The following is a 138,296-nucleotide window of genomic DNA, read 5'->3' as shown; positions in this document are numbered from 1 at the left end:
TAAATAAGAAACAAATGCTACATTATGCATACTTCTCGTGAATGTGATTATTATTAGTCAGTATCACCTGCAAAGAAGACTACTGAAAGTCTCCATATGATATACATATACAGCAAGACACATAACATATATATGATATCCATGAAAATGGTGGCTGGGCAATTTTTGTACAGCTAGACTCAGAGGAGGTTGGTCACGCATCATAGCCTGTATGCGTTTACCTGAGCCCTGCCAAATATAGTAATATCAAAGAGGTGAACATGTGTTCACTTCCAATGGTTTTGTACTGGACCAAGCATATTTTCATGTTGTAGACATGTTTGCGTGTCTGTATCGTCCATACTAAATGTATGGGATATTTTTAAAACCTCATAACTCACTTGTTCTTGCCCGTATCAAAGCACTTTTTTGATTAACGTTTCTGGCGTTTAAAGGGCTTCACAGTGCTACTAAATATTTGGGCAGCTGACCCATGTAACAAGAGTTATTAACAAGAAATGAGGGCTCAGGTGAATGCGAACAGACTATATAAGTCCCTCAGTGGCTGGGAGCTGTGCCTATAGAGACCACTTTCACACCTCAGACCAAAGGAAAGCCAGTACATATATATCACATATTGCACTGGTCCAGGAAAGTTAACGAGATATATGTACTGTAAACAGTGCATATATCTCGTTAACTCAAGATATTGCACAGTTAGGTGTGCTTATATCATGTTAACTCATTCCAAGAAATCCTCACATTTCTTTGACATCCTTTGCTATCTCTTTGTGCCATTATATAGTCACACATCTTGAGATTGATTGTGGGACTAAGTTTCTTAGTCCTATTCTTAAAGCATGCTGAGGTGTTCCTTTAACTATAATGGAGTTTTTTTAATACAGGTGAGTTCTATAGTACTGTTTTGATAAGTTCTGGACCAGGAGTAGATCCAGGGAGATCTTAGAGGTCTTGAGACCCCCCTCCTCAGGTTGAACCTCGAACAGCAAATCTAAGGCAGAAAGTGTGTGGAGGAAAGCAGAAAGATTGATGTACTCTAGCATCATGTGATGATAGCTCACGTGATATGGATTGTTTGAAGTTCAGCAAATGGTGGAATTTGTAGTCACTGATATTGTTGTATAGGTACGTCTGATTTGTTTAATCTTCTATATAAAGTAGTGTTTTACTGCCGGTACTTTTCTTTTGTGGTAATGCACCTGACCCACCCGACATTTGGTTTGGCACATAATATCACTTGCCTGTTCCTGAGACCTCACCCAGAAGACATAGAATGGATTAAACTCTGGTTCCAGCACTCGTCAGTACGAATTATGTAGTGACACAGGAGTTAGCTACTTCAGTAGTTCTTCAACTTGGTCAGGAAGAAGTGTGATGAACAACTGCTCCATCATTCACCATAACTAGCTACTGTGTGCCAGGAAGTTGTGTATGTATTAAGCTGTAAGTCTACAATAGCATAGTATAGCAATTAAAAAATATCACAAACAAACAAAAAGGCTGGAGATGCCCCTCATCCACAGCCAGGTCAATCATCAAGGGGTCGGGGAGATGTCTAGGTGAAGAGCGGCGCATCCCTTTTTACTGCACCACCTCTAATTTCGTTATTGCTGTTATCAATCACATGCACATGCATTTTGATGCCAAGAAGGCTGACTCATTTTGACAGCACAGCAAATGTCACTTGCACCTCAGAAATAGTGGTAAAATGTAAGTACTAGTTCTTAAAAGGCTTTAGCTAACCTTTAAAGTAACAGACAGCTTGTTTTGGAGTATTTTCTTTCATAATAAATAATGAAAATGACCTCTTGCCTGCATGGAAATCTGCATTTTCGTGGATGAGAAACAAGTAATTAAGATTGCCTGGCCCACTGAATAGATCGAGCCATTCATGGCGAAATGGTATTCATGTGTTACTGTAATTTTATTCATGGCTATAACTTACTTATATAATGAATACCTGGCAGTATAAGAGCATCATTATCAAGTTGTGTTTTGATGTCTTGTGTCTCCTTACTCACTGTATAAAATCCACAATCAAACTTTTCATATGCTCATGTCGTAGTGCGTACGTTTGAACTCTTAGCACAGCAACGCCTTGTTGTTATTCTTGCATTGTTTCCAGTGCCCACTATCGAAATTCACGTATCTCAATATAAATGCACCCAAGAAGCAAGCCAGCAGTTTCCCACACGTGTAGGTGTGGCACATATTAGATATACCTTGCCTAATATATACACACTCTCACTCAGGCCAGTGGCTCTCATACTCATGTGTATATATCAGGCAGGGGTGGATACAAGGGGGGCTCTTGACCCCTTCCAAAATATTTTAGTATGCTAATATTGAGATACTCTAATAGAGTAGTCACTCTAATAAAGCAGTCACAGTATTAGAGTAGTGTGTAGCTAACTATGTAAAGATTTTATGTACTTTATCAGTGATAAATGCATAGTTGGTGGAGTGGGTAGCTATATTGTAAGAAGGCCATCACCTTTTTTTGTCTCACCTTACCAAACCAGATGATGTAGTGCCATGCCATTTCATTTTGACCTCCCTTTCCAAAAGTCTGGATCCGCCCCTAATATCAGGCAAGGCACTCGCGCCCATGGTATAACTATTACATATATTAGGGTTGGAAATGAAAAAATTGACCCCTTTTGGATTAACTTGTTACTTAGGGGATAGATCCTACCAATGGTCTAGTTTTAATGATGGGTGTGGTTGAGACCAAATGCCTTCTGTTTGGGATATAGCCGCGTCGTAAATTTTGATTTCGACTCATATTCATAAAAATGGGCAGGAACATCTAGAATGCTGTCCATTACTTCTTTGGGTTATTGAGTGACATGCTCTACAAAATACACTTACTTAATAGGTGATTCGTTGTACTTCAATTTTTGTTAAAATGGTGCTTAACGGGTCTGCAGTAAAAAATCAACCCACTGAAACTCACGTAACGAAGTCCGAGGTTGTTTTACTAACTCCCAGATACCTTTTTGGACCTTATTAAGTGGAGCTTTACAGCGTTTACGTGCCAACGCAAGCTGATGCTTTTGCTCACGCTAGAAACTCGCAGCCTCCGTATCCCCAAGACTATGCATCCGTTATCGATAGTATGATGACCACCACGTAATGTACCATTCATGGAAACATTGAAGCATGCTCCATTTTTATTAAAAAACCTGAAAAATCGCGAAAATTTTAAATGCGCGCTACAGAAACAGCAAGGGGAATTACCGTATTAATACCTTATGGTATTGATGTAGACTTGGGTAGGATTGATCACCCAAAGTTGGAGGAGAAACTATAGAGGTTGATTTTTCATTGCCAACCCTACATATATATGTATATTTTGTTTCACAACTCCAAATAGTTATACATGTTTATTTGGTGTTTACTGAGGACTGAAGGCAGGAAAATTAGATGCTAGTAATGCTGTCACTGCTGTCAGTTGTTCATCTCACTTAAGTCCTACCTTATAAATAGAAGTTATAGTTTTCTGCACCAAAATATATTTTCAAAGATCTATCCATGGAAATCTATATGCGTTGTATTAGAAGTGCTCAAAAATGTGCGCTGTATTAGAGAAGTGTTCAGAAAAAATGTGTGCTCTATTAGAGCACTAGCAATATTTAAAATATATAAATAGCCAGGCTACACAACTAATCATATACAGAAGAGCTATGCAATCAAGATACTCTAATAGAGCAGTGGCTTTGCTGCAATTTGTTATCGTGCCTACTGGTTCAACTGCTTATGCAAACTAGTTGAATTTTTGCATATGTCAGATAAGGCCAGACAAAGTTGATTCATTACTTCTCATCACCCACCCACCCGCATCACCACTCACTCTTCCACTTCTAAATTTATAACTGGTATAGTTGATCATGTGTGCAAGCATTTTGATGTTTAGACAAACTAGCCATCATTTTGCCCAATTTCTGTTTTGCCCCATTGGTTGGTTTAAAGTCGTCTTAAAGTCTCCAATATCTGTTTATTAGGTTACATAGGTAATCATAAGGCTGCAGCACACGTTGTGTAGACCTTCAGTGCTGGTCACTGTAAAACTGCAATAGCAATAACAAATTAACAATAACTAAGGAAAATGTTTTTTCTGTTTCTTTCTGCTTAAGAAAGGTAAGCATAAGACTCTTATCCTTGTAAATAGTGACAAAATTGTTACTGTGATTTTGGGTGCTTCCTTCAATAATGAATAAAAACAAGTCAATGTCATGCTGCTTCTAAAACCAGGCACTAGTTATATAGCTAAACCAATTTCAACAACATATTATGCACAGAAGTAACTTCTCAACTGTTTTATAACTTGTTTGCAGTGTTATTTCTGTAAATTCTCTGTACTAATCCTCAAGACTGTCCTTCATTTTCATTCACGTGTGTTGGGGACACTTCCCCCTTTTGAGTCAAAGAGATATGCATTTCCTAGTAGCCTAAGAGGTGTGCTACAATGTTTTTTGGCAGTTAAATACTTGAAGAGCCAATGAAAAAAGTAGTTCACAAAGTATGTAGAGAGTCACTACACTTGTATTTCAAAATGGAAAAAAGAAACCACCTCGGTGCAAAGCTTTCCTGTGCTGAAGTTTAATATGAGCTTCATTTAGTGTTTATTTTTCATAGGCTGACTGTTTTTACCACTAAACGGATTTGCTCATGTGGATGCATATGAACAAAGATAGGTAGATTGATAGATAGATGGATAGATTGATAGAAAAATAGATAGATAGATAGATAGATAGATAGATAGATAGATAGATAGATAGATAGATAGATAGATAGGTACAAACACACGTTTTATGAAAACAATTTTAGCAAACCAGGTGCGTACCTAGTTCAAAAATAACTGCCAGCCCACACCAAAATTGACAAAGTGGCAGATGAAAAACTAGCAATTTACTTTGCCTGGCTTAACTATCAAGGTACAAACCTTCTGTAATATAATTAAAATCAGCCTATTCTTAAAAGATTTTACCTATTTTCACTGCTGCTGGACTGTTTTGGATTAGACATATATGTTAATGAGATACTTACATGCACTACCTTAACAAGATATTGCAGAGTCAGGTATATGTGTACATATATCATTCCAAAAATTCTTTGATGTCCTATGGCATCTCTCTCTGACATAAATTTTAAATTACACTGTTGAGATTGTTCAATTTTTTTTAATAGAAATTGATTTAAGTGTATTTCAAAATTACGTTACTTGAAATTTTGGTGGAATTACAAATAGTACTGGTAGATTATTTTGTGCCATTGGCAAGATTTAGTTTTGAATTTCATGGGAATGACAAGCAAAATACCTCAAACCAAACAATAACTGATGTACACAACTTAACGAGTAGGGTGATAAACAATGTCAACCATCAATAATTGATATTGTACACCACTGATAGGCCTGCATTAAATATGCCAGCATAATAAAAAGCATAATAGGCTGGAGTGCTATTAGGTGGATATTTCAGACTATTGAGGTTAATTCCTTTAAAATGGATTGATACACTTCCTAATAGAGCAGTCAATGGAAACTGCAATCTGCAATAGAGCACTCATATGCATTGTAAATAGCACCTTAGACCAATAATCTCTAATAGAACAGTCACTTTGTAGTAAATACTCTAATAGAGCATTCACTGATTAAAATATTCCAAGATAATGTAAGAAATGTTGTTAACCCAGGAGCATAAGAAGAGCATAATAGATGAAATTTTCTGATAGCATTTTGGGCAAAAGTTTGAGCATATTTGAAATGTCTTTGGCCAGATGCTATTGAAGAATACCACTGCCTGGGGAGCTGGTATGTGGACACCTAGCTGATTAAATTGCCTATTGCTGGCTATAAAAAGTATATCTTGTTCTTAATATTTGGCATACATCACGGTCGATAATTAAATACTTATGCTACACAGTGTAAATTACAGATTACCTCTATTACACATAGCCTCAGTCCCATTAAACATTCCGTCACTTTGACAAGTCCTCATGGCATCACCAGTTAACATATACCCAGTGTCACATGTAGCAGTACAAGTGTCTTCATAAGAAAGAACTCCATCATCTCCCATTGAACAATTGATCATTCCATTCATAGGATTAGTGGGCATTGGACAAATAACTACAGTACATGAAAATGACTCAACTAACAGAATGTAATTTTTGTACTACAATAAACAACATATTGAAGTTAACATGCTTGGTACTGGAATAGAATATGAACCAACTATGTCACTTGAAGCTAGCATGTTTCACAGTGAATTGAAGTTGGCATATTGTGTGTAGGAGCGTAAAGTAAATTAATTATCCCTTTTCACAGGATTGTCCACCACCAGGAACCAGCTTTACAAATACCAAATTATTTCTTGCCACAATCTGTCAATACCAGATAATACCACCTAATACTGTCAGCAGCTAATACCTCCAATTACCAAAAGAGCTATTTTTGCAAACTGTTAAAGAATGGAATGAACTACCCCCCTCATGTTTGTTATGACAAAAACTTCAAAATTAATTAATGCACACACTTTAACCAGTTACATGTAACTACCTCCCCTAATCCTTTTTACCTTTACTTTTTTTCATTGAATGCAATCAGCATTGTTCTACCTTTCCAATTATCATAATCATAATTATAGTATACAATTGAACCAACCTGCTTGTAGAACTAAACACAGTGATGATTGCTCAATCATCACATAATCCATAAACCCAAGAATGATCACAAGATCCAGGCCACTTACACAATGAAAATGGAATATCTCTCTACCACCCCACTACACTCAATCTATATTACGGATCATGGTTTTCAAAGTAAAATCAACCATATGAATGTGTAGCAGCGTTGACTACTCATATATGGTCTATAGTATTATTGGTATATAGGTGTATGCAGAACACAAGAGGTAATTGTAATAATATTATTGTAGTAGAATCAGTGCATTGTTTACTCTTCTGGTGAAAAGAGTCATTTGTTACAATGGTACAGTTGGCAGCATAGACTGGGTAACAGGGAATTTGGCCGACATAGTGATTGTGAACCGTCTAACCCAAAACATTGAAGTTGTGGTACTGTGGTGAGAGATAAATTACAGTACCCAAAAAGGTCACATAACCCAAGTGTCTTGTACAGTTATTCTCTTGTTTCTTCTTCACATAGATCATGGACACATATGTTGGTCATCAAGTGGTACATGTGGTTAAAAATAAGCAACACTACTGGAAGAAGACAGAGATTTTGATGACTGTTTGAGAGTGTGTCTAGTATCAATAGATGGAGTGATAGGGACATGGTACTGTTGCTATATGTAAGGCTATCACGGAAAGCTCATGTGGCATACTTGTGACTGGATCACAAAATGTGTGAATGTTATAAGAATACTACAACTGCTTTGAGCTAAGAAAGAATAATACAAAAGATAGAGCTTAACAGTAGTGTAAAATAAAGACGGGGAAAACTGGGTAGATTTTGGCGACAGTTCAGGTGTATTACGTATAGCAGACAAGACCTTTCTTGACTTTCAGAATGAAGCGAGGGAACAATATATACTTAGATCAGCTTGTTTCTCAATAGTTGTGCTTCATGTAGAATAGAATATTCCATTCAGCAATTAAGAGCCCCACCAATACATGAAGATAAATAAGAATAACCAGACAACATCAACAAAATGTCAATATCATGCGGCCAATTCAAACCCAACAGGCTCTTCTTTATTAAATTGATAATACAGTGTGATGCAATGCCATCCTAAAACCGTCAATGAAGCTGTTGCCTTTACAACTGAATTACAGACATAACTTACAATTATCAGGCACCTTTGCCAAAAGTAATAAGAAAGAGGATGACCAAATGAGCTCAGTACTGACAGTCATTAGCATCCAAGCAGAGTTCTTGAAGGCACTACAAACTTTAGTTCAACAAGAGGAAGAGTTGGAACATTTTGTTGTATCGAATCTAACCAACAAATGTATACAGCAGAGTAGAAATCAGAAGTCAAGAGATGTTATCTGTACAATATGTGGTGAGCCTGGTCATTATGCAAGGGGTGTGCCTCCAATCTTCTTTCTGAGGCAGTGCAGGGAGAAACTACTGTAGTAAATCACAATGACACAGACAACCAGGTACACTACACGAAGCCAGTGCCGATCACAATATCCATTAATAGCGTCAGTAGCTACTGTCCGCATGCTACTCATCAATTTTCATTCTCAGGTTCCAGTGTATCCTTGATCTGTTGGAGTGTATGGGACAGGTTGATATCTAATAGCACAATAAAGTCCTCAGTGGCACATCATATAGTTGGGGTTGATGACTAGGCACCAGCCTATTATGCTTTTAATTTTGCCTATTATGCTATGCTGCAGTGCTCAAAGCTTTTGCCTATCATGCTCATAATTATGCTCAAACTTTTTGCCACAGTTCCAATGTTTTGTTACTTTCTATGGATAGTAACAAACTTTGGCTTATGAAAAACTGGTTAAATGTAAAAAGTACTTGTTGTGCATTAAGAATTTGGCTGCATTGTAAACTATAATAACAGTCATATCAAATAACTACTTAATGCCATATCAGTGGCATAGACTGTTCTATTATTGTAAGTCAACCTTATTCTGTGGCATGCATTTTTGCTTACAGTATCACAATTATTCTGCCTATTATGCTAGTATTATGCTTGATGCTTTCAGGCACCTATTATGCTCAAAATTATGCTGGCATAATAAGCTGGTGCCTATTGATGACAATCCAATTAAGGTCAAGGGTTATGTTGTTGTTCTACTGAGCATTGCCAACTTGACTTTTAAACAGGAGTTTGTAGTTGCTGAAAGAATCATGGCTGAGGGCTAGACTTCCTAGGTGTACATTAGGCCTAACTAACAGAGACGTCACAGTAGGTAGCTGTGGGGTATTAGTGCTGTTGACTCACACCAGAAAAGGTGAGCACTGTGTCATTAGTGAAAACAGTGAGAATTCTTGAGGTGGAAGTTTGGGTAGAATAAAGACAGTATGTGGCTGGTAGAGGGAGAAAAACAAACTTCTGTGCTAGTAGCTCAAGCAGCAGTGAGACCTAACAATGGTCTGATACCTTTTGGAATTATCAATAACAGCAGCTATATCTTACCTGTATGCTATAACAAAATCCTAAACAAACTATATAGCGTTTTTAAGTTTAAAGTGAAGTAGGAATCCAAGTAATAAAAACTAATGAGACAAAAGATACGAATGATGGTATTACAACATAGCCAGCCCCGAGGGAAAATTCCTATTGAACAAAACAATTGTTATGACATGCCAATGTAGGGATTTCCTCCACATGGCTATGTTGTAATACTATCATTCATATCTCTTGTTTCAATGCATTCTATTGTTTGAATTCCTACTTCATTTATTAGATTAGGTTATTCATGCACTTTCATAGTAATATATTATTAAGTGCAGTGTCATTTAATGGTAGGAGTTTGCATTTAATACCTGCGAGTAGTACTAAGTTGCCAATTTTCAAATAAACGCTTGCCTATAATTTCTTTAACTGAGTTCTCTTGTGAACTGTTTTCTTGTTTTGCAGAGACCAACAAGATCTGTTTGTGGACTAAGACGGCAACGACATGTCAGAAGATGTAGTGCTAGCATGGACTGACCAACAGTGTGTGTAGCCAGAACAGTGTGTGTGAATTACAGTTACCTGATATTTACTAGTCAGCTACAGCAATTATTGGGAGAATTTATTAAAGTGCTTCAAGGCATACCGAACAGGACATCTATTGTGGAACATTACAAACATTAATGCACAGAATGCCAATTAAGTAATGCCCTACCTCCTTATCATGTACCACACGCTTACGTAATTCATTGAATGTTAAATTGGTCCAAATGCTAAAGTAGAATAACCCATGCTGGTGTGTCTTACCTGGCATGTGTGTATGTGCTGATGTGTCATTGTATGATATCCAGCATGTATGCATCTCAATTTGTTATGTTCAGTAAGTATCGGTTATATCATGCCCATATTGCCCTCCTCAGATTACCTATTTGCAACCCAAATATTTTGAGTGATGGTGTGGTAGTTGGTCTCATGTAGTGAGGAGATAACGTGCAGGTCTACATGGAGAATATTAAAGGAATGCATGCACTATGTAACAATGTAGTATGTGTTCATTATAACTTGTGCTGATTGTCAGCATGGTGCAAGTGAATGCACACAATGTTCAATGTTAACCTTATACACACTTACTAAATAAAGTTGCTTCAGTGGAGGTCTCATTAATGGCCATGCCATCAGTCACCTCACAACTATAATTACCCCCATCATTAACTGTGACATTAGTTATCATCAGAGTGGTGGTGTTGACATCAGATGTGACTGATATGTGTCCAGGATCAGTCATCACTTCATTTTTATTGAATAGCCATCTAAAATTAACTGAAACACTGGATGAAACTTCACAGGTAAATGTAGCGTTATCACCAATATAAACAAACTGATCCGTTGGAGGTGTAGCAATTACTGTAAGAGTACACATAATACATTACAATAAAAGTTTCATTTTAAATGCTATATATATATATATGTGTGTATATCAATAAAGAGAAATCATATACTGGCATGTACTTAATAGCTTGCCTAAGTATACGATATAACTTGTCAGTTTTTTATACCACTATACTTTGACAACTGCATTACATGGTGAAATGGAAAAAGTCAGTCAGTGAAACATAATATTGCTGGGTAGCCCCAGTACTGTTCAAATGTAACATCACACTTGCAATATTTTCTCTGGTCACGAGTAGACTCGTTTAATTGGCGAGTGACATCATATTCATGACTCAAAACAGACAATCATTGATACCATGAATGTCAATGGCAAAAAGACACATGATGTCTACACATACTACTGCCTCTAGCTGATGTGTACTGTACCCCTTTTTTCTGCCTAGCTCTATGACAAAATCTTACCAGTGATCATTGTAGTGACAACAGCCTTGCTGCATAAAAGAATTTAGGTACCCTCAACTAGATCAGTATCTGTTTGATCAAGCAATGACTAGTTGTAGTTAGCTCGCAATTGTCAAGACTCACAGTAGTGGGTCGTATCACCAAGAAAATAAAAAGTGCATCTCTTAAATAAATATACACATGTACTTACCATGACTTACTTACATGCAGAAATGGTTTTGCAGTCTCCTTGCAATTCACATATATAATGTTTATCATTTCAACATCACAACAATTTAAAGTTATCATACAGTATGGCAGTACTGCATATTAGTTATCATGAAGGTTTGGGTTTTTCTCATAGAAAAAGGTAGGGAAACAAGGAAGGTCACCTACGCCTGCAAATATACTGGTTGACATTGATTCCCTAATTCAGTCATGGGTATAGACTAAAGTAGGGATTAAATGTCCACTAGTATAACTGCAGGAGTAGGTAACTCCCTTGTTTCCCTACTTATTTCTATGATCTTTAAAATTCCTTTTTTTTCTACTTGTGTAATAATGAAGTCACAGATGGACATAAAATGATTTTGAAATATTGGGATATTTAATTTATTTAGTACAACAAAAAACCCTTTGCAGTGTAATATCATATTATATAGCTACGTAGCTACTTTATTATTTTGGTGAACATTGAAGGGAGAGCCTATATAGACAAGTTGCTTTTCTTTTTTTACCACTGACAGATAAATTCCTGGCAACTCCTGGCCAAATCACTGAATCACATCATATTACCCTTACTATACACAGAACTACGTACTTAGTAACCATACATCAAAATACTCGCTATGAAATAAGGAACTCGATTTGTTTACATAATACTAACCACAACAAAGTTATTACTTGGCAAAGTCTAAACTTCAGTAAACACCAGCCCAAACAAACAATGGAATCCCAAATAACTGTCTACAAAGGAGCCTACTCTCCATAGAACTAGTATACTTACAAAGTGATTATTTCACAGCTGGTTTCTTGGTGATTTGTTCGATTTCCGGCATTGCGCATACATTTATATACCTACTTGTGTGCACATGCCACATCTGGGATAACACTCAAGGGTCATCTCCTCCAATGTCCATCAATGTTTGATATAGTACAATAGATTTCAACTTGAGCAATAATTTAATTCGCCTAGTTTAGTAACAAACACTTACTCATGATTACATAACAATTGCGCACAAGTCTCTGGTTATCCCAGAAATGGAAACCCTACGGGAATGTCCATTTTAGGATTTGAGTAATCTTTACTTTTCTGATCAGTCATTATGTTGCAGCTGTAGGTGTCATAGCAACTCCTACAATGCAATTAAACTGAATATTTTCTATGACATACCATAAACTATTGTAGGATACTAAGATCTACAACCTTGACCAGTTGGTGCACCCATGTGGGACATTGGTAATGTCAATATCTCCCAATCTCTATCCCTACTTCAACAAGTGTACACGTACATAATATATCCTCACACTATATTTTTGTCACATAGCTACTGGCACACTTTATACTGGTAACAGTGTATGTATGTTGTTATTCAGATGAATCCTTTATGAATAGGAAAGATGACCATATGGAAACCATAGTGCACCCATATAAAGACGAATCATTTATGAATAGGGAAGATGACCATATATACAGGAAACTATAGTGCACCCTTAACGCAATCATATCGAATTTAAATTTACATCCATACAAGCATTAAATGTTCACTTCAGTCACTGTAAGACATTCTAAAGCTGTACAAGGTTCTACAGGTTGTATACAGCCAGTAGATACCTACAGCCACAACTCTCAAACACAGTGAATGGTCTAGATGTTAGCTACCAATGAGTTATAGTTGGGTGATCTGGTCAGTCTCATATAGCATTTCTGATTAGCATTACTCGACAAATCAATTACTTGTTTTATGAGCAAGATAGAACAATAAAAGCTTTGTCAGGATATAATTATTGCTATTGCACAGCATGTTAATGTGGCAAAGTTACAAGTAGCTATAGATTCATTAAAGGCATAGAACACTAAACTGCAGGTGATCATTTGGATATCTGCCGCAAACGCTTTAAGACTATAGTTTTATCAGACTGAATCACTTGAAAGGGCTATTAAAACGAAATCAACTTATAGTGTTGCTAACAAAAGTAATAGGGAGTTAGCTATTACTCACTACAGTCACGCTTTATTATGTTTCTTAACTGCTTGATTCGCTTACCAGTTCATCCACTAAAAGCAAGTGTGCTATGTAAATACCAGACTGACTGAATTGTCCACATTTTCTATAGTATCTACACCAGTTCAACTATACTGCTTTAGCTACATAATTTATGTTAGTTCCAACTTTTTAGTGCACAATCACGTGGTTGGCTATCTAGCAGTACTAGCTATACTTAGCTACTTGAGATATGTAAGGCTACTCCAACTTGATTTCCTATGCACCGCCAGCATGGTTGTTTTGCCAAGCCAGAAAATTCTATTATTCCGTAAACTAAGTAACATGTGGTTGTTTTAGTCCAGATTCTTAATAACACACGAGGGGATGCATAGCACAGGTGAGTAGCAAGTGTACTGGTTAACTTGACCATTCATGATAAATGCTGCAGGAAGACCGTTCTTAGTTGGATTATATTAATGCTGCAGGTACAGCTGAAGTCAGTAGCTAGTTAGTTAACATGGCTTCTCCACCTTGTAGTTGTGTAATAGATATATACAAAATATGTGTAGTTGTGTTCATGTGTACTATTTAGCACAATGGAAGAACGAAATTGCTGCCCGCCCACCCGCATAGCGAAGTTTGTTTAGCCAGGACGGGAAACAGGAAATCAACAGTATATAGCTGTTTTATTATTATTATTAACACCTCCTGAGTTTCAAAACTTTTCGTGGGGGGGGCGGCATGTCCCCCCCTTCCCCAAGGGGAGCATACAGTACATGTAGCCATAGCCACAATAGCCATACTCAGCCCCCCCCCCCCCCCCCCCCCCCAAGCATTTCTTACCTTCCTCCACCAGCACTGTACTCCCCTGGCGTATTAACACGAGAACAACAACAACAAAAGTTTCTTTTCCGAATATCATTTTAGCTATTGTAGCTAGCAGCTATGCCACTCCGCTGGGTTGTAGCTATATCAGATAGAACGTTGTGTAAACACTTGAGTGACACTATGTATCCAGGGTACGAAGGAATTTATATGTTTGCATATTTGTGTACCTGGATGTACTGTATGTAGCTATCGGTAGATGTCGTACCTGGTACCGATGGATATAATTAAGTTGGCGATGGATATAATTAAGTTGGCGTTGTATCCTGTGTCCGGGGAACGCGATCCATACACGACACATATAGTAGCTATCACTGTGACACCGGATATATGACATATATTGTGTTTCAACCGTGATTAAAATTCGATGATGAGTTTAATTAGTGTGGTAGTAATTAGCTAGCTAGTCTTTGTATTCTGCTGTGTTAGTTAACTATATTTGGTACTATTTATATATGGTTATTTAATGGACATAGCTATACACACAAGTCATGCAAAAATAAAAGTTAGGCACAGGGCGTTTGTTCGTATCCATATCCTGCTGTGACCAGTCAACTTCTTTCCGAGCTTCTTTTTATAAACTGATATGGTGGGTCACTCTAGCTGGTAAACAGTTCCATTGATTTATTATTATTATTATTATTATTATTATTATTATTAATACTTTACAATACAGTAAACGTATTGAGGGTCAACCAACAACCCGTGTTGGCAGCCCGAAAAAGTTAAAACTTAATTTACTTAATTACAAAACTAAAGTACCGAGAAATTGCTAGATAAACCTACGTTATAACAATTACTACATCTGCCTGATGTTTTTACTGTATATAAACGACATAGCAAATGATATTGATTCTCCTCTTCGGATGTTCACAGATGATTGTCTACTTTACAGAATAATCAATAGCAGAGAAGACACCATCCAGCTCCAACAAGATCTGAACAAGTTATCTGAATGGGCTAACACCTGGCAACTGAACTTTAATGTCATCAAATGTGCTGTAGTGCAATGCACAAGGAATACTTCACCCATCACACATAATTACATACTGAACGGCCATATATTAGAAACATCTGAGCAACACTCTTATCTGGGCATCTTAATTAACAAGTCATTATCCTGGTCTTCACACATATCTACCATAGCAGTAAAGGCGATAAAAACCCTTAACTTTTTGAAACGTAACCTTAGTAGTTGCTCACAAAGAGTTAAGAAATCTGCATACATCACAATGGTGAGGCCACAAATGAAATATGCATCAGCTGTGTGGGATCCATACTATAATTCACAAATTCAGCAATTAGAGAAGGTACAACGTCGTGCAGCCAGATGGATTTATAATGACTATAGTAGATTTAGCTCAGTTTCAGCAATGTTAAATGAATTATCCCTGCCATCTCTTGAGGCTCGTCGCAAGATATCTAGATTACAAGTCCTGCACAATGCACTCCATCACCAGCTTGCCATCTGCATACCATCATATTACCTACCACCAACGAGAGAAACTAGATCATACCATCCATTGCATCTCATAATTCCATCATCATCCACCAGATCATATCAGAGCAGCTACTTCTCAAGAACTGTTAAAGAATGGAACACCTTGCCTGTTAACATCATTGAAACGTCTGATCCAGATTCGTTCACATCACTTTTACAATCATATTACCACACTAGTACTAGCTTGTAATTAGTCGAACAATTGGTTTACTGTAAGTTAAGTTAGAACTGTTTTTTTTTGTTGTTTTTGTTCCTGAGCATACCAGCAGGGCTGACTGCTCAGTACAAATAAATAAATAAATAAATGCAACAAAAATGATACGTACAAGGATTGTCAGCTGAAAAATGAAGTGTGAAGTGTTGATGTAGATACTTGTAGATGTTGACTTTAATGACTGATAGTGGCTGGCTTAGATCGATGGATGGTAATTTATTCCACAGTCTTGATATTCTAGCTGTTGAAATAGAAGTTCCTGGTGTAATTGTTAGAAGTGTAGACATGGTTGAGTAGAGGATGATCATTATAACCCTCTGGGTGAAAAAGTTGGTTCTCAGTTGCAGTCTACTTTTTTGTGTGGGAGATGGGGCTATTAAAGTGTAAACAATTTCGACTTATTTATGCACTTGTCAATTTCATGCCCCCGACCCCCGGGCGTCCCCACACCCCAGGTGCCATAGGATTTGACATTGCTTCTTGTCCCCACCCCTGGGACAATTGACAGTTGTCTAATTCACTGACCGATTTTCGGTAGTTGCATTTCTAAAAAAATAAAGGGTGTTGCTATTAATTGTTCCGGCAGTCACATCAATAAGAATAAAACTTAGACAAAAAAGTCCTCAAACGAAAACAAGTTGATGTTGTGCTACTTCTAAAAACCAGGCGCCATGCAGCTAGCTAACTCATCTGGAATTAACTATAGACAGTGTCTATGCTACTATGAATTAACCAACTATGTATTACTACTTTAAAATAGGGTAGTTTTGGATTGTGCAATAATATTATTAGCTAATTCTCGTATTTCGTAATTTATGAAATATTCGTAATTCGTTCAATTACGTTGCTATGCACTGCTAAGGAAGCGTTTGTTAAACAAACCGCTTTTACCAACATATTACGTACAGAACTATCTTCTAAACTGTTTTATAGTGTGACTAACGTGTTTTTTCCCACAAATTCTCTCGACAAAGCCTCAAAGCTGTTCTTCATTTTCGTTCGCGTACGTAAGGGATACGCCCCCTTTCGACTCGAAGCGATAGGCTATTCCTGGTAGTGTACGAGGCCTGCACCGTTGTTTTTCAGTTGCTAAACGCCTGAAAACCTCAAGGGGAAGGCAGTCTGAGGAAAGTCACCACACCCGTAGTTCAGTCCGCCGAAACGAAGAAACCACCTCAGAGCAAAGTTCACCTGTGCAGAAGTTTATCATTTCACTTTTACTTCTTACTGCTTTTACCGTTATTAAACGATTTTGCTCACGTGGGTGTGTACGGACAAACATAGATAGGTGATAGGTAGATATGTAGATAGGTAGATATGTAGATAGATAAGTCACACACACTTTTACGAAAACAATTTCAGTAAACCAGGCGCGCGCCCACAGCCGGCTGTGATGGATGATAATGTTGGGAAGTTATAAAAGGCTGGACCTTGGATAGTTTGACACCAACGTCCCCTTTGCTAAAAGGCCCCGGGGTCTGGAAATCTATGGTTGCGACAACCTGACGCCAGACAAGACTCTAGAAATGGTCAAACCTTCATCAGAGTAAACCCTTGCTTAGTGGTCGCCTCTTGAAAGAACACCTCGTTACATAGTCTGGCGCCGCTTGCCCCTTCGCAAAAAGTAAGTCTGGTGAAATACAGAGACCACTGTTAGAATATGGATCGGCAGTATGGGAACCCTATAGCTACGTACAGAAGAACATACGAAATATGGAAATGGTGCAACGACGTGCTGCTCGTTGGGTCAAGTCAGACTACCGATGTACAGCAGTGTTACATCTATGCTAGCAGACTACAATGGCCATCACTTCAACACCGACGATACGTGACTAGATTAAAACTCTTCTACGACATTGTTTACTCCTCACCAGTCTTAACACAGTGTAACAGTCCCAAATTACTTCACATATCCCACCCGACATCACCACCCTTTCCAGTTTGAGCTTCCGTTTGCTAGAACAGATCAAATACTATCGGAACTAGATCGGCTAGATATTACCAACTATTATGAGACCCTTGAGATCAGTGTGCTAGGGCATTACCATCAATATTCTGTTACCAACACTTACAATGCACTCCGTTTTGTTGACCAGGATTTGTCTATTACCAAATTCTCAGTGAGACAACTACTAGATGATGCCTCAAAGGTGTGTGTTGCAGCTTTCCAGAGAATTTTTATGGCGAGAGATTGCAGGGAGTGGCTGTGTCCAACCTAGTACTTGCGTAATTATTGTAGTCCTAATTTTAACTTGTATGTTATACATGTAGTTACTGTATAGCCTTATATATCTGTAGGTCATATTCTTTTCTTTTTTTTTCCACCCTTTCCATGCCCACACTGGGTTCATTTGCAAACCAGTATTTTGTAGTCGCACAAGACTGCGGTTTTTTTTGTGGATTTGTATGTCTTCTCATTATTTATTAATAATGGTCTCAATCAAAATCATTTATAAATTCGGTGGGGTCTATTCTACGGAATGGAAACATGGACTAAACTACGGAACAGAACGCTTTCTCAAAATGAAGCCTGCAGCTTACCATTGTTGAAACTTCCCTTACAAGTTATCGACAGGCCTCCAGCCGGTGATTAAACAAAGCCCTAAGAAAGATAAAGGACTGATTGTTGGTTTTAGTCGGTTGTCATTAGTAACGAAGTACTTATTGTGGGATTAGCTGTCTCAGTGATGTTTATCTAAGAAGGGCAGTTAATGGATCGCTTATTTTCTCTAAAGCTTACAGTATGTACCTTGTTTATGCTTAGTGTGACTATAGACTACAGTCTGGGGCCAGCATTTCAATCATAAATCAGCTAGTACACCGAATGTTGTACGCTACAAAGGAAACAAGCAGGAAGGCAATGGTGACAAGAAAGAGCCAGCTGAAGGAACTCAGTCAAAACGTAAGGAATTTTGTACAGTGTGTGAAGAGCAAACATTCTGGCGGACTGGGCTGTGTGCCACAAGGAGGGTATACTCTGTGAACATCACTATAAGTGCATGGATCCATTAACTAAACAGGTGGGATATATGGTACAGAACAAAATGGAATGATGGACTAAACTATGAAATGGAGTGGTTTCTCAAATTGCGGCAACTCATTGCTGAAACTATCCTCATTACAAGTTATCAGCAGCCCTCCAGCGGCAGCGTGTGAGCAAACATACTCCTATTAAAGGATTGATTGTTAGTTTTCATTAGTAACAAGATTAGCCTTCTCAATGATTGTTTCCCTAGTAGTACTCTTCAATTCATTTATTACATGATCGTGAGGCTGTAACTGGATATATACAGTATAGCTGATAGGATGATGTCATGCAGTTAATTGTTTCTGCTGATATTGATGAGATAGTACAATATTTAGAAGGTTAATCAATTTCATTGGTTTCAGAGCATAATCATAGTAGAATTTCCTAAAATTGTCTTCAGAAACCAGAAAGACACTGGTGTGACAGGAAAAGGCTAGGTGATCATAACTCGATTTTATTTAAACGCATAGTACATGGTATCACTTTCAGAAAGTTTAGACCACCAATGTGAGGTTAAGGTTGATGGGATGCATGGATTCATCAAATGTTTGGACATTGATAAGAATTTTCTCTCAGTAAAAAGAAAATCATACCGTGTTTTTAACTGTAAAAATTCTTGCCTTATATACATAAATAATTATGTTCTAAGTCTATAATTATTGTGTGTTACTTAATAAAGTATATGTATTATTTACAAGTACATGTGAGTTAGATGATACTCTTGTTGGTGTTTCTTACTGACTGAAAACTTCTTTACTATAATCTGTAATCTTTTAGATGGCAGTCAAAGACGAGTGAGCCTAGGTTTGGGTTGCAAGACATTAAATATCCAAATTAAAGTAAATTGACTGTGTCATAATTATTGTCTTCTAAATTTTAAGTTGTTTAAATTTTCTCAGTCAATAGAATCCTGCCTTACAATTTACATACCTAGCTATTTTGTACTTTACAAATGAAGATATACACATAGCGGCAATTATACAATATGGTGATTATAAAGAAATAATGTGAAGTAGAGGGGCAAAGTCTTTGACTAGGTTAGATATATAATTTCACAAAATAAAGGTGGACTAGTATGAGCTGGGTTTTGGATGAAGGTGAAGGTTGGAGATTAAAAGGCGGTAATTTCTTGTCTTGAATATGTTGCTAAGTGGATGTATGCACATCAAATAACTTCACATGTTGGGATAATCTTAACATTTTTTCACCACTATTTTTGAGTGAGGATTCTTAGTCCATGCAGCTGGTCCAGTGGGATCACAGGTTCTTGTTACGAAGCGCGCTCTGCAATAAATCTGCTGTAATTGATATTTCAAGGTAGACTCCCAGGGAGCCCACACAAGCCACACTGTTGCAGCAAATTACAGTACATGCTAGTTTCATTGTATGGAAAGAAAAAAAAGCATGTGAAATGTTACACTCTAGAAATCCCTAGGATCTTGGTCCAAATCAAGGTCTGGTGGCTATGAGCATGGATGCATGAAAAGTTTAGGAGATCTGATTGATTTTGTCGGTGGTCTCAAGTATTGATTCAAGGCTTTGAACCATTTACTTGTACAATCACAACAGTGCAATCACAACCTATATTAGAATACATTTTCATATTCTAATATAGGTTGACTTGTACAATCACAACAGTACAAACTCGTTTAAATCAATACCTCTTTTCATACAAGCCAATACCCTGTTCGCTTTCATAGCATACTATATTTGAATAACAGTTAATTAGCTAAGACCATTGCAGTACTGGTCAGTTTATTACTAATTATTACTATTATGTTTGACAGTACAAACAAAGGTACTGAGAATCACTGGCAAGTGCTGCCAGGAACTCAAACTACAAAAATAAAATAATTAATTAGGTAAGTTTTCTGTGAAAGGGTGTCATTGATGCTGTGACACAGTGGCAACAGGGGAAATTGTAATGAAAAGAATGCACATTAGTATTATCAAAACTTTAGACAAAGTGTTTCCAAATGTAGTTATAGAGTTTGTTATAATGACTACTTCTATAATAGGTTGGCTCAAAAAAGCTAGGGTCATCATGTTACTAGTGTAAAAGTAATTTTAATAATTAAAACATGGGAATAGAGATCACTGAAAAAGTAAAGAAACAGGAATCAAAAAAGCCAGTATGTTAAAAACACACAGAGATCTCTATTTGGACTCAATGGATATAGTAGAAACTAAGGAAAAACAGTAGTTTCTTCATAAATTAGGGGAAGATAAGTACTGAGAGTGCTTCTGTATAAAAGTTTATTGGAGTCCAAATAGAGATCTCTGTGTGTTTAACATGCTGGCTTGTTTGACTCTTGTTTCTTTACCTTTTCAGCGATCTCTATTCCCATGTTTTAATTTTTAAAATTACTTTTACACTAGTTTGCTTACATTTTATAAATCCATTTATGGATATAACATGATAATGAGAGGTGCTGGTGGTGCTTGATATTACACAGTACTAAACATGTTTATAGTAGCTGTTATAAGTAGTCAGTTAACATTATCAGAGATAGCAAACACCAGTTCATTGTTTCCTCACTACTGAATGTACTTTGTACTGTATAGCTCTGACATATCCAACTATAGGCAGTGTCACCAATAGTATGGCTTCAGATTTATAGGTATGCATACTTGTGCAGTTACATATGTGATCACAATTAAGTACCCAGTGGTACACAACAACATTGTTGCTCTGGTACAAACAAACTTACTATACTGTGGTTAAATATAGGTAATGATATAGGGTTTCCAAATGAGCACGATAACATGAATAGATTGGATACTTATTAACACAATTTACAGCAATGGCAAAGTGAACCTACAAGAAGCAAAATTGCTTGAGAATGTGTGTTATCATTGTAATGTGCATTTTTAAAATAGGTCATGGACGTAAAGAAAGACATAGGAAGGAAAGTTATGTAGTTTTTATCCCCAAAAAGTACTCACAAATAACCCGCTCTAGCTAGCCCTGTAGAAAAAAATAGTAATAAAAAGATAAACAAAATGGCTTAAAATGGTATTTTTATCAAGTCCTTTCAACTTCATCTTTACTAGTGGGACTAAACTTTTCCAAATTAACTTCTAAGGCTTCTTTTGAGATTGGAAATGGTTTCTAAGGTGGTGATTAGTTGAGTGTTCTATTAGGAGTTTGTGATAAACATAGGCTATCTCTATTATGAACCACTACCATGGTTCATGATAATAAGAAGATGAGTGAAATGGCTGAAAATGGCAGATTTCAGTTCTTTTAAAAAGTACTTTTATCAAGTGCTTGTGGCTTCATCTTTGTTGGTGGACCAAAACGTCTTCCAAATTAACTTCTAAGGCTTCTTTTGAGGTTGGAAGTGGTTTCTAAGGTGATGTTTAGTTGAGTGTTCTATTAGAATTTGGAAATATATAGGCTATCTCTATTATGAACCACTACCATGGTTCATGATAAGACAGCATTTTCTTTTGATACAGTCTTGGATACAGTACAGTAGGTAATGTAGTACACAGCTACAATGTTTGGATTGTGGAGTTACCTTTGTTCTCCTTTGTGTCCCATTTCTTTTGCTGACAGCCCAAGGTGTCAGTTAATGGTGTCATGTGATGGTTTCCCTACATTTGTAAATGGTATCTTCTGTGGTGACCGATTGATTGCAAAGATGCTTCTCCTACTGTTGTTTGTAACGCTGTGTAATGGGCTGAACAAGGTGATTGCATGATTAACATAAATGTTTTGTTCTGAAAATGCAAGGTCAGTTGGGTGACTTGGGCCTGAGAAACAAAAAAATTTAGTTGAAGTGGCCTAATAGCAATAAATTTAATTATAGTGATTCAGGTGAATTTGTGTTGCCGATTCAAAAGCATTGAGCTTCCCTTTTTATCATGTGTGTGATAAAACTGGCACCTCTACACTGGAATTTTGGTGGTGGCATGACTATACAAGTTATCATTATAGTTAGTATGCATTCACCTGAGCCCTGCCAAATATAGTAATATTAAATAGGTGAACATATGCTCACTCTCAATGGTTTTGTACTGGAATTGTCTAAATGTACAAGATACTTTAAAACCTCATAACTTACTTGTTCTTGCTGGTATCAAAGCACTTTTTCAACTATTAGTTCTGGGGTGTAAAATGCTTCACAGTGCTACTAAATGTTTGGGCAGCTGGCCCATGTAACAAGAGTTATTAGCAAGAAATGAGCTCAGCTGAATGCAAACTGACTATAGTTGCTTCACCAGTCCAACCAACCCTATGCTCTCATATTCTCTCCATTTGACTACTGCTGTTTACAGTACCTCTTTGGCTGCAAATATAAACTGTATGGTTTCATCATGGTAATGCCTTAAAGTTTCCATGTTATACTTGTACTCCTTAATTTGTACTATTTTCTGTATGCACTTTGATTTATATACTGACCTACCAACCATAATAATATTATATATGGTCTTGACAGTTTTGCCAGTGATATAATTCAAGTAGCCACTGTACAGAATACACTAATACATTATTCTGTTTGAATACTGTAACCTTATGATACCACCTCAAGTTTGTGTATCACAAGACCATAACTATATAGGATATCACAGTTATACTTTATGTGAACATGTGAACATAGCACAGTGGTGGATACAAGGAGAGGAGCACAAACAAGTTGAAATTCACACCATTAAAAAGGAGAATCCACTCTGATCAGCTAGTGTCATAGCTAACTATACACTATGTTAACACATATCAGCAAATAATCACCTCTTAGTAGCATTAAATTTTACTATTTAGGCCATTGTAGAAGGTTGTGAAGTCCTAACAGCTGTTATAATTTATCTGCCACACAATAGAGGTACTTAGTATACCCTTGCTTTGGATAAATTGACAATAATATGCACAAAAACTGAGTAATAGTTTGAGTTTAGAGATGAATTTCTAGTTTAAAAGGTGATGTGGCTTCCTTTTAACTAAAAATATTTAATGTGGCAGTATTTCAAAAATTAAGCTATAAAAATGAAACTTTTATATTTGAGTATATAGGGATCATGGATAAAAATGTAAGCAAGGAAACAAGGGTAGTCTGGGAAAACCAAGGGTAGTCTGGGAAAACCGGTCTTATCGCCTATGTCAGCAGATTGGATTTTTCACCCAGCTACAGGAATAAACCACCTAATTTCACAATCAAAATCAACTAGACTTGAGTGGTCTGGTTTTGCTGGCTGCTTTTCCCAAGCCCAGTGGTGATCTGTACGTGTGGTGTGGGCCTTAATGGAGTTCTGGTCAGCCTGGGGATGGCTGTACAGCTCCGTGGTGTTGAATAAATACCTCTGCTGTGAAAATTTCCTTTCGTTCTAGTTTTGAGACCTGAATGACCCATAACTTGGCCTAATGCATCCCTACACCTTCCTTTTCAATTTTTAAGTAGCCTCTTGCCCTCCTTCCAAGCCCCCAACTCTGTCCCCTTTTGGAGCTCACCCGATACAGTCAACCACGGTTTAAAAACTACCTAAAATGGTGGAACATTAGTTGTTGGCTACTTGTGCAGTGGATGCTCTGGAAGGTAAGGAATTGGTGTAAAACATGTGAAAATTTGGTACACATAGCTTCAACCATTAGTGAGCTACAACACATTAATAGTAGAACAGCTAAGTGAAAAAATCATTCACATTTTGATAAAAGTACCAAACTTGGTACAACATTTGCTTAATCCATACTATTTCATATTAGATATGGTGCCATTAAAATTAGCTGCTCAAAGAACCTGAAAAGTAAAATCAGTAGAAAATGTATCGGGGAAGCCATAAAGTGCTCTGAGCTGGCTCAATGGTAAGTATAATGAAACCTGGCACCTGTGTAGACAAGCAAGGGATGGTCATATCCAAAAGTTGATCAAGGGAGGTGTCCATCCAGGTCATTAGCTTGCCATGTTCAGAAGCATGGAGGGTCGTGGTAAGATATAGATGTGATACATTTTTCTATTGGATTATACTTGTACTTTTAATACTGAAATATTGTCTGCATTAGAAATGTTTAAACAAGTTTTTTTACCATATTTTGAAAGATTTTCTGATTACACCTGTAAATTTGAGATACATTTATGCTATTTAAACAAAACCAAAGATTTGATGCACTTGTATGGTTTCCTGAGTAGCTAGAAATGGGTTTATAAATTATAATCTAGTTTTAAAGTTTCAAAACATGCCCTAAGGCAATGATTTTGATGTGACATTGTATCTCAGTATACCTTACTCAACTTACACAGAAAATGTGGTGCTTTTATCATAAAGTGAACATTTTCATCAAAATTTGCTGCTTAGCCACTCTACTATAAATATTTAAACTGATGATATATATATATGCCCAAGCCTGAGGGCTGCGGACATATATATCAGGCAAATCCCGAGTGGCTATGGTACAGTGGATCCTCGCTTATCCAAACCTCGGTTATCCGAACACCTCGATTATCCGAACGCCAAATGCGACTGTTCTATTAGAGTATTTTGTCACTAGTGTGCACTCTATTAGAGTAAATGACTGTTCTATTAGAGTAGTTGAACGAAGCTCTGTATATAAATCAATGGACTTCAGTTATCCGGACAATTTCACTTATCTGAACACTTTTGGATAACTATAAGAACAAAGCTGTTCGGATAACTGAGGATCCACTGTACAAGTAATATATGCCACTCTGGTATGCTCACCTAATAGGTGAAGGAAGACAAACCTAAATTCACCACATTGCTTTTACACAGAGGTTTGCAAACATGGGTTGTGGGTTTAAATTGTGGGCACAAAAAGAAATGATTGTGGGTTTCACTGGTTGTAGTGATACCATTTTAAATCAAATAACCACTTTGTGGATGCATGCCTAAAGTAACCTAAGGTACAAAAATAAATACTTAGAAATATAGGTTGGGAATGTCTGATGCATCTTTTCATGCAGTTGAAATGTACTGTATAGAAAACAATCACCACATTGCAATAACAATTATTTAGTAACGCCTAGTAACTGAACTATGCAATGCTGACCCATGCAATTCTTTTCCTTCTAAACTATGCCTAACTTAACTGAACCAACATGTTAAACTCAAACCCACAATGCAAACTTTAAGCAGCTCTATATAAATAATCAAAGGGAACCAATGCTTTTAAACTGCTTCAGAAAGGTAGTTGTGATCAGGGCTATATAATGATATTGCCCTAACCACAGGGCAATATCATGATATCACCCTGTGGTCAGGGCAATGCATGAAATATAGCCTTGTGGTTTCCTTTGATCTGAGGTGTCAAAGTGGTATATTAAAATAAGTATATGATGCTCTTGCTGTATATTGAGCCACCTAGGTGGTAATCACATGACTAAGAATGATAATCATCAGACAGTTTGGCACTTAGCTAACCCTTACTTTCGAAAACAATAACATACAATAAACTATATACAACTGTGTATGAAGATATATATGTAATCCTAAAATGCATGTTCAACACCTTAGTATTGTATTATTGTACATATTGTCAGTTCCTAAAAATCAGTGCTTCTTTCAGCCTCCTGTAATATAGAAATGCACATCAATACATGTATTCTATTCAAAGGTATATAAACACCTTAACCATAGATATTAGTATAATTACATCATGAGTAGAATAAAGTAAATAATAGAAACACACACACTTATCGCTTTGTTTATAGCCATGTGTATTTGTTTATACCTTTATGCACCTCTCAGCAGTGTTTATTCTAGGATTACTTGTTTGGGGGGGATCAAGAATTTGGGGGGTGACCAGGTGAAAGTTTACAATTATGTAAAAAGTTGAAATAGTAAACTGGTTAGCCATTTAAGACTGTGTCATGAGTGTTGATTTTGATTTTAGTGTGATTGGGTGCAGTCCTATGGTTGATGCATGAGTGTAGTAGTGATGACATAATGATGTAATATTTTTAGGACAACCATGTACACTTCATGTACGCCATTATTCTATTAGTATAGTGCACTACATTTGTTGAATCTGTTGAATAAAATAATTGTGTGAGATCACGTATTGACCATTGTTTATATATGATACCACCAAGCACTAACAAATTAAAAGATCTGCATGGGTGGATGTTAGGCTATATTTGAATATTAGAGTATTTTTGTGGTTATGGACATTTTTTAAAATCAGATTAAATCAGTGGGTATATTTGCTGGCTGTGCATGCCAGGGGACGCGCATTTTGACAGTTAAGCATGCTATTTAGGAAAAAAAAAATCAAGAAACTTGGGCTCTCAGGTATTGAATAGCCATCATGTGTGTAGGAACTTTTGTTGGTTATATATGTACCCTAGGAGATTTTCAAAATTAAATTCTCCAATACTAAATCTGAGAGCATTTATTTTAAGGTTGCGTTCGCAATTTTTAACCTGGGAAAATTTTACATATTAAAACTCTGAGATTGAATCTGTGGGTATTTTGATAAATTTTGGGTATCATTCAAAAAAGCAAGCTCAACCTTAAGTGTCACTCACAATTTTAGGGGGTGAGTCTGAGATTTTAGGAGGGGAAAGTTCCCCCCCTAACAGCCCTAGAATAAACACTGCCTCTCAGGATGAAAAAACACAGCTTCTTTTGGTTTGTGAATGAAGCTAGATCATTTTTGTACTACTAAGGAAAGTATGAAAGAATTATTATAGTCTGTAAAAGTGGAATGGAAGTTTTTGTGTATGCACACAACTTTAACATGCAGAACTCTAGAAATACCCAACAGTTTTGCCATACCAAAAACACCTTTAGCTCAAATGCTTGGAGAAAATGAAAGGTAAAAGTCACAGAAACTTTTGTGGGAATTTTCCTTATTTAATACAAAAGACTTTTGAGCTACAAGTTGAATGTTCGTATGTGCCTTTAAGACTAATTTTGCAATATCAGTAAAATAAGCAAGACATTCATGATCAGGCTTGTGCACAGTACATGATAGAGGAGAAAGAAATGGGACACAAAGGAGGAGAAAGGTAAGTCCATGATGCTGCATTGCAGCTGTTGTAGTGGATGAAAAAGCACATTTCTGGCCTAAGCAACGTAAACAATGAAGAATTAATCCTGTAGCATTAACTATGGTTGGCTGAAGGCATCTTTAGTCAGTCATGGTAGAATAATTCTATAAAAACTTGTTGAAAGTATTTGGGTTTGCTCTAAAGACATGTAAGGGTCTGCCAAGTTGGCATGAAGGAAAAGTGAATCTGGATGGGACAGTTGCAAACCTTCATGATCAGTACCACCTGAGGATAACAGTGTAACTGGATTTTGTAAAACTAATATTTTGATACGTATTATTAATTTCTACAGTAGATCAAGAGTTAGTAAGTATAAGGCTAACTGGAATACATCCAGGAATATCACTGTGTTTACTAACACATTAACCTGTTCACAGAATGAAACCTTTAGCCTGTTCACTAATTAACACCAATCAATAGTTCTCTATTACCAGAAGAAATATTATAGCCAAATTTTACTCTTCTGAAAGCATTAAAGATCCAGTACCTCCTTTATAAATGGCTTCACAGACTTAGATGTATGCCAACAATAACTTACTGAAAGAAATTTGCTTCTATCTAAGCCAGTATAACAGACAATCAGTCATTATGAAATATCCTGCAACCTATGCAATTCTAATGTGATAGCATATAATTCTAGCTGCAAGCAGTTCAAATTCAATTTCCAAGGTGACAAATTCTATCGTAAAAGTGATGAATTCAACTGCAAAGGTAATGACTCAATTACAAATGGATAAAGTCAGTTGCAAGGATGATGAATTCAATAGCAAAAACCTGTAATTTGAGTAAGTTAAACTTGGCTGAACTTACCTCAGTGATTTTGTACAGGCTATATTGGACTTATATTGTGGACTCTATTTGTGACTAGCCTGGGAAAAGTGGTGTTATTACCCATGATGACAGTAGGTTTGATTTTTAACCACAAACACAAGTACATGAATACACTATCAAATTTCACTGTCAACATCAGTGCTATCAAGTACTTAAGCATTAAAGTAGCTACAATATTAGGTTACCTTGTTCTCAGAAATGTCAACATCAAAGCTATATGTCTGATTATTGGGGGTAGCTTGTATTGTTGCCTCATTTGATGGTGGAGAATCTTCAACAGTAACATTGTAGGACTGTGCTACTACAGGATTCATCATCACATCATCAGATCCTGTAGTTGTATTGTAAGCAGACTTTTTCTCACCACGATTTCTGCAAAAAGTGTTTCACAAAATACAGTATAACTTATCTAAAGTTTTATCATGAAATACTTACCGGAGGTACCATATTAATACAACTACTCCAACTATTATTACTACAATCACTACAATGACAGCAATAGTGACTCCAACTGCTATCCCAACTGTGTCATTATCATCATCATCTGAGGCTGTCCTCACCACTGCAAGGTAATCATTATCCAGTATCAGTGGACCATCCTCCTGTAATATGTATACAACATATCATCTGTGAATATGTTGTGTTGGTGGACACTGTGATGTACTGAGGGAATCACAGCCTGGTTATTTCCCCTGAGCTCACAGGAGTCAAAAGAAGTACAATGGTTTTGCACTATAACAATCATGTGCTGTTTGTTTCATGCTTGCCTCATTTACAGACAGACTTGCCCAAGACTGCATGAATTTACTCGCATAGCCTATAGAAATAGCCAAATGCAAAATAGTGTGATCCCTCATAATAGCCAAGATATCAAATTTCACTTATGATAATAAAATCCACACAAAAACAGCCAAGCTGTGAAACAATGGTGCAGCCTTAAAATGCCTTGGTGAAAAAAGTTGTGAAATCAAATGTGGCAGCCAAGAAATGGTTGCAAGGATGTTAATGCTAATAAATTTTAACAATGTACACAGCCATTATTAAAGTTTTTTAGTATTAACATCATAGCAGCTGACTCTTGGCCACTACCCAACCCTGTCGCTAACTAAGGTTTGCCTGTTATACATTATGTTGCTTTTCATTTTTCTATAGATTAATGTGGATTAAACACAGATTCCAACCTCAGCTCTCCTCAAAATAGCACCTTCATTCAGATAGTATAGATATTATTATGCCTAACAGGAAAACCTCAGATAGCTATGGTGTGGGTCAAGTTCAGGTTCGGCTTCTTCTTAAGTGGGTGTAGTAATAGGTTCTTCTTTCTTCTTAATGTATAATGTCCCCTTGAATTATAGAAAAGCGACTTCAAACCTTCATATAACTAGTCTTCTTGAGTTGTTCTGGTCAGTGTCAATAGTTTGTAGTGGTCCTTATTGACACTGATGGTTGATTTCAACACCCACTAAATTAAGCATTTCTACTGTGTTACTAGTCTCGTGCTCTTACCACACGTCCAGTATCAGACTGCAGTCTAACATAGTAGAACACTCCATATCTCGTATTCTCAGATAATCTTCTATTGACATATGTTGTTTCATCAGATCCTACAGTAGTTTCTCCATCACCGACAACAAATGTTATTGGTACATCTTCTATATCATGCCACACTGCTGCAGTATAGACACCATCTATCCCAGGATAAGGAGGTGGTAGCTGGTCATCATTTCCAGTAATAATATCCCTTGGAGTGTTGTCAATCTCATCTCCAGAAACTACAACAACTCCATATACACTGGAAAATAAAAATAAAAACACTTACTACAATTTTGTAAATTGCAAATCATAACTAAAATGCACTGTACAATCATGATGAGTCCACAATATTTATTATTTGTAGTGTTTTTATGCAAGCTACACATACAGTGGAACCTTATCATCCTCACTTAATTGCTAGGTAATAATGCATTTTTATAGCCCCATGAATGTTTTGTAGTGACTTCCCCTTTGCCCACTAAACTGCACAGCACTAAGTGTTAGCACTGACAACATTGGTTGTATTTCAGTTAGTTACTTTAACACATTAATATGCATTTTTAGTTACAGAGATCTCTGAAATACAGATAGTATGTACCAGACTGCCAGGATAAGAGAGGTTCCACTGTACATTGTATCAAAGCTTAGAAAGATTATTAAACACACTTGACTCACTATATGCCTCCAGTTTCAATTTGATGAGGTGGTGGTAGTACTACAGTGATAGTGGTAGTAGTGGGTGCACGAGGTGGAGACCTTGTTACAGGAGGTGTTAGAGGTGCTGCAAAGGAATATTCTGAATATGACACAGTAGTATACCTTTACACAAATATTATGTAGGCACCAAACTAGTGATGCACTGAGTAATCAGCAAATAATCGGAAATTGGTTTATCGTCTAAATTTTGACAATATTGGTATCAGAAATTATTAGTAGATCAATTAGCCAATTAATTTTACTGACCCTGATGACAGTATTTTAAGTAGACAAAAAATCAAAAGTTCTAAAATGGCTGTTTAAAAAAAAATGTGTAGAATTATGGTAACTATAAACATCAGACTGGTTATTGGTATCGGCCATTATGTGAACTAAATATTGGCCAATCAGCAATATCTCTTATCAGTGCATCACTGCACCAAACACACATTCAGTTACTTATACATACACACTTAATGTGAGCACTTAGGTAGATACTATTATGTATTTTGGAACCTTGGCAATGATAATCCATCTATACATTTAATACTAGGGCTGGGAGATTATATCAATTATGGGATTAATTGTGATTGTTTCTGAATATCATGATGCTAATATGTATTATAACAATTTTGATGTTGTGATATCAGAATCTGGATATGGACACAATGAAAGGTCAAAGGCCTATCAATTTACAATTGTTGATTTGTACATTTTTGTCCATTGCACAATACTAATACTGCATCACATGCAAATGTATAATAATAATAATTCAAAATGGTGGCACATACTGTTGTGGAATAACACAATCTGGAAAACAGCCATACAATTTTGAGACAGTTCATTGCATGAATATATCTTACAATGTAGTTAAAAGCTTACCTGTTAGAAACCGTTAAACTTATAAGGATACTATTGTTTGTATTAAACTGTAACTGCTATAGCCTTAATTGTGTTGAGCAATTGTACGTACACAATTTCACTGTGTATTGTAAATAAACAATTCATACAAGGTTGTGCAAACCCATGTGACATTTTGCTACTTTCACAATTGTAGGATGCAACATATCACGATTGGATAACTATCATGATGTTATAACTTGCATGCACTAATAGCATCATCACCAGTGGCAGATTTAGGGGGGTTTCAAGGTTTCCATGGAAACCCCCTTTGAAAAATGATTGCGTAACAATTAAATGTTTTAATTATTGTGGCGTACGCCTCGATCGAAATACTCTAATAGAGCAGTCACAGTAGGTATTAAGGCAGTGTGTAGCAAGTTATTTAAGGTATTTTATGCACTATCAATAGGCTGTGACCTTTTTTTTTTTTGGTTTCACCTTGCCAAACCAGACAATGTAGTGCAGACTTTTGCGTATCTCATGTCAGTGTATATCTCCACCTTCTAAACTGGAAACCCCCTTTATAAACTCCTAGATCCGCCATTGATCACAATTGCTCAGCCCTATTTAATGCTTGTCCATTTTCCACCCCATTACCATTGTTTTGTGATACAAATCTACTATGAACAAAATCTGCCAAAATGATGGGTACATATCCTTCTAATATAAATTATATAGCTTGTTGCAATCAAGTTACAATTTTCATACTGTTCTGGCTTTATGGCATTGATGTTGGTAACATAAGTGGAACAACAGTTTATATTACTACTACACTATTGTACCTTCGTTCATTGTTCTAACACTAACTGGTGTACTGGGTACACTGGTACAAATATCATTAAAGGCAATCACAATAAAACTATAATCCTCTTCAGGATGAAGGTCAGTGATCATGGCCTGCTCCTCCATACTAGTCACTGTCACATCTCGTGGTCGACTATTAGGTGCATTTACCAGACGATCAGGATTCTGGTACATGACGTAGTAGCCAGTAACTGGAGCATTATTGTCATGAGGTTCAGTCCAGTTAATGAAGAGATCACGTGAAGTAACATCAAACAACTGAACATTGATGGGTTGATCAGGACAATCTGTGACACAACACATTATTACATTACACCTAGTAGTATATACAAGATAAGTCTAGTCACATTCACCTGAGTACTTTGTACAGGCAATTTGCCAAAGTATATACTTTGAAGCTGTTTATCAAACAAATGACACTGGCAAGATAATTATGCAACTTTGAATATTCCATACATTTATAGTTGGTTTGCATTCACCTGAGCCCTTGTCGTTGTTTATAGCTCTCATTACACAGACCAGCTGCCTAAACATTAAGTGCTGTGAAGCCTTTTAAATACTGGAGCTGTTTAGAAAAAAGCACTTTAATATGGGCAAGAATAAGTGAGTTATGAGCCTTTAAAAACATTCCATACATTATTTTAGTATAGACAATTCAGGTGCACAAACATGTTTACAACATGAAGACATACTTGTTTCAGTATGAAAACATTGAGACTTGACATATGTTCACTTCTTTGATATTAATGTATTTGGCAGGGGCTCAGGTGAACTTGAACTCAAAAATTGTTTGCAGATGCTATAACTGTTTGGAGCTATTGTGTTTTAAAATTACAGTTTATGTCCAAATAATCAGTTTTCCGAAATCAGATCATATATATATTGTACACGGGAACCACAATTCAATATCTTTTCACTAACCTTGTACAATAATTGTAGCATTCTCTATATCAGTATCTACTACATTAGTAGCTACACACTGGTATAGTCCTGTATCACTAGTAGTACCATTAGTGACAGTGATAACACTACTATTAGATCCTTGTCCATCTGCTGATGTAATTGTGGTCACTGATGGGTCTCTGATGGTATAGGATGTGCCATTCTGTCTCCACTCTATGGTAGGAACTGGATTACCTGTAGCTCTACAAGTGAGTGTAAACGACTGTCCAGCTGTGACATTCTGTGTCTGTGGACTTTCCACTATCACTGCTGCCACTATAGGAAAGAGAAGAGATCAATAAAAGAATTTGAGGGACCATCTGTAAAAGCTTGAGTACATTTAGTTAGTTTTGAAAATAACTTGTACAATGCTACCAATTGTTTTTGTAATAATGCATGTCATGTTAAATGTAATTTCTATAATTCCTAATTCACCAATTATTTTGTAATTCAGCAATACTGGTATTTAAGCAAAATTCTGTAGGTTGATTAATTTCCAGCTTAACATGGGCTAGTGATAACTTGGCACCTATTTTGTGATGCAAACTTGATATACACAGTAAACCTATCCAACCATCGTAACATGTACTGTGCAACTATGAAATTAGTTTCTGGTATTTTGTTTGATTAGAGTTGGTGAATCCACATCTAAGTACTGACAATTACAATGGTTCCAAAATTTGTATGCCTGTAAGTGTTGTGCTCTTTTACAGTGTGAAACTATTGTCTTTTACATGTACAGAAGCTTACCCAAACACTCATCATCCATCATTACAGTTCCAGAGGGACATAGACATTCAAAACTACCATCAATGTTATTACACAGCAAACCCGACATGCATGGAAGAGTTAAGCATTCATTGATATCTAAATAGAAGACAACACAAAGAATCTACAGCAGTGAAAACGTATAGATTAGCAGCAAATAAGTCGCAATATATAAAGTTGGTATAGGTAAGATCAGTTATTTTACCATTGCAAGTCCTGCCATCACTGTCCAATGTATAACCAGTATTACAGAAACACATAAAGCTGCCATTAGTGTTGGTACAATTTTGACTGCAGGCCCCATCAATATCACATTCATTAACATCTGTACGGAATTAATGGCATTGATACATGGAAAATTATAACACAATTATTACCAATGCATGATATGTTGTCATTATCAAGTAGATAGCCTCTTTCACAGCTACAAATTTCCATTCCATTGTCATCACCACACAACTGGCTACAATTATTGTTAGATGAACATGCTGCTGTGACTGTAATATATCATTTGGTGACTGACAGGTTTTGCTGATATTAATAATTACCATTACAAGTGGTATCATCAGGATTTAATTCAAATCCTGGCCTACAGCTACAGTTAAAGGATCCATCGGTATTGATGCAATCTTGTTGGCAGTTGTCACTTTGCACAGCACATTCATCTATATCTGTATAAACAGACACACATTTTTTTATACCTTCATACTGGTGGACAAATAATGGTTACCTTCACAGAGTGATGGAGATGTTGAAGAAAGCTGATAACCAGTTATGCAAGAACAGGTGAAACTACCAGCAGTGTTTTCACATTCTTGTAGTTGTGTACAATTGTCAGTATTTTCTGTACACTCATCAATATCTGTGAACATGTAAATAACATGTGGACTGAAAATCTTTGAAGTAGCTTTATGAAATTAATAAGAGAACTGAGTAATGAAATAAATAGCTTGCTTAATGAATATGTCTTGCTAATGGCACACAAGAAAATACTTTCCAAAACTTAAAATTGTCACAGTACTCCCTCCATACAAGAGACTTAGTGTGTGAAAACCATGCATGCTGCTTCCAGGCCTACTACCACAGAAGACTACAGCCAACTGTGGGAATGCTTCTTGAAAATGTTTTGGAAATATTTTGCATTGTGTTTCCATGTTATTCTTCTTGCACTCATGTAAGCACAAGATTTTTGCCCAATACATTAGAATTGAAAACTGAATAGCACTTTAACTTCTGCAATGGTAAGCTATATTAACTTGAGTGTAACGAGTTTCTAAAGGTTTTGAGAGCAAAAGACTCTATGAGTGTTAAGCAATCAGACAAACCAGATCTTGTAGGCTGCCAAATCTTTTTGAATTGAAAATGGGGTGTCCCTTCTATTTTACATGCTATTATAAAGAGCAGCCTTTGAATTTGTCTAAGAATTATAATAAGAAAATTATTATGATGCAGACTATGAAACAGTCAAGGCTGCAAAATGAGTAGTAATGACTGACGATTAATTACAATTGCAATAAGATTAATTTGCATAGCTATGTATTATTAAATACTAGCTGAAACAAATAATAATAATAGCATAGCATGAATCATGATGTTTTCAGAGCTAGTTGTAGTATAGTTATAAAGGCATGTGTATACAAATACTCTCCTATTGCCTACTGATATTTTAAACACATTATGGGTAGAAGTTAATCTAGATTAAAAATGGGAATAGTCTAAGAAATGGAAACAGTCTAAGAGCAAAATGGTAGGGAAAGATGACGGAAGACTACAAGTCACTATATGTGACTGAATTTCAGAAAACTGATCCAAATCACACATCAATAGTTTCAAGATTAATAGTTTTACAGCATTCAATCCTAAAATTCCAAGGGTAGTGAGCACACATGAAATTTACACCAGAGATGTACCAATTAATTACTTTTCAGAGTATCCTCAGTATTTGTAGCTAAATGTGCATTTTTCCACCAAACAAGATAGAAAACCTGACAAGTTGGACAAGTGAATTAGTACCATAAGTGCTAAAAGGGGAAGAGGTGGGATGGAGTTCAAAATGGAAGGGCACCATGGTTGAAGTCCAGAAACAAGGTTACAGGGCTGTACTGGCTTGTTATAGTAGCTGATATGCAGACACAGAAAACATCTAGCCAACTGTAACAGGCCATACACAGATTCTCATCAAAACAGGGTCAGAAGTCACCATTCAAGTTTCTATGCCACCCAGAAAAGTGCGGCTCTTAAAACCAGCGTAAAACAGTTTGAGCAATGCTGAGGCTTAAAACCAGTAGTATGGTAGTGTAGTAGCTATGCAGCTTCAGAAATTAAATTTGTGGATAGCCTCGCCCATATCATCCTTGGGTCTCTAAATAGCATAGTCGATCCATTCTAAGTGATTTAAAAAACTTCCTAGGTTAAGGAAGAGTGAGAGAAAGTGGCAAACTGTGCATGCTAGCATTGGGATTTATCCTTAAGTTGTGTCAGTGCCACTGCACCAGTGTGACATTCATAACCGTTGAGTGACTATAGTGCCAGTATCAAGTAGTTACTATGCTGGGCTAGAAAGATGCTTGTCTTGTCAAGAAAGTAGCTATTGAGAAGCAAATTGTGAGTGCTAGCATCAAGATTCATCCTATGAGTTTGTAGTGTCAGTGCCACACTGTGCTGGGCATTGAATACCTAGCTGAACGCTAATGATGCCAGCCTGTCTTGTCCAGAAAGTAAGCTAACAGAAAGGAAATTTTGTTTTTGGCTTTGCCAATTTTCATTTAATGAATGTAGGAAACAACCACCGGTGAGACACAGGTTACTAACTATTTAGTAACCCCACCACAGGTTTCTATTGGATTTAGTAATCTCAGGCATCAAAGGAAATAGTGCATAAATTTTTTTTAAGTTTGTCACACTAGTTTTGTAAAATCTGTTCCTGCATAACCTTACATATTCACACATGGCTTGTATGTATTTGACCAAAAGATAATACTGCATTTTCACAAAGAGTTGCATACTTATCCCATCTCATATAGAGGATTAATCCACACAGATTAGTTATATAACTTGCAGGACATCACTACAGGTAAACAGATCAAGAACATGCATGATGCAATCAAAGGACAGAAAGCAGGTAATAGGGTTAGCAGACTACATAAAAAGTATTGCATGTACTGAACTGTATGTAGACAACATTTTGTACTGTTAATCCAGTTTAAGTACGATTAGACTAGATTAGATTATCCATTTTTGTCAAAGACATGGGTACACAAAAGGTACATAGCCTGCTATCGTGTTCCCCACACAAAGTACATACACACATACACATGAGAACAAGTTTACAGATAAGACACAAATATGTGATATGTGATACAAAGCTTAACATGCAAGCTATACAGGTTTTTATAAATATCTTCAATTTATAATGATTACATACCTTCACATTTGGAGTCAATAGCCACATATCCATCAGGACAAGTACACTGTGCACCAGACATTGGTGCAGTGTTGTCAATACACATTTGTCCTTCAGGGCAAGAGGTCATGGCACAACCATCAGCATCATTTTCACAAAAGTCTCCATCATAAGCTACACATAATTAGTTTATAGTATATTTACACATGTGTCATATATGTACTGTACATACCTGAAGGACATTCACAGTTTAGTACAATAAAAGGCAGTTCAAGGTTTAAAACTCCAGCTTCAGTACAAATTCCATTATTCATACAACCACACAGCTGAACACGAGGGCTGAACACTGATGACTCATTTCCTGATCCTACAGCCACAATTGTTATGCTCAACTCTTCACCTACATCTAATGGCATCCATGTAAGAACATAATCATCATTTGAAGTATTAGTGACATATATGTTTGAAGGTAAGTCAAACTGCCCATTGACCATAACATTTACACTTGTACTATCAATAACCATAAATGAGTATGTAGAGTTGGTGCCAACTGTGGCCATAAACACTGCTGGAGCAGTTATATTAGGTGGAAAGGTCTCTGTGGAAAGTGACATATAAATTATACTGACCACATAGTATTATGTGTAATACCTAATGTCACAACTTGTTCTATTACTTGCTCTTCAAATTGCAGGGTATCCATGCCCACATTTGCATCACCAGTTTGGTCAACATCAAACAAACATTGTGGATTATCCCCACAGATATCAACAAGGGTGCTATTTCCTTCCAGTCTGGACATAATTTCATCCAAAAATGGTGGCATATGGCTGGGATTTGAAAAATCTCCTGCACTTTGACCAGAAGGATAAGTGAAAATACTTTCATCAACAGTGATTTGCCCTAAAGGAAAGGTTATTACAACCATTACACAATATTTGACATACATGATTGCCCAAATACATGTTTTTCTGCATCAGTTGACTCAATTGACAACAAAGTTCCATTTCGAAATCTCAGGTCATCAGAGATGTTACCATTAAGTGTTCCCAACAATCCTTCAGTTGCACTGTTAAGTGTCGGAGGTACGTTAAGTACAAAACTGAGTATCCCATTTGAATAGTTTGCAGTGAGACCAAATCCTGAAGGAAAGTCTACTAACATGGAATTGTTTGTACTTCTCTCAAGGAAATATGTAGAATCAGAAATGTTAGAACCAGTCATAGTTAGTTGAGTTGAAACATCACTTCCATTTATTAGTACATCAAATTCTCCATTTGTAACACCCAACTAAATGAAAAAACATGAATAGTTGTTGTGTTACCTTTAAATATGTTCAGGCCTAAATTGCTTTTGAGAAATACTTATTATGCTTACATGATGCCATCAAAAAGTTTTGTACACTAGAGATTTAATGCTCAGTGACAATAGCACACATGTAATTCATGCTCTCTATTAATATTGCATAGCATTATTATGTTACTTATGTATTGCATAGCGCTCGGCACTGCATGTAAATCATTACCAGCATGGGTTTCACCAAATAACACTTACACTACTTGGTAGCCACAGTGACTGCACCTCAAAATAATGTCCATATATAGACTAAAAAACTGAACTATTTTAAAGACAACCTTCTCCTTCACCTCTTCCGCACAAACTAATTACATGATCATCTGTATTTTTATATTCATTTGTAAGTCGTCTATACAAAGAAAAAAAATAGTCCCCTATATCAATTTCTTTTTGAGCAATGTTCTGTCTGACTTGCTATATAGCACAAATCCTTCTTGTGCAGCATTTTTCACATCACACTAAAATATCTTCTCTGGTTCAGAAATGTTCCATAGTATTTGAAAACAGTATCAGCTAAAATATATCTAACTCATTGTTATTACAGTAAAAAGTTTTAACAGGTTATGGGCAAAAGTGAATGAAAGGTTTGGTTATCCCACAAATGAGACTTCAGAAAACCAGAATAGGTGTATCGTGCTAAGCAATTCATGATACCAGTGGAAGAAAGACAAAATTGCATTTAACTTGTGAGTAAACTGCTACATAGCTGTTGCAGTCATGAATAGGTAATTACTGTTAAAGAATGTAAATTGGCTAAACAGCAGTTCTTAATACAATAAATCACAGTTCTCACAATAAAATGTTGCATATATACATATGCAGTTCATTGGGACACTATACCTGAATTGTAATGTCTTCATGTTGTATAGCAAAAGCAGAAAACACAGTGGCATCGGAGCTTGTTGCTAAGGCAGTTCTACCCTGAAACTCTACATTGATCTCTCCCATAGCTCTCAACAGTACATATTCACCAAGTCCATTGAAGGTGTATGTGAAATCATCAAGTGTGGTAAAGTGGGGATCACCCCAAAACCAAGCTATTAAGGTTAAGCATGAATACAAATTATGTTATAATTAATCAAATTCACTTACATCTTCTTGGTGGTCTGTATCTGGCACAATTATCTGATGGTCGTCGTTGAGTATACAAGCTACATAATCCAACACCACCAGAACAGCAGTATGACTTTGGTCTAAAATTGTTCTCTTCGTATGATTCAAATGTGCGCGACTGAAAGAGTAATAGGGAGCCTCCAGCAGCAGGATCAGTAATCAGTGCTCCAAACATAGCTGATTCCAAAGTGTAACAACATTCCCTGTCAGTACCACTTACAAAAGGAAATCTGATTGAAGGAAATCTTAAAGAATAGCATATCAAGTTATTTCTGAATGACAACAGAGAATAACGACGGTCAAAAATAACTTGGAATAGAGAACATGGGCAAGGTGGAGTAATAAAAGCTACATTTTCACCAAATCGTTCTATATCTGAAGAATACCACTCCACACACATTCGTTTTTGTGCTTCTATAAAACTTTGAGACACACTGATTTGATACAGCACATTGCAATCTCTACATGCTATCTCATTAGCATCACTTTGTCCAGTAAGGGGATGATTCATGAAGGTGGCAGTAGAAGGTGAGTTAAATCCAATTGTAGGAAATGTAAATCTACCAGTCCACTCGATTGAATTACATCCATATATAAAAAGCGCATAAGATTCTTCCAAGTTAGTAATCACTACTGCCTGGTAAGTGTTGGTCTAAATAAATTACCAAAGATATGTGACATAAGTCAAGAATGATAAATATTTTGTAATACTGTAGTGTACCTGTGCAAGGAATGGATCATTATCTGAAGCACTACTACCACCATGAGGATAAGGGTGCACATCTTTCCACTCTGCCAAAATCATAAAATTTCCTCTGAAATCTGAAGACATGTTGCACTCTCTTATATAGCTACTGACATAATTCAGTAAATAGTCTCCATAAGGTCCAGTAGCTTGTAGCTGAAACACTTCATAAGACACATTGCCTTCTCTACGAATGTCGTTATCAGACCAATAAGGGGCAACCACATGAAAATTTCTCACTCTACTGAATCTACCTCCAGGAAAAGGCTCAGGACGCCAGAATAAAAATGGCTGACCAAATGAGATTATTCCATTAGTCCCAACCTAAATATAAGATACAATAATAGTGAAATCAACATAGCAATAATACTTAGCAATGTGATTAGTGCAGTGACTATTTATTATTCTATTAGAATAGCTGACTGCTCTATCAGAGTACTACAATTTTTACAAACTCAAATAGTGGCCTGCAATACCAGACTTACTAGACCATGAGCTCTGGCTCTGATTGCTACAGTACATTCACTTTTGAGTAAAGCATAATAAGAACTTGAGCATATATTACAGAATACAATGACATTATTAAAGTTTTAAGTTAATGAGTCAGCCAGTCTAGTGAAGGCTGATTTCCTGTACAAAGTGCACTGATTGTCTGATTGTTCATAATAAACACAGAAAGCTTGGTAGTGCATAATTTATAGACAAGTACCACTCAACCTGATCAGTCAGCAATGAAACAACTGACCCACATCCACATCTTTTCTAGGCACAACTGACTATGATACCTTTTCAAATAATTTGCAACTATTCCTAACCAATAATTAACTGTACATTAATTCTACATGCATGTTGATTTTTTTCCTGGGTATTTACCAGCTGTGATGCCCAGTACAATAAATAAAAAAAAATAAAAAAAACAATCTTGAAACAATTACCACCTGGAAACAACACTAACAAATTATGAAATGTGAACAACGAGCAGCTATATACTTCTTTGGAATTTTAATATCAATGACTCAGGGTATTTCAATGTACAATAAAGTGCTTTACAGCATAACTGTAAGATTAATATTAAAAGGAATTGCATCTATAACTCCTGGAGGAAAACTGAATGTAGTACCTCACTACTGGAAAACTGAGTAACCTGTAGTTTAAATCTTTGTGTGAATAAAATTTTTCTTCCTTTGCTATTTTGTTTGTTTCACTTTTATAAAAGTTTCATAAAAGTGAAACAAACAAAATAGCAAAGGAAGAAAAATTTTATTCACACCAAGATTTAAACTACAGGTTACTCAGTTTTCCAGTAGTGAGGTACTACATTCAGTTTTCCTCCAGGAGTTATAGATGCAATTCCTTTTAATATTAATCTTACAGTTGTGCTGTATAGCATGAAATAAATGAGTATTAACATTATACACTTACATAAGCTAAGGTATGCATATCTGAGCCAAACGGAAATCCAAACGGCAATGGTATTGGTCCTGCGGCTGCATCATCAGAACTGTCGAGATTTGCGATAAATTTTCTGTTATCACCAAACTCCAGAAATTCCAAACAACCTGTTAGTATATAGTTATTCTCTACATATTCATATAAGATAAGATCTGTATGTTCTGCAGAACATACTGCAACAACATTGGAGTAGCTATCTTGGTAATGACATTATGCCAATAGAGGCTATTTATTTATTATTTGCTTTACAGCATACATACAACAAGATACGTACAGTATAAACATTAGTAGTCATTACTAGCTTCCCCACCAATGATATATTTTATATACTTATAGCTTTTAACAGGTGCTCTAAAGCTTTCGAATTAGATCCAAGGTTTCTAAAATCTGCAAGATACGTATATGGTAGTATGCTGTGTGGCCCAAGCAGCCACCCTCCCATCCTGTGAGTGTATTGACAGGACGAAAGAGTACACATGCAGCTTGTATTATCAGTCTGGGTCTATCATTGAATCAATGTCAGTGGCTGCATTACAATGACTTCAAAAGCATGTAGTGTGACTCGTGTTTTCTTAACAAGACTGGTCATATCTCTGGCTACTATTAAAAGCTGCAGTGGCTCAAAGTTACCCAACTTATTCACTTTGCTTGGATTGTGTTATGTTCCATCAATATCATGTATCCAAAGGAATCATGTTTATGCCACTTATGCAGTTTAGAAACCATACGCCCTATAACACTAGTTATTTTGCACATTCTAATCGAACCCAATTGTCTCAAACCCAGATGTAGGCAAGACACCAAGGCGCCATAATATGAAACCATCTTTCTCAGGAATGAAAGGAACCAATGTCTTACACTATCTTTTATGATGCCACCAATACTTGTATATTCATAGAAATGAAGCAGAAACAAAACCAGTAGTGAAATAAAAGATAATGACATTACAGTATAGCTCTGTGAGAAAATCCCTACCATGGTGGCATGTTATAACAATTATTGGATTTTCTCACCAAGCTATGCTGCAATACTCATTATTCATCTCTTGTTTCTCTACTTTTTATCACTTGGATGCCTATGCAGCCTTTTTTATTTAATTTTTAAACACTAGTATTTTCATACTCTAATAGAACTTACTTATGAGCAGTTGATCTGACATTTTGTCAGATCAAAGTTGATCTAACACGACCTGAAATTGTGTAACAATAGCAAGATGGGGGGATTCAGAGCATGCATTCCAGGAAAATTTTGGATTTTAAATGCTCTGAGATTGCAAATGACGAATATTTTGGCACATAAAACTCCTTCAGCAGCCATGCACTGCATTACCCAATGTGTCAATACAAGGATTTTGGTGTAGCTACATGTAGCATCCATTATGAAGCCTATATGTCTGTTCTCAATAGACAGATAGTTTTATATTTCCTGTGAACAGTGTAACTAACTGTTGGACAGTTGGATAATACCAGTGACTGCAAAACAAGGGTGTCAGCATTAAGCATTCCCTTAGAAGATGAAATCACACTATGAAATATTTTATTGCTCATGTAGCTATCAATCAGCATTTTTTACCCATGGGACAAGTAATATGAATTATATAATTATTCACCACTTGTCCAGCTTTACTGCATGAACACTATCTCATGAGAAACTTTATTCACACGAGGTCTGAATTTGGAGTGACAACTTCTACATTAGTAAAGGTACTCATATGATAATGCATTGGTGACACTAAATAGAATTATGTGAAAGAACTCTCCCTAGGAAAGTTGCATTCTTCACGCTTTCACAATATGTTTATATGAATGCTGTCCATGCTGTGTTTTAGAAGGATTAGATGTTTGGTTGACAAAATTCAGGGGTGGATTCAGGGGGTCTTTGGGGCCTCAAGATTCCCCGCAGGTTGAATCTTGAACAGGGAAATCTAAGTGGGAAACTGCAAGGAGGAAACAATAGAACATGAACAATCAACATACTCTAATAGAGTCATCACGAACTATTCTAATAAAGCAATCAGACTACAATTACATCACGTGATGATTACATACAGGGGCGGTGGAGAAGGGGGGGGGGGGGGGGGGGGGTAAGGGGGGCTGTAGTGGGGCTTAGCCCTTCTAAAATTATCTGTAGCTGTGATTGAGAGCCTAGCTTAATAGCATCATTCGAAATACTCTAATAGAGCAGTCAAGATCAAGATACTCTAATAGAGTAGTCACAGTATTCTTTGAGGAGTAGTGTAGCAGGAAAGCTATGTATGTATAAATAAGGAGATATAGTCTAGTTGGTAGAGGGCAACTATTGCCAGCAGGTAATGACCTTTTTTTTGGGTCTTTGACTTACAACTAGGCCATGGCATCACCAAGCTAGACCCCCAACCCCCCCTAAATATTGGTGTCTCCACCGCCTCTGATTGTACATGTGATATATGGATTGTCCTAAGTTCAGCAAATGGCAGATGGCACGCACTTACTGTGAGTGGAAGAGCTGGCAACTGCATGGCGTTTATAGATAGGTATGTCTGATTTGTATACTCTTCTATGCAAAGTAATGTTTTACTGCTGGTACTTTCCTTTGTGGTAATACACCTGACCTCATCTGATAGTTAGTCTATATGGTCACATGATATTGCTTGGCTGTTTTGGAGACCTCTTAATAGAATTCCCAGTTTACACAGAATGAATTGAACTCTCTGCAGTATGAATTATGGAATGATACAAGAGTTACTTCAGTGGTTCTTCAACTCAGCCATGAAGGAGTGAGTTTCATTGATCATAATGCCATATGCCAGGAAATTATGTATGTAGTAAGTTTCCAGCTAGCTAGCTAGATACATAATGTTCATTGAAGTTTGCCTAAGGGCACATTTTATCTATATGCATGGTACAACTGTAGGACATATTGAGTTGTGTATGTGAACTTATGGGACTATTCTTCACCCACCTAAGAGACCCCTCTTGAAAAATCCTGGATCTACCCCTGGAAATCTGCAATCCGGTACTTCAAAGTGGCCATGCTAATAATACTCCACTATATTCAGTAGTAATAAATATCAGTAGTACTGTATATTAAGGATCATGAAGGTTTGGGCTTTTCTGGCCAAAGATATCATCCTAAAACCAGCCTCACAATACATTCATGGCACCTTAGCAGTATTGGTCAAGCCAAAAAGTACCTTCAGTACTACCTGAAATGCTGCAATGATGTTGCTACTAAAATAAAAATATATATATGCGTATATTTAGTGGAATTTTCCACTACCTAACTAACTAACTGACTGACTGACTGACTAATTCCTTCAGACAAGCATAACTAAATAACAGCTAAAGATACAGGCTTGATTTTTTCACTGTTTGATGTCACTTTAGCCCGATGGTACCTTTTGGCATACCGCAGTATGTACAATGCTTGCATCATGGACTTACCTTTGCCCTCCTTTGTGTCCCATTTCTTTTTGTTGACAATCCCAAGGTGTCGATTCATGGTAACTTGACGGCTTTCCTACATTTGTAAATGGGAATTGTCTCTATTTCCATGGAGCCTAGGTTGATTGCAGAGGCACTTCTCTTACTGTTCTTCATTTGTAATGCTGTGTAATGGGCTGAACATACAGTAGTTGAAAGTAAAGCACAATGACCACGTTCACTTTCGAGTTAATTGAGGCATGAGAATCGTCCATATTTTTAGTGGTTGATTGTAGAGACATTTCTCCTACTGTCCTTCATTTGTAGCATTGTGTAGCGGGCTGAACATAGTTGAAAACAAAGCATAATAGCTACTTCCTATTTGAGTCAGTAATTGATAGTTGGGGCACGTGTTCAGATGAAACATTAATCAGGCACCATTCTTTCTTTGATGCGGTATGCACGGGTTCACCAGTCATAATAATGTTACAATAAGGTAAACAAACAAGTATAAGGAAAAATTTAGAAATTAAGTTCTATTAAGTATCATAGAGAAAAAGTAGGGATACAAGGGAGGTCACCTACACCTGCAGATATACTAGTGGACATTTAATCCATACTTCAGTCATAAATGTCCACTAGTATATCTGCAGGTGTAGGCGACCTCCCTTGTACCCCTACTTTTTTCTATGATCACTAATCGAACATAAAATTTATACTTGTATTCAATAGAAGTAACACAAGCCAAGATGTGAAATCTTCTACTCTTAATAAAAAGTTGTGACAAGAAAATTACAATGTTGACAATAAATAAACAATTAGATGCTTACACTGGACAATACATTTCTAATGAGAATTATTGTATAATTCATGACTAAAGTAGTGAAACTATCCCTACACATAAACAACTCATAATAGTCACCACACATGTTTTAATTGTGGCATACACTTTGTAGTTTCTTGGCTGTGCACCTCACTACTGTGAGTCTTTATTTACATATTACACACCTTTTTCACATGTAGCACTTGTACCATTAAACATTCCGTCACTCTGACAGGTCCTCACGGCATCACCAGCCTGTATCTCATAAAACGTGTTACAAAATGTATAACAAGTGTCTTCATAAGAAAGAACTCCATCATCTCCAAGTGAACAATTGATCATTCCATTCATAGGATTAGGAAGGATTGGACAGGTAACTACATAAAAATAACTTAGACCAATTAACTGTAGAAATATACATGTTACACACCTCTGGTACATGTAGCACTGGTACCATTAAACATTCCATCACTCTGACAGGTTATCATGACATCACCGGTCTGTATTCCATACCCAGTGTTACACATGGCAATACAAAAATCTTCATAATTAAGAACTCCATCACCTCCCATGTAACAATTGATCATTCCATTCATAGGATTAGAGGGCATTGAACAATTAACTGCAGAAAAATGATTTAAATTAATTGCACAGAGCAAATTAAACATGCACACAGTTTACCTCTATTACACATAGCCTCAATTCCATTAAACATTCCATCAATTTGACAAGTCCTCATAGCGTCACCAGTTAGCATATACCCAGTGTCACATGTAGCAGTACAAGTTTCTTCATAAGAAAGAACTCCATCATCTCCCAATGAACAATCAATCATTCCATTCATGGGATTAGTGGGCATTGGACAAGTAACTATAGTACATGAAAATGACTCAACTAATTAACAAAATTTAATTCCAAAATGTGATTCATGTTTTTTTCTACGATCTCTAATCAAACTTGAACTTTTTAATTTTTCCTTAAACTTGTTAACCACAGCAAGCTATGATATACAAATTTGTTTTATTAGAGTATCTCATTCTTTCTCCAGTATATTCAATAGAAGAATAGGGGCATTGTTCAATATCATGTCTTGCTTTCCACAGTAAAACTGCAGCTGATTACAGATATACAGCTCTAATTATTAAGGGCATAGTGGAATAGTACCTAGGGTTAGCACAATGTGTTCTGATCATTTGAGGTCGTGATCATGTACAATCATTATTTAAGTGCAGCTATAGCACATATGCGACCTGATCTGGGAAAACAGGTCTTATTTCTCATGTCAGCAGATTCGATTTTTCACCAAGAACACAAAGCTACATGAATAATCTATCTAATTTCACAATCAAAATCAGCTAGACTTGAGTGGTCTAGTTTTGCTGGCTGCTTTTCCCAAGCCCAGTGACAATCTGTACGTGCGGTGTGGGGCACTAATGGAGCTCTGGTCTGCCTGAGGGTGGTTGTATGCAGATGTACAGCTCCGTAGTGTTGAATAAAGGCCTGTGCTGTAAATTTTCTTTCATTTAAGCCAGTTTTAAGACCTGAACAGCCCATAACTTGGCCTAATTAATCCCTACGCCTTCTTTTTCAATTTTTAAAACAGCCTCTTGCCCTCCTTCCAGGCCCCCGCCTCCCACCCCTTTTGGAGCTCGCCTGATACAGCCAACCTCGGTTTAAAAACTATCTACAATGGTGGGAAACTTAGCTGCTGGTTACTTGAACAGTTGATGCTTTGGAAGGTAAGGAATTGGTGTAAAATGTGTGAAAATTTGGTACACGTAGCTTCAACCATTGGTGAGCTACAACACACTAAATACTTAAAACTGGGGATACTCTTTAAAAGGTGATAAGACCCCTTTTCCCAGACTGGATCACATATAGACTTTATCTCAGATAGTTTCGTGACATCTGCGTATCTATGCTGCTCTAAGGAAAGTTCCGAGATGGCAAATTAATGCCTCAGTATGGTTTCCTTGCATGAAAAGAATACGATCATGTTTTGAAAATGAAAGAAAAGGCAAAGTGCAGAAGACAGACCCTTTTCAAAACCAGAAAAGGCACATGCCAGAGATTTGGCCATCTGTGTTTTGTTTTTAACTCTGGGTTTTATGTTAAATAGACTAAAAGTGATTTTCTTTGTGTATCATATTTCTATGATGGTTTTTAGAGGCAGCAGTTAGGGAACCTCCAATCATTTTGAGAGTGCATCAACATTTCCTGACTGTTGTATTAGAGCAAGTGATTGATTGCTTTGTTAGAGTACAGTATGTCAATCTTATTTCTGTTAAATGACTAGCTTGTCTTACATAATAGTTAGAGTTCAAAACACAGGGTTCTATGGAATTCAGTAACTGAATTTCCTGCGCTGTGGTGAAGCGAGGGTACTACTACAGGACCTGAGGGTTACTAAATTCCATAGAACCCTGTGCTTTTAACTCTAACTAATTTAAACTACAACTCATTATTGCACTTTGACAGCTGCTTGTAAAAGAGAAATGTATCATTTGCTTAGTAGAAACTAGCCTTCTATGCCTCCCTCTAATTCAGTGTGGCTGTTACTGTCCATTTAAATGCCTACATGTTACCAACATTACAGGCTGTGTTACATATTGAAGCATAACTAATTGTACTACAAATCATTGTTATGCCTTGACAGCTGCTTGTAAACAAGAATGCTTGTAATCAAGAAATGTGGTATTGATTAGTACAAACAAGCCCATCACACCTCCCTCTAATTCTGCATGGGTATCCATTTAAATAGCCAATGTTACAGGAGCCGTGTTTTGTATTGACTCAGAGCGTGGTCTCTATAGCACATGAGCATGGCACTATGGAATTTAGAGACCATGTTTTCAGCCAATCAAATTTCAATATCAAACTTAACAACAACAATAACTAACACTATGTGTAGTTGTATGCACATATCATAAATACTTACTAAATAAAGTTGCCTCATTGGAGGTGCCAAAACCAGTACCAGAATCAGTTGCCTCACAACTATATGTACCTCCATCAGTAGCTATGACATCGGTTATCATCAGACTTGTTGTAGTAACACCTGATATGTGTCCAGGATCAGCCATCAATTCAACACCATTGAATAACCATCTATAACTGATTGGAGCAACACCTTCAGGAGCTTCACAGGTAAAAGTAACATTGTCACCAATACCAACAATCTGATCCATTGGCTGAGGATCGAATGGCAATTGTACTATGGGAATATTATAAAGCATGCTGAAACATTATGTAATAAGATAAGTAGATTTCTCATATGCAAATTTCATTATATACAACTGCACAAAAACAGCCAAGCTGTGAAAAAAGGTGCGGCCTTAAAAACCTGGGTGAAAAAAGTTGTGACATCAAAGGTGGCGGCCAACAAATGGCTGCAATGATGTTAATGCTAATAAATTTGTTAAAATTTATTAGCATTAACATCATTGGAGCCATTTGTTGGCCGCCACCTTTGATGTCACAACTTTTTTCACCCAGGTTTTTAAGGCCGCAAATAACTCCAAATAACTCCAAATATTTATAACCATATGGTTATAATTATTTGGAGTAGGATCAAAATATTCGTAGCGAGAGCCACATTCGATAAAAGATGCGTAGCGAGAGCCACATTCGATAAAAGATGCGTAGCGAGAGCCACATTCGATAAAAGAACTCTTTATTTTTTTAAATAAGGGCAGCAGTGGGGAGAATTGTGCAATGTTAAATAGATTTTATTAGCAAAATTAAGTCAATTCAAGAAATTAACTTAATTTTGCTATTAATGACACAGAATATGGTTATAAATATTTGGAGTTAGTTGTCTGGTTATAATTATTTGGAGTTAGTTGTCTGTACCTCTATTAGAATATTTTGATCCCACAATTTTACACATGGTTAAAGATTTTGTTATAACTCCATGACTGTTAGTGTGATTTCTTTCAAACTACAAAAGGTTTGGACTATGATAGTTACTACATGTACAGACTGATTTTCAAGTTATTCTGTAAAGCGGTTTACCCTGGAGGCATGACAACAAATTGCCTTTGGAATTTTGAAAAATCATGCATAACTCCTTTGTTCTTTGTCTGATCTGTACCAAAATTGGATTCTAAATAATAGTTAGACGTCAAGAACCAGGGTTCTACGGGATTTAGAAAACTCGAAGGCCCTGGGCTGTAGCGCCTGAGCGCAGCGAGGGCGCTACTAAGGGCCTGAGGGTTTTCTAAATCCCGTAGAACCCAGTGGTTCTTGACGTCTAACTTATTTAGACTACAACTCGTTATTGTACCTTGAGTTGACAGCTGCTTGTAAATGGGAAATGTATGGCTAATTACTAGAAACAAGCCCTCTACACCTCCCGACATGGCGGGACCTCAGCGTGGCTGTTGCTACCCGTTTAAACGCCCATGCGTTGCCAATGTTACAGGCGCGTGCTATGTATCGAAGTACTGGACTCAGCGAGTGGACTACAACTTATTGTTGCTGTTGTTGTGCCTCGACAGCTGCTTGTAAGCAAGTAATGTAGTGTTGATTAGTACTAACAAGCCCATTACACCTACCTCTAATTCAGTACGACTGTTACTAGCCATTTAAATGCCCATGCGTTGCCAATGTTACAGGCGCGTAATTATCGTGTTTCGTATCGCCTCAGAGCGTGGTCTCTATTGGACATGACCGTGGCTCTACGAGATTTAGAGACCACGTTTTCAGCCAATCAAATTTCAGTATCAAACTTGTTGTAGTCTAAATGTACAGTATTACACTCTTACTGCCAACCAATTTTTAAAGTAAATCGACCAAAGTACGCACGAGTTATTACAATTTTTATATGAAGAAGAAGAAAAAGATTAAGAAGAAAAATACGAAGAAAATAAGATGAACTGTGAAGGCACATATTTCAGTGATGGATGGGTGGATTCACCTCAAATTTGGAATGATAAGTACCCTACTCTGAGGAAATTTCCACAGCAAAAATGGTTAATTTCCCTTCAGTTATTATCGAGCTACGAATGCGTGAAAACAGCATTTTCTTGGTTCCTGTAAAATACACACTTGGCTGTCGCGTGCCCACACTGGCTGTACTTGGCCACATGACACACTATTGCGTGTCTTGATATGTAAGATAGGTACTGTAAGATCATTGTTGTCACACGTTCTGATCATTTAAGGGGGCATGGCAATCATTTTAAAAGTGCAGCTTAGCTGCTCCTGATATCACAGTCCATTAATTGCCTCAAATAGTTTTGTGGCATCTAAATACATCAAGAAAAGTGTTGATATGGAAAATTAATGTCTTGGTATGGTTTCCTGGTATGAAAAAAAAGATGACTTATGAAGACAGACATTCTTCTGAACTACTAAAAACATATCCCATCCATGCATGAGGTTTGTTGCTGTGGTGGCCATGAGTTGCTTCATTTGGCCTCTAGCATTGCGACTGTCAGGCAGGCAGGCAGGCAGGCAGGCAGGCAGGCAGGCAGGCAGGCAGGCAGGCAGGCAGGCAGGCAGGCAGGCAGGCAGGCAGGCAGGCAGGCAGGCAGGCAGGCAGGCAGGCAGGCAGGCAGGCAGGCAGGCAGGCAGGCAGGCAGGCAGGCAGGCAGGCAGGCAGGCAGGCAGGCAGGCAGGCAGGCAGGCAGGCAGGCAGGCAGGCAGGCAGGCAGGCAGGCAGGCAGGCAGGCAGGCAGGCAGGCAGGCAGGCAGGCAGGCAGGCAGGCAGGCAGGCAGGCAGGCAGGCTGGCAGGCTGGCAGGCTGGCAGGCAGACGAAAATTCGAGTTGTAGCAATTTTTAAAATTCAATATTAAGAGACCTGTAAGAGTTTTCAATGTTGTAATTGATGTTGAATGGAGTAAGACTATTCCATAAAAGTGACTTTCGCCATGTATGATATTTCCATGATGGTTTTTAGACACAGCATTTTTAGCAGCATGTATCACTTTTATTTAGGAGGGAACACTACTAAACAGTACAACCATATTGTAAGATAAAGTAATCTGCTCTCCCTTTCCAACAATAACAGCATTTATACACACATTATGTCTAAACACTTACTATATAAAGTTGCCTCATTCGATGTGACATTTCCAACATCAGAATCAGTTGCCTCACAACTATATGTACCTCCATCAGTAGCTATGACATTAGTTATCATCAGACTTGTTGTATTAACACCTGATATGTGTCCAGGATCAGTCATCAAATCACCACCATTGAATAACCATCTATAATTGATTGGAGGAATGCCGTCAGAAGCTTCACAGGTAAAATTAACATCATCACCGATATCAACAGTTTCATTCATTGGGTGTGTAGTAATGATCAATCTTACTGTGAGAATATAAAAAGACACAGCTTAATGTGAGACATATATATGCTGTAAAGGAAAATGTTTTCATATTGTAGGTAAACAAAATGACTCTGAAATTTTGTGTACAGATATCTATTACATTCTTGGTCTTCCAACAATCTGGCTGGAGTTAGTGTACGCTATTTTGCTTATGGGTGACTGTATAACTACCATGACATACAGTAGTGTGTTGTGTGGCCTAAGAAGCTACCAATGGTTTATTAATAGGAAAGAGATCGAATAATTCAAACACAACCTAGCTGGTCTAGAGACTGTTTAATTAAGAATGATTGTAATTGTATGTACTATTGTACTATTGTTTTGTTGTTTTTTCTTTTTGTGCACTACACTTTTTGAGATCTGTACAATATAACAAATAATAATAATAAAACAATAATGTGAATTTCATGCACATGTAGCTCTATGCTGACAATTTGGATATCCTCCACCTTCAGAAGTCAAGTGAACATAATTGTTCCAGGATGAGAGCATGATATGCAATCCAAGAATTTGGTGAAATTTCTTTATTTTTCCTTTATTTTCTTCTCTCCCATCTTAGCTCCATAAACACAAACTGGTCTTTTGATTGCTTTGAAGTTTTGTACATATAAGAATGGTTCAAAGGTAATCGAGTTTGGTTTAAGCATGATCCATATGAAAGCAAAAAGATATGAAGGTGCTACAGACAATTATGTTCACTTCACTCCTTCAGAAGTCAAGTGAACATAATTGTTCCAGGATGAGAGCATGATCCATATCTATTAGCCTACCATCAGTAACTTTATAATTTTTGATACATGCATAATTGCATTATTACAAAAAAACCTATTAGTTAATTTACCCTGTGGTGACTGTTCTATTACAGTATAGCAACCATGTAATTTATTGATAGGTTTTTGCCTTGTAACTCTATAGCTGTCAATGCGATTTCTTTTAACCACAAAATTTTTCAGCTATGATGGTTAACCTATATGCATACCAATTGTTAAGTTATTTCCATAAGTAGTTTATTCTGTAGACATGACAAAAGGTCGGTCTATTTCAATGCAAATAATTGTCTGTAGCACCATTTATCAGCTTTGCACTAAACTTTATACTTGATTTTACAGCAATACGTTCTTAATATGCACCAAAGTTAAAAAATCAAGCTACGCATTTGCATTTTATAATGGTTTTTGTGAAGTGTGCAAAAAATAACCTAAGTTCCCCAAGCCCCCTAAGTGAAGAAGAAAAAACAAAAATATTAAGCAGAATGTTTGAGGACTTGGATTTCACGTTTGCATTAGGTAATTTTACTCAACTTTGGCATGTAGGGTACTGAAGGTGGAGGCCATTTGCAGAACAAGAATAATTCCAATTTGAGAAAGGAACATGAAGCTATGTATGCATGAAAATCACATTTTCTTTATTCCTGTAAGTATACTGCATGGTGTGGAACACCAGCTTTCTTGGTGGCAGGACACTCTACCACATGTTTTGATAAAGAACTCATGTGTACTTACCAGAACAGTCAGCTCCAGTGTACAATGGATTACATGTACAAGTGAAGCCATTAACTTCATCAGAACATGTTCCTCCATTTTGACAAGGATTAGGATCACAATCATCTATGTTAGTCTCACAGTCTGTCCCAGTAAATCCTGTTACACAAGTACAACTATATGTGTTTATTTCATCCATGCATGTTCCATTATTCTGACAAGGCATTGGATCACACTCATTGATGTTAGTTTCACAATTCATCCCAGTAAAACCTGCTACACATGTGCAACTGTAAGTATTAATCAGATCTGTACAAGTTCCATTGTTCTCACAAGGCAATGGATCACAATCATTGATGTTTTCACACTTCATTCCAGTAAAACCTGCTACACATGCACAACTGTAAGCATTAATCAGATCTGTACAAGTTCCATTGTTCTCACAAGGCATTGGATTACACTCATTGATGTTCGTTTCACAATCCATTCCAGTAAAACCTGCTACACATTGACAACTGTAAGCATTAATCAGATCTGTACAAGTTCCATTGTTCACACAAGGAATTGGATCACACTCATTGATGTTAGTTTGACAATCCATTCCAGTAAAACCTGTTACACATTGACAACTGTAAGCATTAATCAGATCTGTACAAGTTCCATTGTTCTCACAAGGAATTGGATCACACTCATTGATGTTAGTTTGACAATCCATTTCAGTAAAACCTGCTACACATAGACAACTGTAAGCATTAATCAGATCCGTACAAGTTCCATTGTTCTCACAAGGCATTGGATCACACTCATTGATGTTAGTTTCACAATTCATACCAGTAAAACCTGCTACACATTGACAACTGTAAGCATTAATCAGATCCGTACAAGTTCCATTGTTCTCACAAGGCATTGGATCGCACTCATTGATGTTAGTTTGACAATCCATTCCAGTAAAACCTGCTACACATTGACAACTGTAAGCATTAATCAGATCTGTACAAGTTCCATTGTTCTCACAAGGCATTGGATCACACTCATTGATGTTAGTTTGACAATCCATTCCAGTAAAACCTGCTACACATTGACAACTGTAAGCATTAATCAGATCAGTACAAGTTCCATTGTTCTCACAAGGCATTGGATCACACTCATTGATGTTAGTTTCACAATTCATACCAGTAAAACCTGCTACACATTGACAACTGTAAGCATTAATCAGATCTGTACAAGTTCCATTGTTCTCACAAGGCATTGGATCGCACTCATTGATGTTAGTTTGACAATCCATTCCAGTAAAACCTACTACACATGTGCAACTGTAAGCATTAATCAGATCTGTACAAGTTCCATTGTTCTCACAAGGCATTGGATCACACTCATTGATGTTAGTTTGACAATCCATTCCAGTAAAACCTGCTACACATTGACAACTGTAAGCATTAACCAGATCTGTACAAGTTCCATTGTTCTCACAAGGCATTGGATCACAATCATTGATGTTTTCACACTTCATTCCAGTAAAACCTGCTACACATGCGCAACTGTAAGCATTAATCAGATCTGTACAAGTTCCATTGTTCTCACAAGGAATTGGATCACACTCATTTATGTTAGTTTCACAATCCATCCCAGTAAAACCTGCTACACATGCGCAACTGTAAGCATTAATCAGATCTGTACAAGTTCCATTGTTCTCACAAGGCATTGGATCACACTCATTTATGTTAGTTTCACAATCCATTCCAGTAAAACCTGCTACACATTGACAACTGTAAGCATTAATCAGATCTGTACAAGTTCCATTGTTCTCACAAGGCATTGGATCACACTCATTTATGTTAGTTTCACAATTCATACCAGTAAAACCTACTACACATGTGCAACTGTAAGTATTAATCAGATCTGTACAAGTTCCATTGTTCTCACAAGGCAATGGATCACAATCATTGATGTTTTCACACTTCATTCCAGTAAAACCTGCTACACATGCGCAACTGTAAGCATTAATTAGATCAGTACAAGTTCCATTGTTCTCACAAGGCATTGGATTACACTCATTGATGTTAGTTTCACAATCCATTCCAGTAAAACCTGCTACACATTGACAACTGTAAGCATTAATCAGATCAGTACAAGTTCCATTGTTCACACAAGGCATTGGATCACACTCATTGATGTTACTTTGACAATCCATTCCAGTAAAACCTGCTACACATTGACAACTGTAAGCATTAATCAGATCTGTACAAGTTCCATTGTTCTCACAAGGAATTGGATCACACTCATTGATGTTAGTTTCACAATTCATACCAGTAAAACCTGCTACACATTGACAACTGTAAGCATTAATCAGATCTGTACAAGTTCCATTGTTCTCACAAGGCATTGGATCGCACTCATTGATGTTAGTTTGACAATCCATTCCAGTAAAACCTGCTACACATTGACAACTGTAAGCATTAATCAGATCAGTACAAGTTCCATTGTTCTCACAAGGAATTGGATCACACTCATTGATGTTAGTTTGACAATCCATTCCAGTAAAACCTGCTACACATTGACAACTGTAAGCATTAATCAGATCAGTACAAGTTCCATTGTTCTCACAAGGCATTGGATCACACTCATTGATGTTAGTTTCACAATTCATACCAGTAAAACCTGCTACACATGTGCAACTGTAAGCATTAATCAGATCTGTACAAGTTCCATTGTTCTCACAAGGCATTGGATCGCACTCATTGATGTTAGTTTGACAATCCATTCCAGTAAAACCTACTACACATGTGCAACTGTAAGCATTAATCAGATCTGTACAAGTTCCATTGTTCTCACAAGGCATTGGATCACACTCATTGATGTTAGTTTGACAATCCATTCCAGTAAAACCTGCTACACATTGACAACTGTAAGCATTAATCAGATCTGTACAAGTTCCATTGTTCTCACAAGGCATTGGATCACACTCATTTATGTCAGTTTCACAATTCATACCAGTAAAACCTGCTACACATGTGCAACGGTAAGCATTAATCAGATCTGTACAAGTTCCATTGTTCTCACAAGGCATTGGATCACAATCATTGATGTTTTCACACTTCATTCCAGTAAAACCTGCTACACATGCGCAACTGTAAGCATTAATCAGATCTGTACAAGTTCCATTGTTCTCACAAGGTATTGGATCACACTCATTTATGTTAGTTTCACAATCCATTCCAGTAAAACCTGCTACACATTGACAACTGTAAGCATTAATCAGATCTGTACAAGTTCCATTGTTCTCACAAGGCATTGGATCACACTCATTGATGTTAGTTTCACAATCCATTCCAGTAAAACCTGCTACACATTGACAACTGTAAGCATTAATCAGATCTGTACAAGTTCCATTGTTCTCACAAGGAATTGGATCACACTCATTGATGTTAGTTTCACAATTCAACCCAGTAAAACCTGCTACACATTGACAACTGTAAGCATTAATCAGATCTGTACAAGTTCCATTGTTCTCACAAGGCATTGGATCACACTCATTGATGTTAGTTTGACAATCCATTCCAGTAAAACCTGCTACACATTGACAACTGTAAGCATTAACCAGATCAGTACAAGTTCCATTGTTCTCACAAGGAATTGGATCACACTCATTGATGTTAGTTTCACAATCCATCCCGGTAAAACCTGCTACACATGCACAACTGTAAGCATTAATCAGATCTGTACAAGTTCCATTGTTCTCACAAGGCATTGGATCACACTCATTGATGTTAGTTTGACAATCCATCCCAGTAAAACCTTCTACACATGCACAACTGTAAGCATTAATCAGATCTGTACAAGTTCCATTGTTCTCACAAGGCATTGGATCACACTCATTTATGTTAGTTTCACAATCCATTCCAGTAAAACCTGCTACACATTGACAACTGTAAGCATTAATCAGATCTGTACAAGTTCCATTGTTCTCACAAGGAATTGGATCACACTCATTGATGTTAGTTTCACAATCCATTCCAGTAAAACCTGCTACACATTGACAACTGTAAGCATTAATCAGATCTGTACAAGTTCCATTATTCTCACAAGGCATTGGATCACACTCATTGATGTTAGTTTGACAATCCATTCCAGTAAAACCTGCTACACATGCGCAATTGTAAGCATTAATCAGATCTGTACAAGTTCCATTGTTCTCACAAGGCATTGGATCACACTCATTAATGTTAGTTTCACAATCTATCCCAGTAAAACCTGCTACACATGCACAATTGTAAGCATTAATCAGATCTGTACAAGTTCCATTGTTCTCACAAGGCATTGGATCACACTCATTAATGTTAGTTTCACAATCTATCCCAGTAAAACCTGCTACACATGCACAATTGTAAGCATTAATCAGATCTGTACAAGTTCCATTGTTCTCACAAGGCACTGGATCACACTCATTGATGTTAGTTTCACAATCCATTCCAGTAAAACCTGCTACACACGCACAACTGTAAGCATTAATCAGATCTGTACAAGTTCCATTGTTCTCACAAGGAATTGGATCACACTCATTGATGTTAGTTTCACAATTCATACCAGTAAAACCTGCTACACATTGACAACTGTAAGCATTAATCAGATCAGTACAAGTTCCATTGTTCTCACAAGGCATTGGATCACACTCATTTATGTTAGTTTCACAATTCATCCCAGTAAAACCTGCTACACATGCACAACTGTAAGTATTAATTAGATCAGTACAAGTTCCATTGTTCTCACAAGGAATTGGATCACACTCATTGATGTTAGTTTCACAATCCATCCCAGTAAAACCTTCTACACATGCACAACTGTAAGCATTAATCAGATCTGTACAAGTTCCATTGTTCTGACAAGGAATTGGATCACACTCATTAATGTTAGTTTCACAATCTATCCCAGTAAAACCTACTACACACGCGCAACTGTAAGCATTAATCAGATCTGTACAAGTTCCATTATTCTCACAAGGCATTGGATCACAATCATTGATGTTAGTTTCACAATCCATCCCAGTAAAACCTGCTATACATTGACAACTGTAAGCATTAATCAGATCTGTACAAGTTCCATTGTTCTCACAAGGAATTGGATCACACTCATTGATGTTAGTTTGACAATCCATTCCAGTAAAACCTGCTACACATTGACAACTGTAAGCATTAATCAGATCTGTACAAGTTCCATTGTTCTCACAAGGCATTGGATCACACTCATTGATGTTAGTTTCACAATCCATTCCAGTAAAACCTGCTACACATTGACAACTGTAAGCATTAATCAGATCTGTACAAGTTCCATTGTTCTCACAAGGAATTGGATCACACTCATTGATGTTAGTTTCACAATTCAACCCAGTAAAACCTGCTACACATTGACAACTGTAAGCATTAATCAGATCTGTACAAGTTCCATTGTTCTCACAAGGCATTGGATCACACTCATTGATGTTAGTTTGACAATCCATTCCAGTAAAACCTGCTACACATTGACAACTGTAAGCATTAACCAGATCAGTACAAGTTCCATTGTTCTCACAAGGAATTGGATCACACTCATTGATGTTAGTTTCACAATCCATCCCGGTAAAACCTGCTACACATGCACAACTGTAAGCATTAATCAGATCTGTACAAGTTCCATTGTTCTCACAAGGCATTGGATCACACTCATTGATGTTAGTTTGACAATCCATCCCAGTAAAACCTTCTACACATGCACAACTGTAAGCATTAATCAGATCTGTACAAGTTCCATTGTTCTCACAAGGCATTGGATCACACTCATTTATGTTAGTTTCACAATCCATTCCAGTAAAACCTGCTACACATTGACAACTGTAAGCATTAATCAGATCTGTACAAGTTCCATTGTTCTCACAAGGAATTGGATCACACTCATTGATGTTAGTTTCACAATCCATTCCAGTAAAACCTGCTACACATTGACAACTGTAAGCATTAATCAGATCTGTACAAGTTCCATTATTCTCACAAGGCATTGGATCACACTCATTGATGTTAGTTTGACAATCTATCCCAGTAAAACCTGCTACACATGCACAATTGTAAGCATTAATCAGATCTGTACAAGTTCCATTGTTCTCACAAGGCATTGGATCACACTCATTTATCTCAGTTTCACAATTCATACCAGTAAAACCTACTACACATTGACAACTGGAACAGTCTGATCTTTGTGCTCCATTGTTTTGACATACTAAGCTACACACTGTAAAAGAAAAGATCAGTTCAAAAGTACATTTATATCACAGAGCATGAATGTTAAACTTGCTTACAGGCAAATAAAGTATCTTGGTTATAAGTCAACTAACTGTACATTTTGATATTACAGCTAGATTTGGAATTTCAGCAATCTACTTATCATACGGTAGAGTAGTGCTGTATAGTAGGGATCTTCCCCCTAAAAGTGATTCATACTTCCCAATTTTCTGCCTATAAAAACCGTCATACATGACTAAAATCACGTTTATGCAAGACTTTTTATTAGAGTTTAACTTAAATGGTATACAAAGTATACATAGACTATGTACCATGTATGCAGCACACCTGCATCACAGCACTAGATGTAGTATAGTAGGTATTAAGTGGTAATCATTATGTACGCATGCAGGAAAAATACTGCATGTATGGGTTATTCCAAATGTGTAACCGGGTGGAATGAAAAAGTCAGTCTCATTGAAAACTTAAAGATCAGTGATGTGGGCGAATTCTGGAGATTCCAGCCTGGAAGTTATTTGTGCCACTGCGTAGCGGGCAGGAGTGTACACACAGTCGGTTGGGAGATACAAGTAGTTCAATATTGGGACAATGGATTAACCAAATACTTCAATGCCCGTCTGGTGAGTTCTTTCCGTGCATTGCCGTTGCGTTGCTTGTGTGCATGTTGGTGAACCAATGCATTGCTCATCAGTAATACAAGCCACAAAAATGTCAAGCATCCTAATTTAGTATAGATGACATCAAACAGCAGACCCAAAAGATACTGTGTGTACTACAATAGTTTGTGGATCAGCTATCTTCATCTGAAGTTTCTCCTTATTAGCCATTTACAGTTCTCTTTGATGTCAATTGCACAAATAACGAGCAGTTAGTTACATTACTTGGCTTGTCCATTTTCATTTCTGAACGGTTTTCCAGTATGTCAACTGTATTTGAATAACAGTGCAGAGATCATAAGACTAGACAACAATTACATATAAATAATACATTGTACAGCATGGGTATTACAAGAACATAACGACAGCATAAAAGTGCAAGTGGTACTCAGAGGGCCAAGGTATCAGATTGTGGTGGTCAGACTAAGACTTTGCATACAAATGTACGCCCATCAGGGTGTGCAACGTATGTGTGTGATATACGTATAAAAACTCTGCCATACTGGTATGTTCTATAAACTCTGCCATACTGGTATGTGCTATGGTTGTAATTGTGTGTGTATTTGTGCATTATTCCTCCACTGTACCCAGTGGGGGATATGAAAGAGAATACCCACTGTCCCCATGTTCAACTAACGGCCAGTGGGACTTTGGGTGCTCACCTTTGCTTGTGAGACATGATAATGGTTGTAGCTGTGCCTTCTATTGGGGCGAGCCTGAGCGAGCCCCACACAGAAGGGGCAATAGAGCTATGCACTCATGAAAAAGCAGTTTTATTTCTTCCTGTCAATATATTCAGCACAATGGCTTTCTTGGTCACACAACACACCTCCGTGTGTCTTGGTCACAGTGTGGCATGCCGGCTTTCTTGGCCACACGACATAGTACCACTTATCTTGATACGGTCAACAATTGACACACTATATACCACTATTAGTGATATGCTGGAATACTGCTGCACACAGTTAATGTTATTGGGCATCATACAGTATCATCATCAGTATGTGCATAATCCACACAAAACAGCCAAGCTGTGAAAAGGGTGTGGCCTTAAAAAGCCTAGGTGAAAAAAAGTTGTGAAATCACAGGTGGTGGCCAAAACATGGCTGCAATGATGTTAATACTAATAAATTTTAACAATGCACACAGCCGTTGTTAGCATTAACATCATTGCAGCCATTTCTTTGGCAGCCAACTTTAATTTCACAACTTTTTTCACCCAGGCCTTTTAAGGCCACACCTTTTTTCACAGCTTGGCTGTTTTTGCGCGGATATCACTTCTTTTTGTAACTGCAAGTTCCAAAGCCAGCCTATGGTTGGCCTTGATAATTCCTTTTAAGTTTTTCCCCTTTACTACAGGAATCGTCGAAGACTGCATGGCCATATGAAGAACTGAAATAAGATGAATTTTGAAGGCATGTATACCCCAATGATAATTGGGCAGATTCGATTCATATTAGGAATGGGAGATTCCCTACCCTGAGGAAGCTTCCACAGCAGAAATGGTTAATCATACCATTCAAGCACTATGGAGCTACGGATACATGAAAACCTTTTAAATAGACTTTTTCGGGGTTACCAGCACCCCTAGCACTAAAGATGCTAAAAGCATTAGACAACTACTAAGATCAAAATTCAATCAATGAGCTGGAGCCTCAGTTAGTGCAAGGTCAAGTGCTCCCAGTGAAATTGGACAGTCCTGATGTGATCTAGCTCCTCTCAAACACATCACAGCGGAGCGTAACAAAGAATAACTAATCCTGCAATTCAGCCATGACATCACAGATCTATATGACAACTCCTTCTGAAGGAAAGCAAGTCTTCTGTAAAATATAAAATACAGCAGCAGCATGACCCATACCATCCCTTAATGTTGAAAATGCAAGTGGGACAAAAGAATCCATCTCAATTTCCCTACAATGTAATACTATACTTGGGTACCACGATATGAAGGTGCATTAATAGCATTAAACATTTTGACATCAAAAAATTCCTTCTGATGTTTACCTCCCCAGAATCCTGAAGCAGAAATGTCTACATGATCTCTATCCTCATTATTAGCTGTTGCATATCAAAGGGTCTCACCTGTAAGAGGCTGCAACAGATACATGAAAATGGCTTTTCTGTTTCAGTAAAGCAAGTATGTCACCTGTCCACGCTGCCGTACTTGGCTACACAACACATTTCATAATTCTTTTAGTACTCTTATGCTGTAGAACACACATTTTTCTGAGCACTTCAATACAGCACATATAGAATGTTCTAGAAGTTTTACTGATAGATCTACAAGTTATCATTCTAGTGTACTAAACCAGGACTTTCATTTTAAAGAAATTAAGTGAATTGAGCGACTGACAGCAGTGGCAGAGTAGTAAAGGGTTTGGGTATATAGGTGTGGTGGTCCCTGATTTGAACCTTGGAGAACTTCTTTCCGATGTTTTATTTTTACTTCGCAATGACTGTTCTATTAGAGTATCTTGGTTGTGCTTTTTCATATGCTTCGTTTTGCTTTATATCTCCTTAGTTAATACTTTCAGTACTTTCAAACTAAAAAGGTTTGCACTACGATAGTAGCTTCATGTACAGACCAATTTTCAAGTTATTCTGTCAAGCAGATTACCCTGTAGGCATGACAACAAATCACTTTTGTAATTTTCAAAATCACACATAATCCTGTTATTCTTGGTTTGATCTATATGAAAATTGGGGTGCTGCATTATACTCGTACTGCTCTCCAAATTTGAAGTCAATTGACTAAAGCACGCACAAGTTATTGCAGTTTTCTAAAGTGTGTGAAAAGACAATTTACATTTAAAACTTTGGCCCCTTTTCTGTTACACCTTTCCAGCTACTGTATAAGTCATTAAGTCTAAGTCCTTGAAACTAGGTTAGGTAATCCTAAGGCTGCAGCACATGTTGTTGTAGACCTTCAGTGCTGGTCACTGTAAAGTGTTAATAATAATAATAATAATAAAAGATTAAGAGAAAAATGCGAAGAAAATAAGACGAACTTCTCAGTGATGGCTGGGCGGATTCAGCTCAAATTTGGAATAGGAGGTGCCCTACTCAAGGGTGTTACTGCAGCAAAACTGGTTAATTTCCATTCAGGCACTATTGAGCTACGAATGTGTGAAAAATGCGTTTCCTTGGTTCCTGCAAAATACACACTTGTCTGTCATGCGTCCGCAGTGGCCCTAGCTGTACTTGGCTGCATGACACACTATTGTGTGTCCTGATACAGAGTAGCACAGAATACAACCTTAAGAAGATGATCTCAGCACAATTAGTTGCAGCCTATAAAGGTATAGCCATTTAAGTTACTGTTGTCGTTCAGCTGACACCACCACACCAACCTCCCTTCTGTAGTTAGCTACCTAAAGTATTACATGCACTATACCTCTATACATTGGCTTATACCTATTCTGATCATATAATCAACAGTCAGTATATAAGTACATTGCTAGTATATTGTCCTATATATTGATACTGTAAAGACACACAAGGACTGAATTACACCTATCTCTGTTTGAAATTATCGACTGGGATATAAGCACACAATATAATTGTACGGGATCAACTGTCCACTTGCCTCCTTTTAGAGGTTATTGGTGCTCTGTATACCAGTGCTCTGTTATGGCAATTCCATTAATAGTTAGCACACTGTCAATTAGCACTGCTACATTTAACCCCAATAGTAGAGCGGATTAGTGCAAAAAATGGGTATTTCGGGCACTTTGTGATACAATTGTGAAACTTTCCACACAGATAGTACTCCTGATGACATTTATTTTTTAATATAGTGCCACTACAGATTTTTCCTTTGGCAGTTACCATTGGGCAGTAAACTTTCATGGCTAATATAAATTATTATAACTTTGGAATGAAATCACCTATTGACTTCAAATAAATACCAGGTTGTTTCTTTCAGCAAGACCTTTGATTTGAAACCATGTTTTACCAGTGTACTATAATGCCTCAGGGAGATAAAGACAATAATGATGAATTTTCAGAAAAAATGGCAGCAAAGGTCACCAAAGGTCAAATCTGTGATGGTACTATATCAATAAATAAATGTAACAAGAAGTACAATTTATGTGGAAAGTTTCATAATTGTTTCACATATGACACAACGTTTACACTATGCCGCTGTGCTACAATGGACTTCATTATCATAAACTCTGTAAACTGCTTCATGTGGTATGGTTAAGGGTGTGCATATCAGTATTTAGGCCTAAAATACAGCAAGTGTTATTTACTCTCACATTAAAATATATTGGCCATTACCGCACAGTGCTATACAACAAACACATCACATATGATTACATGGATTTCCTGTCTTCACTGCATTAACCCCACCAATTACACCTATTTACTCTCCCTTTCCCCATGTACTGTACATGTACTCTGAGAGCAGAGTACATGAATAGTTGCAACACTCTCAGCTATTGTTCACTGTCCATGGTCTAGCTAGTTGATGATTCCCTTTTGATATGGATGGATGGATACTACATTGCCAGCTCTTGGTGGTCTCGGGAAGAATGGGTATTCACTATCTGGAGCTCAGGTTCTTGAATCCTCTACAACATCATCATGCACAGCACTTTATTCTTATAGGTAATGTCTGATCTCTGTCTTGTTATTAATGCAGGGATCAGTGTTCTGGTTATTGGTGGACACAGCATGGGTTTCCTAGGTATGTGCAGCTTGGCGGCAAAGGCTGTAGCCTTCCTATGGCCTTAGAAATCCATGTGGCTTCAAAGTTGGGAACCCCCTAGGTATTTTGCCCCAAGCCTCATGTACGAGAGCCACAATTTGTGGCTGATCATATCACTTATCCTATTGCATAATATTATAGGAGAACCATGGAACCCTGCACACCTACCAAAACAACCATCGTGTCATTAGATGGTGGTTGACAAGTCAGCTTGAAACAAATGGCTGATTGTTCATGGTTCTATTATTTAATAACCAACATTAAATGGAGTTTAACTTGTTAACCTAATCTGCATGTGTTTGTGTAATATCTGTAACATATTATGTTAGTCATGTGATTGGAATATATGTTGCATGTATGTGGGATTCTAATTAATTCGATTTTGTTGAGCATGTGTTACATGGTGTCAGAAAATGGACAAACTCACGCTGCCTGAAACATTGAACAAAGATGGGAACATTACCAACAATTGGAGACATTGGAAGCAGCGATTTGAGATATTTTCCTTGGCCAGCAGACTCAGCGGAAAGGATGCGAAAATTCAAGCCGCCACATTCCTCCATGTGGCAGGAATGGAAGCACTCGAGATTTACAATACTTTTACTTGGGAGACTGATGATGATAAAAGCAAGGTAGACAAAATAACAGAGAAATTCGATGAATATTGTAACCCCCATAAAAATGTCACGTGGGAAAGGCACAAATTTAACACATGAAATCAACAGGCCGGAGAAACTATTGACCAATACGTGACAGACTTAAAAATGAAGGCATAGACATGCAAATTTGCCAATTTGAAAGACAGTTTAATTCGTGACCGCATTGTATGTGGAATTATTTGTGACAGAGCTCGCACAAGATTGCTCAAAGACAGTGAGTTAACCTTACAAAAAGAATTGGACATTTGTAGAGCTAATGAGGCAACAACAAGTCAACTTAAAATCCTCAGCTTAGGTGCCACTAATAAAGAACCAGTTGATCAAGAAGTCCTTACTGTCCAAAAGTGACGCACAGCTGAACCACGAAGAAGCCAATGTGACAAATGTAGTACTCAACACTAACACTACCAGAATTGTCCAGCCTATGGTATGGAGTGCTACAACTGTGGGTGACAGAACAAAAGTTTGCCGAAGTCGCTCCCTTACAACACAGCACCGCAAAGTTCGCAGTGTTGCACATGATGGATCTGACCCCTCTGACGACCTCTTTATAGGCATGGTACAATGTACAACAACTATCACACCAGATTGGAAAGTACCAATTCTAGTAAACCATCAAAGAACCTCCTTCAAAATCGACACAGGTGCACAGTGTAATGTGATTTCCAAAAGCCAATACCACCAACTCAGTTCATTGCCACTTCAACAATCACAAGCAAGACTTGTTGCATTTGATGGTGAATGCCTGAATGCATGTGGCAGAGTTACCATGAAATGTGAGCACAAAGGAAACGTTTATGCTGTCAACTTTGAAGTTATCGACCAAGAAGTCCCAAAAATCTTAGGTTTGCAGACATGTGTAGAAATGAACCTAGTGCAATGTCTGGATGCTATCAACAACAACAATGCTGATTTCCTGGACTCCTACAGTGACGTGTTTGAAGGATTGGGTTGCATAAGTAACACTGAATATCACATTAAAGTAGACAAAACTTACCAACCAGTTGTTCATCCGCCTAGACGAGTACCAGTCACTTTGTGACCCACGATTCGAGCAGAATTAACCCGAATAGAAGAGCTAGAAGTAATTGAAAAGGTTGAAGAACCCACAGACTGGGTAAATAGCATGGTCACTATTGTTAAACCTAATGGTAGCCTAAGAATTTGCATAGACCCACGTGATCTGAATAAAGCCATAAAAGTGAACCTTACCCAATGAGAACAATCAAAGAATTTGTCACCAGAATGCTGAATGCCAAAGTATTTTCAGTCCTAGATGTCAGCTCTGGGTTTTGGCAAGTGAAAAATTAGACTCATCCAGTGCTAAGTTGTGCACATTTAACACACCTTTTGGATGTTACATGTTTAAGGGCCTCCCCTTCAAACTATCATCCCAGGACATTTTTCAAAAGATCATGTCAGACATGTTTCGGGACATTGACGGAGATGAAGTTGTTGTTGATGACCTACTCATATGGGGAGAAACTAATGAACAGCATGACAAATATTTAAAGCAAGTTTTGGAAAGAGTGAGACAGCGAAACCTCAAGCTAAATAAGAGCAAATGCCAACTAAAACTGAATGAAATTAGCTACATCGGACACATCCTCAGTAAAGATGGCCTAAATCCTGACCCGAAGAAAACCAGAGCCGTGATTGACATGCCTTTCCCTGAAAACAGAGAGGCACTACAAAGATTTCTAGGTATGTTAACCTATTTAGGTAAATTTTAGGGATGAGCCTATTTTACTTTTTTCTCCCACCTATTTTTCTTTCCAGCAATTCTTTTATTTTTCACCTAGTTTGCTCAATATTTTGCTCGGATTTTATCTATTTTGCTAAGCATCAGTAAAAATTAATTGCAGTATCTCAAGCTTGCAAGCATGTGTGACTGCTCTATTAGAATATTTTGTACATAGTGACTGCTCTATTAGAGTATCTTGATCTTTTGTCACCATTTCCTACGAGTTCATGTTATCCTAATACCATGCGTGACTGTTCTATTAGAGTATCTCAATCTTTTTTATACAAAATGTGCTAAACTGCCATTCCTTGGTGCCCATTTTTTCCAATTTTCCACCTGTTTTCCAGCATTTTGCTCTTTGTTTTTACCAATGTATTTTTCCAAAAATTTGCCGACAAAATCGGCGCATCCCTAGTAATTCATTCCAAATTTATCTCACGTAGCTTCACCACTTCGAGCCCTTCTGGAGAAGGATGTAGAATGGCAGTGGCAAGCTGAACAACAGAAGAGTTTCACACTGTTGAAAGAGTTAATAACCAAAGCTCCTGTCCTCAAATATATCAATCCCAAATGACCTATTAAACTATCTGTTGATGTCAGTTCAAAAGGTTTGGGAACTGTTTTGTTGCAAGATGATCATCCCATCGCCTATGCATCTAAAGCTCTGACAACATGTCAACAAAACTATGTGCAAATTGAGAAGGAAATGCTTGCCATTGTATTTGGCTGCAGTAAACTTCATGACTACGTATATGGGATGTCTGTCATTAAGGTAGATACAGATCACAAGCCCTTGGAATCCATCTTAAGAAAGCCACTTTACCAAGCTCCTGCCAGACTTCAAAAGATGATTATGTCAATACAGAAGTACCCAATCGATCTAGTATACGGTCCTGGAAAGCAACTAGTAAATGCAGATGCTCTGTCAAGGGCATACATGCCAGAATCAACCAACAGTTGCACTTCCTTTGAATTTGAGGTAAATACACTCACTATAATACTTACTTCAGATGGTAAACTACACCAATTACAATCAGAGACTGAGTTCGACTCAGTTTTACAACACTTCATGAAACTCTGTACAGATGGATGGCCAGATGACAGAGCAAAACCCCAGCCCAATGTTTGCCATTTTGGACATTTCGTGACCAAATATCTTTTAATGATGGAGTCCTTTCAAAGGTGAAAAGATAATCATTTCTAGGCAATGCAACCAGAAATGCTCAAGTTAATTCATAGTTCCCATTTGGGTATAGAAAAGTGCAAAAGGTGAGCCAGAAATGTCTTGTACTGGCCAGGAATGTCATCACAAATTGAAAACATCATCTCAGCTTGTGCTACCTGTACCACACACCAAAAATGCAACTCGAAAGAACCTTTGCTCCCACACAGTGTAACAGACCGTCCATGGGAAAAGGTCGGTGCTGACATTTTTGAGATACAAAAGAAGCAATTTCTTGTTTTGGTAGACTACTACTCTGGATATGTTGAAGTAGACCAACTTACTAGCATGACAGCCAATCAAGTAATCGCACAATGTAAGTCACAGTTTTCCCGGCATAGAATACCTGATGTCCTGATTACACAGGGGCGGCGGAACTGGGTAGGCAGGGTAGGCAAATGCCTACCCAACTTTACTGGTAAGGATACTGAGAAGCTGAAAATTGAATGGTGGAAGGCCCCAGCACTATGGTCAAATTTATTAGTAATTATAAGAGGCCATCGTAGCTATATTCCACGTCGATCAAGTTAGCTAACTACGTAAAACCATTTACTGAACACTGAAACTACTGTAAAGCTAATTGTAATGCACAAAAAACATATCATCTAATAGAATGGCTGTACCTTGGGTTGCTTGTACTGACTTCATAGCCGGGAGTGTATCTCAAGTCTCGTGATCAATCTCGTGATTTACACTAATAACCGTGTGCGCAACCAGGTGCTATTAAAAGTTATTTTTATTAATTCAATGAGTGTACAACGTACTATTTTGTCTAACTCTACTGTTTCTATTCCGTCATCAAATCAAAGTGAAGAGACTCAGCTTCAGAGTTCTGTGAGTTCTGAAGTTTCACATCCCCGAGTACATCCCCCTACAAGGCAGGTGTGTGTGATACCCGCGTCGGTGGCGAAGACTTCAAGCTCAGAATCCTCAAGCCAAAGTTCTGTGGCAGTCTTAGAATCCTCAAGCAAACATGTTGTAGACACTGACTTGACTAGCTCATCAAATCAAAGTTCTGTGGAACACTTAGAATCCTCAAACGAACAGGATGTAGAGCGAGACGTAGAGTTGACCAGTAGAGCAAATCCAGATTTCTCAAGTGAAGAACGGAATGTTACTGTAGACTCAGCCGATGAGCAAAGTTCTGTGGCAGCCAGCTTTCCATGAATTTTCAGGCCAAAGTAGCAACACTGTCACAGATCTTCCAGAGAAGTATCATCCACCTAGGACATATAAATTTCCTAAACGCAAATTTGGAACTACTGTTGTGACTGAACGATCTTTCCAGTCGTCTTGGTGTGACAAGTACAAATGGCTACACTACGATAAAGTTCAAGATAGGGAATTTTGTTATTTGTGCATGAAGGCTGAAAAAGAAGATAATTTCTAAGCAGCCACAGAAGAGAACCAACTTTTATCACTAGTGACTTTACTAATTGGAAAGAAGCTAACAAATGTTTCAGCAAACACCAATGTAGTGCTTGCCATAGAGAAGCTGTTGAAGCCCTTTGTTTGCAGCCTACACAAATTTTAGGTCATGTAGACGATTTAATGGGCAGTGATATCAAGCAGCAAAAAGCAACTAATAGAAAAATGCTCATAAAAATATTAGAAAATGTTAGGTATTTAGCACGTCAAGGGTTGCCATTCCGTGGGCATGATGATAGCAATGGAAATTTTATACAACTTATGGTACTTCGAGGTGTGGATTGTCCAATAGTAGAGGCATGGATGAAGACGAAAAAAGACACATATTTGTCTTATGATATACAGGATGAATTGATTAAATTATTTGCTTCTGACATCCTTGGTGACGTATCTAGAAAAAATAAGCAGTAGTGGTTGCTTTATTCTTATGTGTGACGAATGTACTGATGTTTCTAATAAAGAACAATTGACCATTTGTTTAAGGTGGGTTGATGAAAACGTGAAGGATCACGAAAACTTTATTGGCTTGTATCAAGTCGATAACATAACATCAGACACCCTTACCACTGCCATCAAAGATGCATTATCACAAGTTCACATCGAATTGTCTCTTTGCAGAGGTCAGTGCTATGATGGGGCTTCAAACATGAGTGGTGCAAAAAATGATGTAGCCACTCAAATATTAAGGGATGAAAAACGAGCAATTTACATTCATTGTTATGCGGATTCTCTCAACTTGGCAGTTGGTTGTACCATTAAGCAGTCTAAACTGTGCTGTGAAGCACTAGAAGTAGCTATAGAAATATGTAAATTGATCAAATTTTCACCAAAGAGGGAAGCTGCTTTTAATACCATAAAGGAACAAATCACTCAAGACAACAGCCAGTGTGTTACTGTAGGTATTCGAACATTTTGTCCCACCAGATGGACAGTACGTGGTAACTCAGTTGGTAGCATTCTGGAGAATTATACTATTTTGAGCCAACTTTGGGAGGAATGTTTAGAGGTAAACTAGACCCAGATATTAAAGGAAGAGTCATTGGAGTTAAACTCTAATGCTAAAATTTAACATATGGTTTGGATTGAAGCTTTCTGAAAGGATTCTGAAAATCACTGATAACCTTAGGCCATACCTATTTGAAAAGTTGTTGCTCGGATTTATTTTACAACAAAATGGGTTGGTCGGTAGGTAAAAAAAAAACAAAAAAAAAAAACAGCTAGCTAACTATAATACTATTATTTTTAGATATGTACATGCTTAAAATCCCTTCTAATACATAGCTATTAAAACGGACAAACATAGCTAGTAGTTCAATGAGCACTGCACTGCTGCTATCATAGATTTTCTTCACCAGGGGTGAGGAACACGCTGGTTTTATGTTTACAGATAGTTAGCATTATATTTGAGATCAAAATTGTACCAACTGACTGTTCTATTAGAGTATCTCAATCTTTTGCAGCAATTTTAAGGTGTCACGTGATCTATTTTTTTCTTTTCTTAATTAAAATCCGTGCAAAATTGGGTCGGTTAGGTCCGAGCAATAACTTTTCAAATAGGTATGGCCTTAGTATGACTTTGCAAAAACAAACACTTTCAGCTTCTCAAGGTTATGATATTGCTCAACTTACCATAACTACTTTGAAATTTATGAGGACTGCCAAATCTTTCAAACAATTTTTTGATTTGCTGACAATCCTTCGACCACAGTATAATGTTGAACCTCCAGTGCTTCCTAGGAAATGAAAGGCACCAAAACGTATTGAGATTGGGGATGGTGATGGCTATCATACTGACAACATTGAAGATTACTACCATGTTCAATACTTTGAGGCTATAGATTTAGTAATTACTGGGATCAAAGACAGATTTGACCAACCAGGATATGCAACTTAGTAGTAATCTTGAATCACTTCTTTTAAAAACAGCAAACCAAAGTGACTACTCGAATGAATTGGAACAAATAGTTTCTTTTTATGGAGATGATCTAGACAAAGAAATGCTAGAAACACAGTTACATATATTTTCTTCATAATATGCTGATAGCACTTCAGAAGTGTCACTTAAGGAAATTCTTGACTATCTACGAAGCCTTTCACAGCCTCAGCATGCATTTTTAAGTCAAATTGTCTACTTGGCAAAGCTGATCATGGTGATGCCTGCCAGTAATGCTGCTAGTGAATGATCCTTTTCCACAATGAGAAAAATAAAAACCTATCTAAGAAGCACTATGGGGCAAGAGAGATTTAACAACCTAATGATCCTTAACATCTACAAAGAAGAATTGGATTCCATTGATCTCATTTCTATTGCAAAGAAATTTCTTGAAAAAAATAAAGATCACAGATATAGAATTTTTGGAGAATTTTAAACTCATAACTACTTATAAACATGTTTTCAAGCTGCATTACAAGTAATATTTATAAATTTGTCTGCATGCAGCAGTATAAAGATTATAGTAGATATAGGTGTGAAGGTACTCTCAGATTGATTCTCAGTACACTTATTTTTCAGAAATTTCCTGGGGGGGGCATGCCCCCAGACCCCCTGCTTCGCACAATGGTATGTCAATCAGCACGCACAGTTAATTAGTCAGCTCAATTAAAAAGCACTGATAGTATAATCCATTTCTCTTATAGTTGCCTACCCAACTCAAAAATCCATCCTCCGCCCCTGTTACAGATAATGGACCACAATTCTCTAGTTATGCATTTCGATGCTTTACCCAACAATATCAGTTTAACCATCACACCTCCAGCCCATATCAACCCCGATCAAATGGTATGGCTGAGAAGGCTGTGCAAACCGTCAAGAGACTAATGAAGAAAGCTGCACATGATGGAAAAGATTTACAATTAGCATTGTTAGATTACCGAAACACTCCGTGGTCTGATACCATTGGTTCACCTGTCCAACACCTAATGGGAAGGCAGACAAAAACACTTGTACCCACTACAAGCACTCTATTACAGCCAAAAAACAATTGATCCAACTGTAGTACAGAAAGAACTTACCCAATGTTGGCAACAGCAAAAAATTTACTATGATCAACATACGAAGCCATTAAAACAACTCAAAACTGGTGATTCAATACTTGTGTCAGCAAAAGATGACAAATGGAAACCAGCCAAGGTTACCGGCATAAATGAAAATGGTCCTTGCTCTTACAGTATTGTAACACCTCAAGGACAACACTACCGAAGGAACAGGAAAGATTTGACATCCCCTGTTAATAACAACACTACTGTTGACGATTTCTTAGATGACCAAGAATATGACTGTGATGCAAGTGAACCAGTGGTCGAATCCCCTAGAGCCTATGAACCCCAGCCACCTGCTGCACTGGCTACAACACTGCGATGCTCACAAAGAACTATCAAGACCCCAGTGTGGTATGCTGACCAATTTTCATAACTGAACTTTCTATGCATACACTGCACAACTTCACACTTTTGTTTGATTCAAGCACTGTAATTATATTTAGCAATTGTACAATTAAGTTGAATTAACCACACTCCTTTTTGTAACAAGGAAGATGTAACATATTATGTAGTCACGTGATTGCACCATATGTTGCACGTGTGTAGATTCTAATATATTCGATATTGTCGAGCATGTGTTACAATTTTGAGACTGACTCTCCATTAATGTCAACAACATTTATATCACTGCAGCAATTTCTTGGCCACTGCCACTAATGTCCCATTCATTTCACACTAGCCATTCTTTGAAGACTGCATTTTTATGGCTTGAAAGTTAGATATAATTTGCATATGCTAGACCCATAATTAGTGTTTGCATGTTTCTTCCTCGACTATTCTATAAGTACTGTACATAACAGAGAGTCAAAATTTCACTAATATACTATATAATACTTAACTTGCCAGGATTGTTGAATGCTGTGTTAGATCTCTCCACTCTATTAAGTATTTCAATCAATCAGGCACTGGTTGCAAGTCTGGTTTTCATAATACCTCCTTGATCATAATCATGTATAAGCTAATTCTTTTGCTAAAAAGGATTGTACATGTACGTATGTGTAAGCTCTGAGAGAAAATTTAGCTGTTTTTCTTAAACAGTTGTTTCAGTGGTATCGCATGTGTGAACTCTTCATCGAAATCGTACAGCAATTAGATCATAAAATCAGTTTAGCATGCTAGTCTAATCTGAAGTACATCAGATTAAGCATACTTGAGTTATGTGAGTGGTGCAAAAAGAATATGAAACAAAATTTGAAATGCCAGGGTAATTCCCACAGTAAGAAATGGTCAGTCACGAATAACACAAAATTACACTTTTGGGCCCCCATATTACACATACTTGTGTGCACGTGCTGTAGTCTTGTCCCCAGCCACCCACATGCTCAATCACATGACGTGACCTTCACGTGATCAAGTGCGTGGGTGACTGGGGATGAAACTGTGTGTTGCACATTCACAATGGCTTCCCTTAACCACACAACACACTACCAAATGTTGTGATACTCACTTTGTACAATAACTGTAGCATTTTGTATGTCAGTAACTAGTACATTAGTAGCTACACACTGGTATAGTCCTGTATCACTAGTAGTAGCATTAGTGACAGTGATAACACTACTATTAGATCGTAGTTCATCTGTTGGTGTAACTGTGATCACTGATGGGTCTCTGATGGTATAGGATGTGCCATTCTGTCTCCACTCTATGGTAGGAACTGGATAACCTGTAGCATTACATGTTAGCATGAATGACTGTCCAGCTGTGACATTCTGTGTCTGCGGACTATCCACTATCACTGCAGCCACTATAGGAGGAAAACACAACCATCAATAAAGCTAAAATTGAATAGATTCATTACATTAAAAAGAGGTTTACATTGGTCCAAATTAATGTACACAACAGATGAGGCAATTGTGGTTAAACACATTAATGGCCATGGATGGGATATTTTTATGTATAGGCACATGATCATTTTGTGTCACCTCAACACAGTGTTTGCTCTACTCAAGCCTTCAGCTGTTTTTTTTTCCTTCCACCCAACCCACAAAATATTGCTGATCTCCAGCACCACTCCCAGAATGTGGTACAGGTGGTATCTCAGCTTGTGATACTGATGGTATTCAATGTGCACATAATATAAGCACTATTAATAGCACCAAGTTTTTGCTATCATTGAGTATGACATACAGTAGTAATAAAACAGTATGGTAGTACTGTTTAAGTAGGTATCGTCCTAAAATGACACATGCCACCTAAAATGCTGCCTTTAAAAATCATCCTGCAGACATCTTATGTGACAAAATCACCTATATGGAATAAGATTAGTCCATCTAATATCAAATACAGCATTAAAAACAAGAAAACATTTACAGACGACCAGATATAGAATTTTAAAAATCTCCCAAACTTGAATTTTTGTCTGCCAGCCAGCCTGACAATATTTGCAATACTGGAGGCCAAACGAAGCAGTGTACAATCACCATTTTATGCCATAATAACAAACTCACCAGTGGTATGTGCCTTTTGGTGTTCCAACAACTGTGTGCCCTCTGCGCCTTGTCTCTCCTTTTATCTTCATTCAGGCTGGTCATCATGCAATGAAACCATATCAAGGCATTAATTTTCCATATCAACACTTTTCTTGAGCAGTATATTTAGACACTTACACTACTGTAAAAGGTACTGGACACACAGTAGATACTTGTAACTTCATGATAGGCTTGAGACCATGCCCATTAACGATCTTGGTTGATCAATAACAATTGAGTGCAGAGATCACACTCCTAACAATCTATTTACTAAAACACAATGACCACATCCCCTTATTGGTTTAGCTGTATTTCACAGTGAAAATAAATAACAGTGACCATGCCTCTTGATAGGCTAGAGGTTGACTTGAGGTACTCTAATACAGCATTAACCCTAATAGAACAGCCACACGTGTATAGCTGTATGATATAACAAAAAACTATTATATTTACAAAAAAAATATTATTTAAAAATGAAGTAGGGGTCTCCAAGCAATAACAAGTAGTGAAACACGAGATGAATGATGGTTTTACACCATGACCACCCAGGTAGTTATATACAGAACAGGGGGTCTTGGGAGCAAAGCTAAAGGTATTTTATATATTTGAGGGCTGAAAATTTTGATAAGAACTGTTTTATGCACAAATATTTAAATCATAGCAATAAATCATACTTTCTAAGTGGTCTGCATTGACCAAAAGCTGCATGTAGGGATCAGTGACAATCATGAGTTCACTAAAATGTTGAACCATTTGCGAAAATTCTAGCAGGCTATATAGCTAAGTGTGTCCATGGGCTAGTGCTGCAGATACAAATTTTCATACTTAGCAGTAACTATGGGGGGTTCTTAATAGTGCTACATGTGGTGACTTTTCTATTAGAGAATTTGACTGATTGCTCTATTAGAGTATCTTGATCTATTGTATGGATTTGAGGCACATGACCCTGTGTTGTGCTACTTCTAAAATCCAGGTGCCCATACAGTTAATACTAGCCCATTCTAGCTAAGGCCATCATCATTTGTTTCCTGGCACTGCCCACATCAGGTAGCTGTACTGAATTTTAATTATTTGATTATAGATCACGTTAATTCCCCATTTCATGATAGAGAAAGGCATAGAATGATCAGGCAAACCGCTTAGAGCAATGAGCTGAAAATCAGTATGTAGCTGGAATAATCATCATAGAAAGTCCTTGCAGTAGTACAGAAGAATCGGATTACAAACCACTGAGTTATGATTTGAAAGGCAACTACGTGTAGCAAATGCGAGATCGAGATACTCTAATAGAACAGTCACCCTAATAAAGCATTCAGCTGCATTTATAATTTACTCAATTATATTACATTGCAAATTATTCTGTAGGGAATTCAGTTACAAACAAGTCACCCTGTAGTCAGATCAGCCAGAAAAAGGTACCTAATAGAGAGTTCAGCTACAAAGAAACCATCATGCAAAGTGTTCAGCTACAAACAAATCACCTGTAGAGAGTTCAGCAGGAACAAGTCACCCTGTACAGAGATCAGCTAGAAACAAGTCACCCTGTAGAGAATTCAGCTACAAACAAATCACCCTGTAGAAAGATCAGGTAGAAGAAGTTACCTTGTAGAGAGTTCAGCTGCAAACAAATCCCCTGTAGAGAGTTCAGCTAGAAACAAGTCACCCTGTAGAGAGATCAGCTAGAAACAAGTCACCCTGTAGAGAGTTCAGCTAGAAGAAGTTGCATAGCAGAGAGTTCAGCTACAAAGCAACCACCATCTAGAGAGTTCAGCTGCAAACACATCACCCTGTAGAGAATTCAGCTACAAACAAATCGCCCAGTAGAGAGACCAGCTAGAAACAAGTCACCTTGTAGAGAGTTCAGCTAGAAGAAGTCACATTATAGAGAGTTCAGGTACAAAGAAACTACCATGTAGAGAGTTCAGCTGCAAACAAATCACTCTGTAGAAAGTTCAGCTATGAACAGATCACCCTGTACAGAGATCAGCTAGAAACAAGTCACCCTGTAGAGAGTTCAGCTAGAAGAAATTACCTTGTAGAGAGTTCAGCTACAAAGAAACCACCATGTAGAGAGTTCAGCTGCAAACAAATCACCCAGTAGAAAGTTCAACTATGAACAGATCACCCTGTTGAGAGTTCAGTTAGAAACAAGTCATCCTGTAGAGAGATCACCTAGAAGTATCACCTTGTAGAGAGTTCAGCTACAAACAAATCACATGTAGAGAGTTCAGCTACAAACAAATCACCCTGTAGAGAGATCAGCTAGAAGAAGTCACCTTGTAGAGAGTTCAGCTATAAAGAAACCACCATGTAGAGAATTCAGCTGCAAACAAACACCCTGTAGAGAACTCAGCTACAAACAAATCGCCCTGTAGAAAGATCAGCTAAAAGAAGTTACCTTGTAGGGATTTCAGCTACAAACAGATCACCCTGTAGAGAGTTCAGCTACAAAGAAATCATCATGTAGAGAGTTCAGCTGCAAAAAAAATCATCCTGTACAGAGTTCAGCTATGAAAAGATCACGCTGTAGAGAGTTCAGCTAGAAGAAGTCACCTTTTAGAGAGTTCAGCTACAAAGCAACCACCATGTAGAGAGTTCAGCTGCAAACACATCACCCTGTAGAGAATTCAGCTACAAACAAATCGCCCAGTAGAGAGACCAGCTAGAAATAAGTCACCCTGTAGACAGATCAGCTAGAAGAAGTTACCTTGTAGAGAGTTCAGCTAGAAGAAGTCACATTATAGAGAGTTCAGGTACAAAGAAACTACCATGTAGAGAGTTCAGCTGCAAACAAATCACTCTGTAGAAAGTTCAGCTATGAACAGATCACCCTGTACAGAGATCAGCTAGAAACAAGTCACCCTGTAGAGAGTTCAGCTAGAAGAAATTACCTTGTAGAGAGTTCAGCTACAAAGAAACCACCATGTAGAGAGTTCAGCTGCAAACAAATCACCCAGTAGAAAGTTCAACTATGAACAGATCACCCTGTTGAGAGTTCAGTTAGAAACAAGTCATCCTGTAGAGAGATCACCTAGAAGTATCACCTTGTAGAGAGTTCAGCTACAAACAAATCACATGTAGAGAGTTCAGCTACAAACAAATCACCCTGTAGAGAGATCAGCTAGAAGAAGTCACCTTGTAGAGAGTTCAGCTATAAAGAAACCACCATGTAGAGAATTCAGCTGCAAACAAACACCCTGTAGAGAACTCAGCTACAAACAAATCGCCCTGTAGAAAGATCAGCTAAAAGAAGTTACCTTGTAGGGATTTCAGCTACAAACAGATCACCCTGTAGAGAGTTCAGCTACAAAGAAATCATCATGTAGAGAGTTCAGCTGCAAAAAAAATCATCCTGTACAGAGTTCAGCTATGAAAAGATCACGCTGTAGAGAGTTCAGCTAGAAGAAGTCACCTTTTAGAGAGTTCAGCTACAAAGCAACCACCATGTAGAGAGTTCAGCTGCAAACACATCACCCTGTAGAGAATTCAGCTACAAACAAATCGCCCAGTAGAGAGACCAGCTAGAAATAAGTCACCCTGTAGACAGATCAGCTAGAAGAAGTTACCTTGTAGAGAGTTCAGCTGCAAACAAATCACCCTGTAGAGAATTCAACTACAAACAGATAACCCTGCAGAGAGTTCAGCTAGGGTCAAGTCACCCTGTAGAGAGAATCCTGTAAAGTGTTCATCTACGTACAAGCAGATCACCCTGTAGAGAGTTCAGCTACATTTCAAGTCACCCAGTAGAGAGATCAGCTGCAAATTATCCTGTGGGAATTAATTGACATGTAATAAATATATGCTCTCTTTTTATATTATGAACTCGTAATATATGCATTATATATATAATTTGTACATTTACTGATAAAATCAGAATGAGTTAAAGTATTTATAAAATCTGCTTCATCTTTTTCTTTTTCCTGTGGTAAAGAAAAATATATAGGTTAAAAAGCCCCAAAGCTGGCCATAGGCCGGTTTTGGGGTATACAAATACAAAAGAAGTGAAATCTAATCAAAAACAGCCAAGCTGTAAAAAAAGGAGTGCGGCCCTTGAAAAGGCTATGGTGAAAAAAGATGTGAAATCCAAGGTGGCGGCCAAGAAATGGCTGTGATGGTAGGTTAATGGTAAAAAATTTAATAACGACAATTCAGGTGAATTTTGTGCCAATTGACCAAGCGGCACCAAATTCACCTGAATTGTTGTTATTAAAATTTTTACCATTAACCTACCATCACAGCCATTTCTTGGCCGCCACCTTGGATTTCACATCTTTTTTCACCATAGCCTTTTCAAGGGCCGCACTCCTTTTTTTACAGCTTGGCTGTTTTTGATTAGATATTTATTACATGTCAATTATTCCCTACGGATAACTTGTTTGCAGTTGATCTCTCTACTGGGTGACTTGAAATGTAGCTGAAGTCTCTACAGGGTGATTTACTTGTAGATGAACTCTACAGGATTCTCTCATACAGGGTGACTTGTTTCTAGCTGAACTCTCTGCAGGGTTATCTGTTTGTAGTTGAACTCTCTACAGGATCATTTGTTTGTAGCTAAGCTCTCTACAGGGTGATTTTGTTTGTAGCTGAATTCTCTACAAAGTGATTTGTTCCTAGCTGATCTCTCTACTGGGTGACTTGTTTCTAGCTGATCTCTACTTTTTTCTATATAATCGATCTCTCTACAGGGTAACTTGTTTACACAGTAGCTGAACTCTCCACAGGGTGATTTGTTTCTATCTGATCTTTCTACAGGGTTACTTTGTCTGGCTTATCTCTCTAAAGGGTGATTTGTTTTTGTAGCTGAACTCTCTACAGGTCACTGGTTTCCAGCTGATCTCTCTACATGGTGACTTGTTTGTAGCTGAACTATCTGCAGGGTGATTTGTCCGTAGCTGAACTCTCTACAAGATGATCCTTCTAGCTGATCTTTCTACACGATGACTTGTTTCTAGCTGAACTATCTGCAGGGTGATTTGTTTGTATATAGCTGAACTCTCTACAAGGTGATCCTTCTAGCTGATTTCTCTACAGGATGACTTGTTTCTAGCTGAACGCTCTACAGGGTGATTTGTTTGTAGCTGAATTCTCTACAGGGTGACTTGGACTCTCTACATGATGGTTTCTTAGTAGCTAAACTCTCTACAAGGTAACTTCTTCTAGCTGATCTTTCTACAGGGCGGTTTGTTTGTAGCTGAATTCTCTACAGGGTGATTTGTTTGCAGCTGAACTTTCTACAGGGTGATTGTTTGTACCTGAACTCTCTACAAGGTAACTTCTTCTAGCTGATCTCTCTACAGGATGACTTGTTTCTAGCTAATCTCTCTACAGGGTGACTTGTTTCTAGCTGAACTCTCTACAGTGTGATTTGTTAAATTTGTGGCTGAGCTTTCTCTTGTTTCTAGTTCATCTCTCTATAGAGATAATTTTAACTTTTGTTTGTATAGCTGAACTCTTTACAGGGTGGTTTTTTGATTGGATGCTGAACTCTCTACATGGTGACTTGTTTGTACTACAGAGTGACTTGTTTGTAGCTGAACTCTCTACAGAGTGACTTACTTGTAGCTGAACATTGTATAAAGTAACTGGTTTGTAGCTGATCTCTTTAGGGTAGCTAACTTATATAGATGAACTCTCAACTGGGTAGTTCTTTGTAGCTGAACTCTCTACACAGTGACTTGTTTGTAGCTGAATTCTCTACAGAGTGAATTGTTGTAGCTGAACTCTCTACACGTGTTTATAGCTGAACTCTCTTCAGTGTGACTTGTAATGTTCTGAATCTCTACAGCGATATATTTGTAGCTGAACTCTCTACAGGGTGACTTGCTTTTAGCTGAATTGTCTATAAGATTAACTGGTTGTAGCTGAACTCCCTACAGAATAACTTGCAATGTAATATAATTCTATAATGGAGTAAGTTATAAACATAGCTGAATGCTCTATTATGGTGACTGTTCTATTAGAGTATCTTGATTTTGCATTTGCTAAACGTAGTTGGCTTTCGAATCACAACTCAGTGGTTTGTACTCTGATTCTTCTGTACTACTACAAGAACCTTCTATGATGATTATTCCGGCTACACACCAATTTTCAGCTCATTGCTCTAAGCGGTTTTCCTGGTAGGCGTGAAAACTAATAGTTTTTTTATTCATAAAAGTCGATTGCATAATTGTGACACAGGTTGGGTTTTGTGTCATATCTCGATGGTCTTTATCTAGATTACTTTCAAACCACAAAAAGGCACTCCTACGATAGTTACTCCATCTACATAGTAACTTTCAGCTCATCCCTTTAAGGGGTTTACCCTGTGGGTGTAACAGACCTTCGACCTTATTTTATGCGAATAATCGGTAATAATCCATGAATATTCATCAGGTTCCTACCAAACTTGGTACTGAGATCCGCTGTAATGAGCCCTTTAAGTGTGCCAAATTTCAGCCCAATTGGAGCATGTATTCGTGTTTTATGGCGGATTTTGCAAAGTTTGTGAAAAGAAGAAAAAACGAAGAAAAATAAACCAATGAAACTTTGGTCACTCGTATCTCCGAATTTTCTGGAGCAAGTTTCTTCAAATTAGATATGTACACTCTCTTACCTGGCCAGCACTTCTGTAGCAAAGTTGGTTCCAACTGGATAAGGGATCACAGAGCTACATAGGTGTGAAAATCGTGTTTTCTTTCTTCCTGTTAATATACTCACAGTGTGGCATGCCGGCTTCTTGGACTGCACGACACACTACCGTGTGTCTTGATAAATGACTACATGGGGCCATGGGTGGTGGTGGGGGGGGACTGGGGGGCTTAGTCCCCTCTCAGAATGATATCATACCGAAATTATTATTCTTGGAGTGGGGCTGAAAACCGTGATAAAGATCGATATACTCTAATAGAATGCTCAAATACCCTAATACTGTAATAGAGCAGTCAAGGCCTTCATAAAAATGTGTTCCTAAAAGTAACTTAAAAAAATAAATAAAAATAAAGTTGCCTACAGCGGGAATCGAGCCAGGTACTTCTTACTATAAGAGTTGGTGTCTTGTAAGAGTTGATGTCTTACTACTGTATCAAGTGTTTCCAGGTGGCTATAGGCTACTTTGTACTGCTTATAAATGCTATATTATGTTGATTAACCCTGTAGTCAAAACGTTTTTAACTGGAAAATAGCCTATTTTAAATAGTTTTGACTAAAAGTTGGTGTTTTAGTTAATATGTACCTATAAAATTGCTATAAATTAATTTTGGTGAACTTTGAGACTTTGTGAAAGCTAACATGGCTACAGCATGCCCCCCTGCTGCCAGAGACTCTATATTCCAGTCAGCCCCCCTCTCATATCAACTATTTCTTCCGCCACTGCATGGAACAATCTTACAAGTGGTTATGTTCATTAAATAATTTTAAACCAGCTGTAGGTAACTAATTTTATGACTTTAGATTTACATTTCATAGAGTTAATTTGTTTATATTGTACTTATTATTAGGCCTGGGGTACATACAACCAAGTACAACCACCAATGGGGCAATCTACAATGGGGCATGTACCAGCACAGTGTGTGTGGATGAAAAAGATGCACATACAGTAAACATAAGTGATATACGCAATTACAATCGTGATGGCCTGCTACTATTACGTTGTATCAAATACCCGACCATGGAAGACCACATAATGCATTGTCACAAGTTGAGGTGCAAGTGCATGCTCTCATATCTATGGTATTGAATCTCATGAGTCTGCATGCCTGCTAGCAATGAAGCTTATACATCCATTAACGCATAATCCAGAAAACTGGATTTACACTTAATAAATATGCATGCTTTGCACAAAGCACTGTAACTTTCGAAGCATCCATACTACGGCTAAGCAATTTATGTCATTCTACTCGTGATGTAGCAAGGATCAAAATGATACCTACAGTTTTACCCTAACACTTAATGGTGAAGCCAAAAGTAGCAGTGAAAATAACTTTTCGGTAAGGAAACACGCAAACCCTTTACATACCTTTATAAAATGGTCGAAAACTCGATGGTAGTTGATCCTATCGCTTTGCAACAACTTTCATTCAACGCTTTGTGAAATTCTGCATCAGGCCATATATGACTCATGTGAGTAAACTCACAATCGAAATAAACATGAGGCAAGAATTTAGAAACATGGAGATGTGACTCGTCGCTGTTCACCGCTTCATAACAAGTAAGCCACTGTAGTTACAGTGTTCATTTAACCTTTTCCAAGTAGCCCAGTAAACACACTTTTAATCTATGTGTATTTGTAGGCTGTAAGAATTAAGTTACCCCACCTAGTGTTGTCATGCATGCCCATATTGTGTAAAAACGCATTTCCGAAAAGTTTTCTGCGGGTTTAAGGGTTAAACAGTCCTAAAATTATAATGTTTAATGAGGATGAATCAGGGTACTGGATTAAGATATGCATGGCTGCTGAAGTTTCCAAGAGCAGACATCAATGATAAAAGAAGCAGGGTATTTCACTAGAAACTGTTATCTTACGTTTTTTTAGATGGGCTGGGCCATATGTCCTAAAATGATAACATGATATACTACAAGATGAAATTACATTTACAGTGGTGTGGCAATGGTACAGTAATAGGAAATACAGTACACAATACAGGAGATACAATGCAGGTGATACACAAAACTGTATGCAAGCCAATAAAGGAGACAGCCAAGCTATCCATAAGCCAGGAGAAGGAAAAATGTACAATACAAGAAAATATTAAAACATACCACGCTCTTTACAATACATTTACAAACACTAGAGGTAGCTAAGCCAACTACAACTTATATAGCAAGCCAGGTGTAAGTACAAAATAATACAAATAAACATACCGCTATTAATCTTTTTCCTGGTCTTGTGCAGCTGGCATGGTGAACTTCGTGTTGGGTGTGGCCACCTTAATTACTTTCCTTTGCATGGAATGTGTCCACTGGCAACTGGCATGATGACTTGAGACTTGGTCTGCCAGCTGGCAACAATTCCAAAAACAAATGATCAGTAGTTTGTTCGTCTAAATCGCTGTTTGAATCTGCCTGGTTGATTAACTGCATTGTAGTGGGCATCACGTGCTAGCTGTTTTGTTTGGCGTTAAATAGAATAGTCATATGGTTTCTATCACCTCCACGAAAACTCCCGCCCATTATACGATTGCCTCTTCGTTCAACATGGATTCTATTCCCAGTGAGTGCGAAGCCTTAGGCCTTGTAGTTTTCTCAAACATTATTAATTTTATTATTTATTTATTGGTGTATTTATTCATTCATTATTATTTATTACATAATTTTAACCGCATTTTGTATTATTTTTAGTACTTGGTTGTATAATAAGCATAGTTAACTTTCGTTGTGTTTGTTGTATGTATGTAAATGAACAGGTGCAGTACAGCCTCAACTATCATAATCATATACTTAAATAGAGCATTTAAGTGCATAATAATTATTAATAATCAATATTCACCTCCCACCCACATCAGTTTTGCTACACTGTGTAGTGGGAACAAGCAATATAATTATGGTAAATAGACAATAATCAACCATATAATTTATTGTAATTTAACACATTTCATAATTCATGAGTTATTTTGTAATTCAGTAATTACATTGTTATGCACAGCTCAGGAAGGGTAGTTTGGACAAACCACTTTAAATCACAAATTATGCACAGAAGTATCTTCTCAACTGTTTATTATATATGTTTTCTTATATGAATTGTTTAGTCGAGGCTGCCGCTCATATTCATTCACATATGACCCCTTTCTCCTCATAGGAATTCATTATATTCTGGTAGCTTACGGAGCTAGATGTACTATTTTAATAGCATATCTATCTCAGTTCTCCAACAAACCTCAGTTCAGTTTCTCAGTTATGTTGGAGAACTGAGGTAAGTAGTTCTAATGCTGCCAAATGCAGCTAGTCAAGGGGGTCTAAGGGCATGCTCCCTTTGGAAAATTTAGTATATAAATGTCACATTTTGAAATGCTACTTGGAGGCAATTGGGGTACAACACTGTGTGCAAGATGCTAGCTAGCTAGCTAGCTAACTGACAAGTGTTCAATTTTAGGGATAAAACTGGACAATGATTAAAAAAACACCTCTATGACACTGTTTAACTGCTAAACCTTACCATTATTTGTGCTCATTAATAAAATGAACTGTAAGGGATGAATGAATGTTTCTAAAGTAGAAGCAAAGCCAAAGTTTAAATGTAACAGTAATTATTGTAGAGGCACTTGATACGGACAAAGTGGACATGAAGCTGTCCTGGATGAAAGACAGGTTATATAAGTGATGTTTCTACCAGTTGTTAATAATCTTTATTAAATAAATGCTAAGTATTGCATGTTTACTACTTTTACTATGGCTTTGTCAAGTTAGATGAAAGTTCTATTTTATTTCAACCAAAAGGTGGTGAAGCTCTGGTCTCAGTGGTTACACCTACTCTGAACGCCCTTGCCCTATAGATGACTCGCTATATTAGCTGTGTGTGTACATTGATTTATGATGTGCGTTTCTCAGTCACCAAACCCATTAGATAAGTTTTGATAAATCCTCACCATTAAGAGTAGTCATGACAGTAGTATCACCAGCATTGTTAGTGATGGTACACTGATAGTCACCACCATCTAGTGGGGCCATATTGTCCAGTATCAGTTCCTGCATAGAAGACACTACTGAATTGTCCCTTAATCGTAACCACTCATAGGTATTGCCAGGACCACCATCAGCATAACATGTGTAGGTGACCATATTGATGACTACTACTTCAGTAACTGTAGCATTGAATGGAGCAACTACAGGATATCAAATATATGTAATAAATCTCAACATCTCAACAATATTCTGAAAGATGCTATCCATGCAAAATAGCCAAGCTGTAAAAAAGGGTATTCCCTTTAACAGCCTTGGTGGAAAAGTGTAAAATCAAAAGGTGGCAGCCAACAAATGGCTGCAATGATGTTAATGCATTACAATCCTGCACCTTTGTATTTTAATGCTATAAACTGGCTTTGGGTTCATTTTTACCTGGTTACTGACATTTCCTGACCCTACTTTGTTCCCCTGCATTAGTAGAGTGCCAACTCTGAACTTATGGACAATGAAAGTTCATATTTTACAAAGTAGTATGTTTCTGTTACGATATTCTGAGCAGACAGCTTTGTTAGTATATGTACTTGGATACAGGTGACTTGGTCCTATGCTGCAATAGCATTGACTACACTAGCACTCAGTGCAGTGTGGTGTACAAGTACTGTAGCATATTACCATTTACTAATGCTTGATGAATGCAGTTGAAGTATGTTTCACTGGAAGAAACCACTAAACACAAGTATAAGAAAAAATTTGGAATTTTAAACTAGAGTAGGGACAATGCAGTACCACTGCAATTAAATGTACTGAAATAAGCTGGAGCACAGTAGGGATATTCACTTATTATTATTATTATTTACCATTACAGTGAAACTTCGCTCAGCAAAGGTTATACACAGATGTACAATACAAAAGATCATACAATTATTGCACTATCAAAGTAATTATATAATGAGTTGCAGTCAATCACGGTGCTGGGTTGTTCCACGTGGGGATTGTGCTTGGGATGAAGGAATATTTGAACGGGTTCTTATTGTTTTTACGGTATCTGGACATTACGTACTACTCTGATCCAGCTTGTTTTAGTACTTTTTATTGTAGCAATACTACATTGTCCATACTCTGGTTTACAATTCCTATTTTTTTCGTATACTTGTTTGTGAACTTTTTTTGTCAATTCATGACCACTATTAAAAGCTCACATATGTAATACAATTCTAGTTTAAATCATATTCATGAGTAAGATCACGATCTGCAGCAATCATGAATCTAATAATTATATTTATAAAAGCACAAGGGTTGTCCACTTACATTCCAGCTGCACCTACTTCTGACACACACCAATGGCACCAATGTCTGGCGTAGCTGCCAGACTGAATCACTTACACACTGCTATGCCAGACTAACTCAATTACAACAATACCCTACTTTCATACATACACTTTGTGCATACCATTCTACAAGCAGTCCATTTCCTGGAGGAAGACGACATCTCATTTACAATGGAGAACAGCTCACTGAACTAGCCATACATGTATTCCAATATATTGGTGCAATAATATTGTGAAACGTGCATGCCCGGAGATCAAAGCCATACAGTGTTATGACCACTACAGGATAAAAGTAAGACAATAGTGCATGTATTGTATGGCTATCAATATGCCAAAGGTTTCTTAATAAGTGAATCCGAAGCATTTCTGTGAAAGAAGTAGACAAACTGTAGCTGTAGCTACTTTTCTGCTATGCTTTACTGAACGCATCAGGCAGTAGAAAATTAAATATTTTAAAAATTCTGTAGAAACTAGACAAAAACATTTCGAGTTAATCTGAAGGCACTTTTGAGCTATATTTTACCCAACCAATAACTGTTATGTTTTCATGAGGGGAAATCAAGGCAAGTTTTTGGGTGATATTTTATCATGGGCCACATCCACACCTTCATCATCCCTACTATACAGTACTATCATACTGTATGATAGTGTACACAAAAATATTAGTCTTAGAGGCATTGGTTGTGTGACTTTTATATGTGTGACTGTTGTATTAGAATATGTGACTGATATTCAAAGGTTTTTTGGTTGTTCTTAATTAAAGTATGCATCTCATAATTGGTTTAGTCCACCAAGCACTGGCCTTATTTTGATATCCCATTGCTGTTTGGGGCTTACTTTACCCTAGTCATTAGCAGAAATGCGGTGACTACTCTATTAGAGAGTTTTGTCGTAGTTCAACTTGCATCTGTACAAGAAAGTCATCAGTGGTGGGACTTGGTATTTGAATCTTTTGTACTGTTTAAGGTAGCTTTAACCATGACGGATTACTGGCTGTACAATGACAGCCATTGTGAATCATTTATGTGGACAAAGAAGATGGAAAGAATACTGTGGTAGTTGAAAGTGATAAACAATGATGCTACTTAGGAGAAAATAGCTCAGAAAACAATGAAACGATTTCTGAGGCTATTTAAATCACAAGAGAATTGACTACAAAAGCAATGGTAAACTGGTTTATAATTTACAATACATTCACTTCCAGGTGCCATCTAACACATGGCTTTTAGAGGCTTGTCACATGCTGTCAAGTGATGAAGATATGTTGCACAGTTCAGGAGCAAGGCATACATAGTGGATAAGTAATTCATACACAGCAGACAGAAGTTATTGGTTTTTATTTATGGATAAAACGCTTGTATGTCATTGGTTATATTGTTGTATAGCAGGAAACAAAGTAACTACAGCTCTTTCCAGTGGCACCAGGATTACTGTGCTGACCTTTGTAACATCCTTGATGAAACTACAGTGCTGTTCGATTTTATTTTACAATGTGCTTAAAGCATTAAAATACTTTAGTGTTTGGTTCGCTAGAGTGAGTGTATTTTTTAATCGTGCATAAAACTTGAAATTTTGGTGGAATTACAATTAGTAGATTATTAAGTACTATTGGCAAGGTTTAGTTTTGAATCATGTGGAAATGCCAAGTGAATACACAAACCGGACAATAATTGATGTATGCAAGTTATCGAATAGATGATAAACGATGTTGACAGTCAATAATATTTATGCTTTATACCACTGTCTTTGGCCGAATGCTACTAAAGAATGCTTTCAAGTGACACTATTGCTTTGGAAGCTGGTATGTTGTGGATACGTAGAATGCTAAATTGCCTATCACTGGGTATAAAAAGTTTGTGCATAATCTTGTTTTAAACAAGATTCCTATAGGTTGGCATACAACAAGGTTGATAAACAGTTTGATTTTTCAGTATTTTTCCTTTGCACATGATATTAACTAACTAATGGACCTATACTGCCTATACGTCTCTTTAGACTCACCAGAGACTTATTATGAAGGATGCTTTCCAAGGTGGTTTGTGGTGTGTGTTCTATTAGAATTTTGCACAAAAACATGGGCAATCTCTACTATAAACCACCGTTATGGCTCATGATGTGGTTAGCCAGAAAGGCTTTTCATCCTCACTAGCTACAAAACAAGCAGATAGTATGATTTCTCCAATAAGAGTTGCAGGAAGTAACAATTTCACTTAGCTAGTTGCTAATTTTTCAACAATGCTGACTGATCTTAATGACTACTTTAAGTAATTTATGCCATTGCACATACTATAAAGCACTCTTCTCTTCCCTTTCCAACAATAACGAAATGTACAGACACATTGAATGTATAAATAAACACTTACTAAATAAAGTAGCTTCATTGGAGGTGACATTACCAACACCAGCATCAGTTGCCTCACAACTATATGCACCCCCATCAGTAGCTATGACATTGGTTATCATCAGAGTGGCGGTATTGAAATCTGATGCCACTGCTATGTGTCCAGGATCAGCTATCAGTTCAGCACCATCAAATAGCCATCTAAAAGTGATTGGGTTTGTTCCTCCAAAAGTTTCACAGGTAAAAGTAACGTTGCCGCCAATATCAACAGTCTGGTCCATTGGCTGTGTAGTAATCATTACTGTGAGAATATAACAAAGGGCACAGCATTATGTGAGATATTACTGTAGATTATCCTGATCTGTACCATTTATTATAGAAGGTGTACAACAAAAGTTATGTAATAATGAAGTCACAGATGAACATAGGAGTATCAGCTAATACAACAACAACAAAAATCAGCATAATTTGATTAACACTGCAAGCTTCCTGAGAAATACTATACATGGGGTTGGTCTGAAGACATTTTTGGGCTTGGCTGTGCCTAACCAATGCTGCCTAGCTGGAAATTGAGACTGAGTTTAGGGTGGTATTTTTGGCTGGAAAAGCCCAGCTCTTCACAACCCCTAACATACGGGTCATTCCATGTCAAATCAACAAGGAATTTAGGGTCACCTCTCAGATTTTGACGAAACTTGGTGTGTTTGTAGTACCTGTGATGCTTATCACTCATGCAAATTTTTAGCTCCATACACCCAATAGTTTCTAATTTATGACCACAAATATTTTGAATATTTATTGAAAAATTGGTCCATTCCTAGTTACAAAATTGACTGTAACTTCACACTGTGTAAATATTTTTAAACACAATTTTCACTGATGGAAGACCATTGATCAACCTTTCCAGTGATTCCTAAATTATGGGATATCTACTTAATTATGGTTCAAAAATACTTTATTGAAAATTTTAATCCTTTATATTTCAAAAAAGGCTGTTTGAAATTCTTAGAATTTTTTTATGAATAATAGTTACGTTATGGTCTATGTTGGATAAAATTTTTGTGGTGGGACCACTATGAGCTCAAGAGATATAATGAATTATGTTGTGATATGTAGTGGAATTTTTAGCCTATATTATTGCTATATGCGAGTGTACACCTCCAATAACTACTCACAACAAGGCCATGCCAAGTTTGTCTTACAGAGTGAAGGTGTCTAGGCACAGTGCAACCTGTATTAGTGACCACCTGTATTGAAAGGTCACCTGTATTGAAGACCACTTATGTGCTGCAGTTAATTTATGCTTCTTTAATTGGACATTAATGCATAGCACCAAAGCATCAACCTGTTCTAGCAAATCCAAAAATGGTCCTTATTAGACAGGTTGACTTCAAATCACAGATCTGACCACCATGTGTCCATGTAAATGTAGTATCATCTCTTCAGAAATATCTTCTTTATCAAGTTGAATCCCACTATAGTGCACTTAGCCCTATTAAGTTGTGTATGTGGCTGCATAGGTACGTATAACAGAACTCCTCAAAAGGGATACCTGGACACCTTGATAACAAGGACACCTCCCACTCTAGTGGTGCACATACCTTTGAACCAAGATGCTTTCTGTGGCCCATGTAATATGACCACTTTATTACAGTCCTAGGAATGGAGGGGTTTTTACAATATACATGCATTACTAGCACCTCAATGTGTGAAATTAATTTTAAAATTACTTTATAGTTGTGGCCACTTTGAAGATCAAGACAAAAATTCATGCACACACTCACACAATAGGTAAACATGTTGACCACATTTTCATGTGTATTTAACATTTACCTGTACTGATTTTCAAAGCGTAAATGCAAAATACTTTGAAAAACCATTTAGTAATTGCAGTACTATAAATCACACATTGAGGTGCAAACAGTGTTCATAATATAAAAAAAACCTCTTGGTACAAGTAATGCAACTACTGCATACCGTGTGACTCCTCTATTCCCTGGACCCACTGATTAAGTGTTCCATTTTTGAGAAACCACAGACTTCTTGGATTCAAATGTATGTACGTTTATGAAGTGAGATCATGAATGGCTATACACAGCCCAAGTATCCTTTTTGAGGAGGTCTATTGTACCTATGCAAACACGTATTTAACTTGAATAGTGTGGAGTGGGGCTACATAGTATGTGCAATACGGTGGGATTTGACTTAATAAATAAGGTATTTCTGAAGAGATGGTACAGCATTCACATGTTTATAGATACATGCTGATCTCATTTAAAGTCCACCTTCCAATAAAGACTGCTTTTGGATTTGCTAGAAAGGGTTGATGCTATGGTGTTATACATTGATATCTGATTAAAGAAGTATAAATTAACTGCAACATATAGGTGGCCTTTCAATACAGGTGGTCACTAATACAGGTTGCACGCACCTAGACACCTTCACTCCGTAAGACAAACTTATCATGGCCTTGTTGTGCGTGGTTATTGGAGTACTCCCATACAGCAATAATAGATTACAAAATTCCACTACACACCACAACATCATTCATTATATATCTTGAGCCCATTGTGGTCCCACCACAAAATTTTTATCAATCATAGACTATGACCCAATCATCATTCACAAAAAAATGCAAAGAATTTCAAGCAGCCTTGTTTGAAATATAAAGGATTAAAGTTTTCAACAAAGTATTTTTGAACCATAATTAAGTAGATATCCCATAACTTAGGGATCACTGGAAAGGTCAATCAACAGTCTTTTATCAGTGAAAAGTGTATTTAAAAATATTTACACAGTGTGAAACTACAGTCGATTTTGTAACTAGAGATGGACCAATTTTTCAAGAAATATTCAAAATATTTGTGGTCATAAATCAGAAACTATTGGGTGTATGTAGCCAAAAATTTGCATAAGTGATAAGCATCACAGGTACTACAAACACACCAAGTTCCATCAAAATCTGAGAGGTGACCCTAAATTCCTTGTTGATTTGACATGGAATGACCCATACAGTACTATCCTACTGTATCATACTGTATCGTATTGTATGATGTATGCATCTTTTTTTATATACAGCAGCTATCTACATTAACATTTAGATGAACATGCTAAGTTGCTTATGTTTACCTAGCTAAAAAGCTCCATTATTTTCATTAGCTATGCCCTTCAACAACCTGCCCAAATTTTATTGAGATTTTAACAATTATTGATTGACAAAGTGGGTAGACAAATGATTTGAGTAATCTCGACTTTCTGATTGGCCATTATGTTGTATTTGCAGGTTTAATAGCTCCTATGATGTCAGATCCACCAGTTACACTAAATAGGGTATAGATATTTTCTATGACGTACCATAAACTATGGTACAGGATCTGCAACCATAACCAGTACCTTGCTTGGGACACCTGTGTGGGACGTTGGTAATGTTATTACTATCTAATCCAAAACAGCCAAGCTGTAAAAAAAGTGTGCGGCCCTCAGAAAGGCTATGGTGAAAAAAGATGTGAAATCCAAGGTGGCGGCCAAGAAATGGCTGTGATGGTAGGTTAATGGTAAAAATTTTAATAACGACAATTCAGGTGAATTTTTGTGCCGCTTCACAAAATTTACCTAAATTGTCATTATTAAAATTTTTACCATTAACCTACCATCACAGCCATTTCTTGGCCGCCACCTTGGATTTCACATCTTTTTTCACCATAGCCTTTCTGAGGGCCGCACACTTTTTTTACAGCTTGGCTGTTTTGGATTAGATTTCATTTCTTTTTGTATTTGTATACCCCAAAGCCGGCCTATGGCCAGCTTTGGGACTATTTTAACCTATGTTTTTTTTCTTTACCACAGGAAGAAGAAAAGATGAAGTAGATGTACTTTAAATATTTTATCAGTAAATGTACAAATTATATATATAATACATATGTGACCGGATTTGCGAAAAGGGGTCTTCCACACACATCCAATTTGCCAACTTTGACAATTGATAACTTCAGATTGGAAAGAGCTATTGCCTTGAAATTTGGGCAGTGGTGAGCACCACTATAGCTGAATACATGGTCAAATTTTCAGATTAATATGTTACTTGAACACTGAGTTATGGTCTCCAACGTATACGGAATTGGATGTGTGTGGAAGACCCCTTTTCGCAAATCCGGTCACATATATTGATTACAGAAATCTCCATGGTGGTTTCTTTGTAACTGAACACTCTACAAGGTGACTTCTTCTAATTGCTCTCTCTACAGGGTGAATAGTTTGTAGCTGAACGATCTACAAGGTAACTTCTTCTAGCTGATCTCTCTACAGGGTGATGTGTTTGTAGCTGAATTCTGTATAGGTGATTTGTTTGCAGCTGAGCTCTTTACAGAATGGTTTCTTTGTAGCTGAACTCTCTAAAAGGTAACTTCTTCTAACTGATCTTTCTACAGGGCAATTTGTTTCTGGCAGAATTTTCTACAGGGTGATTTCTTTGCAGCTGAACTCTCTACATGGTGGTTTCTTTGTAGCTGAACTCTCTACAAGGTAATTTCTTCTAGCTGATCTCTCTACAGGGAGATTTGTTTGTAGCTGAACTATCTACAAGGTAACTTCTTATAGCTGATCTCTCTACAGGGTGATTTGTTCGTAGCTGAATTCTGTACAGGTGATTTGTTTGCAGCTGAGCTCTTTACAAAATGGTTTCTTTGTAGCTGAACTTTCTCCAAGGTAACTTCTTCTAACTGATCTTTCTACAGGGTGATTTGTTTGTAGCTGAACTATCTACAAGGTAATTTCTTCTAGCTGATCTCTCTACAGGGTGATTTGTTTGTAGCTGAATTCTGTACAAGTGATTTGTTTGCAGCTGAGCTCTTTACAGAATGGTTTCTTTGTAGCTGAACTCTCTACAGGGTGATTTGTTTGTAGCTGAAATCCCTACAAGGTAACTTATTCTAGCTGATCTTTCTACAGGGCGATTTGTTTGTAGCTGAGTTCTCTACAGGGTGTTTGTTTGCAGCTGAATTCTCTACATGGTAGTTTCTTTATAGCTGAACTCTCTACAAGGTGACTTCTTCTAGCTGATCTCTCTACAGGGTGATTTGTTTGTAGCTGAATACTCTACAGGTGATTTGTTTGTAGCTGAACTCTCTACAAGGCGATACTTCTAGGTGATCTCTCTACAGGATTCCTTGTTTCTAACTGAACTCTCAACAGGGTGATCTGTTCATAGTTGAACTTTCTACTGGGTGATTTGTTTGCAGCTGAACTCTCTAAATGGTTGTTTCTTTGTAGCTGAATTCTCTACAAGGTAATTTTCTTCTAGCTGAACTCTCTACAGGGTGACTTGTTTCTAGCTGATCTCTCTACAGGGTGATCTGTTCATAGCTGAACTTTCTACAGGGTGATTTGTTTGCAGCTGAACGCTCTACATGGTAGTTTCTTTGTAGCTGAACTCTCTACAATGTGACTTCTTCTAGCTGAACTCTCTACAAGGTGACTTGTTTCTAGCTCATCTCTCTACAGGGTGACTTGTTTCTAGCTGAACTCTCTACAGGTGATTTGTTTGTAGCTGAACTCTCTACATGGTGGTTTCGTTGTAGCTGAACTCTCTACAAGGTAACTTCTTCTAGCTGATCTTTTTACACTACATATTTGTTTGTAGCTGAGTTTTCTACAGGGTGATTTGTTTGCAGCTGAACTCTCTGCATGTGAGTTTCATTGTAGCTGAACTCTCTACAATGTGACTTCTTCTAGCTGAACTCTCTACAGGGTGATTTGTTTCTAGCTGAACTCTCTACAGGTGATTTGTTTCCAGCTGAACTCTCTACATGGTGGTTTCTTTGTAGCTGAACTCTCTACAAGGTAACTTCTTCTAACTGATCTTTCTACAGGATAATTGAGTTTTTTGCAGCTGAACTCTTTACATGGTGGTTGCTTTGTAGCTGAACTCTCTAAAAGGTGACTTCTTCTAGCTGAACTCTCTACAGGATGATTTGTTTGCAGCTGAACTCTCTACATGATGATTTCTTTGTAGCTGAACTCTCTACAGGGTGATTTGTTTGTAGCTGAAATCCCTACAAGGTAACTTCTTCTAGCTGATCTTTCTACAGGGCGATTTGTTTGTAGCTGAGTTCTCTATAGGGTGATTTTTTTGCAGCTGAACTCTCTACGTGGTAGTTTCTTTGTAGCTGAACTCTCTACAATGTGTCTTCTTCTAGCTGAACTCTCTACAGGGTGACTTGTTTTTAGCTGATCTCTCTACAGGGTGACTTGTTTCTAGCTGAACTCTCTACAGGTGATTTGTTTGCAGCTGAACTCTCTACATGGTGGTTTCTTTGTAGCTGAACTCTCTACAAGGTAACTTCTTCTAGCTGATCTTTCTACAGGGTGATTTGTTTGTAGCTGAATTCTCTACAGGGTGATTTATTTGCAGCTGAACTCTCTACAAGGTGACTTCTTCTAGCTGAACTCTCTGCAGAGTGATTGATAGCTGAATTCTCTACATGGTGGTTTCTTTGTAACTGAACTCTCTACAGGGTGATTTGTTTGTAGCTGAACTCTCTACAGGGTGATCTGTTCGTAGCTGAGCTCCCTATAAGGTAACTTCTTCTAGCTAATCTTTCTACAGGGCGATTTGTTTGTAGCTGAGTTCTCTACAGGGTGATTTGTTCGCAGCTGAACTCTCTACGTGGTAGTTTCTTTGTAGCTGAACTCTCTACAATGTGACTTCTTCTAGCTGAACTCTCTACAAGGTGACTTGTATCTAGCTGATCTCTCTACAGGGTGACTTGTTTCTATCTGAACTCTCTACAGGTGATTTGTTTGCAGCTGAACTCTCTACATGGTTTATTTCTTTGTAACTGAACTCCCTGCAAGGTGACTTCTTCTAGCTGATCTCTCTACAGGGAGATTTGCTTGTAGCTTAACTCTCTACAGGTGATTTGTTTGCAGCTGAACTCTCTACATGATGGTTTTTTTGTAGCTGAACTCTCTACAAGGTAATTTCTTCTAGCTGATCTCTCTACAGGCCGATTTGTTTGTAGCTGAACTCTCTACATGATGGTTTCTTTGTAGCTGAACTCTCTACAAGGTGATTTCTTCTATAGCTGATCTTTCTACAGGGTGATTTGTTTGTAGTTGAACTCTCTACATGATAGTTTCTTTGTAGCTGAACTCTCTACAAGGTGATTTCTTCTATAGCTGATCTTTCTACAGGGTGATTTATTTGTACCTGAACTATCTACATGATGGTTTCTTCGTAGCTGAACTCTCTACAAGGTAACTTCTTCTAGCTGATCTCTCTACAGGACAATTTGTTTGTACCTGAACTCTCACATGATTGTTTCTTTGAAGCTGAACTCTCTACAAGGTAATTTCTTCTAGCTGATCTTTCTACAGGGTGATTTGTTTGTAGCAGAACTCTCTACAAGGAAACTTCTTCTAGCTGATCTCTCTACAGGGAAATTTGTTTGTAGCTGAACTCTCTATACGTGATTTTTTTCCTGCTGAATTCTCTACATGATGGTTTCTTTGTAGCTGAACTCTCTACAAGGTAACTTCTTCTAGCTGATCTCTTTACAGGGTGAATTGTTTGTAGCTGAACGATCTACAAGGTAACTTCTTCTAACTGATCTCTCTACAGGGTGATCTGTTTGTAGCTGAACTCTCTACAAGGAAACCTCTTTTAACTGAGCTCTGTACAGGGTGAATTGTTTGTAGCTGAACTATCTACAAGGTAACTTCTTCTAGCTGATCTCTCTACAGGATGATTTGTTTGTAGCTGAATTCTGTATAGGTGATTTGTTTGCAGCTGAGCTCTTTACAGAATGGTTTCTTTGTAGCTGAACTCTCTACAAGGTAACTTCTTCTAACTGATGTATCTACAGGGTCACTAGTTTGTAGCTGAATTCTCTACATGGTGGTTTCTTTGAACTATCTACAAGGTGACATCTTCTAGCTGATCTTTCAACACGGTGATTTGTTTGTAACTGAACTCTCTACAAGAAAACTTCTTCTAACTGATGTCTGAACAGAGTGAATTGTTTGTAGCTGAACTCTCTACAGGGTGATTAGCTGATCTCTAGAGATACAGGTTACTTATTTCTAACTGATCTCTTGAATTCTGTTTAGGGTGACTGCTCTATTAGGATGACTGCTCTATTAGAGTATCTCGATCTCGCACTTGCTACACCAAATTGGATTTCGTGTTATAACTCCGTGGCTTTAAGTCTGATTCTTCTACACCATTGAAGAGCCTTTCTAAGATGATAACTCCATCTGTACAGCGATTTTCAAAGCATTACCCCAAGCGGTTTATCTGGTAGGCGTGGCAAGCAGTCGTTTTTTATTAGCTAATCTCGATTGCGTAATTGTTACACACTGTTGATTTTTTCGCTGTATCTTCCTGGTTTTTAGCTCGATTTCTTTCAAACGACAAAAGGTTTGAGGTTCAATAGTTAACCTATTCACCCACCGATTTTCAGCTTCTTCCCATACGCGGTTTACCCTGTAGGCGTGACAACATATTGGTGTTATTTTTCGTGCATAATCGCTCATAACTCTTTGCCTGTTTATGGTATTCCAGCCAAAGTTGGTACCGAGATGCGCCTTTATACCCCCCTTCTGTGTGCAAATTTCAAGGCAATCGGATAACGAGTTCGCGTTTTATAGCAGTTATTGTAAGTGTGCGAAAAGAGGAAGAAAAATAAGAAGAAAAAAAAAAACGAAGAAACTAAGCCAATTTTTGAAGTCGCATATCTCAGGAATGCCTGAAGCGATTTCGCTCAAATTTGGAATGTGGAGTACTGAAGTTGGAGGGAATGTACAGAGCAAAATTCGTGTTGTTTCATCAAGGCAGCAGCACAGAGCTACGGAGGTGCGAAAATTGCGTTTTCTTTCTTCCTGTCAATATACTCACGGGGTTGCGCGCCGGCTTCTTGGGCCGCACGACACACTACCGTGTGTCTTGATAATATCTCCAAATCTCTATCCCCACTTTAACAAGTGTATATAATATCCTTGCATGGTTTCCCACCAATAGTTTTTGCCATACATTTTTTGACTTTGAGATAATATTTATTTTTAGATGAATGAAAACTGCTTTACTCATGACATACAGTTTCATTGGGTCAGTGACCTCTAAGCACGTACACTTAAGAAATAAAAATTTCCTTATATGATCTTTTAGAGCAAGCCGTCTATAAATATCATACAGTATGATAGTAACTGTATAGTAGGGACCACAAAGGAGTAGGTGTGGCCCACGAAATAACATCACCCAAAAACCAGCCTCAATTTTCCCTGACAACAATGAAGCAGTGTTGGTGAGGTAAAATTAAGCCCAAACAATCGACCTGAAACACTTTCAACAAGTTGCTACGGAATTTAAAAAAAAATTTTACTTGACGGAATTTTCTACTGACTGAGTAAGTAACTGACTGATGCCTTCAGACAAGTGTAACTCGATAATGGCTAAGGATACGGGCTTGACTTTTCACTGTTCGACGTCGCTTCGGCCTGACAGGTGCCTTTTGGCATACCGTAGTACGTGCAATGCATTCTTCATGGACTTACCAGTGTCCTCCTTTGTGTTCCATTCATCTTTGCTGACAGGGAAAGGTGTTGATTTGGCAGTAGCACGTGATGGCTTCCCTTTGAAATGGAAATCATCCATATTTTTCATAGTGGCTATTTTGATTGCGGAGGTGCTTTTCAAACAATTCTTGATTTGCATTGCTGTGTAATGTTTGTATTGCTGTGTAATGGGTTGAACATAGCTGACAGCGAAATGTAATGGATACTTCACTTTTCAGATGATAATTAATAAAATTGGGGCAGCCAGCACCATTTCAGATGTGGTATGCGTGAGTTCACCAGCAGTCATAAACTTATTTACAAAAAAGTTAACAAATGCACAAAAAAATTTGGAATTTTCAACTAGAGTAGGGACCATAGCACATCGATAAAAAGTACTGAAACAAGCTGGAGTAGTGCATGATGTTAAATTACAGTAAAACAATAAGAAGTGTTATGTCCCTACTGTGCATTTCCGTTATGGTATCTTGAGCACAGTTGGGATATAACACTTCTTATTGTTTTACTGTGATTTAACATCATGCACTACTCCAGCTTGTTTCAGTACTTTTTATTGATGTGCTATGGTCCCTACTCTAGTTGAAAATTCCAATTTTTTTCATGTACTTGTTCTTATATTTACGTTATGACAGTATTTTTGTTGTAAAACCATCATACAATCTTTTGTCCTGAAATTTTCTCTGCTTGTGCCTAAAAGGTGCAGCAGTCCAGCAAAATTCTGAAAGTTGTAAATAAACAGACTGCATCTACAATAGTTATAGTAGGGACTACAAAGGAGTAGGCGTGGCCTATGAAAAAACATCACCCAAATAACCAGCCTCAATTTTCCCTAACGACAATGAGGCAGTATTGGTTAGGTAAACTGACATTTGGTGTTTTCACACCATAAAGCCTTTAAAAAAAAAACTAAGCCCAAACAAGCTAACAGATTGACCCGAAATGCTTTCAACAAGTTGCTATGGAATTTTAAATAAAAAATTATTAAATGAAATTTTCTACTGACTGACTGCCTGCCTGCCTGACTGACTGCCTGCCTGACTGACTGCCTGCCTGACTGACTGCCTGTCTGGTTCCTTCAGACAAGCGTAATTCGATAACAGCTAAGGCTATAGGCTTGATTTTTTCACTGTTCAACGTCGCTTCAGCTCATGAGGTTCCTTTTGGCATACTGCAGTCCATACAATGCATTCTCCATGGGCTTACCAGAGTCCTCATTTGTGTCCCATTCATCTTGGCTGACAGCGAAAGGTGTTGATTTGGTGGTAGCACATGATGGCTTCCTTTCGTAACAGAAATCGTCTGTATTTTTCATAGTGGTTACTTTGATTGCAGAGGCGCTTTTTGAACAAGTTCTTGATTGGTAATGCTGTATAATGGGTTGAACATAGCTGACAATGAAGCATAACGGATACTTCACTTTTCAGACAATAATTGGTAGCTGGGGTGCATGGCACCAGTTCTTTCTTTTGATGCGGTATGCATGGATTCACTGGTTGTATTAATTTTATTTTACAAACAAAGCTGACAAACAAGTACACAAAAAATGGAATTCTCATCTAGAGTAGGGACTATAGCACATCGATAAAAAGTACTGAAACAAGAGTAGTGCACAATATTAAATCACAGTAAAACAATAAGAAGTGTTATATCCCTACTGTGCTCAAGATACCATAAGAAGAGCACAGCAGGGATATAACACTTCTTATTGTTTTACTGTGATATAATATCGTGTGCTACTCCAGCTTGTTTCAGCACTTTTTATCGATGTACTATGGTCCTTACTCTAACCAATTTTTTTGTGTACTTGTTGTAATAAAATCTTATACACATTGATTATCCAATTTGCAAATTTAATGACATCATCAATCTAATTAACTTGTTCAATGACCATCCCATTGATACCACTAGTTCATAATTATGTAGAGAAATGCTGTTAAAAGTTTTGTGATGATAACTGCATGTATACAAGAGTTTTTTTAAAAGCAAAGAGTGTAATTGTATGGTTAAAGGAATTTGTAATGTTCGGGAAACCAACAGTATATCCTCAGTTGCCATTTATCGAACATGTTTAAATAATCACTTATAATTCCTTACCACAACAACACACAGACTTGCGGTTTGGACTATTCAACAGAGCAGCCATTGGTTCCTCTGAATATCAAGTTGCAAGTAAATCATATCAACACATTACAAGTTATGGTCAAAACAGTAGAGCCTATCATTTACCACTCCTCAAACACCAGTAAGCACTATCGAACAGCCGTACTTCACTCAATGACCAATTTTTCAAACAGTTCGCACATTCCAATGAATAACATACTAGGGAATTACCCTGTAACTTTGAGGTTTCTATGGGATATCCAACTACCGGATAACAATCTGTGACAGAAATTTTAGAGAGATTGAATATGCTGTTCACGAGTTATTCAAGTTACACTGAAACCATGGTTGTTATGGGTGCTACCGTTTTGCTCATAACTTGAGGCCTGCTCGTTTGATTTACTTAAAAATTGGTACTCAGAGAGAACAAAGACTCCTCTATTGAATGACCTAAACTGAAGGTATGTGTGTTATTGTGGTAAGAAGTTATAAATGTTTGTTAAAATAATTGTAATTTTGCTCACTTTGTGCCACTGCATATCCACTAGAGCCTCTGGAACCCTTTACCAATAGAAACCACTGAAGAAAACTGTTGTATTGGTGGTCCATACAACTCAAAAAGTCTTTATTTAGCATTTATTGGTTTGGTACGTTGAATAGCTCGTCTAGTGTGTTAAGTGCGATAATACGTACCATTCGATAAGGGTTTTACTCTTTTCACCACCTTTCATAACCCTTACGTAATATTAAGCTCAAAAGCATCCAGACTTCCTACTGTAGTTGTTGCTCTCTCTCTTCGACTTTAGGGCACGCATCTAGTAGTTGCCGCGAGTAGTCAACTTTAGGGGATGCGTCCAGTAGTTGCCGTGAGTAGTAGACTTTAGGGGAAGCGTCCAGTAGTTGTCACGAGTAGTAGACTTTAGGGGAAGCGTCTAGTAGTGTTAGCGTTAGGGTTAGGGTTAGAGTTCAGCTTTGGTTTCTTCTTCACCTTTAGGGTTAGGTTCTTCTTACTATATACAGCTTATTTCGTTAGTCACATTTATAAGATACAAAAGAAGGGAATCAAGGGAGCTAACAGCGGTAGCATAATCGGTAGCACACTGGACCATCACACTGGGATCCTGGGTTCGATCCCCCTTCAATACTGCACTTCTTTTTTCGCCTTTTTGGTTCACCGTTTTTTGTCTAAGTTCTGTAGGGTTATGAAATAGGGTGAAAAGAGTGATACCCATTCGATAATAGGCGACCTATGCTACTGGTTACAGTGTAGCTATGTGCGCTGGTAGCACAAGTGACCTATTATTGAACGGTGCCTATTATTAAACCAGGCGCACGCCCACAGCCGGCCGAAGGCCGGCTGTGGGCGTGCGCTTGGTTTACTGTAATTGTTTCCGTAAAAGTGTGTGTGTGTGTACCTATCTATCTACCTATGTACCTATCTACCTATGTTTGTCCGTACGCACCCACGTGAGCAAAAGCGTTTAATAACGGTAAAAGCAGCTTTTACGTAAGAAGTAAAAGTGAAATGAAGTCTGTATTAAACTTCTGCACAGGTGAACTTTGCTGTTTCTTTTCGGCGGAATGAAATACGGGTGTGGTGACTTTTCTCAGACTACCTTCCCCTTGAGGTTTTCAGGCATTTAGCAACTGAAAAACAACGGTGCAGGCCTCGTACACTGCCAGGAATAGCCTATCGCTTCGAGTTGAAAGGGGGCGTATCCCTTACGTACGCGAACGAAAATGAAGAGCAGCTTTGAGGCTTTGTCGAGAGAATTTGTGGGAAAAACACGTTAGTAACACTATAAAACAGTTTAGAAGATAGTTTTGTGCGTAATATGTTGGTTAAAGCGGTTTATTTAACAAACGCTTCCTTAGCAGTGCATAGCAACGTAATTGAACGAATTACGTATATTTCATGAATTACGAAATACGAGAAATAGCTAATTATATTATCAAACTACCCTATTGTAAAGTAGTAATACATAGTTGGTTAATTCATAGTAGTATATACTGTCTATAGTTATTCCAGATGAGTTAGCTAGCTGCTTGGCGCCTGGTTTTTAGAAGTAGCACAACATCAACTTGTTGAACATTAAAATCATGTAATGTATTTGGAAGTTTACAATATTATTCCGCATACTCGTAAGGTGTTTATATGGAGAATTCCAATAGTGTAGCCTATTCTTAATGAGCATTCCATCCTTTAGAGTTTATGTATGGACATCACAGCAGTCTTGATACTTACCACCACCGACTAGAAAATGAAGGAAAAGAACACAGGAATCGCCGTGAAAGAACTACAACTCGAGTGTGGCTTTGGCGGCAGAATTGGCCGACTGTTTATCATTTTCCTGAGTGAAAGATGTATCCACGAAGACTTGTACAGAAGGGGTTATTGTGAACAAGGATGATAAGACTGTGTTATTGTTCATAATGTGGTGGTTTTTTTACCATATGCATTTAATATTAACAGGCCTGCCAACCTGGAAAGTAAAAAAATCTTGAGATTTCTGTACCTTTATTGTAGTATTGCAGTGTGTAGTAAAAAAAAACTGGTAGATGCTATGCTGAGACCAAAAAAAAAAAAAAAAAAAAAGGTCTCGACTTTTCTCAAAAACCGTGAGATTCGATCTGCTGCCCTTGAGCAGGGTAGTAAAACCGTGAGACTCACGGTAAACCCGTGAGAGTTGGCAGGCCTGTATTAAACGATTCACCGTTGTAACTCACAAGTGCATGCTCGTATCAAAACTATACTTTAGTTACAGTATCATGGTACTTCAAATAACATTGATATAATAATTAAGAGTGTGTAGATTGCACTGAGGTCACCAGAGTAGAAAAGGTGCAGAACATTCGATAATTGATCAAAGGAAATTAATGGGCGTTCGATAATAGGTACCAGTGTTCGATAATTTGCATTTTATGGAATGCAGAACGAATCCATTCATACTAATCGGATACTATTGCTCAAACTTACATGAGGTATTCTACAAGAAAGACGCTACCTTCTGGTGAAAATTCGAGGTCGATATTACTTTCCTGGATATAAAATTATTTATGAAGTAAAGTATAAACCTTGTTCAATAATCGGTCACTTATGCTATTCTCATAAAGATAAATCATTTAAAGTTCACTTATGAACAGGAGAGATGATTATATACCACATGCATGCATAGTACAGACTTCTTTTACCCTTAAAGCAATCATATCAAATTTAATCTTACATCCATACAAGTATTATATGTCATTCCAATGGTTCACTTCAGTCACTGTTAGACATAGTAAAGCTGTACAAGATTGTATAAGCTGTTGCCAGATACCTACAGCTAGCCAGAACTCTCACACACAGTGAGTGGTCTATAGATATTAGCTAGCCATCTGTTATAGGTGAAACAGTCAGCATTTCCGATTAGCATGACTTGACAAATCACTGACTTACTTGTCTTATGAATAAGGTATAGCACGTTAAGATACTGTCTGCCGCTAACGACTAATACCGGCACTAAAACTAGCTACCCTGACTTACTTTGGCTGTTTCCCTGCCGTATTAACCACCCACACACGAGAACAACAACAAAAGTTCCTTTGCCAAAAATCATGGTAGCTACTGTAGCTAGTAACTATGCCACTCCGCTGGGTTGTAGCTATATGTCAGATAAATACTTTGTGTGACACTATATATCCAGGGCAAGAAGGAATTTATATGTTTACATATTTGCGTACCAGGACGTATAGCTATCGGTAGATGCCGTACCTGGTACCGCAGAACTGGAGTTACCCACTGCAAGGCATGAGTTGGCGTTATCCGGATATATCGTGTTTCAACCTTACCCAGTTACTGATGAGAATGTTGGGAAACTATAAAAGCTGGCTCTGGATATATTCTGGCGCCACCGCCCCTTTGTTAAAACTTAAAAGGCGGCGACGCTAGACAAGACTCTGGATTGGATTGTAGAAATGGAAACCGGAAATGGCCAAACCTTAGTAAAGACCCTTGCTTAATTAGTGGCCACCTCTTGAAAGACCATCTCGTTATGAAGATCACTGTACAAACACCACATTGTTGCTAATTGTAAGGGCAGACTAAATTTTTTTTTTACATCGAAACCATGTATATAATTATTAATGAACACGTTTTAACAGCACATAAAAACAAGGTAGTGGCGTCCGCTCCCGGACGCCAATTTCACTACGCTATTCGTCCGGCTCGGATCACGTGATCCTCTTTTAACATAATACGGCGTTAGTATACTTGAGCTATCCTGAACTTGTGTGCGATCTGGTGGGAAGATGTAGATGGAATCCTATGACTATGTGTCCTGTTGACGATAGGTTCGCGATTTTTCCTAATTAGAAGAAAAAATTAACAGATAAGAGAAGGCCGGGTTTGTGCGAGATTGAAGCTGCTAGAAAGAGAGTAGCTAACCCACAAGTGTTTAGCTGCATTCAGAGAAGTGATACCCAATTAATCAGCAGTAAGCTCAGTTGATATGTGATTGCTGCCTCTCTGTGTGTGGGTGTGTATTAGTATTTAGTATTTGTGTTACAGGTGAAGAAGGCTCAAGGAGCCTGTATATGTATGTATGTATACCAAGGAGCCTGTATGTATGGCTCCATACTGCTACGTCCACGTCATCATGGGCTAGTAACACACCACTTCATCATGTCTAATGGCACCACCCCATATCCCTGTTTTAGTAATTGAGACCAGACATCATAGGCCTCCCTTTCCTCAAAGTTGAGTTGCTTTATTCCTCAAAGTTGAGTTGCTTTATGCACACCTCTCACGAGGAGAAGCATCTGCTTCCGTAGTTCCCAGCTATCATCCACATGCAGCCATCCACCTTCCTAGAGGTTCTCTAATTAGCTACTAGGCCTAAATTCAAAGCTTGTGGATTGGTTACTATAGCATCCCCTTGATTGGAAGTGGAGATTGATATTCTAGTGTGTAGCGCTTACTGTGTCCAACTAATAATTGATAGCACCATGCAAAACATTTGAAATACATAGGTGTATAACTGATGTATTATTATGATATACACCAAGGATACACATGTGTGGCACATCTGTTATACACCATGGTTGTACCTGTGTATAGATACCATTTACACTACTATGTATAATATATGAGTATAATTGACTTATACACTACTGGTTAACCACGTGTATAACCTCTGTTTACATAAGTATAATATGTGCATATGTAAGAAATACATATTTGATATACTCACCAATGTATAATTGTGGTGTAACTCAATGTAGTATATCTGATGTGAATATCTTTACTATTATAAGATTAGAGGTTTCATATTAAAAAATTTAAAATTGTACAACATTGAGTAAACAACATGAAATGTGTCCAGTAGTGTTCACTTTGATAAAAGTAGCAGGTACATCATTCTTCTTCTATATAGGTCTCATCATCAAACGACGTCTACAGACAAAAGAAATCACTTAACAATGATTCAAATGCTCTTTTGTGGCCTTACCAATGAAACGAAGCTGATAAATTCACCAGATGTACATGTGTGGACATAATTCTTCTTCCTAGTTCACATCTCCTAAACTCCACACACTGTTCTACAATAGAAAAGGTGTATTCTCCAATAGACAACTATGAAAAGCTATTATACCTGTTCACTGCATAAACACAGTTAACTCAATCATGATCATGTGCCTGGCATCTACACAATGAAGTATCAGTAGCATGTGATTCTACAATTCAGCCCTACAAAATGAATACTTTAAAATAGTTAGTCAGTAATACGACAACAGACATACCTGTAACTATTGAAATGCTGTGCAATCATAATAAGCAGCAGCAGTTCCATTGCCACTATCATTGAAAAGAAAAATTAAAGCTGGCAAGAAAGAAGCACTACTGCTTACCAAGCTATTATTATGTCAGTGCATGATGCAGCAAACTATGCCGCCAAAGCAACTTCCATACAATACCTGCATTGAATCATCAGCCCGTAAAACAGTATAGACAACAAGTAAACTAACAAACCTTTTAAATGTGCTTTTGTACCTAAAGACAAAACTACATAAACAGAAACTTTAATGAACCACACGCACAATTCATGTACGCTTACCGTGATACTAGTGGAGCACGACGCCTTGACCTAGTCTTGAGAGCGATACAACTACGCGCGTCTAGCTAACACCTAAAAGATTAATATTTAGTACACCACGGCAATAAGAAGTGAACATTAATAGCTACACTGACTCACCTCTGGAGGCGGTGCTCACATAAAAGTGCCTCCGACCCGACAGAACAGTGCGCAATGAAACAAAGTATCATCGATAAAAACTCGGATGAAAAGAACTGCGCTAGACTTCACACACTGCTAGTCTGAGCTCTCGGCAAAAGAGGTCTAACCGCATCCGGTTGTAAAACTAGTGTTGCTTATAAATTCGAACACTTACGAATCACGTGATTTGATACTCTGGAAGAGCTCATCGTCCTAGACCACCGCGCAAATTCCTACAGTTATGTGGCAAACTGGACAGACAGTAACTAGTTAGTTATTAGTGTTGATTCCGCTGTGAATACTACTTCACTACTACATTCCTCTTGGTGAGTGGATATGTTCATAGATCCTTAGAGTGTAAAGGATCTATGATATGTTTGTATTGTCCTTTACAGATTACTTAAGCATGTTATACTTTATGTACTAGTCTCACCTGGCTAGACCACTTTATCTTTGTAGGGAGAAAAATGGGTGTGGTCCAGTTTGAATAGTCGCACTCATTCTGGACACACCTCTAAGCATGACATCACTGCTTTTGCACGTGTTAGTCCCACTGTGTCATATTATGTGTCTCACTGTGTCATAATATTGTATGTCTCGCTGTGTCATTTTGTATCTCCCACTGTGTCATATTGTATAGCCGGTCACCATCATTGGTACGACGCTTTGATAGACCACCACCATCCGAAGTGTAGGTTAAGAGTGATGTATCAAGTATTATGTACAGATGATTTAGTTTGTATGTATGTTCAGGAGTCCAACAAATCTCGCATAGCCAGACTGACTAAGCCTTTTGCTATTGAGCAACATGCTTGTTTTGTATCCTGTTGTGTTCAAGCAAACACTGTGCCACATTTTAAAGTATAATAGTCTCAGAACCTAAACAGTAAGAAGATAATGGCTTTGCCAATTTGCACCAAGCAGTGGAACTTCCCCTGAAAAAGTTGGTCTAGCTATGTGAGATAGGAGGGTGTCCTGATATTCAAAATGAAATATAAATTCATTACAGTGGAACCTGTGTATTAAAGACACCTTGGGATCAACCAAAAATGTCCTGATTATTAAGATGTCCTGATTTTCCAGGTCAGTTTACATGTAAAAGCTGGTACTTTGGGGCCTCAACTAAGTGTCCAGGTTATGCAGGTGTCCTCTGTAAAACAGTAATTGTATATTCAGTCGAACCTCTCTAATCCAACACCTGCATAATCCAGAATCCGACTGAAATGTCATTTACCAACATTTTTGTATAGAAAACAACCTCTGTAATCTGACAACTCTGTACCCCATAATCCGACACAAACTGCGATTCTCTAGACTTGGAAATGCATTGTTTTTGACCTTTGTAATCTGACAGAGAATAATAGCGGCATTAGAATAATCACAGAAAATAATTTTTAAGCAACCAAAGTATTTAATTGGTTGACAGTAATAGAAAAAAGCTGTAATACTTACAAATTCTAAAATTAATTCATGTTTAAAACATTGTGTGATCTGTTTTACCTGTTATTTACTGCATAATCTGACATATTGTATAATGTCGGATTACAGAGGTGACTTGATAATCCAACAACCTCCTTTATTCAGCAAAATCTATGGCTCCCATTGAGCGTCGCATTAGAGAGGTTTGACTGTATACTGTAAAACAATCATTGTACAAACTGTTTGCTCATGGCTAAAATGACAGCTAAGAAGTATGTGCAATATGTTTCTGTAAAATTAATTATTGTGTACAGCCTACTTTGTGTCTGGTAACTTTTCAGGTGTGATATGTGTAGAGCAACCCTCTATGAGCACAATGATCTAATTCATGGAAATTTTGGCACCACAATGACCCAACCAACCTGGTGTAACAAATTTTGTATTGCAAAATGCAATAAAAGACATATCTCATGACACATAATAGATACCTCAGATTTTGTTGGAAAAGTAGTGCATGGCAAATAGATACCTCAGATTTTGTTGGAAAAGTAGTGCATGGCAATTTAAATGAGCTATAGAAGAAGGAAATTGGAGAAAATTTTAGTGCATCGATTTTTTTAAATTTCACGTAGGGCTACTACAGTAACTGAGTGTCATATGTTTGTACAGGTATGTGTGAAGGTCATCCTAGTTGATTACAGTGTTTATAGGGATTAGTGTACTGCAAGGATTCCATGTATATATGTATTCCTATTCATAGTGTGGGTGGCTACTGAAAGTTTTATGGTGTGTACTCCTGTTTCTACAGTACCTACACGATGTGATGGAGAAGGCTACACTGCAGGAGAAAACTGTGGTCTCCCCTGGAACTTACATCAGTGATCAAGCTTATCCTTTTTATGAACGAGATAAGTGAGCCTACATGTGTGTATAGGTAGGCTACAGTACATTACACATGCACACACACATATGCATAATAAATAGGGACCTGCCGATTATGCTGATAATTTTACCTATTATGCTATGCTGCACTGCTCAAAAAATTCACCTATTATGCTTAAATTAATGCTCAATATTTACCTATTATGCTCGATTATGCTCAATGTTCATGCCTTAGTTCATATGCTTTGCTACTAGTTTAACACTATATAGAAAGAAAAAAATGAGTGGCTGGAACACAAATAATAAATTCTTGCTGCATGCCTGCATGTAAGAGACAAGATCGATATACTCTAATAGAACAGTCAGTTTGATGATTGTTCTATTAGAGTTACTGACTGCTCTATTAGAGTATATCCATCTTATTTTGCAATTGTCATTTTCCCAGCAAGAGTTTACACTATCGTACAAATATTTAACCTATTATGCTGGCATTATGCTCAATGCTTTTAGGTACCTATTATGCTCAAAATTATGCTAACATAATCGGCAGGTCCCTAATAATAAATATTAATGCTACACAGTACACACATGCAAATGCACACACACATATGCATAATAAATATTAATGCTACACAGTACACACATGCAAATGCACACACACATATGCATAATAAATATTAATGCTACACAGTACACACATGCAAATGCACACACACACACACACACACACACACACACACACACACACACACACACACACACACACACACACACACACACACACACACACACACACACACACACACACACACACACACACACACACACACTGTTTTTACACTATGATGACTAAAATACTTGAATTGGCATTTTCTGGTTATACTCTGGTGGCTAAATGAAACCAGACCAGTGAGTGATATGAGATCAGCCATAATTTGAGACAATTATGATAAATTACTGAAATTCCTCTATAATCCATCCTCAGAGGATCTACGAAATTTTCTTGGAGGAAGCAACAGCAGCCTGTATGTACCTCATAGATTGTCAAGTTTCACTTTGTCATGCTTCACGTTCCAGTGGTGGTCTGGTAAAATGGCAATCATTGCTGTAAACTGGCATTACAATGGATGTTCATGACTGTACACAAACAAAGAATGTTGGGTGTAATCACATACATATAGTTAAAGAATCTGTGAATAATTCTACACTGTGCGTAGTAAGTGACCAATCTACAATGAATCATTTTTATTATAGACTAAAGTCTCCATCACACTATACGAAAGTATGCAGCTTACTTTTTGGTCTCTTGTATGACTTAACTGAAATCATACCCATAGTGCTAAACATAGTTATGAAGGCGTCAGCAGAAAATTTGGCTAAATAGAAAATTCCATAGTAACGAGTTTGGTCTGGGATGTGCAGACATGTGGTCGCGCCTACCCAGTGAATCAGCACTGCGGTGCACTATTACTCATGGAAAACAACAGCACTTGCATGTGTCCAGCTCATTAAAATTTTCATTAGAGATAGGTACTATAACCAATCATATCAAAGAGGTGAGCATATGCTCGCTTCCAGTGGTTTTACACGTTTCTCTACGCCTGAATAGTCCGTACTAAATATATATTATGTAAGGCCTACTTGTTCTTTCAGTGTGTGCTATCAAACGTTTGGGTAGCTGGCCTTTGTAACAAAATTTATTAAGGAAGAACAAGTAGCCATGTGACTATAGTGTTACTACAGGTGACTATATTAATATCACAGTCTTGGCCAAATGTATGTATGCATGTTGCTAGTTACCACTGTGGCTTACATACTGTTCTTAAAAGTTAAATTGACTACCTACCTTATATAGGACTTAATAATAATTTTCAAGTATACAGATCCTCCTAATACTTTGTGTATGATATGACGATGAAGCCAATGTTCCCGGTACTGCAGCGGTATAAATGTGGTGTACGACATTACCCAAAAGCATAGATGTTATGTACGCCAACAGTCATGTTCCACCAGCAACTGTTAAGTATGCCTAAATACTGTATAATTAAAAAAGCATCGATGAAATGACAACAAATGCTAGAAATTTTTGAGGGATGAAATTCTTGCAAATTTGTGAATATTGACAGTTTTCTATATAATTTTATATTGATGAAATCATTGAGTGATTACCTTAGTGAAGTAATGTATAATGATGCTCTCTAGATTTTGTGAATTTAAAGTCATGTTTTACACAGTTTTGCACAGTTTTGTCCCTCATAACCTATAGCCTGTGTGCACTTACTACTGATATTCTTGGTATGATAGATTCAACCAGTAAAGTGTGCCAGATTCACTCAGTAGGGAGTACTCAAGTTGTACGATGACCTTTGTGCACTAACAACCGATATCCTTGGCAGATTCGGTCAGCAAAGAGTACTGAAGTTATAATGACAGACAATCGGTAAGTATGATCATGGCCTTTGCATACTAATAACAGCTTATATTCTTGACAGATTCAGTCAGCAAAGTATACTCAAGTTATTCAATGGACAATAATGACCATGGTCTTTGTATGATGGACAACTTGCAATAGCCTTTTGTGCACTAACAATCAATATCATTCAGCCATCAAGGAGTACCCAAGTTTACGGCAGACAACTGCTAAGTATGACCACGGCCTTTGTATAATAATGACCGATATCCTTGGCAGATTCACTCAACAGAGAGTACCCATGTGTACGATGGACAGCTGGTAAGTTTTCACTAGCATTTGTTCACTAACAACTGATATCCTTTGCAGATTCAGTCAGCGAAGAGAACTGAAGCTGTATGACATACAACTGGTAAGTACTGTATGTCTGAGCATTCACAACTTTACAACTGTTCTGAGCATTTACAACTTTACAACTGTTCTTTTGCAGTTTCTTTCAGTCAGTTATAAAGTTGTACCATAAATTTTATACTGGTAATTGTAGCCTATGTGCTCTTTAAAATAACTATGTCTTGGCAGATGCAGCCTGGTGAAAATAGTACTACATGTATGGCTTGAATTGATGTACAGCAACCACCAACTGGGTCAGGCCTGGTGTAGATGAAGAAAAGCCACCATGACAGAGAACATCTTAATGTTTTTTTTCTATACAAATGTAATTCTACATAAAGGCAAGCTTAGATTAATGCCACTTGGGATGACAATGGAGCTGTTGTTGTGTGTGTTACAGTTTATTGAATTACATTTTTATACATAAATTCTTTAAAAATAGCACAGAATACATAAGAATTTAATAATAAGTTAGCTGTATGTACTGTGCCCACGTAGCCATGCCAACAAGCTGTGGTAAGCTATACTACATTGTGTATATCTATTACATATGTACACATGATGTATACACACCAGTGTATAGCAGCCAATTTGTAATACACAGGATATACAATTATAGTATATCATATTCATACATACCTGTGTAAATTGAATGTATAATTGAGTTATGCCTACTAGTGTGCACCTGAGTATATCAAACTTTTTGCACAGTGTAGTGCACCAGTTGAACAGGACTGAGAGAGTATTATTCCATTGTAACTAGCTGTACAACTACCTGCTGTCACCATCTTTTACAAACACTAGAGCTAATCATCACCTAAAATTCTCTCACTACCAACCCAGCACAGAAAGTTACTGTAACTCTTTTCCCCCCAAGACGACTATTGAACGGAATTCTCTACCCTACCCTGATCTACATGAAGTTGACATAAAAATATTTAGGTTGTACTTATTTACATAATGATTATTACTGTGCTTGTACATTAGCGTGTTACCCCTAAGGGTTTTGCTAATAAATAAATAAGCTGTAGCTAGAAACTTAAAATATGGCACATGCTGGTTTCTCTATAGGGAAGAACCTGGCATTAGACATAATTTTGACAATTTGTGTGAATTATATTATATGTGTGTTTTGTGAATAGGAAAGGTGTTTTAGTTGAAAAAATTAAACTCCGTTTTTTGTTTTTAATCTGCTTTACCAGTTAAGCACTGGAGGGTGAACACTAGAGGAAAAGCCTGTATGAGGTGTTTATCACGAGCCAGGGAACCTAAGCTAAAATCATTGACTAAAGTGAAACGGTGCTTCAGAGCTTTTTGTAACTTTTATTAACACTGATCACAGCCATGAACTAAAGAAGGTACAATATTTGCTGATTAATTGAATATGTTTACATAGTTATAGACATGTACCAATTTCTTATGTGCAAAAGTGATCATGCAGTTATGTATAACTTGTGAAAAGCTGGCACTGAGATGACTATAGGATAGTGTTTTGTATATTTTAATACGGCCCATTGGTTCTTTTAGCACTATTTTGTATCAGTGGTAATTTACATGGATTCTAAACTAAAGTTCTACATTCACACAGATTATACTGCAAAGAAGGCTAATTGTAATTTAGGTCTTATTTCTAAAGTATTTGAATGTATGGACTTGGATGATATGCCAAATCTCTAGTCTGTCTACTGCTTGAGTATAACTAGGGCTGAGGTAATTATGCTCATGATTCATTACATTATTCTACTCAGAATTTCCTGGGAAAAGCTTGCATTATTCTCAAAATTATTCCAATAAATTAAAATAGAAATGTAGAATTGACTGTTTATTAAAAATTCTATGGTTAATTATAGAGTATAATATTATATAGGTGAATATTCTATTAGAGTATCTCAATCTGATGACTGTTCTATTAGAGTATCTCGATCTGGTTACTGTTCTATTAGAATACATCGATCGTTCATTCATGAAATCTTTAATAATTCCAAAATGCTAGCATAATGCTAGAATAATGATTTCTGGCATTATACTGAAAATTATTCCGGCATAATTACCACACCCCTAAGTATAAAAATGCAATTTGGGGGCCATATTACATCATGGATATAAACATAAGATAGAAGCTATACAATGAAGAGCCACTAGAATGATTACCACCTGTTGTGATTTGTCTTAATATGATCAATTGCACTATTTAAATTTACCATCTTTACAGTACTGAAGGCTCAGAGGAGATCTGCTATTTTTGTACCAAATGATCAACAATTTCTATAACAAAATTAATACAGAGAGCTTTTTGTCATTCTCCACAATCACAAGAAGAAGAAGAAGGCACAACATGAAATTATTCAAGCCATGCACATACAAATTGCTTGTCAAGATCATCTTTCTTTTCAGTTAGAGTGATTAATGATTGGAATTCTTTATCCCAATCAGTGATTGACTCCAACTCCCCTGGAATCTGCTGGACAGACACTATAGTAATATAATGTATAATTTTTAATGGGTATAGCTACTTAATTGTGTGTATGATTTGGATGTACAGGTTATGCAAAATAATTTAAAATTTCAATTTTTTGTGACAAAGAAGTTGCTATACATATACTTAAAATTAATGTCCATGCTACCCTAAATTAACTGTACAATGTGCTATATACTACAGGTGAATTTGCTCGTCTTCCTCAACAACGTCACCTGGATGATGAGAACAAGAAGAAAGCATTAAAATAATACATTGCTTTGAAAGTTAAAAAGACTACCCCAACAGCCTATGATTGCAGAGACAGGCCATATTGAAGGATTAAGGAATACACACACTCACTGAAAAAATTGTGATCAGTTGTGCATGTGCTTATATGACCAACATTTATTGATACTGTATAAATCTACTGTGTGCTGTTACATGTCATCCAGACATTAATAAATTGTAATGTGTTTTGAGAAGCTGTATTACTTAGGTAGCCAATGCCAGTCCCACTATGGCAAGTATGGTTATCTTCCCAATAGCTGGGTTCAGTAACCTCGCACACTTTAGCAATAAAAGTTTTCTGATATGGATTGACTACAGCAAGCCATCTATGTTATTATTTCCCACATCTATGTCATGACTGTATTTTTAATTTTACAACCATCATAATATATATATAAAGACACACGGTAGTGTGTCGTGCGGCCCAAGAAGCCGGCGCGTAACACCCGTGAGTATATTGACAGGAAGAAAACGCAATTTTCGCACCTCCGTAGCTCTGTGCTTCCTTGATGAAACAAGACGATTTTTTCTGTGGACATGCCCTCCAACTGCAGCACTCCACATTCCAAATTTGAGAGAAATCGCTTAGCGCGTTTTCGAGATATGCGACTTCAAAAATTGGCTCAGTTTCTTCGTTTTTTTCTTCTTTTTCTTCTTCTTGTCGCACACTTACAAAAACTGCTATAAAACTCGAACGCCATATCCGATTGCCTTGCAATTTGGCACACAGAAGGGGGATATAAAGGCGCATCTCGGTACCAACTTTGGCTGGAATACGATAAACAGGCAAAGAGGTATGAGCGATTATTCACGAAAAATAACACCAATATGTTGTCACGCCTACAGGGTAAATCGCGTATGGGAAGAAGCTGAAAATCGGTGGGTGAATAGGTTAACTATTGAACCTCAAACCTTTTGTGGTTTGAAAGAAATCGAGCTAAAAACCAGGAAGATACAACGAAAAAACCAACAGTGTGTAACAATTACGCAATCGAGATCAGCTAATAAAAAAACGACTGCTTGTCACGCCTACCAGATAAACCACTAGGGGTAATGCTTTGAAAATCGTTGTACAGATGGAGTAATCATCTTAGAAAGGCTCATCAATGGTGTAGAAGAATCAAACTTAAAGCCACGGAGTTATAACACGAAATCCAACTTGGTGCAGCAAGTGCGAGATCGAGATACTCTAATAGAGCAGTCATCCTAATAGAGCAGTCACCCTGAAGAGAATTCAAGAGATCAGCTAGAAATAAGAAACCTGTATAGAGACCAGCTACACACAAGTCACCCTGTAGAGAGATCAGCTAGAAGAAGTTACCTTGTAGGGAGCTCATGCAACTATGAAAAAAATAGTTATTTTTCAAGAACAATTAATGATTGGAACTCCTTACCAGTAGATCTTGTTGAAGTTGCAGATGCTGACATTTTTAGAACTGGACTACAATCATTATTGTAATTGTGTTACATGTATTCGGGCAAATCTGAGCACACCAGCAGGGCTGACTGCTCAGTAATAATAATAATCATAACAATAATCATGGAAAGAGATAGTTCAGCTAGAAAAAATCACCTTGTAGAGTTCAGCTACAAAGAAACCACCATGTAGAGAGTTCAGCTACAAACAAATCGCCCTGTGGAGATATCAATAGAAGAAGTTACCTTGCAGAGAGTTCAGCTACAAAGAAACCATCATGTAGAGAGTTCAGCTACAAACAAATCTCCTTGTAGAGAGATCAGCTAGAAGAAGTTACCTTGTAGAGAGTTCAGCTTCAAACAAATCACCCTGTAGAAAGATCAGCTAAGAGGTCACCTTGTAGAGAGTTCAGTTACAAAAAACCACCATGTAGAGAGCTCAGCTACAAACTAGTGACCTTGTAGAGACATCAGCTAGAAGAAGTTACCTTGTAGAGAGTTCAGCTACAAAGAAATCATTCTTTAAAGAGCTCAGCTGCAAACAAACCACCTGTACAGAATTCAGCTACAAATAAATCACCCTGTAGAAAGATGAGCTAGAAAAAGTTACCTTGTAGAGAGTTCAGCTACAAAGAAACTACCATGTAGAGAATTCAGCTACAAACTAGTGACCCTGTAAAGACATCAGCTAGAAGAAGTTACCTTGAGAGAGTTCAGCTACAAAGAAATCATCATGTAGAGAGTTCAGCTACAAACAAATCTCCCTGTAGAGAGATCAACTAGAAGAAGTTACCTTGTAGAGAGTTCAGCTTCAAACAAATCACCCTGTAGAAAGATCAGCTAGAAGAGGTCACCTTGTAGAGAGAGTTCAGTTACAAAAAAACCACCATGTAGAGAGATCAGCTACAAACTAGTGACCTTGTAGAGACATCAGCTAGAAGAAGTTACCTTGTAGAGAGTTCAGCTACAAAGAAACCATTCTTTAAAGAGCTCAGCTGCAAACAAACCACCTGTACAGAATTCAGCTACAAATAAATCACCCTATAGAAAGATGAGCTAGAAAAAGTTACCTTGTAGAGAGTTCAGTTACAAAGAAACCACCATGTAGAGAATTCAGCTACAAACTAGTGACCCTGTAAAGACATCAGCTAGAAGAAGTTACCTTGAGAGAGTTCAGCTACAAAGAAACCATTATTTAAAGAGCTCAGCTGCAAACAAATCACCTATACAGAATTCAGCTACAAACAAATCACCATGTAGAGAGATCAGCTAGAAGAAGTTAACTTGTAGAGAGTTCAGCTACAAAGAAACCATCATTTAGAGAGTTCAGCTTCAAACAAATCACCTGTAGAGAGTTCAGCTACAAACAAATTTCCCTGTAGAGAGATCAGCTAGAAGAAGTTACCTTGTAGATCGTTTAGCTACAAAGAAACCACCATGTAGAGAGTTCAGCTGCAAAGAAATCACCCTGTATAAAATTCTGCCACGAACAAATTGCCCTGTAGAAAGATCAGTTAGAAGAAGTTACCTTGTAGAGAGTTCAGCTACAAAGAAACCATTTTGTAATGAGCTCAGCTGCAAACAAATCACCTGTACAGAATTCAGCTACGAACAAATCACCCTGTAGAGAGATCAGCTAGAAGAAGTTACCTTGTAGATAGTTCAGCTACAAACAAATCTCCCTGTAGAGAGATCAGCTAGAAGAAATTACCTTGTAGAGAGTTCAGCTACAAAGAAACCACCATGTAGAGAGTTCAGCTGCAAAGAAATCACCCTGTAGAAAATTCTGCCAGAAACAAATTGCTCCGTAGAAAGATCAGTTAGAAGAAGTTACCTTGTAGAGAGTTCAGCTACAAAGAAACCATTCTGTAAAGAGCTCAGCTGCAAACAAATCACCTGTACAGAATTCAGCTACAAACAAATCACCCTGCAGAGAGATCAGCTAGAAGAAGTTAACTTGTAGAGAGTTCAGCTACAAAGAAACCATCATTTAGAAAGTTCAGCTACAAACAAATCTCCCTGTAGAGAGATCAGCTAGAAGAAGTTACCTTGTAGAGAGTGAAGCTACAAACAAATCACCCTATTGAAAGATCAGCTAGAAGAAGTCACGTTGTAGAAAGTTCAGTTACAAAGAAACCACCATGTAGAGAGTTCAGCTACAAACTAACTACCTTGTAGAGACATCAGCTAGAAAAGTTACCTTGTAGAGAGTTCAGCTACAAAGAAACCATTCTGTAAAGAGCTCAGCTGCAAACAAATCACCTGTACAGAATTCAGCTACAAACAAATCTCCCTGTAGAGAGATCAGCTATAAGAAGTTACCTTGTAGATAGTTCAGCTACAAACAAATCTCCCTGTAGAGAGATCAACTAGAAGAAATTACCTTGTAGAGAGTTCAGCTACAAAGAAACCATTCTGTAAAGAGCTCAGCTGCAAACAAATCACCTGTAAAGAATTAAGCTACAAACAAATCACCCTGTAGAGAGATCAGCTAGAAGAAATTACCTTGTAGAGAGTTCAGCTACAAAGAAACCATCATGTAGAGAGTTCAGCTGCAAAGAAATCACCCTGTAGAAAATTCTGCCAGAAACAAATTGCCCTGTAGAAAGATCAGTTAGAAGAAGTTACCTTTAAGAGAGTTCAGCTACAAAGAAACCGTTCTGTAAAGAGCTCAGCTGCAAACAAATCACCAGTACAGAATTCAGCTACAAACAAATCACCTGTAGAGAGTTCAGCTACAAACAAATCTCCCTGTAGAGAGATCAGCTAGAAGAAGTTGCCTTGTAGATAGTTCAGCTACAAACAAATCACCCTGTAGAAAGATCAGTTAGAAGAAGTTGCTTTGTAGAGAGTTCAGCTACAAAGAAACCATTCTGTAAAGAGCTCAGCTGCAAACAAATCACCTGTAAAGAATTCAGCTACAAACAAATCACCCTGTAGAGAGATCAGCTAGAAGAAATTACCTTGTAGATAGTTCAGCTACAAACAAATCACCCTGTAGAAAGATCAGTTAGAAGAAGTTACTTTGTAGAGAGTTCAGCTACAAAGAAACCATTTTGTAAAGAGCTCAGCTGCAAACAAATCACCTGTACAGAATTCAGCTATGAACAAATCACCCTGTAGAGAGATCAGCTAGAAGAAGTTACCTTGTAGATAGTTCAGCTACAAACAAATCTCCCTGTAGAGAGATCAGCTAGAAGAAATTACCTTGTAGAGAGTTCAACTACAAAGAAACCATCATGTAGAGAGTTCAGCTGCAAAGAAATCACCACTGCCCAAATTTCAAGGCAATAGCTCTTTGCAATCTGAAGTTATCAATTGTCAAAGTTGGCAAATTGGATGTGTGTGGAAGACCCCTTTTTGCAAATCCGATCACATATGTATTATATATATATAATTTGTACATTTACTGATAAAATATTTAAAGTACATCTACTTCATCTTTTCTTCTTCCTGTAGTAAAGAAAAAAAACATAGGTTAAAATAGTCCCAAAGCTGGCCATAGGCCGGCTTTGGGGTATACAAATACAAAAAGAAATGAAATCTAATCCAAAACAGCCAAGCTGTAAAAAAAGTGTGCGGCCCTCAGAAAGGCTATGGTGAAAAAAGATGTGAAATCCAAGGTGGCGGCCAAGAAATGGCTGTGATGGTAGGTTAATGGTAAAAATTTTAATAACGACAATTCAGGTGAATTTTTGTGCCGCTTCACAAAATTTACCTGAATTGTCATTATTAAAATTTTTACCATTAACCTACCATCACAGCCATTTCTTGGCCGCCACCTTGGATTTCACATCTTTTTTCACCATAGCCTTTCTGAGGGCCGCACACTTTTTTTACAGCTTGGCTGTTTTGGATTAGATATATATTTTACTGATGTTTGTAGCTACTGTATGCACAGCAAAATTAAGAAAAGTTGTAAATAAAAAAATCTTAGATAGATATATACACTTATTTTGCAACTTTAATTACATCATCAATCAAATTAGATTATTTTATGACCATCCCTTACCAATTCTGGCTGGCTGTTCAATCTGACCACATTAAAGTTGTCAGATCTGAAAATGGATGGCCACCTTAACTCCATACAGCCTGCTAGTCTCATGTAGCCAGACCACTTATTTTTCCTTTTATGTGGAGGCAGGGAAAATATTAATGAATGCATTATTATGAGAATTCTGCAGTCAACATGAATAATCATAACTTTAGATAAATAACCAGCCCCCACTGTAATATAGATTACATACAAACAATATAACAAATGTACGTAACTCACAACAATATATAAGCACACAATTGGCCTGGTTCCTCAATTTGTTCCTTAATACATGCAGAACAGTACCACTTGGAGGGTAGAATGTCTTATCTGCTTGAATGCATGGCTGGTGAAAACGTTCTAAGCATGGATGATATTTTACCATACCATCCCAAATGTCAGGCAGTCGACAAGTGCAGGTTTTTTTAGTAATGGTTTTGCAGGAGCTCTTCCTTGTCAAACAACATAAAAAGTGTGACATAAGCTCACTTTGATTATATGTCATTTTCTCTGGAACTGCTCCAGCACATAAAGTATAAGCAAATGCAAGAACAAACAATCCACAGTCAGAACCACCTGGACACCCAGAAACGTTAGGGACAAGTACTTTCCAGGTGTGATTGGAACACTCCCATACAACTGCTGCCATTAATGTTAACTAGTGTAATTTTACAGTTCTTTTTGACACAAGAATCCAATAGGATTCATAGCAATTTAGTACCAGTACAAATTCACCACTCTTATTATCAAACATACATGTTTGGCTTCGCTGTAATCCTGATACGTTTTGAAACTTTCTCTTCAGCAAAGTTTGCCCAGCATTCATTAGTCTTGCATTAAGCCAATCCATTTGATTCTGTAGAATTTTTAAATCAGATTCATAAACCTTTACTCCTGCAGCAATTTCAATGACAGTTCTATCTGGTTCCTCATACTCTTCATCTGAACTTGTGGTGCTCAGCACCTGTGTTTTTTAATCTCTCCTTTGCTCTTCTTTCACGTGATCTATTTGCAAATGTTCCAGGCGGAAATGTGACATGTAAAGCATTGTGTTTTAGGGATTACTTGTGGTGTAGTATTTTCACTGTGTGACTTTGTTTCATTACTGTGACTCATTTAGCACAAGTGGAAAAACCATTCTTTTCGCTTTGGTGTAGACTTCAATCCAACATGAGATATATGACAATCACAGCATATAGCTGTGCATTCCAATAACTCCCTTTCACACACTTGGTAGCTGGGGTTAAACTTCTTCTTCTCCATGACCTGACACAGTTGAGCCCATCCACCATCAGTGAAATGTTTTCTGATTCGGAACAATTAACATTCTCGTCTATGCAGGCATATCATTTGGTATCTTCTCATGCCTTGCATGTACTGATGCTACATCCAGTACGACACCATCATTCATAGCCGTGTTAGCATCAGGAACAGAAACAAACCATTTCAACATTTCCTGAAGAGTAGTGCATTGCTATAGTAATGTAATCAAACAGATAATAAATATACCTCTTTCTTGATACTTGGGATGCTGTCTAAGAAAAGCAAAAGGTCCTTCTGCTAACTTCATTTTCTTTGGTAAGCCAATAACTGTTAAGTCTGAACTTTTAGGCATCCCTCGTTTTAGTACTCTACCAGGCAATCTTATATCAGACAACTCAACGTCTGCAGTGGATGCATATACACATAATACATGGTGGTATAAGCTCTAGAAACATGTGGGGGTCAAGAAATAAATCCTTCCTCTCATAAGACATAAAGCCATAGATATACTGACCCAAGGTTAGTATAATATCTGTGATAAAGCTGTTGTAAATTGCAATCCCTGACCCTGCCTGCACTGCAGCAGGGACAGGGATACTGGTGTTAGCTAGTCAAGCCACCAAGAGGTGCCGGGTCATCATGCAGCCCTATGACGTGGTCATGGCAGAACAGAGTTATACTCACTCACTCACTCCACGCACGCGCGCACACATGTCACACACACACACACATACAGAAACACACACGCAAAAGCATGTAGGCTAGGCCAGCAACCACATCAAGCTTACCACTGATTGGGTCTCTTTCCTTCAGATTTACTTTTAAATGTTTTTCCTCCGTGAATTCAGCTAAAACAGTCTGAATATACTATCTCTTCCTTGAAATTCTTGTGGGTTTCTCTCTCGGTTGTTCTATTTAGCTATCTCTCAGAATTGCACAAACCAGTCCCCTTCTCGTATCTGTGAATTTTTTGTTCTAATTCAGAAAAAGTTGCGAACCTATCGCCAACTGTAAAACAGGACTCATCTGATTCCATCAACACATTAAGTTCAGGATACTGTAGTTCAGGTATACTAAAGCCGTATTATATTAAAACCGGATCACGTGAACAGAGCCGGACGAATAGCCTGGTAAAGTCGGCGTCCGGAACCGGACGAATAGCCACTACGTAAAAACAATTGTTCTAATCAGTAAGAATACGGCTCTCCACTAGGCGCAGCTCAGTGGAAACAGTGGGGAGCTCGGTTGACTGCAGCTTTCTGCTCCCACGGATGGCCAGTACAGCGGAACGTAATAGGGAAAATGATAAAGCACAGCGCATCCAGGAGAGTGTCTGGTTGTAAGACGTATTGTGCTTCTGTGATAAAAGATCTGCCAAACGGTTGTAGAAAACAGTAGCCTCCTTGCCCAAACCACCAAAAGTTGAAAAAACTAGCGGGGGTGAAAGGTCCACAGTCAACATTGCGTATACGATCCCCATATTCTCGCTTCTTCTCGAGCTCATGTCGACGAAAAAGGGAAGCAACCCGGGTCTGACGATAACTTGGTGCGTTGGGATGGAAAACCCTGACGTCAAACAATGCACCTTGTCGTCTGCCCCAGAAGCCCCTTGCATGGATGTCAGCTCTTGCGGTATTACTGCAGTTAGCTGAAGATGGTGTAATTAGTTCCCCATTAAGTGGCAGTAATGGAGGTTCAACAGTAACATCATGACACACTTCTTGTAACCATTCTGCTGTTAAGTCTCAAAGTTCATTATGGCGGATGAAAGTCAAGCCACCATGTCGACAAATCATGGCATGATCAACACTAAATGAAGTTCCGCAAACACAGTGACTTGGAATATTTGCTAGTTGCCAGCCATACCTCAGACACAGTGCATCTCTAAATTCTTGTTTGTTCAAATGAAACCTCTGCTCTTGAAGTGGAAGAGCAGTTAACCAAAGTGAAGAGCATTTAACACTGATTAATTCAATGGTTTGTTGAAGCGGAGGATCTACACGAGACTTGATATTGGCTAAGCTAGAAGTCATTATTTGTTGTCTGGACTGACGGATGGTAGAGCGAGCCTGTTGAAGGCAAGGGATATGAAAGTTCTCAGTTTGCTGTTGTATCATAGCAACTAAACTAGCACTCAGCAGCCTAGATGATGAAAACTGGGAATCACTACAGTAGGTGGGGTTGGTAATGTTCAGTCCACCAAAGTGACAAGGGAGTGAAAGTAGTTCCCTCTCCACCTCAGAACTGGGCATTCGACCTGTTAAAGCAGGAAGAAAGTGTTGGTGAATAGCTTCTTCAAGTGGTTGAAAGAATGCACCCACTGATTCGATGGTACGCATTATATAATTCCAGCGATGCTTGATACTGTGGGTAAAAGCACTGTACGCACTATGAGGATGAGTTTCAGCAATGTTTGATAAAGATAAAATCTCCTCAGACCACATTTTTACTTTGTTAGAGACATAGCTTTCTGTAAATGATCTAGTTCCAATAGCAGCACCCAAGTGACGTTGACCCTCGCAAGAAATCTGTATATTAGTGCCATTAAACAGTGTTTGAGCAAAATTGAGTTGATCTGGCTTCACTATGAGGCATGTTTTAGCAGCATTTGGAAAGTAGCCATACATAGGGCCATAAGTCAAAAGATGTTTCCACCAATGCAATAAAGAAGCAAGTTGTCCACCCGCAGTGGCATCATCAGCATACCACACCTGTGAAACATCCGGCTGAGACTGACGAAGAGAACGTATTAAGGGGGTAACGGCCAGAGCATACATGGCCATAGCAAGAGGATCACCTTGTGTTGTGCCTTCTGTCGAAGCTATCTCTCCCTCTCCAGTAATGAATAGTCTAATAGGCACCCCATAGGTGTTCTTAAGAATAGTTGCAAAAGATGGACACAGAATTTAAATGTTATGCAGAGCACTTTGGCGATTAACCTGGTTGAAGGCATTACTGGCATCAACCAGTAAAACAGCATCAGTATTCTCATGTGCGAATATTTCTCTCATTGCATGGATGGCAGCTTCTGCCCCTGCATTATGGCCAGCACAAGTCTGTAATGCACCGGCAGCCAACTGAATGTCAGTACGAATAACATAGAGAATAGCTTTAGCAATAATTCTCCTTGAAACATCACCAATCTCAATTGGTCGTACTCCTGGTTTCTTGTCAAGTGGAATAAGCCGACAGGCAACAAAAGCCATAAGTTCTTTGGGATCAACCTCCTGTGTACACAAACGTCGTGCCACAGCAGCTAGAGAGTTACATAAGCTTACTGAAGCACGTCCAAAGGATGAGCACAGCCTACCCCAGGAGTATGCATCCACACCAGATGGACCAGCAGCACCTTGGGTATGAAAAGCTGCCAATTTAATTAGATCTCCAGTTAAACGGTCAAATAAAATAGGATCATAGGATGGTGCATTAGCATTATCAGAGGATAAAAGGGATTCGGGAACTGCCATTCTTGCAGGGGGATGCTTGTCAATAAGGATGTCCTTCACTGACTGAGTTAAAGGATAACCAGCTTCATCCAAACCACATGGTATCTGAGAGTCCAATGACAAGACACCACCTCTAGCATCTGCAGAAAGGAGTTCAACTGCAGCAGAAATCTTGCCCATTGACATTAGACGATCAAAATCACGAGCCACATTACTGTGACCAGTCTTGTGAATAGCAGATTGAAGATGATCCTGAATGCATTTTCCTTCCTTGATTAGGGCTGAAAAATCACCAGCATGCCACAAAGCAAGACGACGTTCCAAACATGTGGTATGATCTTTGGTTTTACTCTTGGCATGAGGTTTTTGGAGAAGTAGCCCCTGAAAAATAAAACAGGCTGTGAGAGCAATAGAGTGAAGAGTTGTGTTATCGGCATAGGCTTGATATAGCCTAGCAAGCTCCAGTACAAATTCTTTACCTATCCTACCAGATGGAACTAAAAAAAAAAACCATTACGTTTCCAGTGAATAACTTCTTCATAAGCATCATTAATAGACTCAACAACAGTAGTACCATCAATCTCTCCCCACTGAAATTCAACACATGGATCTGTAGGATAGAATGAAGCAGACGGTGGCAAATTAGTTGTAGTAGCTTGTGAGGATGATACAGATGTACAAGTGGGACATAAATGACCTCATTAACAAGACCATTGCTGGGACCATTGCACTATGGTGGCTACTTTCTTATGATGATCACCTCATTACAGGTTGCAATTGGCTCCAAAAAAATGCTAGGGTCATCTTATGAAACTGCATTTTTCTTTGATACGGTGTGGACCAAAACATGGGAGAGATGACATTCAGCATCCTTTTTTAAGAATGCGAAATTTCAGAAATACATGGGAAAATGCCTGCTATCAGCTTTTTGGAAAAGCCAGATTTTTAGAATTAGCTACATTTTGGGCACTGCAACAAGTTTAGTGTCGCATTTTAATTCTATCAATGAAAACCTGCAAGAAATATGCATGGTACATTGAGTGGTACATATCGATATTACGATCAAAATAAAACAGCCCAGTAGCTAAATCATAAATTGAGTAGTCAATTCATTGATGCTTTGTTGCTGAATTCCACCCACCCACATCTAAAATTGATTTTCAAAGTACCAGAAACATAACCAATTGGCATTGCCTTAGCATGGAGTCATAAAGTGGACCATTAATTTTCTGGAATCTACAAAATTAATATATTTGACATAGTCACTATATAAGATCATGAAGTACACCTTGGGATCTGGCCTCTATAATGGGTAGTCTGACACAGCCGCCCCTTCGATTAGAATCAAATTAATTCTAATTCCTTAATTCTAATCAAAGGGGCGGCCGCGCCAGACTATATAATTGGGTGGTTTTTGTTAATAAGAATTATGTGTCTGGGACCTAACTATACTCGACAGACTCGTTATTTACAGTACATGTGGTCTTTGCAAAAAGGTGGTCTTGTATAAAGATGATCTTGTAACAAGGTGGTCATATATGAGGTCATTAAGAATCTTTTGGACCTAGTTACAGTGTGGTCTTTGTACAGTGGCATTCTTTATAACAAGGTGGTCTTTATGGGGTAGCCACTAGGCAAGCTTTTATACTCTAGCATAATTTAAGTATTTTATGAAAGTTTCATCCTTTCCGGTTTCTGTTTCCACCTAAATATAGTTCTTGTCAATATTTGCACTAGCAGCTGCTGCTATAAGCCACAGAAGGGACAGGTTAAGAGCCAAATTAATCATTTTACTGCAAGTCAGGCTTCACCAGCTGAAAACACATCCACAAGCAGTTAGTCCAGCTGAATTTGAGATATGTTAAAAATTAAAGTTGTTATATTATACTCTTTATAAAACAATAGAAGATCCAAAGGGTTTTGAAAAAGACTATGAAATTTTTCATCTTGACCTCTGCATGCACTGTTGAATTACTATATTATACCAAAGAACCTGCCTTATAAAAAAAGACTCAACTAAGCATGAACAGATGTGTGGCCACATAGCTTTGGTTAAATTTAAGCTGGACACTAAATGATGTTTGGGTAAAGAATAATATACCATACTGGCATTATAGGCTGTACCCCTTCAACAGAGATAACAGTGCATCCAGCTAGAGGTCAAACAAAAAGAGCAAATGTAGACAATGCATAATTGGACTTTGTAAAAATGCTTTTGGATGTTCCATTTGAGCTTGGTCATATGGGGTGGAGGATCCATGGAATGTGTATGAGTTGCACATTAAGAGTTTTGGAGTTTTGCAGATTATAAGTTGAGCTTAGCTCTGCATGTATGTGCATAGTTGATCGAGGAAGCTGTTGCTTTAGTCTGTCTGGTTCACAGCAAATGCTTAATATTGTGACTGGATTTGTGAAAAAGGGTCTTCCACACACATCTAATTTATAATCCTTGACAATTCATAACCTCAGATTAGAAAACACTATTGACTTCACATTTGGTCAGTAGCGGGTACCAACATAGCTTAATAAATGGAGAAAAGTTTGGGTTAAATTGCTTATTGATCACCAAGTTGTGGTCTTTTAAGTCTATAGAATTGCAGAGGCGTAGGAAAATATTTAACTTATGGGTGCCTGCAGTGGTAAAGCTGAAGACCAAAAAAAAAAAAAAGTCTCGAGCTGATAGCAATGGCTGCATATTCTATTGCTGATAATCAAAATCAATATTGATAACTACATAGTTGACTGCACAATTTCTCTGAATGAATACTGTGACTGCTTTATTAGAGTATCTTGATCGTTTCAGTAATATAGTACAGTGTGCTGACACCCGTTAGTTACACCACTGGAAATATTTATGGGTGTCCAAGTACCCATGCACCCATGCTTCCTATGCCCCTGAATTGGATGTGTATGGAAGACCACTTCAAGCAAATCCTGTCACAATTGGGTTATTTCCGAGGTTATACAGAATTGTCATATTTTTATTTGTTTTTATTTTATTATTATTATTGCTGGACAGACAGGGTTACTGATATATGGGGGACCAGCCCTACAAAAATCAATAGTTACGTATACAACAATAAATCAAACACATAATTTAGGCTCAAAACTGTTCAACACTGGGAGATTTGATTGCTTCAATGGGTAGGTCATTCCAGTCATTTATTGTTCTTTGGGAAAAAGTTGCTATTGTATTTGTATGGAATTAGTTCTTACTGAAGGAGTGATGAAGTGAAGTGGATGATGGGATAAGAGGTGGTGGTTAAATATGGAGGAGTCTTCAAGGCCAAGTCATCATTAATTTTATAGAGTTATAGAAAATTTTAGTCTTGAAATTGTGTGTCGATCGATGTGATAAGGTGGATCACTAAAGGTCTTCAAGCATAGATACTATTCCAATTGTAGTTGGATGTCACCCATTGAGCACCTCGCCTTTGTATATACCATTTCTATAGTGGGATCTCATACTGATGATGCATATTCTAAGGTAGGGTGGACCATGGTGATAAAAGCCATACACTTGGTGTTTATTACATAATTGTAAAGATTCCATCTAACATTCTTGTGCCCTTAGATCAATATTCTCTATGTGAGGAGTGAAATACATAATACACCTGAATCAAATGTGACACCCAGATAAGATGTTGAGAAACATTTATAAGATAAAGGGAGTCAGGGGTGAATCCAGGGTTTGGAAAGGGGGTGCACTGATTACTGTAGTAGGTATAGGGAGTAGGGGGTCTGGCAAAGCTGAAGCTGTTCCATGTTTCAGGATTGAGTTTTATGCAGCACAAATATCTGAATAATAGTGGACTGCATTGATCAGGAATGTTTGTCATGTACTTGTAGGAATTCGTTCTTGTAGGGCTTCTCTATTAGTATTAATATAGTGCATATGTGTAAATTTGTTAGTTCAGTCAGTAAATCGTTATTCAAGTTGTTCATTTTCGAGCTCGTTCGTGACATGGCACCCAACATGGGGCTCACAGCCTGAGCCTGAAGACTGACCTGAATTCCTTGGTGCCGGGTGTGAATAGGCACCTGTAAAGGTGAAGAATTCGTATTGTATAAGAACTGTTTTTCTCAGTTATTTTCATTTTACATCTAGATACATAGACTTCTGGCAAATCATTTTGGACTATATAGTGTAGTTTGTAAATTTGTTGAAATATTGAACATAATGTCAGACAGTGAGTTACTAGACAAACTGAAAGCTCGAAGAGGAGACCAACGAAGTGTGGTTAGCAGATTTCTCAATGAAGCATCTTCTCTGATGGAGCAGGAAGTTTCTGCTAAAGGACTGTCACGGCTTAAAACACTTCATGAACACCTAGCAGGCAAAATGGTCATATTGCAAGAACTAGATGACAAAATAGTGGATGCTTGCCCAGTTGGAGAGATAGAGGATGATATAGTTTGTGCTGCTGAACTCAGTGATAAAATTGGTGAGGCCAGAAAAGAAATAACAGAATTTTGTAATAAGGCAAACGTTACCAATCCTGTGGTAGCTTCACCTCAATCACTACCAGAAGGTGACAAACCTGAATCATTACCAGGTCAACAGCAAGAAACAGATGGTCGATTAGACACTGTGACTACAACCCCCACCACTACAGAAACCATGACAACAGACTCAGTGACAACTGTAACTAGTTCACCTCCAATCAGACAGTCCAAACCCATGCCCAAATTGCCAAAGTTGGTCATACCTAAGTTTAATGGTGATGTGAAAAGGTTTCACTGTGAAAAAAGAGGGATATAAGATGGTATTTCCAGTGGCTTATTGAATACAAAAAAGCTTGGTATAACCTGTATTATACTAACAATCCCACATAAGACTTTAGTTAATGTGTTAAACATACTGAAACCATATATGTGATAGTATAGTGTGGGCATTATAACAGATATAAGCTATCTCAAGTATTGTGGTAAATAAACTGAAACCATATATGTAATAGTATAGTATGCATTATATTAAAGTATAACATGAGTATAATACAGGATTTATATTAAGGCTTATTTGTATTCAATAAGCCACTGGAAATACCATATTATATCCCACCTTTTTCACAGTGTTTAGATCATTCTGGGACAGTTTTGACAGTGCTATTAATAAGAACCCTTCTTTGTCTGCAGTGGACAAATTCAATTACCTGCATACACTGTTAGAAGGTCCAGCTGCACGATCTATTCAGGGCTTGGCATTATCAGAAGCCAATTATCCAGCTGCCATAGATATCTTAAAAGACAGGTTTGGGAAACCACATCAGATCATTGCTGCCCACATGGATGAATTCATAAAGCTTCCTGAGTGCAATGGTGATAAGGCTTCCCAACTTAGATTGATATATGATAGAATCAGTGTCAACATTCGTGGTTTGGAATCACTTGGGATAAAGTCAGAACAGTATGGAAGCTTTCTAATCCCAGTTATAATGTCCAAATTGCCTCTAGAGGTTCGTCTGCAGATAGCCAGGGTCACAACTGGAGATGTTTGGGAGGTTGAGGAACTTTTAAGAGTAATAAAGCAAGAGGTTGTAGCTAGAGAACTCAGCGACACTGTAAGGGTGAATGAGAAGACAACAAACTCAGGCAAGAAAGCTTTCCCTCCCACTGCTGCAGCACTAATGGCAGGAGATCATACTTCAAGGCGAATCCGATGTGCATACTGCAAGGAGAAACATTATTCTGCATCTTGTGTGAAGTTTTCTACACCTGAAGCTCGTAGAGAAATCTTGACGAGGGAAGGTCGATGTTTCTTGTGCCTGGGAACAGGTCATCATGTTAGTCAATGCTCAAGTGTCAGACGATGCCATAAATGTAATCGACATCACCACCAGTCTATCTGTTCTGCACCAACTCTTAGAGAAGAGCCTGTCCCTCCTCCTACAGATATAGAAACCACACAGTCTTCAACAGCAAGAACACGAGGAAGAGTTCTATTGCAGACTGCAAGAACATTTGCGTATTCATCAGACTCAGAATTATTGCCAGTAAGAATACTCTTTGACAATGGGAGTCAGAGATCTTACATCAGTCATCAGTTGAAGGCCAAACTTGGGTTGAAGCCTATCAAGCGAGAAACCTTGAACTTTATAACACATTTGGAGACAGTATTTTCAAGAAGAAAGATTGTGAAGCTGTCAATGTCACATTACAGAGTTCTAGAGATGGGGACATATCCGTTACAACACTAGTTTTCCCTACAATTTGTTCCCCAATGTCGGTCCGTGTTGACATTGATCGTTACACCCACCTTCAAGGGTTGGAGCTAGCAGATTGTTTGATCGCTTCTGAAAGAAACCATGACCACAGTGGAGACACTATTGACGTTTTGATTGGTTCTGATTACTATTGGGAATTTGTAACAAATGAGATTATTCGTGGAGAAAAGGGTCCAGTTGCTGTTAACAGTAAATTTGGCTGGTTGATCTCTGCACCAATTAATGGCATAGGAAGCAATGATGTCATCACTGATTTAATAATTGAAGGTTCAAGTGCTGATGTCACAAGTCTTGATAGTGATGACCTTCTGACAAACAGTCTGAAGCAATTCTGGGAGACAGAATCAATTGGAATAGTCAATGACGAGATTGCAGGCCCATCAGTGAAAGGTCCATTCCCACCTGATATCAAGTTTGACTGGGTACAGAAGAGGTACAAGGTTGGGCTACCTTGGAAAACATGTAAGCCGATATTTTCGAATTATAACCTGTGTGTCTCTCGACTACAGCACCTGAAATCACGCATGAAGCACAATCCAGTGTTACTCCACCAGTATGATGAAACATTTAAGACGCAGGTTGAAACTCAGATCATTGAGAGAGTACCCGTCGGTGAACTGGACAAGAAAGAAGCTCACTTCCTACCTCATCATGGTGTAGTCAGAGCAGACAAGGACACAACTAAACTACAAATAGTTTTTGATGGATCAGCAAAGTCTGAGCAGTTCAAGTACTCGTTAAATGATTGTTTGGAAAAGGGGCCTAACTTGACCCCACACATCTTTTCTGTGCTTGTGAAATTCAGAAGTTACCCTATCGGGATAACTGCAGATATTGAGAAGGCTTTTCACCAAATACTCATCACTTTAGAGGACAGAGACATGCTTAGGTTTCTCTGGTGGGATGATATTCTAAGTGACAAGCCCCAAATCACACAATATAGATTTTGTCGTCTTGTGTTTGGGCTGACACCAAGTCCAGCAATCTTGAATGGAGTTCTGCAACACCACTTAGCTTCTCAGCAGATGGTGAGTCCTAACGTAGCAAAATTGTTGTCAGAATCATTGTACGTTGATGATTTTTTGGGAGGGGCTCAAGACATAGAAGAGGGTTTCAATGTTTATCAGGGTGCTACAGAAATTATGAAAGCTGGAGGCTTCAACTTAAGGAAGTGGTCAACCAATAATGATGCTTTAGCTCAGAGAATTTCATCTGGGACAACCAGCACCCAGGATAGTATTGTGAAGGTTCTGGGGATCAATTGGGATAAACAAAATGATTATTTCTTTTTCGAGTTCTCCGAGTTGATTAAGTATGTGTCTACCTTGCCCCCAACTAAGAGATCATTGCTTAAAGTTTCAGCTAAGGTTTTTGACCCCCTAGGGCTTCTTAGTCCATTTTCAATTCGTGCTAAGATCTTATTTCAGAAGCTTTGTTCTTTTAAGAAGGATTGGGATGAGACCCTAGAAGGGGAGGCTCTTCGTAAGTGGAAGTGTCTTACTCATGAATTTGAAGAGCTTAGCCATGTAAAGGTTCCAAGATGTTATTTCAACCCTACCCAAGAGGTCTTAAGGCATGAATTACATGGCTTTAGTGATGCCTCAGAGAAGGCCTATGCTGCAGCAGTGTACTTGAGAACTGTTTATCGTGATGGAAATACTGTGAATACACAACTCATTGCTGCTAAGACTCGAGTTGCTCCAATTAAGAAACAGTCGATACCTCGTTTAGAGCTTCTGGGAGCCACAATATTGGCTAGATTACTCAGTTCTGTGCAAGCTTCCTTAGAATCAACAACCACCATATCTCAGTCATACTACTGGGTAGATTCCTTTACAACATTGTGCTGGATCAAGAATGAATGACACTGGAAACAGTATGTACAACATCGAGTTGATGAAATAAGGTGCATTTCTGACAGAGATTTCTGGAGACACTGTCCAGGTACAAGTAACCCAGCCGACCTCCCATCTCGATCAGTGAATGCAGGTGATCTTGTTAATAATCAACTATGGTGGCATGGACCAGCATTTTTGAAGGATGAACTAAGTTCTTGGCCAGATTTACCAACCACTTTTGATACAGAAGATGCCAACAAGGAGCTTGTCAAAAACTCCTCTATCATTGTTCATTCATTGGCATCTCAAACCAGGTGTGATACAGGTGAAGTTGTAAACCTAGAGAAATGTATGAATGTTGAGAATTTTAGATCCAGAATCAAGTTGTTGCATGTTACAAGCATTATCCTGAAGTTCATAGCTCTCCTTAAGAAAGATCCCAATGTACAGAAATCAGTCATTACTGCAGAGGACATCAGTTCAGCGGATCACAAGTGGACCCAGACAATTCAATCTAATTCATTTTCAACAGAGTGGCAAAGGTTACATAATGGGGAAGACAAGGTCATTATGAAGCACTTAGTGTTGTTTATGGACAGAGATAAGATCATTAGGTGTGAGGGAAGAATTAATCAATCCACACTGCCAGTGTCGTCAAAGAATCCCATTCTATTACCAGCCAAACACCTCTTTACTACATTGCTAATACAAAATCGTCACCAATTAGTTCACCATAACGGAATCCGCGAAACCCTAGCAGCTGTAAGAGAAACTCATTGGATTTTGAGGGGTAGAGAAGCAGTCAAAAGGGTTCTACGAATTTGTGTTGTGTGTAGAAAATTTGAAGGGAAGCCATATCCTGCCCCATTACCACCTGATTTACCAGAAGAAAGAGTTAGTGAAGGACCTCCATTTGCAAACACTGGGATTAATTTTGCAGGGCCACTGTATGTGAAATCACTTAGTACTGATTCACAGCAAACAGACCGTGTTAAAACCTACATCTGCTTATTTACATGTGCTTCCACTAGGGCAATTCATTTAGAATTAACGGAGACTTTGTCAGCTCAATCATTTCTACAAGCATTTAGACGCTTTGTAAGTCGCCGAGGATTGCCCTCCACCATTATGTCTGATAATGCTAAAACGTTCAAGAGTGCCTCAGCTGAAGTGTGAAAGATTCAACAGTCCAAGACAGTACACCAACAATTAGCCAACCAACAGATTCAGTGGGAATTTATTGTAGAGAAAGCTCCATGGTGGGGAGGTTATTGGGAAAGGTTAGTGCAAAGTGTGAAGAGGTGCTTGAGGAAAACAATCGGTCGCACTACCCTAACCTTTGAGGAATTACGGACAGTCACAGTCGAGATAGAAGCCACCCTCAACAATAGACCACTGACTTACATATATGATGATATTGAAGGCATTTCCCGTTGTCTTACTCCATCTGATTTGATATATGGATACCGATCCTCTAATGTACCAAGTGTTAGACACTTTGAAGATACAAGCACAAGCAAGTCCTTGACCCGGAAAGCAAAGTATCAGTTTAGGTTGTTATCTAAATTTACGCATCAGTGGATAAGAGACTATTTACTTAGTATTAGAGAGATGGCTACTGTGAGGGCAAGACATACACATGACAACCAAGTAGTAAGTGTTGGAGATATTGTAATCCTGAAGGATGAGCATACATCCAGGTGCTTTTGGAAGCTAGCAAGAGTTGTAGAGCTATTACCAGGAAGAGATGGTCATGTTCGAGCTGCTAAAATATGGGTATTAAGCTCAGACAAGAAGCCAGTTATATTACGTCGACCAATTCAACTATTGATACCATTGGAGGTGCAACAAGAAGCCCACAACTGATTTAAACTTTGACATTTTTTGTAGGATTTTTTCATTTTTGAATTTTACTGTAGTAGGTTAGGTTTTCTTTTGATTACCTGTGGGGTAATCAACCCCCGGGAGTGTCATGTACTTGTAGGAATTCGTTCTTGTAGGACTTCTCTATCAGTATTAATATAGTGCACATGTGTAAATTTGTTAGTTCAGTCAGTAAATCGTTATTCAAGTTGTTCATTTTCGAGCTCGTTCGTGACAGTGTTCAGCTAGCTAGCTGCTATGAGCCTAAAGAATGGCATATACACAAGACCATGTGCATTTCATTTGTAAAATATGTTTTAGCAGACAAGTGTGCCCATGCATGGGATAGTGCTACAGATGCTAGTTGTCATTGTATAACTTCTTAAATATGGGAATAACATTAGCTGTTGGCTAGTCTCTTGTATTGTGACCTGATTGGGTGTATAGTAGATCACTGTTAAAACTGTTGCTATTTCCTCAGCACAAATTAAAGTTTCAAAACATAGGTTGTGTATAATATTATCAGGACCAGTAGCTTTTAGTATCTAGTACTTTGTACACGTGCCATAGGGCTCAGTGTGTCCCCCCCTTGTCAAACCCAGGATCCACCCCTGGGAATGGTAACTAATTGTTTGAGACCATGCTCATTAATAGAACGTAAAAATATATAGTTGATTTGTTGTGGTTCCATATATTGGACAATTATCAGGTTAGGTAATCAGTAGCTGATTATTTGTCATAATTTGGAAATCAGCTGTAATGGCTTGTGGCTAGGTCTGTTCAGCTACTGCTGAAAGCTAGTGTCAAAGGCTGTGGCATAGTTGCTGATAGATTGTTGTGACCATAAGCCAAACCCTAAACAGTGACAGTTGGAGCTGTAACCCATTTGTCTAATTAGCAGTGTCACATGTTAGGGACGTTTGTTAGTGTAATATAAGCTTTAAACATATGTTAGCGTTTGAGCTAAATAATGTGCACTACTCACAGATGTTTGAAATTATATGTGACCGGATTTGTGAAAAGGGTCTTCCACACACATCCCATTTGCCAACTTTGACAATTCATAACTTCAGATTGGAAAGAGCTATTGCATTGAAATGTGGTCAGAAGTGAGCACCAACATAGTTGAATATGTGGTGAAATTTTCAGGCTAATGTGTTACTTACACGCTAAGTTATGGTCTCCCAAGTTTACAGAATTGGATGTGTGTGGAAGACCCCTTTTCGTCAGCAGTGAGAGTTGACCAGGAAAATTGCATTAACATGGATCAAGGTAAGTGTATGCAGGAAGTACTTGTAACAAAAGACATTTGTGATAGCTACACTTTATAGTGGGATCTGGAGCAGTGTATACTATGCTAATGGAGTGATATCTATTTCACTATATATAAGACATTCAAATCTGCAGTTGTTTTTTAAGTAGCTAGCTACTTCATTGCATGCTGATGTTGCCTATGTGACACCTCAATAATGAGTGCCCCTGTTTAAATAAGTAAGCCAGTAGTAAGTTCCAATTCTTGAAGCCCTCGTACATTGTGTTTACATATCAGTTATAACATCATGAGTGTATTATAACTATTACGTATCATCTGTGGGGG

At 37.7% G+C, this 138,296-nt stretch overlaps 3 protein-coding genes and 1 long non-coding RNA gene across 15 annotated transcripts; 3 read left to right on the top strand and 1 right to left on the bottom strand.

The window, feature by feature from the left end:
• Window positions 1–26,124: 26,124 nt before the first annotated feature.
• LOC136254967 (uncharacterized) lies at window positions 26,125–106,149 on the bottom strand. Its single transcript, XM_066047687.1, has 31 exons — window positions 106,039–106,149; window positions 90,865–91,143; window positions 87,137–87,373; window positions 75,557–75,853; window positions 57,794–60,636; window positions 54,400–57,703; window positions 52,603–52,878; window positions 49,495–49,770; window positions 47,238–47,426; window positions 46,987–47,178; window positions 46,742–46,933; window positions 42,303–42,439; window positions 40,857–41,204; window positions 40,115–40,787; window positions 39,863–40,059; window positions 38,614–38,956; window positions 38,318–38,569; window positions 37,899–38,264; window positions 37,688–37,840; window positions 34,994–35,125; window positions 34,812–34,934; window positions 34,641–34,760; window positions 34,469–34,588; window positions 34,246–34,362; window positions 33,475–33,771; window positions 32,532–32,840; window positions 30,826–30,931; window positions 30,124–30,409; window positions 29,053–29,219; window positions 28,803–28,989; window positions 26,125–26,304 (listed from the first exon to the last, which is right to left on the bottom strand). Exons 1-31 carry the CDS (start codon window positions 106,109–106,111, stop codon window positions 26,278–26,280), a joined length of 12,618 nt encoding a protein of 4,205 aa, XP_065903759.1. The 5' UTR covers window positions 106,112–106,149; the 3' UTR covers window positions 26,125–26,277.
• Window positions 106,150–107,526: 1,377 nt separating this feature from the next.
• LOC136255636 (uncharacterized) lies at window positions 107,527–114,308 on the top strand. Of its 12 annotated transcripts, XR_010701002.1 has the most exons (9): window positions 107,574–109,092; window positions 109,407–109,457; window positions 109,776–109,849; window positions 110,315–110,388; window positions 110,994–111,097; window positions 113,372–113,507; window positions 113,560–113,798; window positions 113,847–113,889; window positions 114,057–114,308. It is a non-coding gene; the product is annotated as an uncharacterized lncRNA (long non-coding RNA). The 12 variants fall into 12 exon arrangements; XR_010700995.1 differs by having other exon boundaries at window positions 107,527–109,092; window positions 110,994–113,507; XR_010701000.1 differs by lacking the exon at window positions 110,315–110,388 and having other exon boundaries at window positions 107,593–109,092.
• A 16,646-nt stretch (window positions 114,309–130,954) lies between these two features.
• On the top strand, window positions 130,955–132,971 carry LOC136254966 (uncharacterized). The gene is made up of 2 exons (XM_066047686.1): window positions 130,955–131,495; window positions 131,848–132,971. The coding sequence occupies exons 1-2, from the start codon at window positions 130,955–130,957 to the stop codon at window positions 132,969–132,971; spliced, it is 1,665 nt and encodes a 554-aa protein (XP_065903758.1).
• A 23-nt stretch (window positions 132,972–132,994) lies between these two features.
• Window positions 132,995–136,702, top strand: LOC136254965 (uncharacterized). The gene is made up of 3 exons (XM_066047684.1): window positions 132,995–134,821; window positions 134,876–136,006; window positions 136,061–136,702. The coding sequence occupies exons 1-3, from the start codon at window positions 132,995–132,997 to the stop codon at window positions 136,700–136,702; spliced, it is 3,600 nt and encodes a 1,199-aa protein (XP_065903756.1).
• Window positions 136,703–138,296: the final 1,594 nt, after the last annotated feature.

Source organism: Dysidea avara, chromosome 5 (genome assembly GCF_963678975.1).
Source record: "Dysidea avara chromosome 5, odDysAvar1.4, whole genome shotgun sequence".
In the NCBI taxonomy this organism is placed as follows: domain Eukaryota; kingdom Metazoa; phylum Porifera; class Demospongiae; order Dictyoceratida; family Dysideidae; genus Dysidea; species Dysidea avara.
Note: the sequence above shows the minus strand (reverse complement) of the source record. Positions and strands in the feature narration are given on the sequence as shown.

Coding starts and splice junctions, on each gene's coding strand:
- LOC136254967 (XM_066047687.1), bottom strand. CDS start 106,111: ATGATTTTTGGCAAAGGAACTTTTGTTGTTGTTCTCGTGTGTGGGTGG. Junction 38,570..38,613: donor ACATGTATTTGGGCAATCAT/GTATGTCAAATA, acceptor CCTTTCCTTTAG/GGCAAATCACTGTTGATGAA. Junction 33,772..34,245: donor GATGGATGATGAGTGTTTGG/GTAAGCTTCTGT, acceptor TCTTTCCTATAG/TGGCAGCAGTGATAGTGGAA.
- LOC136254966 (XM_066047686.1), top strand. CDS start 130,955: ATGTCAGACAGTGAGTTACTAGACAAACTGAAAGCTCGAAGAGGAGAC. Junction 131,496..131,847: donor GGTCATACCTAAGTTTAATG/GTGATGTGAAAA, acceptor CCTTTTTCACAG/TGTTTAGATCATTCTGGGAC.
- LOC136254965 (XM_066047684.1), top strand. CDS start 132,995: ATGTCGGTCCGTGTTGACATTGATCGTTACACCCACCTTCAAGGGTTG. Junction 134,822..134,875: donor TATCTCAGTCATACTACTGG/GTAGATTCCTTT, acceptor CACTGGAAACAG/TATGTACAACATCGAGTTGA. Junction 136,007..136,060: donor TCAAGAGTGCCTCAGCTGAA/GTGTGAAAGATT, acceptor GCCAACCAACAG/ATTCAGTGGGAATTTATTGT.